The sequence below is a fragment of the Argiope bruennichi genome, chromosome 5 (genome assembly GCF_947563725.1).
Source record: "Argiope bruennichi chromosome 5, qqArgBrue1.1, whole genome shotgun sequence".
Lineage (NCBI taxonomy): Eukaryota > Metazoa > Arthropoda > Arachnida > Araneae > Araneidae > Argiope > Argiope bruennichi.
Window position 1 is genome coordinate 53421577 of NC_079155.1, and position 133587 is coordinate 53555163.

The 133587-nt window shown below is 28.7% G+C and overlaps 3 protein-coding genes across 4 annotated transcripts; 1 reads left to right on the forward strand and 2 right to left on the reverse strand.

The window, feature by feature from the left end:
• Positions 1 to 4312: 4312 nt before the first annotated feature.
• On the reverse strand, positions 4313 to 9664 carry LOC129968446 (gastrula zinc finger protein XlCGF7.1-like). The gene is made up of 2 exons (XM_056082310.1): positions 9463 to 9664; positions 4313 to 6168 (listed from the first exon to the last, which is right to left on the reverse strand). Exon 2 carries the CDS (start codon positions 5735 to 5737, stop codon positions 4847 to 4849), a length of 891 nt encoding a protein of 296 aa, XP_055938285.1. The 5' UTR covers positions 5738 to 6168; positions 9463 to 9664; the 3' UTR covers positions 4313 to 4846.
• A 482-nt stretch (positions 9665 to 10146) lies between these two features.
• Positions 10147 to 31355, forward strand: LOC129968444 (pyridine nucleotide-disulfide oxidoreductase domain-containing protein 1-like). Of its 2 annotated transcripts, none has more exons than XM_056082306.1 (13): positions 10147 to 10258; positions 13458 to 13538; positions 14299 to 14418; positions 14938 to 15009; positions 15463 to 15519; positions 18768 to 18841; positions 19148 to 19308; positions 20764 to 20846; positions 21575 to 21680; positions 22038 to 22147; positions 23087 to 23209; positions 24954 to 25091; positions 30349 to 31350. In XM_056082306.1, the coding sequence occupies exons 1-13, from the start codon at positions 10172 to 10174 to the stop codon at positions 30595 to 30597; spliced, it is 1461 nt and encodes a 486-aa protein (XP_055938281.1). In that variant the 5' UTR covers positions 10147 to 10171; the 3' UTR covers positions 30598 to 31350. The 2 variants fall into 2 exon arrangements, with proteins under 2 accessions (XP_055938281.1, XP_055938282.1); XM_056082307.1 differs by having other exon boundaries at positions 10153 to 10258; positions 20764 to 20843; positions 30349 to 31355.
• Positions 31356 to 32060: 705 nt separating this feature from the next.
• On the reverse strand, positions 32061 to 76160 carry LOC129968263 (uncharacterized). Its single transcript, XM_056082119.1, has 15 exons — positions 75990 to 76160; positions 71880 to 72242; positions 60743 to 60963; positions 56282 to 57586; positions 55329 to 55483; positions 53913 to 54091; positions 52512 to 52564; positions 52324 to 52429; positions 52106 to 52219; positions 47960 to 48085; positions 46618 to 46792; positions 40366 to 40541; positions 36661 to 36886; positions 35654 to 35730; positions 32061 to 32480 (listed from the first exon to the last, which is right to left on the reverse strand). Exons 1-15 carry the CDS (start codon positions 76158 to 76160, stop codon positions 32349 to 32351), a joined length of 3579 nt encoding a protein of 1192 aa, XP_055938094.1. The 3' UTR covers positions 32061 to 32348.
• Between the last annotated feature and the right edge of the window lie 57427 nt (positions 76161 to 133587).

Below are 133587 nucleotides of genomic sequence, written 5' to 3' on the forward strand. Positions count from 1 at the left end.
ACCATTTGTTATTTTTTTTATTAATATTTTACAGTTTCCAACAGTTCTCCGACTCTCTATATTGTTGGGATTTTCACCTACTAAACGTCGTTTGGGGCCCCATGTTGTGTGGTGATTCTTTATCCTCTAGATGCCTACTGTCATCCCTCTGAATTTGTCGGTCGTATTCGACAACACCCTGTATATATTGGTATTATGTTTGTCTATGTAACGATTATTCAAAAATGCTTTAATCTAGACGGTTGAAATTTAGAATTTGTATATCTCTATTAAGTTTTCAAAGAAATACATTCTCAGGAAATTTGTCTGTCTGTCTGTCTGATAGTGTAAGTGAACTCGATAACTACAAAAGTTAAAGAAATAGATGAATAAAATTTCGTACTGTGTTTTAGCATTTAAGGAATAAATACGTTTCTAATTTTAAATCAAATATGCCGATGGAATTACCGTTTGTCGATCTATTCATTCGATGTATATAAATCCGATAGTTAACCTACCTAAATTAAATTTGGTATATAACCTTGTTATTAAAATTGCAGTACTGTATTAAATTTTCGCTTCTATCAGTTGATAAAAAAGGCATACAATATGCATATTTGATTTTCTTCACCATACTACTACATATAAAATACCCATTGTGAGATTTTGAAAATTAAAATATGAGCACTCATGCCGTTCACGGCATGTCTAAGATCCACAATATTTATACCTCAAAAAGGAAGATACGCAAGCAGCAAGAGTGGTCTCTAAATGATTGGCCAATGGTCGCAATGCTCGGTTAAAACTCGCTCATATTTCTGCGATATCGCCATTGTGTCAGGCGATATCCGCAAGAATATATATTAGCATATAGTAGGTGCTTACATACAATAGGTGCTTGTCCACCAACATAGCATTCTTAAATTACTTAATATTCTCCACCAGAAGTTCATCATTGAAATCCAGCTACAATGCTGGCAAATAAATCCTTTTTCCTCCATTAGTCATATTTTGTTTTGTGACTTAGGCTTCAATGTTTGTACATCTAACAAATATACAATGAAATTTGAAGGAATCTCTCTGTGTATGTATATATACCGGGTGCGGCATAAATTCGTGCAAACTTCAAAAAATCACAATAAAAATAAAAAAAAAAAATGTAATGCTCCAAAAAAAAAATTGCGGTTTGCGGAAAATTGCTCAGAGAGCCTTTGGATTTCGTTATTTCCATTAAAAAATGCATTTAAAAATGACCGATAGATGGCGCTCACACGGTCATACCGAAATGGTTTATACAAATCAGGAAAACAGAGCACAGTAACATTATAGTACATTTTATTTTTTAAAGCAAAAGATGCTCAACATGACAGCCACCACAAGGTATTAAACAAGTGAGGCGCGTAACTACGCCTATTACAGCTGCTTGTAACATGTCGGCATCGATGCCACTAACGGCCAATTGAATGACATCTTTCAGTTCCCTCAAAGTGGCAGGAAAGCCACGGTAGACACGAGACTTCAGGTATCCCCACAACCAAAAGTCCGCTGGAGAAAGATCTGGCGATCGTGAGGGCCACTCATTCTTACATCCTCTGCTTATCACTCTGTTCTCAGTGAATATGTCTAGGAGGAACGTCTTAACGGAACTAGCAACGTGGGGCGGGGCACTATCCTGCATGAAGGTGACGGAAGATAACGCACGTCTTTGCTGCAAAGCAGGCATAACGTGTTCTCGCAAAAGCCTAAGATAGCGTTCTGCAGTCGGAACAGGTTCTCCAACAAGATGCAGGACAACGTTCTTCAAAAAAGAAAGGGCCTAGAATGAAGGACGCAGTGAAACCGCACCAAACAGTCACATGTGGAGAATGTAGTGGTTTGGTCGTGTACGCACGAGGGTTTGATGCTACCCAGATACGACTGTTTTGCGTATGGACGTCACCATGCAATGAAAAGTGGGCTTCATCTGTCCGCATGATGTTCAGTAACCATTGTGGGTCACGTTCCATTTGTGCGAGCACCCATGCTGCAAAGGCTTCTTTTCTAGCAATCTGCTGGCAACAACTGGTGAAATGCCTCTATCTTGTACGGATGCAGCTTCAAGATTTCGTGTAGAATGCGTCGGATTGACCTTTCCGGAATTCCTGTTATTTTACCTGCTTCACGTGCACTGGAGCTCCTCGTTGAAGTCTCGGCTGCCACATTTTTCATGACCCTTTGGACAACAGGGACGCGGTCAGCGCTGACAGATGGTCTGCCACTTCGTGGACGATCCTCTAATCATCTCGTTTCCTCAAAACGCCGAACTAAATTCAATATCCCATTTAATGAAATTGGGTTTATTTTCGTCTCAATTCCTTTCACCGTCCGTAACTGTCGCAATGCTTTTGTCGCGGATTCACCATTCTTATAGAATAGTTTCACCACTAATGCTCGATCCGGTAGCGATAGCATGCTACTGGCGTCGAATGACAGATCCATTTAAAGCCTTGTGTTTTATAGCTATACCGATTTGCATAAACAGTCTCGGTATGACGTGTGAGTGCCATCTATCGGTCATTTTTGAAATACATTTTTTAATAGAAATAACAAAATCCAAAGGCTTTCTGAACACATTCCCGTAAACCGCAATTTCTTTCGAGCATTACTTTTTTTATTATGATTTTTTGAAGTTTGCACGAATTTATGCCGCATCCGGTATATATAAAGCACAATGTGTGTGTTGGCGCTCTATAGGCAATACATAGGAATCCCTTTTTTGAATTAGAATTTTAATTATTAATTAAAAACCAACTTTCCCGCCAAAAAATCTTTTCATTTCCCCACCGCCAAATGAGTAAGGCTTTATTTTTTTTCTTCTTTCCCCCAAGCTAAAAAGTTTAGGCTTAACAAATTTTCTGTCGATTATTTCAAACGATTCTGTTTATTTTCTTAATGTTTGATGCATTTAAAATTAAACATTGTTATTGAATCGATCTTTTAGATTCATTCTGAAGTACTTTTGAATTAAAATAAAACAGAATAAAGGAAATAAAAAAAAATTTAATCTGTGTAGCGTTACCCCAACTGGCGTGGAAAATTCTAGCATTTGCGTTACCAGAATTGGCGTTGAAAATTTACGCATGCGCATTGTGTTCTGATTGTTGACAACTCTATTTTCAACGGATACGGAATTGATTTTGAAGGCTTAATATGTTTCCGACCGATTATTTCAAACGACTCTTTATTTTCTTAGAGTTTGATGCATTTGAAACTAAACATTGTTAATGAATTGAACTGTTCATGATGAATGTGAGAAAATTTTGTAGAAAACTTTTTGAGATATTACATAAACTAAGATAGATATTCTTTAGTGCCCATAAGGTTTAAACACTCAGCGACTCTGTTTTCAGTACTCATATTAAAAAATGCTTCGTTTCAGTAAAAAATTTTCATATTATTTACAATTTAACCATTTCCACTTTAATTTAAAGCTTTATTTAGAGCTAACAGAAAATTAGAGAGATACGTTAAATTAGAGATTACGTTATGGCTGAAGGCTTTTATAATATAATAAATGAATTATATGACTATCAAAATTTGAAGCTTTAAAATATTTTGTGAAGAAGCTATTAAAATAGGAGTTACATAAAATATTTAATTATTAAAATTTTAATGAGCATTAAGATTGGCGAACCGGCCGGTCGCCAAAGGCGGCTAGTATTATATAAAGCTTAATACTTTAAAAGTGTTACAGTTTAGTATTTTATTTTATCCAATGAATCCTCAATGCTAATTTTAAGTGGAACTCAAATCTTCCAATATGATTCATTAAAATAAATATTTACAATAGTTTATTCATCCCTATTTGCCAGAATTTTTTCTGTATTAAACCCAACAGGAAGGGTATCAAGTATATGGTTAATAAACTGCAGTTCAGAAGCATAATTCTTGCTTCAATGGTTATTTTAGTCATTTTGTAGAGTCGACTTACCTCCAACTCAATGACAAGAAGTGTCTCTTACAAAAGGGGTTAGGCTGTAATTGGTAAGTGATGGTTTTCAATATTCCAGTCTATGCTTCTCTCCTGCTGCTGTCGTGAAAATGAGTGTTCAGTTAACTTCCGGATGCTTAGGCAGAATAGTGTTAACTTTTGGTAGCATTAGCGAATTCCAAATATAAGTGCAGAGCTGACTTTCCTTATGAAACATCAGTAAATGCACAAGGAAATAAAAATGCACTTTCTGATTGAAAATGTATGTGATAATGAAAAAATTTATGAAGATCTTGAACAAAAATATTCAAAGCAATTTATTATCAAAAGTAAATTAATTCTTATAAAGTCATACTACATTAATTGACATTTTTTATACATACAAAAATAGTCTTCGAATATTTCTAAAATCATAAATGCTAGATTCACTAAATTCCAGTTACATGATGATTAAGAAAGAATTGTTTGAATAGCAATAATAGGTGTTCCATTATACTCTAAAACATCGAATTTTCACAGTGCTCAACTTACACAATTTATACAGAATTATTATATAATGCATTCATTAAATTACTTACGAAGCTTATCATAGAAAACCTGGAAAATTTTATATTGCTATGAAATACAGAAGGCGAGCCCTAAGAGCCTACATATGCTTCGTCATTTCAAAGAATGTCAAATGTATCTCTAAATTCACTATAAAGAAGAGTCTTTCAGTTAAGAAAAAAGCTTACATAAAAATCTTTGACAAAATAAAAATGGAAACCAAATATGACTAAAAATATATTTTCAGATTAATGTAACTACTATTACATTTTTCCACAAATAAGTGGATCATTTTTAACATCAGCCTTAAAGATAAGTACAGCCAATTTCACTTATAAATAAGAAAGCTAACTAAATTTCACTCTTTTCTATTTTCTCAGTTATATGTGTGCGAATATGTTTCTGCAAACTATATTTACGATAAAATGCTTTGCTGCACAAGTGGCACTGAAAAGATTTCTCATTTGTGTGAATACGCTCATGTTCCTTTAACTGACGTCTCATCAAAAATGATCTGCCACATAAATCACACTTGAAAGGTTTCTGATTTGTATGAGTCAGAGAATGTGTATCCAAGTAACACTTACGAGAAAATGACTTGTCACACAAATCGCAATGATAAGGCTTCTCATTCGTGTGGAGACGTTTATGACAGATAAGCTGAGATACTTGCGAAAACGCTTTATCACAAAAATTGCATGCATATGGTTTCTCACCAGTATGAGTTCGATAATGCACACTCATATTAATCTTCCGAGAAAACGATTTACCACACATATCACATTTAAAGGGTTTCTCCTTTGTGTGGGTGCGATAATGCTTAGTTAAATAAGCTTTGAGAGTATATGCCTTGTCACACAGAATGCATGAAAAAGGTCTTTCATTTTTATGAGTTCGATAATGTCCAATCAAATAAGCTTTGCTTTTAAATATCTTGTTACATACATCACATGCAAAAGCCCTTGCATTTGTATGAGTGAGATAATGTTGACGCAAATAACATGTCTGAGAAAATGACTTACCACAAGCATCGCAAGTATGGGATTTAATATTTTTGTGAATGTTATAATGTTTCGTTAAATTCTTCCTACTATGAAATGCTTTCAAGCATACATCACAAACATAAGGTTTTTCATTTGTATGGGTATTATAATGATCTTTTAAATAACTTCTCGTAATAAATGTTTTGTCACATAAATTGCAGTTGTAGCGCTTTTTCTTTAATTCAGTAGCATTACTCATGATAGAGATGGTTGAAAAAATTTTGCGAAATTATTTAAATTTACTTAAAACAGGGATAAAACAAATTTGGTACAAACCATCTGCAAAAGAGTTTTGCAAATATACTTCACTGGTAATCTTCCACTATTATTAAGAAAATTTGTCCATGCTTTAATTATTTTTTACTTTTTCACACTTCTCTTTTTTCTAAAAGCAGTACATAACAGGAGAATTAAAATTTTGCATTAAAACTTTTCCCACTTATCTCAAATATTTACTTATCAGGAATATACAAAATATCAACGGTCAGTTTGTAGGCAATATAACACAAAATTCTTATATATGAAAATACTTGCTTCAGCTTATTTTTAAATCACTAATTATAAAGTTATCTGTTTTTTAAAGAGAGCATGTTCCTTCATTTACATTGCAAGATTCAGTATCTTTGTTATCTGAAAGAAAAATTTATTTTTCAGTTATATTTCGGTAACATCTATGAACAGTATGTTTTAGAGCAAAACATCGACAATCTTCACAAATCACCAAAAAGTAATTCAATTTAAAATTTTGAAAATAATAACTAAACCAATGAGAAAGATGCAGTTTGAAAATTAAAAAAAAAAAAAAAATACATAAAGCCAGTTTAAAATAATCATACAAAATAAAATTATTTGCTATCATATGTTATAGTATACTGTTTCTTGATTATTGGTTCTACTAGTAAATAAAATGAAAAATTAAGAATCACTAAACAAATATTACATAAAATTATTAGAATAGAACCAAACTGAAAAAAAGTAAATATTTAATGATTATAAATCCATAACATCAAATGCAAGGTCACAGAATCAACATTCAACAATAAGTATGAATGAAGAAGGGCATACTTAATATAATAATAAGAAAAGGATATAAATATATAACGAGATATAAAAACAAATTAATAACTTTTAAAAAAAAAAGAAAAATTGAAGAACATAATAAAAACATATTATACTTCAATTGTCACAGGATATGCAAGTAGTAGTCAAATATTTCTGCAACGCCAATTCACTTCACTTTAGATTCAATGGTGCATATATGATAAAGTATTTTTTAAAAATAAACTCAGATTTTCTTTTGGATTTCTATGAATCGAATATAATTAGATTTACATAGTTTTTTTTTAACAGATGGATTTAGGGGGATTTAATAAAAAGATTTAGCATCAAAACAACAATAATGCCTTAATAAAAACATAAAAATTTAATTTTTTTTATTAGATAACAGATGGACCTTTCAGAACTTAGGAGTGAATTAAAGCAACAGAAATCAACCAAGTTAAAATTAAAGAATAATTACACCAAATGTAGTAGATATAGTATCATAGCCAGGAAATTAGTTGCAAAAATAATAAAAATTGTAGTAGAATAGATGTGTTATGGAAAGTTCAAGAATTTGAATTGTATTTAGAAAATAATAAAAGTAAGCAGAAGCATTGATGTTCCAGAGGAGGATATTACAATATTCAGAAAGATGTTACATGACATGGACAATTATGTTTATCATGTGTAATTATGCTTATGCACTCAAGAGAATACAATATTACTCAAACTGTCCCTATTTATTAAAAAACAAAATGTAATATTCATAAAATTAACATTAGCATCTTACAAAATAAAAATAATGAATTTTATTCAGAAAACTATTTTGAATATGACTATAAAACTATTATAAATTTTTAGCAATAACAAGGAAAATTTTTTAAGAGCATGAATAATATAGCATTAAAAATTATTTTGTGATGTTTCTTCACATAATCTTTCATTTGCATGTGTAAGGTAATATTTCTTCAAGCTACATTTATAACAAAAGGATCTTTTGTATCAACTGCAAGTGAAAGATTTGTCGAATGAACATGATAATATTTATTTAGTAGGCATTTCATAGAAAATGATTTTTCTCACATAATCACAATGAAAAAAAAAAAAAAAAACTTTTACTCTGTGAACTTTCCAATGAGAATTTATACAACACATTACATTAGAAAGTTTTCTCATTTATGTATATATAATAATGTTCCTTAAATATTTATTTGAGAACACCACATACAAACGGTTTCACATTTGTGTAAGTTTTATAATGCTTACATAAGTGACTTAAATGTAAAAGATTTACTGCAAACATTAAATTTAGAAAGCTTTTTGTCATTATATGTACAATAATGTTAATTCAAATTACTTGTCACAGAAAATGTCTCACCACACACATTGGATTGTTGATCATTTACATGTGTCTTGCAGTGTATATTTAAATTACTCTTGGAACAAAAGGTGTCATCACACACATCAAATACGTATGGTTTTTCAATTGTGTGAAAACAGTAATGTTCTTGTAAGTGATGTTTTCTAGAAAAAAATTTATTACACACATCACACGAAAAAACCCCACTTTTTTATTTGAAAGAGTAAGATAGTATTTATTCATATGACTTATTTGAAGAAATGCCCACTCGCAAACATCAAATACATTAGGCTTTTGATTTGTATGAATGTGATAATGCTGTGGTAAACTATTTTTCATAACAACAAAAAGCTTTCCGACATATGTCACACAGGAGAGGACTTATATTTGTATGAATATTATTATAATCATTTAAATAATTTTTCTAAGAATTGTGTTAACACAAACATTGTAATTATGGGACTTTCTCTCTCTTAAAAAAAAGTATTTATGATGAAGATGTTCCAAATAATTTTACAAAATGATTATTTTAATTTAGTTTTTATTGGCAGTAAAAGAAATTTAACACATTCAACTTCTACTCTTACCCTTCAGAATATTTTTCTAATGATTAAATATAATTTTTTTTTTTTTTTTATTAGTCTAATTTTTTGAGCAGTTCAAGACTCGAAGAATTTAAAATTTGTTCAAAAACAAATTCTTTCCAGAACTGCAAGATTAATTATAAATATATTAAAAATTAATACCTGCTATTTTCTAAATAGTGCTAACAACACTTCCTCATCAAATTTCAATTGTTATTGAGAAAAAATATATATAATTCTGCAAGACCTGGTAATTCTTTTAAAGAAAATGTTGATCAATTACTGAAGATAATTGATATTCAGTCTTTTAGTTAACTGAAAGAGAGAAATAAAATATCTTCTATATTTTGCAAATACTTAATACCATTTAATAGTTTTTTGCAAATATATGTTGTATTACAACAAAATTTTGAAAGAAGCTTGATAATGTACAAAAAATCTATGATAATTCAAAATGTTACAGTAAAATATTATTGTAAGTAATGAATAATTTAAAACACACAAATTCCACCATATAAGAAAGGAAAGGAGATTCAAAGAAACATTTAGAAATTATACAATAAAAAATGATATTTTTTTTTCAAAATTATTCTTAAACTATATAAACCTTTGAAAATATAATCAGCAAAAAAACCCAATAGCAGCTTTTCAGTTTCACTGAACATCTTTTTAGACAAGTACTTTAAAGTAATTGTGATTATATTAATTACTATAATATTGTATTTAATATCAGAAAGTATAACTGTTCCAACAATGAATAGATATAGTTAATGTATGAATTATAGATATAACAAATTATAGAAATATGACAAATAAAATTATGTATTGTATATTAAATGGTATTTGTACTGAGAGAATTACTGAAATATCTTTTATTATATGACTTAATAGGAGGTAATTTTTAAAGAATTTCTTTAGAAGTTAATTTTTAATACATACGGCTTTAATGCTATTGACAAGCAACCAGAAGATTCAACAAGTTGTTTTAATTTGAAATTGAACGGTGGGGTTTTGTTTGAGCGGCAGAGACTTGAGGGGAAGGGTATTTCAGAGTTTCTTGAGATGTGTGCTCATTTCATTTGCCTCATATCAAATTGTCCATCAAAAACGTTAAAGACCCAATTCTGTTGGAATTTGTAACTATCTGAAATAAAACTTTCTGCTTTCACCAGACTTTTCGAGGGATTAATAGCCACACCGCATAGTGGATATAGTGCGAGACATCCAGAATATCGAATGGCAATTTCTCCTAAATTCAACAAAATGATTTTGGCTTGTAAAAATCTGTTTTTGCACAGTTTTCTGGTAAATTATTTTATTACAAGGTGTTTTATTCTGTTTTGAAGCAACAGAATGACTATTTTCAATTTGGAAATTTGACTAGTGGACATCTGAAATCCACTATTCTTCCAAACTTCAATGCCATAGCCAATGTAAGACAGAGAAAATTTGATTTCAATTAATTTAATATGCATCAGAATAGTTTATTTCGCAGTTCCCTGATTTTATTCTTGGATGGTTCTTGATTTGATTCTGACTGGAGCCTTCCTCCCGGAGAACAGGACACCACTGTCCAACAAGCCATCGTCTTTTTGTAACTGCAATTGTGATTTGAAGTTTCTCTTTCATTGTTTGCAAACAGGAACGCATGGCTTCTAGTTTAGAGAACTCAGTTTTTGAAACTACTTTTGCTATAATAGGAGGAGGAATTGCAGGTGTTTCATGTGCAGAGCAAGTAATAAAATATTTTATAATAAAATATGAATTTTTTTAAAATATTTATTTGCTTTCAATTTTACTTACGAATTAATTGTTTTTTAAAAGTATGGTAAGCGCAATGAAAACAATTAAGGGGAACCTAACTCTTACTCTGTAAGGAATTCAGTTTTTTTTTTTTTTTTTTTATCGTTAATATGCAAATCTAGCAACGAAACTGATTCAGGGAAAAATTATATTGCTGAAACTACTTGTTTCAAGATCATTTCTGTTTCTAAAATTAAGTAAATTTGTTCCATTTTTTTCATGTTATTTGAATATTTTCCACTGATTCATAAAGGACGAAGCTGAAATGTTAATTGGTATGAATATATGTTTACTGTCTTTTGTCATTCTGGTTAGTGTTCTTAATTTATTGTGAAATATTAATGTTTATCAACACAGAGTAAGAATTATCATTTAAAAACACTCATTGCTTTGCAAATATTTTAGAATCTATGTTTGTGACAAAAGTAGCTTTTTTCTCTTGAATTGATACCATTGACAAAACTTACGAGGATATATTAGTTTTCATTGCAGCAAGTACCTGTAATTTTGTAAAGAGGGGGGGGGGGATTCTTGTTAACCCTTTAACAGTGTTTAATGTAGAAAGTTGCCCTAATTAATTTTACAAATAATGCCTAGAATGCAAAATATTGTTCTTCCTACATGCAAGTTTTAATGTTTTAGAAAGATTCAGGTGCTAAATAGTCACCAATATTAATTTTATTTTATTGAAATAATAGTTAATATTATTGAAAAAAAAAGTATTTTTTTTTTATGCGTTCATAATATAGTAACATGTTAGAACCTTGCATCTTAAAAATAGAATATTTATATTTCACCTGTCACATTCCATTATTTCTTTTTTACTTTGTCTGCAAGTCAGTGTGTATTTCTAAGCGTATTTCAGCTGACATGTATCACTCATTAGCGAGATTTTGAAGTCAGAACTTCTTCATTTTTATGCATTCTTTTTTTCCTTCTTTAATTAATTATAAAGCAGTGAAAAAAAAAAAAGCCAAAAGAAAGTAAAAAAATTATTTTGTTATTTTATTATATTTTAAATGCCTTTTAATAATATATATCTATAATTTTTTTAAATAAATGATTTAGTACTGGGAAATTGAATTTTAAAAAATCTCCTGGGTCCAATATATAGGAGAGTAATTATCACAAATTCTAATCCTTTACAGTTTTCTTAATCATGACATATACAATATAATTTAAAATAATTGTATTGAAATCTGTGCTTAAAATTAAACTTCATGCTTATGAATTAAAATAAAAACATTGACTTTGTTTTAACCCTGAATCATACAATTTAATGCTTATAGGTTATTATAATTTTATAACTAAGTAAGTGCTAGGAAATATGAATGTTGTCTAATTCTTCTATTAAGAAGCATAAAAACAGGCTGATTGTTACAAGTGGATTATGTTTTTATATTTCAATATATGCATTTCAACTAAAATAATATATAGTTGTGGAATTGAAAGAATTTTAATTTCACAAGAAATTTTATTTGCAAATTAAACTTTTTTACTGGAAAAAAAAAGAGAGAAAAAGCATTCTATTAAAATCAAACCAATCTTATATGAACTTCATTTCATCAAATTTAGTAATTATGATATTTGTAACATTGATATATTTATGTTTACTATACTATATAAATTAATCCATATCGATATAAATATCTGATGATATAAGATGAAAAAATATTGTCTTTGATGCTATTTACTTTTATTTCTTCATTAGCAATATAGACTTTATTAATATTTTTTTAAAAAAAATTAATCTATGCAATTCCTAATTGTAACTGTAACATGGATTTCAAGTTCATTTCTATAATAATAGCATTAAAAATAGTAATATAAAGGAAAACAGTCCTAGAAAATTTTTCCTTGTGTTTTACACAATGTTCTTGATCAGTATGAATAAAAATATTTCATATTATGAAAATTAGCTATCTAGTACATTTATAAATTTGGTTCTGTATTAATTTTTAAAATCATTTTTTTTTCCTTATACTGTGTTTTACCAAAGACTGAAAATAATTTCTGTGACTGATTTTTAACAAATAATAATAATAAATAAATAAATAAAGTGGTAACTTTAAAAATAAGCATTGAAAATAATTCAGGCACTTATTTAGGTTAGAATTAGAAAGAAATTATTGGTTAATATATATATATATATATATATATATATATATAACATTATTTGTTGTGAAGCATGATGCAGTTTGAAGACATTGAAGATACTTTTAATTTTGTGACGTCTTTTTATTTCATTTTGAAGAAACAAGCTTATGTACAAGCGATGAGCACACAGAAAGGAATGAGGAAAAAGCGCTTGGACATTTTATCCCTGGTCTTATATAACCTATGATTTTGATAGGGAAAATATTTCTTTACAGTGCTAATGTATTATGAGATTTCAATAGGGATTTTCTTTATACGCGTGGACAAGGTAGGGGAAACACAGGGAGATTTTAAAAAAGAAGTTGCCTGATCAACAATATTTTATCTCTTCACACGCAGTGTGGGAAAGTTAGATTTTAGCTGATTCAACAATTTAACAAAGCTTCTCTTGAATTAATTAAGTAGAGACAGTGGAATTGGATCACGAAATAAGAGAATATTTTAGAATGAAGTTACTATGGGCTAAATTAAGATAAAATCTTGAAAATTAATTAAATTGAAATTAGAATTAAAATATCATTACATATATATATATATATATATATATATATATATATATATATAAGAGATTTAAATATGGCTTTAGTGAATTTAAAATTTATATATGATAACCAGAATAGTAGCATTTTATAATTGCTAGCATAATGTAATATGCTAGGTAATATGATATGATTGTAATATGATATATATTAAATGTATAAAAGCAATGTATAGATAGATTATCTGCAACTATTATTTTTAATTATTAATAAAATTAAAGATAGTATATAGTATAGTTTAATCAGTGTAATTTTTGCATTGAAAAAGTATTAATGCCATGCAACATTATGCTATATTTTTGACTAAATGTGACATGGCTTATTGCAGCATAATTACTTCAATATATGAAAATAATTTATTTTCTTGCTAAAAGTCAGACATATCTAATATCATTTCATGCATGCTGTCTTTTTAATTCCTCTATTTTTCATTAGCTAGCTATAGAGGACCCTGAAGGAAGTGTGATTTTGATTTCAGCTTCTCCCCTGGTTAAAGTTGCAAGAAATATCAATAAAGTAAGTTTCGATTTACATTTTCTTTGTTCAATCATATAAGTAATATTTATAAAAGTAGCAGACATATGTTGACATTATTTATTCCGCAATTGTTCTAGTAGTATTCTTGAATGAATGCATTAATGAAATTCTTATTAAAGTGAACTGCATATTTCCTTATATCCTGGGTATCCTTAGTTTTTTTTCTTATGTGTAATACAACTGATGTAGCAGTTAATTTTTTTTATCTTTACTTAGCATCTGGCACATATGTTGAACATAAGAAAACCCCCCATTCACATAACAATTAGTATTACTTATTGTGCTTATTTTTCTTAATATGTGTTTTGGGTAGATTCATCATTGATGTAGAAAGAAAAGTATAGATAGACATACAGATTATCTAAAAAGAGTACAGATTTTACATTTATTGACTTAAAAATGATAGAACTTTACTGTGGATCCATAGTCAGAGATGATCTTGGATTTTTCTTAGATGTAGTCCAAAGGTAATGTATTTTTTGCGACTATGAGATACTATAAATGTTTAATTTTCTTTTAGATTTAAAAAAGTAATAATTTAAGTATGAAAGTAATAATTTAAGTAAATAATTTTTTATGAAAGTTTTAATAAGGAAAATGATAATAATTTTTTTTCCTTTCTTAAATAAGTTAAATAATTCATTATAAGATATGTTTAAAGAACCATGTGAAGTATTTTTGATTTTAGTATCAATGTTATAATTATTTTGGTTACTAAATTTTTATTTTTTTTGTCTAGATATCAGAAAGATTAGAGGAATTTGATGTAGAAGAAGAAACACATGCATATCTTGAGAAATGCCATCCAAACTGTAAAGTGATTAATTCCTCAGCAATTGAAATAAATGATGAAAGACATGTAAGACTATGTAAATATTTCTATTTTAAATATATTTCAGGATCATTAAGAATACGAATTTTGTGTTATTTAAGAGACATTTTATTTTATTGAATGCATATATATGCACTTTTTTCCAATGAAAAAAACTCCATAAATATTACAAAAACCATATCCACTATGTTAAAGGAAAAATTTCCTGATTTTTATTTTGTTTCAACAGTAATATTATAGAGCATTTTTTTATTCATTTTCCTTTAAATAATATTGCAATTACACCAGATTTTCAGTGAAAAATGTTCACTGATTTTTTTTAGGCATATAGAACAGATGTAATGATGATGAATTCCTGATTGTTTTTTAAATCCTGCTCCTTATTATGATAATTAAATCGAATTTAGTTAAGAATTATTAAGATTAATATTCAAATACTGTTTTATTTTTGATAGTTAATATGTAATAAAAAATAGTGTTTGCATGGTTAAAAATTTGTTTCAAGAACATTTATTAGATTTATACTTCCCCTCTTTTTTTCCCTAGGAAATTCATCTTTCCAATAGACAAATTGTTAGATATAAACGGCTATGTATTTGCTCTGGTGCTGTTCCAAAAGTAAGCATTTTTTTATATGTACAATGTGGAATTTTAAAATTCAATTTGCTTTATGTAATAATATTAGTTTTATGTTAAATGTAAAAAAGTTTTACTTAATTGTAGCATGAATAATTATTTCATTAATATTATTCAAATTTATCTCTATTGATGGAAATCTTTAACATAATTAATACATATTTTCAGTTTATAATTTATATCACATATTTTTTAAGAGATTTTATTAATTAAGGATAAATGAGACTTTTTTATTCTTTTTCATTCATCAAGTCATTATACTTTTTAGATATTTGTCATATAAATTTAGTAATTTCTTTTTAAAAGTGAGATGCTATTTTTATATGACTTGTTCAGAATATATATATACAATTAACTGTGAAGTTGATAAATAATACCTGTGTATATTATTTTTTTTAACATTATTTTATTTATCTATAATTTATCTTGTCTTAGGTAATTGCTAAATCTAGTCCATTTGTATTGGGGATAAGAGATACAGAAACAGTTGAGGTAATACACTTTTTTAGAATCATTTGTATGAATTAATCATACATTGTGTTGTAACTTTGGGCTGATTTTTTTAGAAACTCTGTAGCTTAATTTTTATATTAATTGTTATTAATTTCTGGAAATTTGGTAAATTATTTAAATATATGTTGGTGAATTCAATTTATCTGTTCCCTATAAACAAACTCATTTTAATGATGCTTAATTAAATAAAATGCATTCTTGCTTTAATTTATATAAAAGCATTTTTAATTGAACTCACTTTTTAGAAATACTGAAATGCTTATGACTAAACTTTCTTAGATTTGTCCTGTTTCAAAAGAATAAAACTTTTCTGCAAATTCTCTCTCTCCCTCCCCTTTGTGATCCATTCTGTTTTGTGCCCGATATTTTTTAAATAATCACAGTTTGGACTTGCTTTTCTATATCTTCTAAAATTTTAAATTAATCTTCTATCATTTTAAATATATCTGAAAATTTTATAGAAGCTCATCAGATGTTGCTTCTATAACAATTGCAACTACTTTAAATGATTGCTACTCCCAACTAACTGCTTTTATATATATATATATATATATATATATATATATATATATATATATATATATATATATATATATATATATATATATATATATATATTAACTCTCATTAGTGATGAGATCTTTTCCCACAATCTATATATCTAAATTAATTACCTAAATTACTTGTGTTTTATTCATTGTGTATATGAAAATGGAGCTTGCAATGTTCTAATGAGGATCAATCCCATAAAATCATAACACTATTAAAAACATAAATATTGGATTATCTATTTTCTAAATTTTTCAATATTGTTACTTCATATTTTATTTGTCTAGCAAGTAAACATAATCATTCTTCTTTTAGCTTTTAACAATGGTGGGGATAACACAATTAAATGTTTGATAAAACAAGAAAATAATTTAAATTTCAGAGCAGCAATGTGGTATTTTGATGTAAATTTAACATAAAGTAAATGAATAAATAAATTTAAAAAAAATTAATTAATTGCCAAATGCAGAAATAATGATTAATTATTAAATTGATATCATTAAAAAGAAAAAAAAACTGAAATGGTGCAACATTTATTTTTTGCAATAATATTTTTGTAAACTATCATATAAAAGTGTCAGAATTCACCTTAATTTTTAATTATTTGAAATTCTTCTTTTAAAAATTTCAACAAAAAAAATTACTCCGAGAGATATATTCTCGCATATAAATATGCACTCATGTCCATAAATTAAGGATAATTCGGAATGACGCGGAAATCGAACTCAAAAATACATATATCACCCTTAAAATGACTACAAACATCTTCAAAAGTCGTATGCAAATTGCAGGAAGCCACCAGATGACATCGATAGTACGTCACAATGACGAGAGTGTAAAAGAGTGATGTATAAGGAATACAGGCAAACAAGTAAAATTGTTCGCAAGCGTTTTCTAAGCCTTCAGTGCAATAACCGCATAGTTATGACACAAAGGATGCATTCTTATGATTTTTTACGTGGTAGAATTATCGGCTGTCTGAAATGTGGGCGTACCCAGCTGGAAGTATCCGAGGAACTTGGAATCGCCCAGAGTGTCATTTCCAGGCTTTGGAAACGATTCCAAGGTTGTGGTAATGTGAGTAGACGTTACAGCACAGGTCGCCCTCGAGTTGCAACGCCGAATGAGGACCGGTAGTTGAAAGTTGCTGCCAAAAGAAACAGAAGGAGCACAGCATCAGACCTGTCTCATCAGCTATCTTCAGTCACTGGTACGACAGTTTCAAGATAGACCGTGTACAGACGTTTAGGGCAGATTGGTCTATATGCTCGTAGGTCTGTAAGATGTGTTCCACTTACTGCGACTCACTGTTGCCTGCGGTTAGCCTGGAGTAGAGAGCATACATTGTGGACACCTCAACAGTGGGCTTGTGTGATGTTTTTCGACGAGTCCAGGGTTAGCTTGCAGTCTGATTCTCGCCGGACTTCATATGGAGAGCGGCAGGTACGCGTTACCACCAAGAGAACATCATTGAACGACACCATTACGGTGGTGCAGGATTGCTCGTTTGGCAAGGTTTTATTCTGGGTTCCAGAAGTGGCCTGCGTGTTCAAATTGGAACCATGACAGGCCAAATCTATCGGGACGTCATTGTGAAATAACATCGTTCCGAGCATGGAAATATATTTACCCAACATATCCTGCTCCTTCTTAAATGTTTACCAGATAGAGAAAGTAGTGTTTGTTATCTACTTAAACTACCTATAACTCTTTTCAAACTTCAAACCATGTAAAAAAAAAAAAAAAAAAAATTCTATTCCATTTATTTTGATTTTCAAACTTCTACAATGTTTCCACTACAAAAGAAGAAAAATCAGCTGCTGATAAATAATAATACATAGAGGCATCACAAACATGTACGTTTGTTTCGGGGCGTCATGGACGCAGAATTCGTGTTTATGGATGACAACCCCCGGTCCTCACCGTGCAAACATCGTAAACGAATGCCTTCGATCGGAGGATATCTCCCGTATGGACTGGCCAGCATTCACACCGGACTTGAATCCAGTAGATCATGGGTGGGACATACTTGGCCGACGAGTTGCAGCCCGTCAGCCACCTCCTACATGTCTACCGGAACTTCGGAGCGCATTGCTTGATGAGTGGTGTAATATTCTTCAATCAAGATAATTGATACTCAGCATGCCTAGGCGTTGTACGGACTGTATTGCATCGTCTGGGAGACATACTATGTATTAACCATCATACAAACCATGTAATACTGGTTTTTGTAAATAGGTTTCTTTTGGTAATTTGCTCCAGGGAGTAAAAAATCACAATTTTTATTAATGATATCACATATAGCATCTTTTTTGCTCTTTACCTTTTGTTTAATAAATAAGCTTTACAAATAAGTCACATTTGTTTTGCTTCTGACTCTTTCTTTTCCTGAACTTGCATTATCCTTAATTTATGGACATGAGTGTATATGAGGTATATATATATTCATATGCCAAATTTGGTAACTTTAGTTCAAACAGTCTGGCCTGTAGAATGCCAACACACGCATATTCATATTATTAGAATAAATAGAATTAGTTAAAACTTTTGAAATATATTGTCTCACTATGGTTAAAGTTGGGTAATCTATAATTCTTGAAAATTTTTTAAAGATTCATCATGTTTTACACTGAAACTTATTTTTAATTAAAATATTTTAATGTCTTTTATTTTTATAGGTGTTCCAGAAAAGGCTTTCAGCTGCTAAAAGAGTGTTGATTGTGGGAAATGGAGGAATTGCAATTGAATTAGTGTAATAATTATTGTAAATAATCTTATTATTTTACATAAAACCTATAAAAAGGCAATGAAAAATAATTTAAAATTTAGTGAGTGAAAATATTTTAATATTGAAGTCTTTTTTCTCTAGCCATTTGTTAGAAAAGTTGTTGATTAAAACATTATTTTTAACTTTTTAACATTTCATATATATATATATATATATATATATATATATATATATATATATATATATATATAATTTTGTTTGTATTCATTATTAAAACTATTATAAAGCTTTTTTTTTATAGAAAAAAGTTTTGACAATATTTTTTTAAAGGTATGAAATTGAAAATTGTCAGATTATATGGGCCATCAAAGATAAATCTGTGGGAGCTACTTTCTTTGATGCTGGAGCAGCGAACTTCTTTTTGCCTTGTTTAAAAGAAGGCAAGCAAGAAGGCCCTACTGTGTCCAAAAGGCTGAAGTATGAATTGGAAGGTAAAATGAAGGAAATTATTAATGAATGTGAATTTTTTATCCATGTTATGTTAAAAAGGAAACTTTGTGCAAACCGGTTTTAATATTATACATCAAACTTACTTTTGCAACCTGTCTTTGCAAGAATTTTTGGTACCTTTTTTGAAAAAAAAAAAAAAAAAAAAACTACTTATAAGGAAAAAATAAATAATTAATTAATGGCAACTAAAAATTAAATTAAATATAGTTATATAATGAATTTTAATGAAATCTATTATATTGAAGAATTTGAAAGAAGGTAATTTAGGAAATTTGCCATATTTCAATATTTGCTGTGTAGCCCCATTTTGAGACACATGTTATGATTTAAGAAACTCTATAATGAATAAAAATATTTTCATCCTCTACACACTTTCTTGGAAATATATCTATTTCATTTTGCAGTTTATGAGTAAATTTTTTTTTTTAATCTAATATTTTATAAAGTGGTTTTTTTCTGATATTCATTTGAAATTTAAAATAATTCTTGAGCAGACTAATAAACAACATGAAAATTTTAGTACTTTAAAAATAGATTTGACACATTGATATAATTATGTTTTATTCTCTCTTTTCTATCGTATCTAATTTTATAAAATGACAAAAAGTATTGTTGACGTTTTACTGTCATAAAACTCTATGCTCTAAAGATTATGAAACATATTTCTACTGCAATTATGTTATGTTACTGCTACAATTTTCAAGAATAGTTTAATGGCTATTGAAATGAAATAGCATATGTGATTAACATTATTCAATTAAAATTTAAAGCAATTATTTGTGATTTGTACTTTTTCATCCCCAAAAACTGTTACAAATTAGAATCTACTTATAAAATTATAAATTAGAATCTACTAATAAAAAAAAATCTACTAATAATTTTGTACTTCTGATTGTTAAAACCAATAGTAAATTTGACTAGGATAGTACTATTAGAATTAATATACTAATTCTCTGAAATATAATTATTGAATTCATTATATAATGGCTTACATACTTTTTTAATTTTCTTATTTCCTGTTTATTTTTTAAAACATTATACATAAACAATGAGTATATGTGATAAATGAGTATGAGTATATGTGATAAATGAGTATGAGTATATGTATATTGAAGCTTTATGATAAAAAATTTTCCTGCAACAAACATTTTCTATATTAAGATTTAAATGATATCAAATGATTTTTATAAAAAGATTTCTTTCATGTATGTGATTTGGAGTTTTGGCAATAAAGCAATATATATATATATATATATATATATCATCGGGTCAGATTCATAATACATATTGATAAATAAGTAATTCCTTTAGAATTAATCATAATTTTGATATTTTTCTCTTTTTATTTGGTTGAAAGATATATTATTATTATACTGATATATGTCTCTTCATTCTATATTTTATTAATTATGAAATTTTATTTATATCATATGTAGGTGATTCTCATCCAGAATCTGTTATGGGCAGTGCTTTAGGTCCTGACTGGTCAATGCATGTAAACCTCAAGGGAAAGATGGTGGTATCTATTTCTAATGATTTAAATGTTTTATGAAATGATAAACATTAAATCTATATAATACTAAATATAATAAAAATAATCAGTAATATAATAAAACACTTTTATTCAGATTTATTTGTTAATTTGATTTTAGATCCTGTTTAGGAATATTTTTTCTCAGACTTTATCATTTATTTTCAGATCATCATACTTAATACATATTATTTGATTTGTCAGTAATTCTTAAATACTGCTCTGTTATATAATGTTCTTCCTGACATCTTTTACGTAACATTCTTAAGTGTTTCTGCTGAATAGCAAAATCGATGTTTTTAATCTAATTTTAGTTTTACCAAGTATTTTGCTTATTATCTTAATTCATTTAAATATTAATTTTTTTGAACAAAATATTTGAAATCTGTGTTTTCTATGAAATATATAATTTTGGAAGAAGAAAATATGAAAAATAAAATAACTTGCTTGTTTATTATTGCTGAATCATTTATTATTCACACAATGGTATCATTTAAAACTTTTTAATTCTCCTTTAGCTGTTCCATATTTTTTCTCAATTATATAATAATTTTATTTCTATTCAAATTGTGATTTGCATAAAGAAAAATTACTATTTAACAGTTTATTCATTAATTGATTATATTGTTATTTTTAATTCCAAATATTAATAAAAATGCTGCTAATTATACAATTATATGAGAATGAATAATTATTATTTCTTTTGAATAATAAAGGAGAGACGTAATATTCATATTGAATATGAGTGTGAAATTAAAGCTGTGTATGAAAGAGAGGAATTTTTGAAAATAAAAAGAGAAATATCAGCTGAAAAAACTGAAGGTAAATCAAAATTGCTTTTGTATTTATATTTGATTTCATAAATGTTAATCGCTGATGCAGTTTGCAAAATTTTTTGATCCACTAAGACATTTTTTGTAACAATGAAAGATTTAGTGACATAAGAATAAATTATTTATGAATAAGAAATGAAAACTTATATTCTGTATTTAATTTGAATAAATATATGTGTATTTAATTTTTTAAATAATTTGAATTAATTTTTTAAATAAAATTTTAAATATTGAAAGAAAATTTAAGTATTTGTAATCATATTTTTTTTTGAATATTGAAGCACTATTGTGCTACTTTTTTCTGTTGTATTACAACTGATTTAGTATTTTTTATGAAATCTTTTAGATTCATGGCCAGTATTTGCAGAATTAACTAATGGCAAAATTCATGGTTGCGATTTTATTATTAGTGCTACAGGTGTTGTTCCTAACACTGGCTTGTTGCAGAAAAATAAAGTAAGCCTTTGAATGAATTAAAAATTTTAAAAATTGCTATTGTCAAATTTCACATTAAATGCTCATAATATTGTACAAAATACTTAGAATTATATGAATTATGTTTCCATGATATTGAATACATCAGTAAATCACCACATAGGAAATATCTATTAAAAAGAAATTAGTAAATATAGTTGAATTAATATTTAATATAAAGATACCCGTGTTCATTTCAGTCTGTTACTTTAACTTTGCAGTCTATCTCTCCCTCTCCAAATTCGTAAATTTAACTTTTTCATTCCAGCTCAAATACATTAAAATATTGGAATGCTTTCAAAGATAAGAAAACATCTTAACCATTTCAAAACTTATAATGATAGCCCGTGTTCTTAAGTGGTTGATATACAAAAAAGGACCCCCTTAACTGAGGCTATTAGCAAAAGTATACTCTCTGTGAGAATCTCAGAAAACTTCCCTATCCTCTCTAAATCCATCAGGGCGAGCTTCTCTAATGAATAAAGCACACATCATTGGTATTTAATCAATTACAATTAACAATAGGGCAGGAAAACCACACATCTTCTGGAGTATAGGACTTTTCAGTATTGACAAAGTTAATGATAATGGTTGCTTATCAGTTGCAACCATTTATTCTTATAGAAATGAATAAACTATTTTTGATAAAATTTATCATTTTTCATTGTTGCAATAAAAGTATTTGCTTTTTGTCAAAAACTATTTATACTGAAATTATTGTTATATTTAATGTTATTAAAGGAATATGTAATGGACATAATTTCTTGCTTTTTAATTCTTTGTATTTATTCTAATTTTTTTAATGAGAAGTATCTTAAATTAGTCATATCTTTATTAGTTGATTCATTTATTATAAACTTTTCTTATGTTTTACTAAATGAAGTTCATAGATCATTCATAAATAATATTTGTTTCAATTAGTTTGACTTTGCTACTGATGGGGGTATAAAAGTGAATGATCAGATGAAAACAAATCTGGAGCACATATTTGCTGCTGGTGATGTATGCACTGCATCATGGTCTTTATCAAAACATTGGTTTCAGGTAAAAAGATTAATAATATTTCAATATCTTTTATATATAGTTCTTTTATTAAAGTGGTATTAAAGGATAATGAAGTGTTTATTAATAAGAGTAAAATAGCTCTTTACTACTCATTAAAAATAGATATTTCTTGTTCATTATTTTTTAAATGCTAAAAGAGACTTTTTAAGGAAAATTCTATTACCTTTCTGTCACTTGTGTATTTTTATTATTTGTAATGAGCTCTAATGCAAACAGAAATAAAACAAAATAATTGCAGCTTTTCATATTTGAAAAATGATAAAAGTGTGAATAATACAATGGAGAACATCATGAATTGTTCCCCTCAGAATTAAGAAAAAAGCTCTTATGATTTACTTATATATTTTTAACAAAATCTCATGGGTATATGTACCTTTTCATTAAAATAAATATGTATGCTTTAATTTTACCTTTAAAGAAATTTTTCAAGTTTATCTTCTTTTGAAAAAGTTTTACCATATTGTTGAATTTAAAATTTAATGTTATTAGGCATTAGAAGCAAGGCATTTTTTGTAAGATTATCACTGTGCTTAAAGTTGCAATTTTTCCTAAGCAGTGCTAACAAAATTATTTGACTTTTCTCAGTTTGATATTGAATATATATTGCATTACTTAATATTTTTTAATATTTCATAATTTAATTTTTTCTATATGGGAAAGTTGATGAATTTGTTAACCTTTACATTATTGGAAAGCTTATCAACATATTTCTGTTTGTTAATATTTTAACGAATTTTTCGTTACTTTAAAAAATAAACAATGTACAATAACTTTTTAAAGTATTCCGTTTATAAATCAAAAGTACTTTTCTTTAAAAATAAGAATTTGCAGTTTCTTTTTAAATTATTGACGTAATTTTTACAGTTTAAATGATACGTTAATAATTTCTGTTTGTGAATGTGAAAAAATATAAATCTCCATAAGCCAGTTTGTCAGATTTGTGTTTTCAATTTTAAGGAACAATATTATTGAAAGTACTTGTTGGAACAATAAAATGGCCATAATCCACTTTTCTTTCAATTTTTGCATTTTTCTTCCTTTTAAAATTTTTCCAAAATTTAAAAAATATACATAAGCAGTAATAATAATAAATGGAACAGTCTAACACATTGCCAAGAGGGAGAAAATATTGCCAAACACTTAAAAAGGATCGAGCATTTTACAATCAAATCATTGTAAAGTAAATCACCAGACGCCATTGTCTATAGTTTTAATTCTGATACCTTTATCTAAGACTAGCACATTTATTTTTAAATGCTTATTACTTACACAAAAATATAATAATAGAGTTCTGTAGGTTTTGGCGCTTTTCCGTTAACTGGAAGCATTTCGTCAATATCACATATTTCATTTTGGCGACAATGCTAATAAACCAACAATAATAAATAATTCCGAAAATAAAACAGATCATTTCTCAAAAACAAAAAAACTTATTTCATCAAAATAAATAGTTTATTTCTTTTAAAATTAATTTTTTTCTTAAATTGAAGAAATATAAACTTTAGAAATAAAAAGGGCTATATTGACGATATTTAACGATTTATTGCTTGTGCCCAACTAATGGGAAAGTACTAACTTTTTTTGCGAGATTAACGAATTCGTATTTAAGACTCCTCGATTTAGCCTTTGAAAATATTCCAAAAATTCTCAGTTTATACACGGTATGGCTTATAAATTGTTTTAATATCTATTAATTTTTTAATACTTTTTTTTTAAATGCAAGATGCGACTATGGACACAAGCTAGACAAATGGGAGCATACGCTGCTAAATGTATGGCTTGTGATATGCGGGGAGAAACTGCTATTCTTGATGTGTGTTTTGACCTTTTCACTCATGTGACTAAATTTTTTGGATACAAGGTAACATTTCTGCTTTACTTTTTTGAAATTGTTTTACACCTTGATATGCATTATTATCAAACTATAGGTTCTTTAAATGAATAATTTTTCTGTTTCATGTCTTCTTATATATAATATAATATTTTTATGTTTTTGGTATTTTTTGAAATTGTTCAATTAGATTAAGATTAATGTTAATTTTTTGCTGAAAGTTTATGCCATTATTGATGGATTCTAAAATATATAATATGCAATTTAAAATGAATTTAGTATAAAATCGATTCTTAATAAAGAAAATCTATTATTTTCTGAAATTAAATATGAAAATTTAATCCTTATAGTTCACATTGACATTGAACAAAGCTTTTGCAAAATTCATTTTCAGTTTTATGCAGACATTTCACTACTGGGTACTTGTGGATATTTACGGCCCCTGGTTTACTTGACAATTTTCAGATTGCACCAAGATTGCCGAGCTTTATTATACATAATGCAACCTCTTTGCATTATTACTTATTTGCTTAAGAATAAAATCCCAGGATCCTAAATATCCATAAGTACCCATTATTGTTTTATATGCAACAAATATATTATATGCATTCTTTAGCATTTATCAAAAATTGTAACTTTTTAAAATATCAAAAACTGTGATTAACTAATATAAAACTGCCAATACTTATGTATATTGAAAATAATAAAATAATCATGAAAGCAATATTTACAAGAATATTTTTTTTGGTTGTGTGTGTTTGTAATAAAATTATTATAGAAATAATCTTGCAATTCTAAAACAATATACTTAAGTATTGGCTGTTTAATAAATTTTTCTATAAATGCACTTATATAAGGTTAAATATATTTTATTCAATTTTTTTTTTTTTTTCATTTCACAATGTTTCAACATTATGTCAAAAATAGTCAGAGTAATTTCTCATGATACATATGAAAAATAAGTCAATTAAAATAATAAGTTAAATTATTTCAGGAATTAACTTTGAATATCTTGAAATGTTTTAATGTTGAATATCTTGTTTTAATAATGATAATTCAGTTCATTAATAATTCCTCACAAATCAAACAAGTTAAGTTTACCTCTCTTCGATTTTAATATCCTTTTTTGATAAGATGCGATTTCATAATTCTAATCATACTATGAAATTTTATTGCAAATTTATGTATAAAATTTAAATAAATCATTTATAAGCTATGAAATTTTAACTACTCATAATGTGCGAAGCCCATTGCTATATTGCAAATTTGATTTAAATCTCAAATATTTATCTATTACTAGCCGTCTTTGGCGACCAGCCGGTTCGCCAGTATTACCGCTCGCTACAATTTTCAATTAAATATTTTAAGTAACTGGTCTCTTAATAGATTCTCAAACAAAACATTTTTAATCTTCAAATTTTGATAGTCATACCAAACTTATACTATTGTTTAGATCATTTTATTCAATTTACTATATATATTTTGCTAATTTGTTGTCATTTCCGGTAAAACTTCAATTTTAATTTAAAGTGGAAATGATGAAATTGCAGTTAATATAAAGATATTTTTTTAATAAAACCAAGTGTTTTATTTTATTTATCATCTTTATTGTTATTTATTTATTGTTATTATTATTGAATATGAGTATTGCAAACAGAATCGCTCGGTATATAAGTCTTATGTGAACTACAAAATATTTTCCATAATTTATGTAATATTTCAAAGAATAATTCACCAAAAATTTCTCAGATTCAGCATAAAATTCAGTTTTTAGTTTTGCTTTCAAGAGGATTGAAATGAAATCAATAATAATATTTTGTTCCGGCCTATAAATATATTTCAAAAATTATGAAGTCTAAATTTAATGCAGTAAGGTATCATATTCTGAGAAATATCCTGGACACACAAATTTTAAATAAATGAATAAATGTTTCTATTTTCCACGATCAACTAAGACTTATTTATGAAGTTTTGAATGTTAAAAATTTAGAAAAACTCAACATTTTCATAATCTTAGGCCAATTAACCTTGAGAAACCTGCGCGCTGATTGGCGTATTTTCTTTGAAACGATCGATGGAAAATCTAAAATTATCCTTTTTTATTGAATAGTGATATTCAAATTTTCATAAATCAGTCAGTTTAAGTGATTGATTTAGTTGACTGGAAATTAACTCTTTTTATTTAAAATATTAGTGTTTCAAGAACAATTTATTAATCATGATTTACACAGCAGAAGCTTTATGTAAAATCAAAAATTCTTTATTTATTAGAGCATTTATTGAATCAAATTACATAAAATATAATCATTTTCCATTTAGATCATTTTAGCAGATCTGTGTCTTACTAAAGGTTTACAAATTAGCTGTGTGGCCCTGATTTGAATGGATATCCTGTTCATATTAAACAAAACTTGCCTTAAAATAAAACTGATTTATTAGATTAATAATATAGAGAGTGTAAAAGATCATAAAATAATTTTTCTTGAATTTATTTTTTAGAAAAAATAATATTTCATATTTGTTTCACTTCCTACAGACACGTGCCGAAAATTATATTTTTGCAGATTTCATTTCCAAAAATATTTAATTTATTTTTAATTGGAGCTTTAATCAATGTGATGGCAACACTTTGAAAAAAGCTAATTTTTTCGCATGAATGCAAAACATGCTCGTGCAGCTTAAATTTTATTTTTATTTTGTACGAAAAAAATTGTTGAAAAATATAATTAAAATATTTATTTAAAAATGCATTAAAAATAGAAATTTAATTTTATTGGTATCATTTAAAAGATAAATTTTTGATCTTTAACTTTATATAAAATTATTTTTTGTGCAATAATATTTTCGGAAGTTATAGCAGAAACATGCCAAAATTTCGCTTAATTTTTAAATAAATAAAATTCTAATTAAAAATTCGAAAAAATAACCCGCAGGTGCACATTCCCGGCCTCCAAGGTATACACGTGCCAAATTTGGTAGATGTAGGTTGAATGGTCTGGCCTGTAGAGCGCCAACACACACACACACACACATTGAGCTTTATTATAAGTATAGAGAAATATTTGATGACAAATAAAATAAATAGGCTGTGCTTACTTTTATCAACAGAATTGTCTGCAATCTTAAATTATTTGAAAAATTTCTTATTTAAAACTAGAGCTTTATTTGTTTTGGATTAAATTAATGTTAAGATTTGATGTCACTCAAGGGCTACTGTAATAGTATATATTGAATTATAAATCAGGTTGTATCTTGAATAAATATTTTTGTATTCTGTTAATTTTTCTTATTTCAACAAACTTAGATATAAATTTTAAGTGTATTTTCCACTATACCCAAGTTTCTGAAATAAAGATTACATTTTTTGCTTACTCATTTTGATTTAAATGTTAAAGATACTAATTTTGTATTTTTGATAAATGCTTGACATATTGTTTTATGAAATAGTTCATCTTAGTTTAAATTAGTGCTAAATATAAAATAATTCTTATAGAAAAATTTGCAAATATAAAACAATTTTTACTGTTAGTATATAATTTTGTCACTTGATCTTAAGCTTGTTATTTTGTATGTGTTGTATCTAACTCCTCATTCAACTGATAAGATTTTAAATCCTTGTTAACCTGTCATTTTTTTAATTTAATATGCAAACAAATAATATTAAACTTTAATATTTACGTAAATATGTCCTCAAATAATAGGATTATAAATTGAAAATAGAAAGTGACTAGACTTAAACAGTGATTGTATTTCTTGTAGGAACTGAAATAACTTCCCCAAGGAATAAGTTGGCCCTAAATTTAATAGCTCAGTAATTTCAAATACATATTCTAAAGTTATTTCCACTTTTCTGTAATGATTGTTTAATGCCAATGTTAATTACCAGACCAATCAAAATGATTGGTCTGTCTCTGGTAGAATCTATGTCCATGTTGATCTCTGGTAGTTCTAATGTTAAAAATGTATTTCATGCTGTCTCTCTGCATTACAAAATAATAAAATTTTATATTATTTTTCTTTCCTAGCTGCACAAAATAATATTACAATATCTTTTAGTTCACAAAGTTGTTCATCATAAAATATATGTAGAATGAAATATTCCGTGTATATTTTTCAAATTATTTTAAATATGCTGAATATCTTTCTTTTGTGTTGATTGTTATAAGAAATTTAGTGATTTTCTCTGAAATTAAAGAGGTGTTGTCGTTTAACTGTTCCTGTCCTTTATATTGACTAATCTTCAGAATTTATTTGTATATAGTAAGGAAAGGAAGGATGGTTTGATATAATTTATCCATTTTATAAAATTTTAGATTTTTTTTTTTGTTTTTTTTGTTTATGTAAATCATACTACTTTAAAATTGAGTTTTTTTCCTTCACGAAACCCTTTTTTTTCTATGCTGCATCACATTTATGGTGCTGAAATATTTTTATTTATCTGTTATATAAAAAATCAAATTATAGAATATGCACAAAATCTAAATGCCCCAAAATGTTTTTTTAAACTTTATAATTAGAAAAGAAAAAAAAAAAAAAAAAAAAAGAAGCTAGTATAAATAAATAATGATGCAAGGAAGCCATGCCCCAAAGGCATGATTAAAAAATATTGGACGTATTATTAATTCTTTTATTTTTGAGAGGGAAAAATGTTAACAGGAGGAGTTTTGAATGCATATCACACAAAACTAGAGTGAGAATCTTTAAAAAAATGTTTGAGCCTATTCAGCTAAGCATATGTAAAACAGATATTGAATGATTACAAGTTGAATAAATAAATGAATATTTCCCACCAGCAAATGTTGATAGGTGAATTGATAATTTCCCAGTTCTCAATCGTGTTAAAATAGTGCGAAATTTTCTAGGAAATGTAGGCTTCATATCTATGCTCGAATTAATTTCAAAGATTTGTTATAAATCATAATATTCTAATCATTTTGCTGCTGGGAATGAAAAATGAGATACATATTTCTTGTAACTTTTCAGAGATATCTGTGTAGGCAAGAAAATAATGACTAAGCCCTCTCATTTTCCAAAATTTCTACATGTAAAAGAATCTAATTTCAATTAGTTTTAAAAATCTTGCAAATAAATTTGTTTGTGTAAATCTAAAATATTAAAAAAAAGAAAAAGGATGGCTATGTCCATGCAGAGATGGGGGAAAACCTTCTTACTTAAAATCAGTGAAATTATCCATTGACTGCATTATCTTGCTGTTTTAAATTATTTTACGCTGTTCTAAAAGTTCCCATAATTTGTAATATTTCTTTATTAATTTCTCTTTTTACAGGTGGTTTTACTTGGACTGTACAATGGACAAAAACTAGGTACTGACTACGAGATAATAGTACGATCTTCCGAAAGAACAGAATATGTTAAAGTGGTTATGCAAGATGGCAGGATGCAGGGAGCCGTTTTGGTTGGAGAAACTGACTTAGAAGAGACTTTTGAGAATCTTATTCATAATGCCTTAGATTTGTCCGTGTATGGTGAAGATATTTTAAACCCTGATATTGATATTGAAGATTATTTTGATTGATTATATATTTATTAAGTTTGATGGAATTCAACCAGGTTTGAGCTTATATTTTCCATTATGTATTGAATCCTTATATTAATAATTTTAATATTTGTATTTCATAAGCCTGTATAAGATATATTTTCCAAAACTTTTATGTCTTTTTTTCCTTCAATATTATCATTATAATTTATTTTCAGTCACATTTCTAATATCCTTTAGAATAGGTTAAAATTATTTCACTTTCAGCTTTTCGAATAATTTGAAACTAGTAGTAAAGTAACTCTCAACAATTCATTTTTAAATTGCTGTGGCCAACTTTAATCAGCTATGATTGGATAAGAAATTGAATATAATAGAGCATAGATATGTAAATGTTTTGAAATAATTTTTATTGCTTTCTTAAAGAGTTTACTCTCTACATTTATATAATTTTTTTTTTTTCTAATTTTCACTGCAGAATAATGTATACATAATAAGTCATTTTTCATATAGTGAGTTTTTATCCTTTCCTTTTCTTATGAACAACTAAGTATTTTTGTGAATTCCTAATATTTTCAATTCATTGGTTTTACCAGCATGTAGAAAACTCTAAAAATTAGGACTTCTAAATTCGCATTCTTGCTTGCATATGATTAAATTATTACAAATTTTGTTTCAACAATTAATCATATTTAATTGTCAAAAGTAATTTTAATTTTTTAAAAAATTGTGCAACATTTATTGAATAATTAAGGAATTTTTGTATTAAAATATATTTTACTGATTGTCAGAAATCAAATAATTGTTGTGATTCACCAATAAATTTTGTAAAGCAAAATTATTTAATTCCATCATTTTCCACAGTTAAATGTTATTGTGTAGTTATAATAAATATTCTAATTTTAGGAAATGAATTTAGATTTTATTTTATTTTCTGTCATCTTGTTTTAAAAAATTTGCAATAGTATTATAAATAATTAAAATATATATCCAATCCGGGTGCTTTATTTCCAAAAAGTTTTAATATTCCTGTTAAATGCTGTGTTAAAGGATTTTAGTGCATTTTAATATTTTATAAAAAATATTCCAGCAATTTTGTTTGAAATTGTTTTATTTTCAGATAATCAAAATAGCAGTAACAATTAATACATCGTTCACTTCAAGAAAAATTTTATCACAAATACCTCACTTCTTCTCAAGATCTTTGAAGAAATTCCATGATTACATTTTAATATCAAGAATAAGAGAATCTTTCATTGATAGAATATTGTAGATTTTTTAAAATTGTTTGATATGTATTAATAATATATACATATAAAATGATCCAGATTGTAGCAATAATGATAGTAAAAGAAAAATAGCGTGAAAAAATTTCAAAGAACTTTGAGAAGTGTGAACTTGACTAGATCTATCTATTGAGGTAAATTTGTCGATTAAAATTCCATATGCTTAGCATACACAACATAATCAGAACAAATACCTCTTTAGTTTTGAATGTGTAGTTTTTGTATTTGCAATAAAACTGCAAAATAGCTTTTATTATAAGTGATAAGAAAGATTTTTTTAAAAATACCATTAATAACAACCAAGCAATGCATTTGAAAATTTCATAGCAAATCAATTAAAAACAAGAGTTTTTTAAGCATATTACAAGTCAAATAATTACTTCAACACTATATAGTTTGAAATAATTGAAAAAAAATTCTTCATTTAGTGGATGAAGACATAAAATAAGTTCTTTTGAATCAATAAAATAAAAAACGATTTTGCTGTACATGTACATATTCATTTTAAACATAACTCTCTCGTTTGGATGAATGTGCTAAAAAAGCATCCCATAATCGAGGTTCAATTAAATCCTGGGCTCCTAGTTTAATAAATTCTTCCTTTGCTCGCACTGCTGCAATTTTCCGGAGGGCCGCCTATGAAAGAACACGTCATTATGTAATGTACTGCAATGCATTATTGATAACAGTAAGATTATTCATAAGATATCAAGGTTATTTTTCTGTGCAACATAGTAAATTTTAGGCACTATAAGCTTTTATTCCTTTAGACCAAAGTTTTCAAAATCAAATGCTACCACTAGCTAAATAAAAAATGTTCTAAATTTAAATGGGCCTGAAAAAAAAAAACGAAATTTTAATCCATTTTAAAAGTACTGTACAAAAAAAAAAAAAGATTAAAATTAACTGTACAGTTTAAGTTTTTTTCCAATTCACTTGAAAACCTCTTCTTTTGGGTGATATTTATTTTACTGTTTTTACTTTCAGAGCTGATGCAATTCTGTGTCTATTAGTCTCTGACAAGAGACTAATTTAATTTCACATCAGCATGCTTTGAAGCATGAAAATATTTTAGTGGTTTTAAACTTGGCTTTCAAATATTTGGGGAATTCAGACATCAGAGTTCCACTGAATTTTCCCTCCACATCTAAACATCATTGGATTTTGATTACTTCCATTTTTATACAGTTAGACACTGATATTATATATATGTTGAAAAATAAAGAAAACTTTCCTAAATAATTATGCATATTTAGAAATATAAATATAATTAAGAAAATAGAGATTTTTATTGGACTAGGAATATAGGAAATTTAATAGAATAAAATAAATAAAAATACATTAAAATAAATAATATATAAATATAATTATTTATAATAAGGAAAAAAAATTGTTAACTATTGTTATGATTGTGGAGAACTAAATGCTTTAGCTTTAATGCTCTTTGCTTTATATTTTAAAATTTCATCAGGAATTTAAGAGAACAGAGAGAATTAAGAGCCAAGGAAAATCTGCGACTTTTTTTAAGCAGAGGAAGTTTGACACCTCGTTTTAAACATCGTAACCTGATAGAGTTTTCGATTTGATTCAACAATATTTGTTACATTACAGCTTTTGCATTTTGTGCATAATAAATTTTGATTTTTTTTACATCATGCAATGTGTGGGAACCCATGAATACATCCAATTATATTTATAGGGAAGAGTAGTAATGTTTTTCCCCATCTTAGCTTATTTTTAACGTTAAATTTTAATTGCAATTGCACAAGATTTTTCTTTAAAAAGTTCAAACATTTTACCTCAACTTTAACTGTAACAAAAACACTTAATTTGAAAATTTGCTGAACAAATAAAAATTTCATTAAAAGGAAAAAAAAAATCATTGTTATTTCAAAATTATGTCTAAAAAATTATTTTGAAAAATTTCTTAAAATTTAAGAAAACACTTGCATGGGAGAAAAATAATGAAGAGCTATTTTTTTCTTTAATTTTAAAATAGTAGAAAAGTTATTTTTTTTCGTTTGTAATATGCTATGAAATTAATGAAGAAAAATGCTTAAATTACTTTTAATTTTTAATGAATTACAAATCAAATCAAATATTTTAATAACTCTTCCTTAGTGAGCACTTAATATCCAAGAAATATCTAGGTGGGAAATTCTTTATATCTAAGTTGAACTGTTTGCATTCTGTGTAAAACAATTTTTATTTCACACTGATTATAAGTGTATCTGCCTAGAAACGTTATAATTTTAAAATAGCATTCCGAATTTTTTTAATTCATTTATCAAGTCCATGTAGAAATTAGCAAGAACAGCTCTAAGAAATTACAACCGACTTATCTTTATAAGAACGTAATCGTCTCTTCCCTTATCATAATGTGAAATAACAGATATTTCTGAAATAGTTCTAGAATATGATATTTCTGATAAAGAAAATTCATTCAACATTTTATTTTTTCATAAATTGAGCTACGATATTTCAAATTTTCGTTGTCGCTTCTATTTATCAAATGTAGTGACAAAATACAATGTGCAGAAAATATAGTTTCAATCATAATAAATTTTTAGATAATTGACAGTTTTTTTTCTTCTTGTTATTGCTAATTGAAAATAATGTAATAAAACTGTATAAATATATGCAATGGCGGATTTAGATATTTTGCGACTTTAAACAATGCACATTATAAGGCCTCTTTTTTTTTAATTGGCCAATTTAGTTCACATTTCAATATAATTTGTAATTTAATTAACTTGTTAATGAGTTGTTATAATTCAATATTTTTTTTTACTTCCATAACATACAAGGTTTGATTTACTTATTTACTGTGACTCATGACTATTTGTGCTCTTTTATATTTAAACAAATACTTGGTATTTTTTAAAACTAATTAAGTAATGTAAGAGAGAGAAAGTTAGCGTTATTTTAATATTTTATAATTCATAGAATCTACTTTTGTCATAAACTTTTTATGGCAATTACACTAGTAACGCTTTTGCAGTTGACTTGTCTGGGCGGGGAGGGGGGGGGGGTAAGCAGTTGCCTAGTCAGAAATTTGCCATTGAGTACAGACTATAACGGTTGCCATTGAGTACAGACTATAACTATAATAACGGTTGATAAAGGCAGTAGTTTCGCCGTATTCGGTATCCCGCGTTTCTTTTCGAGGCTTAGTGAGTCCACTGGCCAATCTACTTAATAATATATAGTTTAGAAATCTAAGTAAATTTATCTTCTGTATTTCCAAGTGTCCAAAGTACAAAACTTTAGACAGATAAGAAATAATACTAAATTGTCTAATACTAAGTCGATAGATTTGAAACGAAAAATCAAACAATGTATATTTAATCAACTGGTTATCTTACTTGCGAATAATGTCGAATCGACTTTTTTTTTTAAAAAGATTTTCACGAAGTTATTTGTTTAGCTTGAATATAATAACTAATTTTCTCTGACCACAATGATAGCTGACTCATTGATAATTTCATTTTACTTCTTCAATGAGAAATACTCTCATTAGATGATTAAAAAAAACTTTTTTATTTATAGGGGTCTCACTACTTGAAATTTAAAAATCCGGAGGGTGAAAGCATATGCATATGCTCCCACCCTCATGCAATATATATCCATATGCATATTGCAGAAGGGCTCTAGAAATGGACTGAAATAATTCGAAAATTTTGTATCCTAGTAAGAAAATTTGTTTAGCTGATTTTTAATAACACAATGCAAAACTATCGATATTTAATTTTCTATACAATGAATTCTATACAATTTTTTACTTCTTTATCACTTATGTTTTTACTTACCAGACATGCAACAAGAACCGAATCGCTGTCATTACGTTCTTTCCTATCTTTACACAGCTTGACAAGTCTTTGTATCCCTGTAAAAAGATGTGAAGGCATGAGTTGTTTGTTCTTGCTAATTTATATTCATTTTATAACATTTGACTAAATGTATTAATGCGATATAAAAATGATTTTTGTATTTAAATATATTTTAAAATTTATAGACTGAGTTTCTCACATGAAAAATATATTAAAATATAACAAATTTTTGTAATTATAAATTTTATAAGCAATAAGAATCATAAATATGCAATTTTCTCATAAGAAATGTATTTAAAAATATTCTTCATGCTCGCTTATAATTAATTATTAAAGAAACGCTTGAAACGTTAATTATTATTATTGCTTGGGTTGTAAGTTAAAACTTTTCACAACTTTTGTAAGGGAGAAATAAAGGAAAAGTCGTGTTTTTTTAATGAAATTGTCTTAAATTGATTGTATCAATATTATGTGTCATTATAAGGCAGTCTGCTGTCACGTTAAAGAGTCTCTCACATTTAAGAATTTACCAACATTGTTTGCTAAAATATTTATGAAAAGTCAATGTTTGGACCTTTGAAACGAGAACGTAACGCTGTGATTTTTAATTCGATATTATTGAAAAAATATTTCTGTAAGAAACTTGTGAAATTAATTGTATATTAATTCCTAAAAAATAAGTTAGTATAAAAACTTCTTGATTCACCATTGCTTTTTAAACAATAGATTCCGCTTCCAAGTGGGGTTATGACAGGATACATGGATTCTTCTATATTAGTATATAATATCAATGATAAAATTATCTTAATTGAAGATTTCATACAAAGTTTTCAAAGAAACATTCAATAATTTTTTTTGTCTTTATTTACATGTTTTCCTGTTTATCCATACACTTGGGATCACTTTTTTAAAAAAAATATGGATGGGGATTTTTTTTTTTTCAAAAATTCTTTGGTAAGACAGGATTACCAACGTATGTATAATACCTTGCATTTCTGCAACGACATTGGATGTCTCAGGATTGCAGCAGAGTCTTGCCAAGGCGATGGCCGCCTTCTGTTGTATTCTCTCGCACGCCTCCAGCTGGGGCGCCCCATGCACCGAAGAGGGCCTCAGCTGCAAGAAGCAGAGCAGAAGCACCAGACTTCCGCCGGATGACAGGCTCTCTCGGTATTCGTCTTTCGCCGCCATGTTTGCCAACACAGTGCCCACCTGCAAAGAATACACAAGCGGGATAAAGAACTGCATGTGAAAGGAAGGAACTAGGGATCTCAATCAAGTTCTTAATTGTCATTCTGAAATTTAAATTTCACAGATAGCTTCTGTTAAAATATCTCTTCATTTCCAGTCTCATAACATCCGTATCAGATTAAGAAGATTATTATGCACTATGAAGACTAAACATTAGAGTATTAACGTTGCTTTTTAATTCCACATATGATAAAACAATAATATTTCAATGGCGAAAATTATATTTTCTTAAACTACTAATCGAAAGTGGCGCTCAGAGCATGATATAATTTTTTCACCCCCAGTCACCATCAGTGGTTATGCAAAGATAGCTGCGGGGTATGATAATATTTTTTCATCCTTTCACCATATTTTTCTTTAGAAAGTGACATATACGTATTAATGTTCGATCTCCATGCCGTTCCCTAAGGCTCTTCGCATGGGGTATCTAATCTCCTTGCACCTTCAAGGTCGCTACGTCTCGGCAACTGATAAAGATGTGAGGATGATTCGTTATCAGTGTTATTTATTAGTAGTGTACCCCGGCGTTATTCATTCTTTCTTATGCCATTGCTAATGCCCAATACATCCTATGAATTTCTATGCCATGACTGAAAAAACTTAATATATACGAGCATGGAGGAATTGTATCTTATTACCATGAGAAATAACGTCAGAAATGGAATGAAGGAAATTAATTCATTTTCACATGAAATTATATCTAATACGCTGCTTAAATTTTATTTTAGAATTTCTTGAGCATATTGTTGGAGAAAGTAGTTATATAGAAAAGGGTGTGTAAGAAGAGGTCTAGATATCCCAGTAGCCAGTTTTTGGTTTCCAACGCACAGATCCGAGGTTCGATCCCAGGGCTGGGCAAGGTCGACTCAGTCTTTCATCCCTTCAGTGGGTCGATAAACTGAGGACCAAGCATGCTTAGGAACTAAACACTGAGGATTCCGCGTTAGGCTGACCACCTAACCGGGACATATGCCTTGCATCCCAGGGCCCTCGGTCAAGAAAGCAGATATGGCTAGCGTGCCACTGAGTTTAGTTTTAGTTTTTGGGCAGTTTCAATTTGGCCGACCAACAACAACAAAAGCCGGGTTCTAGTTATGGAGACAGCTGTATCAGATAGATCGGAAGATAAAAATCTTTTTTTCGATCTAGTATGAAAAGAGTTATTCGCCTCTTTAGCTTACCAGAACACCTCCAAAGTGGCGGAACGATGGGGGTTGGGACAAAAGAGAAGAATACATATGTCCCGCATGGTGGTTGCCTTAGAAGACAGAAACGTGCATATAAATCACTTTTAAAAGCCAAATAAAATTAGAGCCGAAATTATAATGCTATACCAGAATATCATAACTTCTAGAAAGCCACCGATAGCAACTGGGACGAAAAAAAATCGTATAATGTTCCAGACAATAGGCACCCTTATTATGCCTCTGAACTACTCAGTTCATGACAAAGTAAATAAATAAAAATAATCAGCCTGTCGAAAATGCCTAATACTGGGGATAAAACACCACTGCTTTTACGCCATTTTTTAAGATCAAATATAATGATGAGGCGACACAGCGATATAATAGTCAGATGTCATAACACTTGGTGTAAGTTAACTTGATAATTACAGATGAAGCCAGCGAGAGCGGTCTCTTCAAAATTTACTAGCATGCACTCTGATACAGGATTGCGCCCTTCCTCCTCACATTAAATTTTGGACTTTGGGCAAGGCTGTGAAAGCCACAAAAGCTCACATTTTTATTTTCAGAGTCTCGCACTTGAAAGTTTTGTGCTTCATAATATAGTAAAAGAAACCGAATATGCAACTAGGATACCGTTTCATCGATCGTGTGAAGCCGAAATTTGTCGTAGAATTACAATTTTATGACAAAAATCACATATAATATTATTAAAGTTATTGTATGAACATACAGACCAAAGTATAAGCCAACAGACGATCCTCCAAGGTATTTAATTCAAAGTTTGTTGAATTCAATTCTACACTTTAAAAGCTAAAATTGAATATCATGTTCATTTATCTAAGTTTTTTCATTTTTGAGATTTCGTATTAATATACATGCGAAAATACAAAACGATAGACGATCAACTCCTGATGGATTTTATTGAAAATTTGCTACGTATCTAAATTTTAACTGCTTACATCTGTATCCCAATTTTATCTATTTGTCTATTTACTTTCTGTAGTTATCCGAGTTCATTTCCTTTCAAGAGATTTGTTCAAAATTTGATAGAAATCGACACATTTTATCTGAAGTCTATATACCAAATTTCATCCACCTAATTCAAAACATTTGGGTGTTATCGTGTTCATAAACAGGCACATATACTGAAAAAGATGTATTTTTCGAACTCAAGAAGGTTTGAAAATCTCGAGAACCAATTTTTTTGATAATTATAGTAATTTTTCTATATTTCGTGTACGAGGTAGTAAAAAGAATGCATCAGATGCACATGCAATATTGGGTTATTTAAGGTCATTCTAAAACAATACGATTAGAAATTTTTCTAAGCAGCGTCTAACTAAACATTTCCATAAAAGATCGATCAGTTGCTATTTTTCACGATAATGAAAAAAAAAAAATGGAATGAATAATTAAGAGATAATTTGCTATTATGAATATTTTAAATGAACATAATTCAGCGGAGAAATGCGAAAGAAAGAAATCTGAGAAAAGCAAGCAAGAATTCGTCAATCCTTATCTTTTTAATAAGTCTAAGAAAATAATCTCATATTTTATCTATCGATAAGTTAGAATTAGTGACTTTAATAGAAATATTTTCAGGAAAAGAAACCTTTCATCTTTTAGTAGAACGATACATTGTAACAAAATGACTGTATATACATAGAGAGAGAGAGAGTTTCCAATTTCCATTAGTTACGAATTTGGAATGAAAGCATACAGTTTTTTTTTCTATCGAGAATCCGCAATAAGTTTTTTTTCTCTTTTAATATTTATTTTGATAATTGTATCTTAAAATTTTTTCTTTGTTTCGAAACATCTGTATACCATTTCATGAGAATCATAGTAGTGAAAGTTCAAATTTTATCATCTGGAGAAAATTATGTTTTTTTCATTCTTTGTTTCTCCTCTTCATGGCCTAAATCTCATTCTAGAGGCAAGATGATGACGCTTTTTCCAATTAAGACTATTCTTACTTTTTTTTTTGCACGTGACATTTTTTGGTCTTAATTTGAAAATCAATTGTAAAACTTCGTTGTGAATTTATAAAAAAAATTGGTTTTAAAATTCTATAATATTTGGAATAACGAACTTACGAAATGATTAAAAACTGACAAGCAAGAAATTATTAATATAAAAGAAAATTCTGCTTTTCAATTTTTAATAAAAACTTGTTTCGGAAGAATGTTTGTTTTCGTTTTGTTCCCCTCCAAGTAGACATTTTGAAAAAAAATTGTAAGGACATCTTTTTACCTGATCTTTGATGAAAAGCGACGCTGCGTGTGGCTTACTCCTACAGGCTGTCACCAGAATTTCCAGTACTTGGTATTCTTTCATCTTTTTGAGAGAGGCATCGGCGAAAGACAAATTTGCCAGTGCAGCAGATGAAAGAAGGAACACTTCGCTATTTTCTGTGATAGAGGCGAGATCTGGAAGCAAAATGCATAACTGTCAACTTTTTAGTGCTAGGAATTTCTCAGAAGCACGTAAGAGGGAAAATGTATTGGGGATGGACAGTGCAAACACTTTTCTTACAAATTTTCACAAATATATTGCCAGAAATAGTTAAAAATGGGAATATTTGGATTTTGTTTTCTTGATTTTGGCACTTTTATGCATTGTTAAAAAACACTTTTAATCATTGTTAAAAAAAAAAAAAAAAACTGTGATACATTCTTTATTGGATATAAAAATATTTATATATCATTCTTTCTTCTCTTTGTTTTAATGCAAAATCCATTTCAGATAACTTATTTTTTTTTGTGTGTAAAGTTTTTGGTTTAGATATTTCACGTATTTTAACATTATTCTCGGACCGCTATATAATATATTTTGATGGTGTATCATAAAATATATCCTGGAGTAAAACATACATCATAAGCACGTTTTACATGTTAAATATGGCTTTAAAAATATTTGCATATTTTTAAGCATCATCTTCATTTGAATGAGCTGAATAGAATAACTTTTATTCGATTTGGAAAAATTGGGTTTACTTTATTTTAAAATTATTGATGCACCATACAAAAACAATAAAAGGTGGTATTAATATTTTTTAATTAGTATTCCATCTAATTATTGTCCTTCTATCAAATTCTATCTGACTGATTTTTGTTTTACAAGAAAATCGATTCATTATATATATATATATATATATATATATATATATATATATATATATATATAATAGAAAAAGTTAAGCAACAGCTAAAACGACTCGATCTTCATCTGAATCATAGTAACTTACTTTTATTGTTTACTAGTCATTTTTGGTGAGCAGCTGGTTTGCGGTGAACAATGATTGTGTTTAGTTCCAGTTAAATGTCTAATTCATAACTTGATGTTCCAAGACTCCTTGAAGCTTATTATGACTCCTTGAAGTTAAAAGTTCAGTATTTTTTAGTATCAAATTGCGGTAAAGGCAATACTATTTTAATGCTTTATAATTTTTCTATTTATTGTATATATGAAAATTCCTTATGGAATAGAGTCTCATGAGATCATAGTGCCATAAAAATTTAAGTGTGTGGGTAATCTTCTTTCATTGCGCGTTGTCTCTTGCAGTACTGTAACTTCAGTTTCTTATTCCGGATGTAAATTGCGCAGATAATAAACAAAATCCTTCTTATTCAGATTTCAACAATGGAAGTATTACGATTAGTAGAAATACTATGCGATATTAAATATTTATTGAGGGAGCGATTGTTCCATTGCAACAGTAAAAAGTATTGTTAAAAATTATTAAAAAAAACTTTTAAAAAAGTCAAAATTCATGAAAAAAATGCACAATAAATAAATTAATATAGTTGAAAAACATTTTTAAATCTTAAGATGGTGTAAAAATGATTTCTATATAACATTTTCAGAAATTATTATGGGGAAAAAACTTCAACATTTTATTTAACTTTTCTTTAGTTAAATTTTAAAAAAAAATCGCTCCAAATGCAAATTCTTATTGTTCCAAAGTTTATTTAAGCCAGATTTAATCGTTCCAGATCAAACAATCAGGTTTGTAGAGTGTCAACAGTCACACAGATAGCTGCACATTGTTTAGCTAATATACGAAGAAAGCTAAAGTGAAGAAGTACTTTTTGTACGAAGAAAAGGTAATGCTCAATAAAGAATTAAATAGCCTTAATTTCTAAATCGAAAGCAGGAACTTCCAAATTTTACTGTTCTTTTCCCAAAGTTGCTATTAAAATTCCATAAGTTAAAAGAGTTCCAAGACTAGCAATTATAAGGGATCTATTCAATACATAAATATTCCATAAGGTTAGTTTGTTGTTTTCAACTAAGCATCGCTTCAATTCAAATTTCTTTTTCTTATCATGCAGTGGCATATCATCCGTCAAACTTCGCATAAAACTCTTAGATTTCTTGGCAATTTCATTTGTATCGGATGCAGGGACCATTATAAATAATGCAACCGACAAGCAATAAAGGCCAAAGCACGACAAAAGAGGAATGCTGTCACCATCCATTAAATTAAAAGCCAATTTGTAGCAGGCCCAAAATAATCCAAACATTGTCGTCAGAACAACGTCAAAGGCACTAAAAGAAAATAACTCGTCGAAATTTTGCATGCACTTTGTTGTGCCTATGTAGACATTAAATAATTTCTTAAAATCTTCTGGTAAAGAATTATTGTGAAATTGTGCAAGCATATAATTAAAGAGAATTTGTAAACATTTACAAACTAAACTATAGAATAACGTGAAAAAGGAAATAAGTAGAGCATTTAGAGAATAAAATAGGAAATCGGTAGTTTTGCAAATTAGAATACAGTATAAAGGAGAAAATTTCATAAATTTCAGTAATTGGTTGGTTTCGATAAAATTCCTTTTAGCTTTCGAAATTGTTGTTTCATTCAAAAAAATAATTGCCTCATAAAACACAATTAGTACATCAATCAAGAAAATATAAATGATAATAGAATATCTTTTTCTTCGAACTTCTTTCTTCAAGTATGTTTTAAAAAGTTTGTTCAAATTTTCTGCTAATTCCAGCATACCTCGTTTTTTTCTGTATATTGTTTACCTGAACGAGAGCCGTTAAAATAGTCAGGGAAAAAAATGAGAATCCAATCTTTTTGGCAGGTAGAAATATGAGCCACAATGTGTCTAATAAAAGTTTCAAGCACGTGACGAAGATGATGAATGGATATTTTAGGTGGCTGAAGATTCTCAGCTTTTTATTTTCTAAAGAATTTCGATCTTTACAGGTGGAAGAATCTGAAAAGTTGACTCCACAAAATTCGAACAGAAAAAAGATTAATTTAAATTCATTTAGGATAGAATGCCTGACAATATCATGTGCTTTTCTTTCTGTAACAGCAAATTGAGCTTTAGGAATTTCAGGACACATTTGATTTGCTAATTTTTCCTGCAGGAAGAAATGGCATTTTGCAACAGGCATTTTTCACTTTTTCTTGAGATTTTGCTCTATTTTTAATTTGAAAACCATGACAATGTCATCATCAAATAGAAAATATGATTCAGATTTCCTCTTAGATTTTTATGCCTGACATATCATGTACTTTTTTTTCTGCAAAAACAAACTGAGCTTTAGAAATTTCATGATACATTTGTTTTTCACCGCCATTTTTCCTCAAATGAATAAATTACATTGCTCAGTTCTTAATTTGAAAACTATAACAATGTTATCATTAAATAGAAAATATGATTCATATTTCCTCTTAGATTTTTATGGCTACAATATCATGTACTTTTTTTTTCTGCAAAAACAAATTGAGCTTTAGGAACACATATGATTGGCTAATTTTGGCTGAAAAAATAAATGACATTTCGCTACAAGAACTTTTTCACTTTTTCTTAAGATTTTGCTTCATTTTTAATTTAAAAACTATGAAAATGTCATCATTAAATAGAAGATATGACTTAGATTTCCTCTTGGTTTAATCAGTGCATCCAAGCGAACAATTTTATTCTATTACTCTTTGCAACTGATTCGTGGTTATAATGTTATAAAGAGGTTATGTGTTTATATCGTTTTAGAAAATAATAAAACAATTAAATTGCTTATTTTTGCATATTTATCAATTATTAAACTGAATTGAAAGGAAATTTCTTCCCCCTTTTTTACATTGAAAACTTCATGAATTTTAAAACTTACTAATGAATTAATAAACTTTTAACAATCAATTCATGTATTAATGTCTTAAGTATAATAGTTCGTTTTTCGGTATAATCCGTGCATTTTTGAGTGGTAGTCATGGTAACACTGAATTCATTGACAAACTCAAAACAATTGTATGTATAATTTAGAATAAGTGTATTATATTAAAGATAAAATGTAATCGAAAATCCATACTTTCTTCTTTTATTTTATAATTAAAATCTTTTTAAATAAATTGTTCTGAATATATAAATTTTATGAATTTCATAAAAATGGAAACCTTGAAAAGTTCATTCAATATTTATTGAAGGTGAACAATGTTTCAACATGATTCATATTCAATGAATAAATAATGTCGACCCTATATTAAGAAAGTAATAATGATGTACAGTAAATTTATTTTTTAATATTATTTGGAAGTTTTTTTATTTTAGAGTCACAAATTATATTTACGTCTTTGCATGAAATAAAATCGAATTGAAATTTAGAGAATATTAAATACCATGAAAAATTATTTATACGTCTTTCAAGGAAATGATATATAAATAAAAAGACATATAATCGAAATTTTACGAAACAACTTTATTACAAATTCAATAAAAATAGTAAACAAATAAAATTAATAACTGCATTTGTAACAGCATTAATTATTGCATTTGTATATTCTTACAGTAGCTGCCGCTTACGGTGATCACTTCATTTAATGATTTTAGTAACATTAACCGATTGATAAACAATAACCAAATTGAGTAAAAATAATTTAATTTTTTATCATGGGAAAAGAAAAAAGAAAAATCACTTACTTCATGTCTATCAATAATTAATTTTAAAAATACAGATTAAAAAATTCATTCATTATTGCTTTTCTACAATTATTCCTTAACAGTTTACTTATATATTGTTTGTACATGTATTTTTTTTTTAATTGATAGAAAGTTGCTGCATATTGTATTTCAAAATATCAAGAGCTTGCCTCATTTCGGCGTTTGTTGGAGAGATTTTTTCCACACATTCGTCTCCGTCAGAATTATCAACATTTATTGCTTGGCAATGATCGCAAAAAGCTAACAATCAATTTTTAAAATTTGATAAAGAAATTTCTGTGAAATTTTCAACTGCGCAGCAGCATTGAATTGATCCTCTTAAAACTTTCATACCTGTTAAGAATTTCAATTTTGTCTCTAACACTCAAATCAATTATTTTTTTATACATTTTGATTCACTAATTCAATCGTAGGAAGCAATGGTTTATGGCTTTCAGATTCCAACCCACATTTGGCAGCATGGCTATTCTTCCAAATCAATTCATTGCGTTGATTTTGCATCATCATTGCGTTCATCATTTGCATCAATTTGCGTTCATAATCATTGCGTTGATTTGCAAGAGAATCTTAAACGATGAAAAATACGGTTAAGAGTACTGTCCCGAAGTTTAAACGATACTATATTTTACCGAATAAGTTCCAGTAAAAAGGCCTCGTAAATAAAATATGACTTCAAAATTACCTCATTCAAAATGTGCCTTGAGAATGCCGATCTCTAATCACAAATATCTCAACAATAAAAAAATATAAAAAAATCTCGAAATGCCTCTCCATTCCAAGTCGAAGCTGTGGGGCTCCTACACAATTAGTTGCTTATTTTGGTTGTATATGTACAGAGTGAAAGTATTCAGCTTTCAACTTATGGTTTTTTCCCCGTTTTTCATAATATACTGAAGGAAATAAAAGTATCCATTATTCCTGCGAAGCGATTAGGTCTAAAATTAGACACGTATCTTTCTTTCTAATGATAATACTGCATAGCAAATTTCACATTAATTTTTGGTATTTTTAAATTACTGCATTTACATGCAAACGGACAGATCGACAATTTGCATACGGATTCTGGTCAATATTTGATAGCCATTTATAAATTTGGTAATAAAATTTCATCTATTTAAAATTTGATACTTAGCTGTCAATCTAAAATTTGATTAGACAACTTAGTAAATATCGTTTATTATCGTCTTGTATATTGAAGTTATTACGTTTACGTACGTGCGAGTAGATGAATCGAAACCTATGTACAGATTTTATCCAAAACTTGATAGATGTTCACAATTCTTGTAATAAAATTACATGTCAACTTCACCTGTTTTAACTCTTTGGGTTAACGTATTATCATCCACATTAAGACATACAGACTTCCCATGACCGGCTTCGTTTACAATTTTAGGGTTAATACCACATACCATCTATCAAATTGCAATTTTGAATTATTGCATTCACAAATAGACAAGCATGACTTTTTTTTAAAAATGCAATTCAAAATCAGGGATGTATAGATTTGCTGAAATTCTAAGATAAAAGTTTTTGAAGATTTCATTACCTGCAAGCGACTTGACCAGCCTGTCGGAGTTACTGGTGACACTTTTCAGCACATACCCGCTTCCTTCGGTCCAAGGAGCTGTGATTTGCGCCACCAATCCTGCCGCTTCGCTTCTTGCACCCTCCTGGGATTCCTTGTCACAGAGAATATCGCAGACGCAGTCCACGCCACCGCTCTGGAAACAGGTGTCATCCCGTTAATGAAATGTAAAGTTTGTATATGGTATGGCAATATCTTTGCTATATTATATACATATTTGTATTTCGCTACGATCAAATAGTAACAGTTTCATCAAAAACGAACTTTGAGGAACAGTTTAGAGTTTAAAATGTTATTAAATAATCATTGAAAAATTGATAATAACGATAACACAATGATTATTTAAATGAGAGAATGAAATCTTGTGGATTTTAAAAACATAGAAAGATTGTTGTTCTCTACCAAGTAATATAGGTCATCATATAAATGTTATCTAGAACTGATTCAAGCAAGAACTAGACATAAATATGGATACCTAAATACAACTGAAAAACTTTAATTCTACAGTTACATTGTAGAAACATTGGAATGTATTCTCAAAGTAACAAATATCGATAACTTAGTGTGACTGATTTGCAGAAATCTGAAAGAGAGGAAGGAGGGGTAAAAACCCTTACTGCAAGTTTTAATTCAAAATGCAGAAGTCAAAAACTTCTATAATTACTTACAGAACAAACTTTATGGAAATAATTAATGAAATTTATTCTAAATTAATTAAAAATTTAATTTTGAATTTATAATCTCGGAATATTTTAAGTTCTTTGAATTCATTCAGTACCATATTCCTGTGATTTTATTTCAAAATGAGAATTAGTAATTTTTTTAATGTTGTTCAATAGTTATTGCACACTATGTACAAGTTGTTCAATGTGTAACACTTATTTAAATTAATTAGCTTTCTTTGGCAACCAGCTATCTCGTCAAAATTAAAAATTTTAATTAAATATTTAGTAACCATGCAATTGAATTTTCCATGCAATTATGTTACATATTATTTCAATCTTCCCCAGCTATCCAAATCCTTCATACTGAGTTAATTTACTTGATTTCATTTCCATTATATTACATCAACTATAGTTCTCAGTCTTTTTTTATTCATACTCAAAAATAATTAATTTGTAATATTAGCAAATCTACCCTCATTCCAATTTTTCGTATTTTTCCGATGAATTTATGTTATGTTCGTTTGCTAATATATGCTATTTCAAACAGAAAGAATGTAGTCACTCTAAGTCACATTGTATTAATTTTTATTGTGTATAAAGTTCCATTAACAGCAGAGAAGGAACATTTCAGAACTCACTTCTTCAAAACTTCTTATGGCAGAAGGCACGCAACTGAGAACTGTCAAAGCCCTCAAGCCACACGGATGCATCTCTCTCCATTTCGTTTCGACGCAGATGGCCAACAGGCATCTGATTGCACCCAGCTACAAGACGACGAAGGAAAAAAAAAACTAATTTTGGATACTTGGTATCGAAATGTTAGGACAACAAATCAAGAAACAAATAGGTGGCCTACTCAAAAAATACATATTCATTAAAATAGTCAGACAAAAACAAAAATTAACCAGTTAACTATTAGGACAACAAATCAAGAAACAAATAGGTGACCTACTCAAAAAATACATATTCATCAAAATAGTCAGACAAAATCAAAAATTAACCAGTTAACTATTAGGACAACAAATCAAGAAACAAATAGGTGACCTACTCAAAAAATACGCATTCATTAAAATAGTCAGACAAAAACAAAAATTAACCAGTTAACTGGAAAAAGTACATGTTGCGTTATGATGAGTTTATTTAATGACAATTATTATATTTATATAATAATTATTTATTATATTTATAATTAATTATTTATTATATTTGTATTATATATATATATATATATATATATATATATATATATATATATATATATATATATATATATATATATATATATATGTTATGGTAATTTAGATGTGCATTTTCCGAAGATGTCGAAACAGTCAACTGGTTAATAATCTAAAGAACATAGCACTTTAGAGGTAATTTTTTTCAGTATGGTAAATGTTCCCTCTAGAGGCAAGCAATTGAAGTAAAGAAGTCACTCTATTGTATTTAAAAAAATGAATGCCATTTAGTTGTCTTCCCATTAACACATGATACTGTACGATATCTTCACGACATTATTCGATATTCCGAATACCGTACAATATCTTGAACATGCAACAATATTATTGGGTAATTTGAGCTAACAGGACTTAACTGGAAAATCATTTTTCTTTTCATTTTGCCACAATGATTCTCAATAAGCAATGTTTTAGAATGCGTAGTAATAATATATCATTAAATTAAAAAAATATTGATTTCAAACCTTGAAACAGTAATATGAATTAAAAGCGACTTTTCATACTTATATGCATATATACATTGTTTTTATTTGAGGAATTATTGCTTCTGTCGAAAATAAAGCCCATATTTATAAATAATGAAATGAAAATTAATAAAAAGCTGCATCTTATTTTTAAGGAATACACAAATTGATTTTCGGAATTAATATCCTCCTTCAATCATTCAACAAACTTAGTTTTGTTGTTAAAATAAGTACATAAATCTTAATATATATAAATTACGTGTCACGTTGTTTGTCCGCGATGGACTCCTAAACTACTTAACCGATTTTAATCAAATTTGCACACCGTGTGCAGTTTGATCTAACTTAAAAGATAGGATAGCCCTTTTTTTGAATTTTTAATTAGAATTTTAATTATTAATTAAAAACTAACTTTCCCGCCAAAAAAATCTTCAAATCGCCAAATGAGTACGGCATCAATTTTTTTTCCCAACAGCCATGAGGCTAGGCTTAAGATTTTACGGCTGATTATTTGAAACGATTCTATTTATTTTCTTAATGTTTGATGCATTTAAAATTAAACATTGTTAATGAATCGATCTTTCACAGGGGTGTTTGTGGGACCCCAAAAAATCCCCTGAAACTTTTACGGACTTACTACCGGCATATTGGAGTTTCGAGAAGGGGGGGGGGAGAAATGAAAAATTACAATTATGAAATATTGAATGACCTAATTATAAAAGTTCAATGAATTACTTTTTTTGCAAAATTAATAACCATAAATTTTCAAACATATAAACTACTACATTTTATGCAAATATTTTAAATTACCTGAATTAATTCTTTAAAAAAATTATCTAATTTCTGCTGCTTTTTTTTATTTTCTGATGTTTGTGGGCTTGTCTTTCTTTTGTGGTGAACTTCATAATTGCAGGAAGATTGACTTTTATTTTCCTCATTTACAGTTGAAGAAATTTCCACGAGAACTGCACATGCAGAGGTAGAAGCAGTTTGCTTTTCTGCTAATGTAGAAGGTTTTTCAGAGACTTTTATAGGTGACGCATCTGAAATACATGTTTTTAAGTCCTCTTGATATGTTTTCCAACTTCTGTTCATATTCAGTAAGAGATCTTTGTGAATTGGATCAGTCATTGGATTTTTTGAGCCATATTTTTCACATGAGGTTTCTTTAGAAGCCATTAAATCATATTTAATAGTCTGCACTGCATCTAGGGAATCAATCTTAAGAGAGGTTCTATAGTCAGTGACAAGTGTATCCATTAAGTTGAATGCACTTTCCACTAATGGGCCATGGAAGCAGCTAAGGCAGGCTTTGACCAATTTAGCCAATGTAGGATATAATCATTTGTGAAATCATCTTTTAAATTAAAAACTTTAGACCAATATTTATCAATTGTACACTTGACTTGATTTCCACTTTCATCAGATGTGTAGAGCATTTCTTTGGTGATATCAATATCACTCTGGTATAACCTTATTTCAGCTTCTACTTTTGACTTTTCATTATCACTAAAAATATGGGACATAAAAGATGATAATTTTTCAAAAGCTAATATTGTACTGGTTTTACCTCTTAGCTCTGAATCTAATGCTGTAAAACTAATTAGATATGAATTTTTAAGGGGTAATTTCTGTTTCATATGCTGAAATTTCAAAGTGAAATTCTCTTGCGTACATAAATAAAAAAATATTTCAATAAGAGAAACGAAAAATTTACACGTGCATCAATAAATGAAACGAAAATTTTACACAGCGGAGAAAAAAAAGTTGCAAAGCGATCAATGACAAATAGCTAATACGGCGAAAAATCCCCCTTCTCTACTTATTGGCGCCACGCCAGGAGAGATAAGACCTTTGAACCCAGAGTCACGTGATCGCACATCTGGTCGCGAAGTCTCTCCTTTTTTTTTCTGCCGCGCCTACTTGCCGAAAAGAATCCAGAAGAGAATGTCCGAGAAACGGGGGAATGAGTCATAACTCGCAATAAGGAAAGAACAAAAAAGAAGTTTTTCCCCCTTTTCACGCATTATCACTGCCTTTGGAGAAAGAAAGGTAAAGTTTTCACCACACACGCTGACCTTGCGTTTTCTGATTTCAAAGCAAACAAAATCGCCCAGATCAAAATAAATAATTCATTATTATTCCTACTTCCTTTTGAACGACGATCCCCGGAATTTCCGGGTATCGAAGTTCAAAATCCCCGGAATTCCGGGGTTTCCCCGGAGCACAAACACCCCTGCTTTCAGATTCATTCTTAAGTACTTTTGAATTAAAATAAAACAGAATAAAGGAAATTAAAAATTTCTAATCTGCATAGCGTTACCCCAACTGGCGTAGAAAAAATCACGCATTTGCGTTCCGCAACTGGCGTTGAAAATTCACGCATGCGCACTGTATTATGATTGTTTACATTTCAACGGAAGCGGACTCGATTTAAATTATTTTTAGATCCGTTGCATGTTTTTGTAATTAAATTGTATTTAAGTTAGTTATATATTTTTTGTATACGCTTATAGTTTTAAGTACATCGTTTTTTAAGTAGTTTTTTTTAACCTGTTTTCAACCGATTATTTTAAACGATTCGTTTTATTTTCTTAATGTTTGATGCATTTAAAATTAAACATTGTTAATGAATCGTTCTGGTCATGATGAATCTGAGAATATTTTGTTGACAAATTCTTGAAATATTACATAAATTAGGAAAGATATTCTTTAGTGCCCATAAAGTTTAAACGCTCAGTGACTCTTTTCAGTAATCATATTACAAAAAAATACTTTGTTTCAGTAAAAAATATTATTATATTAATTGCAGATTAATCCTTTCCACTTTAATATATAGTATAAATTCTACGGGAACTAACAGAAAATTAGAGAGATACATATTATGTTGTGACTGAAGGCGTTTATAATATTATGAGTGAATTATATATCAAAATTTGAAGTTTTAAAATATTTTGATGAAGAAGTTATTAAAGTGGGAATTGCATAAAATATTTAATTATTAAAATTTTAACGAACATTAAGATGGGCGAACCGGCTGGTCGCCAAAGGCGGCTAGTATGAATATAAGTCACTCTTTTTTTACCTTTGTCATGAGCTCGCAGAAGGTAGGGTTAACCCTTCCCAGAAGAATGACAGCAAATACACTTCTTTTCAGGTTGTTGATATTTTCGGCTCTCTCTACGCAGTCGACTATCACCTGTTGAAAAAAACCCATGACTAACATATTAGCAAATGTTGTTAAAATAATACCAACATTTTCAAAATCATTACAACATAAAAGCGAATAAAATGACAGCTTACATGCAGTTGGCTCAAAAGCAGTTGTTGTACCATCACTTGTGCAACTTTTTGCAAGCATTCGAGTTCCAATTTTATTTTATTCTTCCATTCCTTCCCGTTGTCACCTCTAAAAAATAAATTTCGAATAAGACTATATTCTCTTTCCTAATATTCAATAATCAGATGTGGATCATGATAATATATATTACTTGTTGACTGCATCCAAGAGATCTGCGCATGCTTTCCTTATTCTTGCTTCGGCCTAAAATAGAAAAGAAAATGGTCATTCAACAATGTTATCTATTAGGGTGAGTATTTTTCTTTAAAAAATTTATTTTATAAAAATCAATATGGCCCAGTACGTTTTGTAATCAGCTGATTCACCTACACAAAATTTGAATTAGACTATTTAAACTGTTACGAAGTTTTATACAATTATTTTAATAATTTATTTAAAATTGCTTTCAAATTAAATGTTTTGTAAATGAGGTATTGACTTCTACTTCTTTTGACTGACAACTTTCCTACAAGTGCACAGTAAATTGAGTGTTTTATTACACAAATTTGAGTTTGTCATAATACTTTGAGATTAAATTAAAATAAACTAAAAGTATGGCAAAATACCATTCTTCAAGGAACTGAAGCGAAACGATGCTTTATTGGAAAGGCATATGATCGAAATTTAAACAACTTTGATCATCAGAAAATTATTGTTGCTATTGCAATTTATTTAAAAATCAAAATTTTGAAATTTTTAAAAATAATACAAAAATGTTACTAAAGAGTATTGAAAAAATTTTAAAATTGGAAATTTATTATATAATTGAAAAAAAAATCTTAATTTTATTTCACATTTTGTATAATAACTATATGTTTTTATTTTATACGATTTATATGTATGTAAGAAGGCATTTAATTAAATAGAATCTTTGATTAATGCCTGGTCTATTGAGTATTAAGCACAGAATTATGCATCGCGTTAAGTTCATTGAACATTCTTTCACTGGTGCTTTGACAAAGTTTGAATTTTCAATGGAGTCTCAACTCTTTTAAAAGAAACAATAACTTTTTCACGTGCATCTTCATCAGCTTCTTACTGAGTACAGATAATTTCTTTTCTGGTAATTCAACAATTATGAATTAATTTTAAAGTTAGGATTTCTGTATCATAGTTTCGAAAATTATCTCAGCTCTCAGCAAATTCGAGTCTTCTTGAAAAACCAAAATCGACATTTAACTTAAACTTTGTACCATTTAGTTCTATAAAGCACTATTTCTATGAACGTTTCTATGAAATACTTCATAGTTACAATTGTTATGACTGAATCGGGATTTTGATGAAATAAAATATTAATATTTATAAAAGAGAAACAGAGCATTATTATATATGGTTTTGAAAAGCGAACCCCTAAACTTATATCGCTTTTATGAATCTATAGAACTTAATTCGGTCCATATAAGGAGCTAGCAGTATTTATGGATTAACAAGGAACAGTTTAAATGATATTTATATAAAAGTTCTTCGTTATATTATCTTTAGTGATTAATATCCGAGAATTAAAACAAGTAATCAGAGCCTGTATTAGAAAAAAAAATGAATGCGGTTTTACCTGTGTAACTTGCTTGATGGTACTCGTCATGTTGAGTAGCTCAACAACAGATGAGCAGAACTGCGCCACTTTTAGAGACAAAGGCTCCGACGTTGGTTTTTCAGATTTCAGACATTCCATCATCTCTTCGACATGTTGCTGAATTGCAGTGCCTACTTCCCATATCTTTTCAGAAGTCTCTGAAAAAAAGTAAGTGCAGATTTTATTGAAAGAACTGTTTTTTCACAGAAGTATAAACGATTGAAGAATTCAAACAGGTTAATCAGTTTCTAGAATATTTGCAAATCAGATCTCTGACAGTTATTCTTTTACATATAATATTTTATAGCAGAAGATATTATCATGCCTCATGGGTACTGATGAAATTACTAGATTAAAGGACACAACTAGACGTGTTAGATGCTTAACGTACTGATATTATTGTTCGTAAATTCTTATGACAAGTAGTGCTTAAAAGTGGAGGAAAAAAAAAACGATGACAGACAAAATGATCAGAAAAAAGACAATAACAGCAATTTTGATCTACAATATACATATTTTTCTTATTTAATGCCTTCAAAGCGTCTATTTTTTCTATCAGATGTCTGAAAAATTCAGAATAATACTCTTTTGGAACAAAATTTGCTTAAGTACTCAGTGTCTTTAATATGATATCCTACATAATGTTAGGATGACACTCAATTTACTAGAATATTTGGAAATCAGAACTTTAAGGATTTTTTTTTTCATCTGATATTCTATGGCACAGGAATTTGTCATGGCCTTATGGGTATCGACGAATAAATTGCTAGATCGAGTTAGATGCTTGACGGACTAATATTATTGCTCGTAAATACTCTCTATTTCTGTTATATCAGTGACGGTTTAAGTTTTAGTTTAATTATCTTTTAAAATTTTATGTCAAATGATGCCTAAAGGTTAGAAAAAGATGACAGACAAAATGATAATGGGAAAAACAATGATAACAGTTTTAATCAATAACATCTTTTAAAAAATGTAGTGCTTTCAAGTATAAACAAGTATGCATTCTTTTTCTATAATTTTAATTAATCTTGCAGTTTTAAATATGAAAGAAATGTTTTGCGCAGTTTACAGTATATTGAATTTAAATAATTCTAAATTATAATTTGAATAATTTCTAGATTTTTTTTTGTGTCATATTATTACGATGGAAGTGAGAGAAACATGCTCACCATCTTTACTCCCTTAGGAACTGTATATATTACTAAGAAATTATAGTTAGTTGTCAAGCTATTTTTTTCCCATCAAACCAACTTCAGAGAGTAACTTTTCCAATAGTTATTACAATTTCTGAATTTGTAATTGAAGTTATTCAAAATGTATAAATTATGTGCTTTTGCATTTCACAATTTTGTCACAGATCTTTCAAATCGTTTAAGATTTTTTTTTTTTTACCTTGCGCATTTCCAACAGCTAATGCATTAGGAATCCAGTCTTCTTTGAGGAGTTCTTTGGCCTGCAGTGCATTTAAACACTCGCTTTCTGTTAAGAAACGAATCTGCTTCAGCCAACATGACAGCGGACCTTCCACAGATGGTCGTTTCACAGGACTGAAATAATGGGAACAGACGATTATATTAACATAATACTTTAAGGATATCAATCCTATTTTGAATGCATATTTTAGTTAAAACTATACGAAATGGTTCATATTAGTGTATCTTCTCAAACGCATTTGCGCTATTAACAAATATTTGAATCTAAATATCAATACTTTCATTCAAAAAAGAATGAAAAAAAATTTCGTTTACATTTTTTCACTGTAATTACTGTCTTAATTACTATTAATTTACTTTCGCGTCTCACCTCTTAGTGGGATAGAATCGTCGAAAAGGATCGTCTCATTATACTGAAACGAATAGTATATATTCGATATGAACAGAAAATCTGTTAGTTGTGAAAAATTCGAGACTAATAACTTGCAATTAATCTGAAATGGAATATGTTGTCTTGATTGTTGTATCTTAATCCAGCATTAAACTTTAAAAAAAATAATTAGTTGTGTCATGAAATATCCTGTAACTTCCTAACGGTTGGAGATATTAGAAATGCTTTCAAAATTTTAGTGCAATTTTTTTATCATTCAATTTTGCAATAAATCCCTAAATAACGTATAAAATTTACAATCATTTTTAAAACTATTATTTACCTCAGCAGTCTTCAAAATTACTAAAAAAATATAACACACAGTGAGAGATCTACGATAAAAATATGAACATACGTTTTTGTTACATAAGTAATAATTATTAGCAAATGCTCACAGAATTCTCATTATGATATATTATTAAACATTAAAAAGTGTGTTTTTTATATGTTTTTATGTTATGATAAAAAAAAAAAAAGCTTACGTGTATGGTGAGAACGTAACAGTTGGGTCATCAGGACTTGTTATAAATTTTGTATAAGAGCGATTTAAAGACCGATTTTCTTCTTCTTCCATTGGGCTCATAGGTTCCTTAAGAGTGGAATCTTCATTGGGGATCAAATGTTTTTCGTGGTGTTCTAAAGAGGTATTTTCTTCATCTTCCATTGGACTCATATGAAGTTGTTTCTTTTTGATACTGATGCATGGTTCGCTGTACGACCGACATTTAGCATTTGGCGATAGAATGATTGATGTAACTGATGTGAAGTATGGAATACTTTTTGCCTCTTGCTCTTTCGTTTCTTCTTCCTGGAAAGATATATCAGCTGTCGATTTTGAAGTTTTAACTACAGCTTCTTTCTGTTTCATAATCCTTCTGCTTCGTCTGTCATCAAATGAAACGTCTATATCAGAATCTGCAAAGGGAATATCTGTGTTCGAAGAACTAGGATGAAGACGATTTTCAACCTTCGAAGTTTCGATAGGTTGTTTTTCAAAACCTGGAGGGGGTTGGATTAGTGATGATGTATCAATCACAGAACTTCCTCGGTTTTTATCCAGCTGTTTGCCATTACCCCTCCCTTCTAGGAAAATACAGATTTGATTGCTGCCCTTGCTATCCGAAGATTTTTTGTTTTGAAAGCAGTTGGCTTGTCTTTGGAGACGATCTACCTTTGCCGTAACAGAATTACAGTTCTCACCAGACTGCGGGGATGGGACATTTCTTTTGATTGGACTGATAGGTATTTCGAGGCTGGGACTTACTCGTTTTTCTTCTACTACACCTGTCAACAAATCATCTGTCGGACTTCGCACAACAATTGACGTGTGCAGGGAGTTTGATTTTGTTTCAGGTGTTATATTGTCGTACGGCAAACGCCGGCGAACGGACAACTTGGCATCAAGAGGTCTGTACGGTGTACCACTTTTCCGAGGTACATCTCTGAGCACTTTTTCGGCCTGGTCCTTTGGAGTGCTGGTCTGCAGACCTCTAACAGTTAAGTCTTGAGTTGATCCCAAGACAGGGGTGGATGGAGTGTGAACGCGATCTTCTGGTTCTTTAAGCGAATGTGAGGATGAAGAATAATCTGATGTCTTTGTCAATGTCGGTGAAATGTTCAATTTGGTCTGAAGAGGCACGGCTGAAACTTCAGAATCTGGTGATTCATCTGTGTTGGAGCCTAATATATGAATTGTTTCTTCTTCACTTGCTTCAACTTTCAGATGTCGGTTTCTACCTGAATTTCTCAACCTTCTCAACCAGTTAGGAGTTCTTTTCTTTTCAGACCTAGAGAAATATAACAAATATTAATCAAAATGGTAAGAAAATTTACACCAATGTAATATTTTTTATGAATTTTAAATATATGTTTCATTAAAATAGCAATTCCATGTAATTTTTTGAAACTCGACTTTTTATTTAAAAAAAAATGTTTAAATTGCCCCCCTTTTAATGAATTTTTGAAGTTTCATATCTTTAATTTGAAAATAACTTTTTAAAATAATTTACATGCTTTTATCTGTGTTTAAAAGTTGTCATTTTCTTTTTATATTAACAGATTGAATCTTTTTTGTTTTATATCAAATTATCTCAATCTTTGTTTCGTGATTTGTCGTCTTACTCTTCAGGATAAGCTCTCATTGATAAAGAGCCATACCATTAACTTAATAATCACGGCAAAATAATACCTTGGAAAACTTTTTATTAGAGGTGTTTAGTATTATAATTTATTATAAAAAGAGGAATTTAAAAATTAATAATTACCGTTATTTGAAAGAAATTCAGTGTAAGACACACTGAATAGAAAAAAAAATTTAATAAACATATAAATTAAATAATTTATTTTCTGAATAAGTTAATTATGGCACCAATCGATATGCTTAATCTGACAGATTATAATTAAATTTCTTTTAATATTTCTGCCTAAAATTAGTTTAATAATCATTATATTAACTTAAAATTAATTTTATCACTTTTATTAATTAATACAATTTAAATTAAGGACAAGTAAATGCTATATTTTTATAACAACACACAATTTTAATTTCCAGTTGGATTTAATAATTATGAAACAGGGCAAAATGAATACTTTTTTTTATTCAAAATTGTTGTTTTCTTTCATGTACTTTATAAATTTATTTAATTTTGTAAAGTAGGCTATGGTTAACATTAGATCATACTCCATCCACTGCCTTCTTTACCTTCTTCCAAAATTTTAAGAGAGGTGTTAGTCTGGAAAACTGAAATACAAGTCGGTAATAAAAAATAGTATATTTTCTTATCTTCATGAAAAGACTCATTAAAAAGATCGATAAAACAGAAAATCTCTCTTACTTGGGAGTTGGCTTGAATATTGTCACGCAAGAATGTCATTTCAACAACAATTCGAACCCTTCGATTGACGAATTCTGACTATTTTGCAGTATCACAATATAAGAAAGTTGATTAGATGAAGAAATCGATTTTTCCACATATTTCTTGTGCTATTCTCTTCACTAATCAGATTTTATGTATTCACATGCATATTTAATAATTTTTTTCTGTGCCAAATCAATGACGATGCGTCACATAAAAGAATTTTTTTCTGTGCCAAATCAATGACGATGCGTCACATAAAAGAATTTTTTTCTATATCTCGAAAACAATTTTGAAATTTCATTATAAATGAATACATTTATAAATATATGTCTGTTAATAAACAATTTTAGAAAGTAGAAATCATTTAGGATAAATTAATTAAACACTGAACAATCACAAATCTTTAATTATGGGGTTATTCACTGCAATTAATTCTCGGCTATGATTTAAAGCAGCGGCTCTTAAACTTTCGATCGCCGCGGCCACCTTTTATGTAACAGCTTGACACAACGGACCCCCAAGATTTTTAACACCCCTCCCTGACTCCTAGCATATGGCTGAGTGATTTAAAAGTTCCTCAGTAATTCTGAGACTGCTTTTGCTACTTATACATACTTTTTAACACTTCTTTTTTTTCCTTTAAAAAAACAGTAAACATTAATTAAAATATTAAAAAATACTAATTTCAAATAATGTATTTAACTATATTAATTAAAATTTTTAATGAGAAGGATGGTTTGCATTTCTTTTACAAGTGCTGTTATATCGGGTGTAATATTTGAAACTTGCAGTCTCACTTCGAGTTCTACGCTTTCAAGACGGTTTCTGTACTTATTTTTAAGATAAGGAAGAGCTGCAAATGTTCTTTCACATAAATAAGTAGTTTGGAAAGTTATCGTATTGGAGAATCATTATCGTATTGGAGCACTATGAATTCAATTTTTAATCTTTGCACATATGTTTTTATTATTTTTTGAAAATATTGCATTAATGTAATGCTATGTAGTTGCAAGCAATAAAAAAAAAAAAAAACTGAATTAATATTCTTGATCGAAATACATGTTCTAGTAAAGTTTTTCAATTGGGGGTAGGGGAATCTAGTCGAGGATGGGACATTTTTCAATTTTTCCAAGAGATCTTTCAGAGTCTGTAAAAGAGGGAAATCTTAATATTAAATAAGAGATCGTCGCGGGCGTCTTAGAAAAGCGCTGGGGACCCAAAGGGCCCCCTCAGTTCACGGGCTATAGTTTAAGAACCGCTGATTTAAAGAAACAATTATTTAAGCTAAAATTTAAGGATCTCAATGAAATAGCACATTATACTATCTTAATGTATTAATTACATTAGGCATTTAATGTAATACACTTAGTATATGCATTAGGTATCTAAAGAACCCAAATACTGTTTTTAAAATTGTAGCAATTGGTTTTCAAAAATGTTTGTAATGAAAATGTATCTTTCTTGGCATTGTGTATATTGCATTCATTACTTTTTCAGTATTATTGAAAGTAAAATATTTCAATTCTGACTTATTTCGTATTTGAAATGATGGAATTTTGTAATTGAATCTCACTCACTTTTCGACGTGCTAGAGTTTTGAAATTTTATACACTTGTATGTTTAGGATGACAACGGCGCATTTAATATTTTCAAAACTCAATTATCAGTTAATTTATTCATATAAAAATTAAATTTTGGTTCCATACAAATGTCGCCATTTAGTAGTGAGTTTGAAAATAAAATTTCAAGATTATAATATTCATTATTATGAATTATAAATAAAAAAACTAAAACGTAGAAAATAATCAAAATATAAAATTCTATCTTTTAATAATTTAATAAAAATAGGGTTTTAAAATTTGTTTAATAAATTTCGTCATTATTTTTGAAAAGGAAATTAAATTATCAGAATTGTTGGAGATATTTTTTCAGACTTTTACTTATTTATATATTTATCATCGTGAAATTTTCTCAAATACAGTAATAAATCTTCTAATGTAGATTAATATAATATAGCTAAAAATCATACACTGTAAAATAATTTAAAAAAATCTTTCAAAATGATTACTTGAAAATTTTACATACCTTTTGTCCAGAGTTCCATTTTTACTGGGATTTGTCTTTGGAGTCTTTTTCGTGGGCAGGTCTTCGCAAGGTGGAGGTGACGGGGTGCATCGTCTGATTTTTGATTTGGGATCGCTCAAAGAAACGACCAGTTTCTCTTCTTTCCCCTCATGAATTGGTTTTGTTGTGGAAATAATGAAAGTCACGTTCGAATCATTATTTTCTTTCCACTTCTCACCAAACTATGTGGGAAAAAAGATGATATATTATCAAACTATTTTAAGATTTTAAAGAAAAAAACAAAAAATCTATTTCACACTGCAAAGAAAAATTTTTTTTATATGTTTTGTTTATAATACCGGAAAGCGATGTTAGGACAATGAACTTTACTTATCGTTCTTTCACTATTATTATATCTCGATCGACTGTTTTACGACAAGCAAATATTAATATCGTCGCAAAGTCATAAAAGGAAAAAGAAGGAGAGAAATGGTGAAGATACAAACGTCAGAAATAAGAATTCAACATAATTACAAAAAAAAAAAAGGAGATTTGAAACTCCAGTCCAAAACATCATAGCTGGTAGTATTTTCAATTTGATTCAACTACTTTACACCTTATTACTGAAATTAATTCTTTTTTTTATGTTGCATGATTATTAAGCCAAATTTTTGCGCAGTAGCTTCTCAGGGTAAAGACCCCTGAGCACCCGAGTGCAGAAGTCTGACTTCTAGCTCAAATAAAGATAGCACATACTCACTCGCTTGCACAACCCCTTTTTACAAGGGAGCTCATTCACGCACCTCATAGTGAGAATACAAGGAAGAGAATAACCATGCCCGAACCAGGACTCGAACCTGGGACGCCAAGATCACGGGGAAGACGCGCTACCCCTAGCCCAAGATGGTGGCGAAATTAGTTCTTAATTATAAGATAACGATAACGTTAAAAATATTTAATATCTGCATGATGCGAGTCATTTTATAATGAAAAAAATCAGTGAAAAGTATTGTAAAATAAACTTAAAATGCTTATAAAAATTTTAAAAAAAACTGAACGTCAAAACAACATAGGTGTTATTGAAAAACTTATTACTATTACTTTTTTAATTTTAAAATAGCATAATATGGTTTTTGAAAAATAATATATTCCGAAGTTATGAGGGGAACACATTATATATCGATCATTAAAATATCGAATTTATTTTATCACTAGATGAGTGTTAAAATAAAATCCAGTTTTGAACTTTTTTTAACCCTTATCTCAACCTAACTATTTTTTTTTTCTCTCTAAAATCTAGAGAATACAGCATTGAAATTTAGAAATCTAAGTACTTTGTTTTAACTGAAAATTGTTATACTTTAGATGAGTTTGTAAATTCTGTACATACTTATTTCTGTTTTATCTTTTGCAAACATTCTGGTGTTTAGTAAAATTTCCATGACATCCCATCAAATCATTCAGTGACTAAAATGTTTACGGTTAAGAATTATAGAATGCTAATGTTATATTTCAGTGGGGATATGAGGCAGATTTCTGCTCTATACTTTCGATGATATGCACAATATAATTATTGTGTCATTTTCTTCTAGCGAATTTCGTCTCTTTCAGAAATTCTCTAATTTCTAAACTGAAACGTTTCGCAGAAATAATCAGATTATAGTAGTTGTATGGAGAAAATTATAAATCTTAATGAAAAAAAAATATATTAATTTTTTCGTAGTAACCATTCAATACAGAAGGTAGATATCTAGTATCATATACAAGAATTTAGAATGTGAGACGCAGTTCTGAGTAGAAAACTAAGCGTTTTCTTCATCTCTGATATGGAAGCATGATTACTTTCAAAACTGATTCAAACCTCAAGTTAAGATGCAATGGAATGCAAAATTAAATTTGTGGATTCTAAAATTAAAACTATAGATATGAATAACATTTTAATAATATTTCACCTGAAGGCCTTTTCATATTTGTATAAGGATGTAGAATATATCCTTGCTCAAAACTATCCAACTATAAAAAAATCGAACTATAAAGAAATTCCTTTGGCTTTTGATGTTTGTTTGCTTTTGACGAATTTCTACGTCTAGAACTTCCTGAGTCCGAAAATCAGATTTTAAAAATTATATATGTCTATCTGTCTGTGAACACAATAATTCAAAAGCACTTTGAATGGTCTTTACGACAAATTTGTAAATTACTATAAAAGTTTAAACGAATCCATTGAGAGAAAGTCTGTTTGTCCGATTGTCTGAGAACAAGTGAATCCGATAACAACAAAAAGTAAAGACTTAGATAGATAAAATTTAGTGCACATGTTTAGGATCTAAAATGTAGAGTCGTGTCAAACTTTAGACTAAATCAAACAAAAGATTGACCGCTTGTTAATTTGTAATTTTAAGACATACAACGCGATAAATCAAAATTTTTTGATTACAATTTATATGTGATCTTGTGACTACATTTGTAATTCTATATCTCATTTTCAACTAGTAGAAAAAAAGGTGTCCAAAGTGATTATTCGATTTTTTGATGCTTGTATATTAACGTCATGCCAGCGGTTAATCACCAAAGATCGCAAGCTAGATTCAAATTAAAGATCTATATTCCATGATTATTGTTTCAAATGCCATGCTAGGGGTTCACGGCCTTACCCAAGTTCCATAATTTCATGCAAAGAAGAGGGGCATAATACTATGTTGTTGTTTGTTATGGCACTTGCCATGGGCAAGCCCACTGTTACGAAGACAGCGTTTTAAGCCGGTGGGGGAGCATCTCTTGTTTGTATAATAGCGCCAACCAGGGCCAAGAGTACGACTTTGCTACTCACGCATCACTCATTCGCTTGCACAACCCCTTTTTACAGGAGGGCACATTCACACATCTCACAGATAGAACAACAGAAGAACAACCATGCCCAAACCGGGACTCGAACCCAGGAAGCCCAGATCACGGGGAAGACACGCTACCCCTATTTCAGGACGCCGGCTCTAGAGCTTTAAAATAATAAAATAGAAAATAATAAAAAGTTATTTGGGAATTTGAAAACTATAACATTTTACTCCAAACTGATTTAAATACTTATTACAATTTATTCAACTTATAAGCAATACTATTTTATTATGTTTTTAGAAAGCGCATTAAAATATAAAAAAATTTCATAAAGGAAGTTTAAGATTAAAATACTTCAAATTCTTTTTCCTTTCCTTATTAAAGAGTATAATATGCTAGAAGGTTTCTGGAAGACCTCTTGCGGACTTAAAAATTGGAGCTAAATGAATGTCAAATTTTTTCTAGATTGTTATGAATTCTTATATAAACACTTATCAATTTTTTGATGTAAATTAAAAATTTATGCTTTATAGAATGGATAAACAAATGTTAATATATATACCTAGCTTAAGCAATAATAAAAAAATGTATATAAGAAACAGTTGAAGCTAAACAATGATAATTTAATAAAAACCTCTAAATAACAGAATAAAATAAACTGCAAAATTTCATAAAACCAACAATTATTTTAATACATTTCCTCTTTATAGCTAATCATATTAAAGACGCATAAGACCTCTTTACAGTAATTATTTATGAAACTTTAGTATAATTTCATACCTACTCCAAATATCTAATGGGAGAAAATATATTCTTGTTACATTCCAACTAAATACACAACTATTAAAGTAGATATGCGCTTCCCCAACGATAGCCCACTTTTCCGCTTCTATGATTTCATCAACAATGGACGTGGGAAACATAAAAGCCGTGACTGGCCTAACGTACAATAACGACACAAAAATCAATCATGGACAGGTGGAATATATGTGACTCATACATGAATGAGCTCTTGGCCAGTTGAACACCAATCCACTCAGGTTAATTTACAACATTGTGATTAACATGTCCAGGTTTCACGAGCGATAGAGTTAGTACAAATAAATGACTGGATTAAAAAAAATTTTTTTTTCAAACTTTTACATATAATATAAATAGCAATGCATCAAAATAAGGAAAAAGTCCCAAATTTGCTTTTAACATCGCTCAACAGATGGCAGTCATCTGGATGCATTGGGAATATATAGCTATTTTTACAATTTCGTGAAAATAGTATTAATTGTATCTTTCAAGATGGGTCTCTAACCACACCACTAAGTTTGTATGTTCGTTATCGATCTAAAAAGAAAGCTTGTACAACGCTGGATTGGACATGCAGATAACACTGATATAATCTTCATCACATGTCCACCAAGATCCCGGGATCTTACCTAAAGTGATTTCTTTTTATGGAATTACGCCAATTTCTTGTTTATAAACTCCCCGCCCCATTGCCTAAAACAGTCAATGAACTAAAAGAACGCATGAATGCCTCATTAAGCAGCATTGACCATATAACATTTCCAGATGCATTGAACGAACTGGATTACAGATTATGGGTTTGTCGTGATACGATAGATTAACATGTAGAACATTTGTAACTGAAAAAAATATGGAATGTTTTCTTTTCTTTTTATGTATCGATGATTATTTTATGTGTAGTAGTCTTAAAGCCATAAATGTTTAGTATTCGATCATTCATTTATGCAGGGGTGTTTGTGGGACCCCAAAAAATCCCCTGAAACTTTTACGGACTTACTACCGGCATTTTGGAGTTTCGAGAAGGGGGGGGGAGAAATGAAAAATTACAATTATGAAGTATTGAATGACCTAATTATAAAAGTTCAATGAATTACTTTTTTTGCAAAATTAATAACCATAAATTTTCAAACATATAAACTACTACATTTTATGCAAATATTTTAAATTACCTGAATTAATTCTTTTTAAAAAAATTATCTAATTTCTGCTGCTTTTTTTTTTTATTTTCTGATGTTTGTGGACTTGTCTTTCTTTTGTGGTGAACTTCATAATTGCAGGAAGGTTGACTTTTATTTTCCTCATTTACAGTTGAAGAAATTTCCTCGAGAACTGCACATGCAGAGGTAGAAGCAGTTTGCTTTTCTGCTAATGTAGAAGGTTTTTCAGAGACTTTTATGGGTGACTCATCTGAAATACATGTTTTTAAGTCCTCTTGATATGTTTTCCAACTTCTGTTCATATTCAGTAAGAGATCTTTGTGAATTGGATCAGTCATTGGATTTTTTGAGCCATATTTTTCACATGAGGTTTTTTTAGTAGCCATTAAATCATATTTAATAGTCTGCACTGCATCTAGGGAATCAATCTTAAGAGAGGTTCTATAGTCAGTGACAAGTGTATCCATTAAGTTGAATGCACTTTCCACTAATGGACCATGGAAGCAGCTAAGGCAGGCTTTGACCAATTTAGCCAATGTAGGATACTTATAATCATTTGTGAAATCATCTTTTAAATTAAAAACTTTAGACCAATATTTATCAATTGTACACTTGACTTGATTTCCACTTTCATCAGATGTGTAGAGCATTTCTTTGGTGATATCAATATCACTCTGGTATAACCTTATTTCAGCTTCTACTTTTGACTTTTCATTATCACTAAAAATATGGGACATAAAAGATAATTTTTCAAAAGCTAATATTGTACTGGTTTTACCTCTTAGCTCTGGATCTAATGCTGTAAAACTAATTAGATATGAATTTTTAAGGGGTAATTTCTGTTTCATGTGCTGAAATTTCAAAGTGAAATTCTCTTGCGTACATAAATAAAAAAATATTTCAATAAGCGAAATGAAAAATTTACACGTGCATCAATAAATGAAACGAAAATTTTACACAGCGGAGAAAAAAAGTTGCGAAGCGATCAATGACAAATAGCTAATACGGCGAAAAATCCCCCTTCTCTACTTATTGGCGCCACGCCAGGAGAGATAAGACCTTTGAACCCAGAGTCACGTGATCGCACATCTGGTCGAACGAAGTCTCTCCCTTTTTTTTCTGCTGCGCCTACTTGCCGAAAAGAATCCAGAAGAGAATGTCCGAGAACCGGGGGAATGAGTCATAACTCGCAATAAGGAAAGAACAAAAAAGAAGTTTTTTCCCCCTTTTCACGCATTATCACTGCCTTTGGAGAAAGAAAGGAAAAGTTTTCACCACACACACTGACCTTGCGTTTTCTGCTTTCAAAGCAAACAAAATTACCCAGATCAAAATAAATAATTCATTATTATTCCTACTTCCTTTTGAACGACGATCCCCGGAATTTCCGGGTATCGAAGTTCAAAATCCCCGGAATTCCGGGGTTTCCCCGGAGCACAAACACCCCTGTTTATGCTAATTCAGCAGCTTTGACACCTGCTCCTTTCACTTAACACATGTAACCTGCTTGCAAATGCAAGAAATCATGTTTTAGAACAACTGGCTTGCTTTAAAATTGCAATTAATAAAAAGAAAATGTGAGTGATAGAAGAGAAAACTAAATTATTAACCTCGAATGTTATTATGTCCTTTTCTGGGGATATTACATATTTATGGAATCAAAATTAAAATATATATTAGTAAAAAACAACATTTATTGATGTAATCAGGTGAAAATCGTGACGAAAATGATCACGTGAAATTCGTGACTACAGTTTAGATGTATCAATTCAGGATCATTGATACCAGTTCGATTCATTAAATATCGTCTTATATGATAAGTCTTAAAATACGTGAAACTTGCAATAAAGATTTATTGACCACAAAGGTGAGTTTTTAAATGGAGAGTAAAATAATTTTGAGAAAAAAGAAATTCAGCGACAGTTTTCGCCCTAGACTTTCTCCTAAAATCACACAAAAGTGGGCCGCAATACACAAAATCAATTGTATGCAAAACTACATGATGTTGGACATTTCGAGTTCATAGTATGGAATTGAGAATCGAATGTTCTCAGATCTATTATTTAGATTCAATTTATTTCAATTGGTATCAGTTTTTTTTCAATTGATAGAAAGAAATACAATTTTGTTCACATCACATTCATTTTATCATTTTTCTAGTGCTATTGAGTTATATTGTTTACGCATACACGTGCCGGCGTCCTGGCATAGGGGTAGCGTGTCTTCCCCGTGATCTTGGCGTCCTGGGTTCGAGTCCCGGTTTGGGCATGGGTGTTCTTCCGTTGTTCTATCTATGAGATGTGTGAATGTGCCCTCCTGTAAAAAGGGGTTGTGCAAGCGAATGTGATGCGTGAGTAGCTAAGACGTACTCTCGGCCCTAGTTGGCGCTACTAAAACAAGAGATGCTCCCTTGGCTTAAAATCTCTGACTGCGTCAGCGAGCTTGTCCATGGCAAGTGCCATTATAAACAACAACAATGCATACGCGTACAGACAAGCAGACAGACAATTTACTGTTGATAGATTTAATCCATAAATAGACAAAGATATATAATATTGGAGTGAACTCTACATATACTAAAATCAACTAACTTATTTCGTTGAGTGTCTAAGTCATCCTATTCACAAATACATACAAGGGGTGTTCAAATGAAAAGGTACGAAACGACATTGTGGGTATAAATGAAGACTTTATTCAAAGTATACGCCATAGGCCTGAACACAATGATCCCATTGATTAACAAGCCGAAAGATTCCTTGTTCCCAAAATTTCTGTGAGCGTGACGAGATCCAATCTTTCACAGCGTTCTTAACTTCACCTTCCGAGTTTCCCTTTCAGATGTTTTTTCAGGGACCAAAAACGTGAAAATCGCAGGGTGACATGTCTGGGCTGTAGGACGGATGGTCGAGCTGCTCCCACTTGAACTTGGCCAGTTCCGCGTGTGTGACCCTGGAGATGTGTGCACGTGCGTTGTCATGGAGCAGAACCACACCCTCCGTGAGTAGCCCCGGTCTTTTGTTCTTGATGAACCTGCATAGTCTTCGGAGTGTCTCACACTACACATCGGAGTTGTTGGTTCTTCTGTGCTCGAGTAATTCAACAAGTAGCCGATCTGCTACGTCAATTGGACGTCGCTATTTATAAGAGCCTCTACTCTCTTTTGCGCATGCTCCGATCTACGCCGGAAACTCTAATCGCATCTCTAGATGCCTCGCTACGGTATCCCATAGTGGCATAGGCAAATATGTTAACGCATACGTTGTTACGACGTTTCGTACCTTTTCATTTGAACACCCTTTGTAGATCAATAGGCAGTGAAATCCTTTGACGTGTTTGTCTAAAATTTGATAGAAATGTATAATTTTGATATAAAGACTGTATCCCAAATTTCACTTACTGGCGTTTTAAAGTCATAAAGGTAGATTTAATTTTTTAAAAAATGTTGCTTTCGGACACAGGGAGGTATGAAACGAAGATATAATTGAAAAGTCTAATTTTTGGTATTCACAAAAATACTTTTTCCTTCTTTAAGAAAAATTAAAATAGAAAATACTATCCATCTAATATTTTAAGATTTGTAAACATGTCTTAAAATGTCAAACTAAATCCATTCCGAATTTGATAAAAATAAACTAATAAATAATTATGTATTAGCCTGCGGTAATAGTTATTAAACTTGTTGTAGCTGTGATACGGAAGAGCAAAAAATGGTTTGCTCCTATCGCCCCCCCCCCCGACATTTGTAATTTCTCTCCCTATTCTTATTGCAATACGTTCATTCTTTGCTTTTCATCTATGACGGATGATGATGTGTAAAACAATGACTTTTTTCTCCAATCAGTCATAAATTTAACCAATGAAAATCAACAAATAACAGGTCCCCACTTAATTTGTTGGAAGTAAGATAAGTTGATGTATTGGATGGAGACTAAAAGACATGTATTTTTGCCTAGAAACTTACATAGAGACATGTATTTCTGAGATATTTCTAGTAGTTTCATTCAGTCTTATATAGTTTTAAAGACTACTTTTATTCTCTTCAGACCAAAGCTATAACAAGCAGCAACTCAAAATTATCATGGGTTAATTACAATAACAATATAAAATAATTCGTGTCTTCATTTGATGTCATGGCTTCATGTGCATCGGATGATCAAATAGGAAAAAATTTGAATGCATTTCTTTTCAACACAAAAATTTTGGAAAGAGTTGTTGTAGTGAAAATATGAAAGAATCACTTAAAATTTTCACAGGTATTAAAGCATTCTTTGGGAATGAATCAGATAGTGTTTTGGATCACCGATTTTCCAATGCAACATTAAATAATTAATAAAAATCTGGAATTGCCTGTGTAAAATAAGCCTTTGCCAAACTGCCTTTCGAAAGATATTTATTTTTAAGTAACCATAACATGCAATCAAGTAGATTAATAAAGAAATCTAACTGCCTTAAAAAGATAATTTATAATTATAATTTTTTTTCCTGAAACAGTATTTTTTACTCTAATAATTAAACAAAACAATGGGTGACTTAAAAAATTAAACTCCATAAATCATCAGTATACAAGTCTTGTATATTTTATAACGAATAAAAAAAAAAAAGAAATGTGAGCTAATGTATTTTTCTTTTAAAATTCCATCGCTACAATGTGGAAAATCATGTAAATTAATATATATCGTTTGTTATAGACTATATGTTAATAAGCGCGTTTTTTTCCCTATGACTGAGATAACGTTCTAAAGTAATAAAAAAAGTATTAAATCACGTTTTGCTTTCTTTTAACTAGGTCACTTGAACAGTATGTTGACAATAACTAAAGACATTGGAAATGGAGATATTTTGGTAATCATTTAAAATCTTTTAAAGTACATTTTATATAATATTTGAAAGGAAAAGAAACAAATAGTTTAATGTTTTAGATAAGACAGGATCTGATTTTGGTGAGAAATACCTTTAATTTGGAATGTAGTAGATAAAGAATCGCTGAGTCAGTGTTTCAAAGAGGTTCTCGAACCTCATTCGTAACACGCGAATGAACAGAAGCAGAGAAAATTACGATAGTTTAACTTTGAAAGATGTGAATAAATATTGCTTATTACATAGACATGCATAGAATAGTTTTGTTCTGACTTCATTTATACGCTGATATTGCATAAACAAAGATTGGAAGTTATTTGATTAAAAACACGTTTCTGGATAAGTTAAATAAATTTTTAAACTTTTGCTGGACTAGTAATTATCATTTGTCAAATAGTTTATGTTATTTTATACGCAATGAATGGATCAAAATCCTGGCATTATTCGTAGAATTGTTGAATTGTTAACAATCAACATCCAGTTCTGCAAATGTTTATTCTCTGTTTTTTTTTGTCCTTAATTTTTCGTTAGTCGTAATAAGTGTTTAGATTTAACTTATTTTAAGATTACAGTGTGCTTTCGTCACCAAAAATATTCGCCATCTTGACTAGTTGTAAAAATTGAAATTTCGCTTGAGAAACATCCATTTCCATTTTGTAAGATTAAAATCTCCTGTTAAAAAAGATAGAGAATTTAATGGTTTGAAAAAATAGAGAAAGGGTCTCATGGGAACTTTTCACCTCCTCCCTAATAAAGGAATTATTGTTATTTCATCACATAAAAATGGTGAATCTTGAACAGACCGTGGGCAACTCGAATCCTCAAATTTTTATATTCAGAGTATACTTTGCAGGACAATGCAACGACCGTGTGGAATACTGAAACCAAAATCTGAGGCAAAACTACAATTTTAGTGATTATACATGCAAATTTCAATTATCTAAACTGTTACATATTTAAGTTATCATATTTTTAATGCATTCAAATATAAAAAATGATCAATTTGTAAACATGTTAGGTTCAAAATTTGATACTGCTCCACACTTTTTATATTAAAACTTGTGCCAAATTTCATCTTTTCAGTTGCTTAACGTTTTGTAATTATCATGTTCACTTTCATTCGGGCAGGCAGACATATTCAGTGAATTTATTTGGTTCTATTCAAAATTTACCAATTAAGTATTAAGGCCACTTTTCAAATTTTATCTGTCAAAGCGTTCTTGAGTTATCATATACACAGACAGACAGACATATAGATTCCAAAAATATATTTTTCAGTGTTGGGAAGGTTTGAATTTTGGAGATCCGCCTAGTTCGATATCGATTTTACTTTTAAAGATTATAACATTTTCTCATTGTATAATACATATACGAGGAAATGAAAATTATATTGATCAATAATGCACTTCTATTTAATACTGCGCTGAACAAAATATTAATCAATCTATGTAATTTACTTAACATACCTGATACACTGAAAAAAGTTTATACAATTAGGGATAAAGATCTACCTGACTGTTTACATCTCCGTTTGTGTTTCGCACGAAGACATAATTGTTGTTCTTGAAACAAGCGTGCCATCCAGTATCGAGGACAGTATTCTGTCGTTTTCGCTGTCCGGATGACGGGTACTTGCTGTCCGGTGCCAGAGGAGCCATCGGACTCATGTTATGGTCTGGAGACCTCCGGCTGACATTCACAGGCGAATAGTCGACCTCCTTGTGGAGGGACCTCGCCAAAGAATCTGTGCTGCAAGCAGAGGTAAGAGTTGGATAACGACGACCCTTCTGAGTGGCAACCACCATCACGCAATTGTCCCAATCAGGGTCTTCTTCGGCTTCCCAGTAGGTGGCATTATTCAGTGGAGAACGACCCTGAAATGATAAAAAAAATATATGTATGATATAAAAACGATTTGAAACAAAATGCAATATATAAAATCATTTCTTGCTATGTGATCTAATTTATATCTGCCTACTTTAATATAATAAATAATGCAGTAAAAGTTCGGTATTGTCGAAATGTGAATGAATAAAGTCATTTTTTCTCTGAAGAGTCGAATATTATCATATGATACTATTCTCATAACGCCAATACAACGGATTCGTCAACCTACTGTTCATTACTGTACTACTGTAACGGGTTTCATTCACATAAAATATGAGCTGCACTCAGCTAATTATTTCACGCATTCGAAACTTTCCGCGATGGAAGAAAGAGGTCGAGTTTTATTTGATTGCAAGGAGTCTTATACAAGGAATTTTTTCAGCATTTTCACATTGCCACTGTACACTAAAATACGTAGATGTATACATGATTCGGTGAGAGGCAATCTTTGGAAGACCATGTCGGGGGTGCTCCATAGCGATAATTTACCAGTTCACAGGACCCTCCAAGAATCGGTAGTTGTCAAATTACATGGCGAAGCATTATCTTTCCTAGACACTTCCCAGAGCAGATTATTCCTCTGATATTATCCCATGTGATTTTTTTCTCGAGTAAAAGAAACTCGATAAAGAGACGATTCTTAAATTGCGCAGAAGTACTAGGAGCAGCGGACGACTTACTGAAGGGTGTGCATAGCAATTCATGTTCAATTCTTTTATAAATGATGATTTAAAAAAAATGGCTTTGTTACACAATTTGGTTATTATGAAGGAAACACTAAATAAACCAGTTTTGTACATTTATTCTTCCATAATAAAAGTCTATTCCGAACATTTTTGAACTTAGTACTAATTCATTTTGTTCCCCGGCTTCTTGGATGAAATCCTCAATCAAATTATCCTTATGGGGAGGGAGGCCATTTATTATTATGTACCAACCAGAATATTCTCCCTGAAAATTTCCCGCAAGTTGTTACTTCCTCTCCCCACATATTGTGAACTTTGAGAAATGTCGTGAATGATGGAAGTGCTCAAGTTTTTATTTTCATAGTTCCACACGTGAAATTTTCATTCTTTATAGTATAACAATAAGTAAATAAATAAAATAAAAAATAAGATATTCCTTTTGAACTCTTTTTTTTTTCAACCTATTAAAATCAAAATTTGACACAAAACAATGTTAGCAACAAGATCACATATAAATTAGCAACAAGATCACATTTATCTATTCTCATATTTACATGTATTCGACCAACATACTGTCAAACCCTATACGTATTTAGTTTAAAATTTGAGATAAACTTACTCTTCAAATGTTTAATCTGCAAAAAAAATTTCGTGTGTCGCTTTGAGTCTTCCAGGCGTGCGAACATACAGGTCTAGCGAAGGTAAACATTTCAATGGATTTGATACAAATTTTTTCAAAGATTACTTTTGATTCTAAAACTGCATAAAAAATTTCATTGATCTAAATCATAGCGTTTTTGTGTTTATATGTTACATAATTTGAAAATAAAAATGGAATGAAAAATAAAAATAAAATGTTAATGATGCAATTGTAATATATAATATGTTGCAAATTAGGAACCAACTCAATTATAAATATTGCAAATGGTTTCTTCAAGTATTATTAGATTAACCTTTGAACACTTTAGATATAATTTTTAGAGAGATAAATCATATTTTAAACTTCATAATTTTTCTTCAAGAATGGAAGGCCGAATAAAAAGTTTCGTTTAGTTACATCGTAGCATTAAGTACAAATGAGCATTCTATATATAAAAATGTAAGTTTATAAGTTCTTAAAATCAAATAAAAAGTAAGTCCTTAAAATCAAAAGCGCAATTTAATATTTTGCAAACTCATTATGGAATTATTCATTTTATTCCAGGGTTTTTTCTCCCCAATTTGGCATTGAGTGAAATGTTTCCAGATTATAAGAGAGAAATGAATTTCTGTCAACACCATCGAAATGCCATACTTAATGATAAAGAGGCGGATAAAACCGTTATCGAACAGCCCACCGTTTGGGTGGAATTTATAGAAGTAGCGGAGGGGGATATGGATGGAGGGAGAATTTAGGGTCACGGGCTCACAGCAAAAACACAGTTAGCATCGATTTCGATTCACATTTCCCCACGAAACGTTCTCCATTCGGCTATTCTATCAATAAAAATATGGTAAGTTGACAATTCAACAACATTTCAAACATTTAGTTTAAGTGAAGTTATTTTAAGTGCATTAAAAATTGAAGCATAAAAAATATTTTAAAAAAAAGTGAAATATCTATTAACTTTGGAATGCTTTAAGAATTGCTTAGACTAAAAACTATGGATTTGTTATTTAAATTGCTACTTAATTGTATTTTGCTACTATAATTGCTACTTTGCTATTTAATTGCCAATTTAAACAATAAGTGCAAAATTTTAATGCATATGTATATATTATGTTACATAATTAGTTTTCGAAGTGCGAGGAATCGAATTTCTAAATTTTTTTTTCATTTTTTTTTCTTTTAATTTTTTTCAAAATTTAAAGGTTTTTACTTTAGTTTTTACCATCATTGATATTTTGCTAAGTTAAAATATTTGTTGATAATCAGTTATTTGATAATTTTTAAAACAAAAAATGAATTTTGAATCTATAGTTCATAATGACATAATATATTATTGACCTCGTTATTTTAATGGTCACATTTTTATACTTTTCCACCGTTGTTTCTCAATCAAATGTATAAATTCATAAATTAAAAAAATAAATCCGAGATACTTCTATTAAATTAGAAACAAAAACTCCAAGCAATCCCTGTAAAATAAATATCTTGAAATTAACTAACTTTTTGAATCAAAGGCTTAATTGTGAAAGTCAATTCCACAAATGAGCAGCTAACCGAGCATTTCACCAGAGATCGAATAATAAAAATTACACAATAAATTTTGAAAACTTATTAAATGAATTAATTTGAAAATTTTTGAAAAAATTATTAAAATTAAAAAAGATTGCACAGAAATAAAATTGGCATAACTGAAAAGCTAATTTTTTGAATTTCAAAGTTAAGTAAAGCATTTTTTATTATTTGTTTATTTATTGCTATTATATCTTCCGAAGTGTTCCGAAGTAAAAAATGTTAAAACCTCAATAAATATTTAATCAGTTAAAATTCTAATTAAAATTTTGAACCTCTTCTTCTTAGTGGGTGTCTATCATCCATGAAGTAACTACATGCCAAATAATCTTTTCAGTGTTTTGAAAGATTTTTGCATCATACAGTTAGTAAATAGTATGCCAGCCTCAAAATATTATCACGTTAAGAAGAATAAACGGCCTATACAAACAAAAATTAAATAACAACAATTTTGAATTATTGCTTCTGTTTATATATCTAATTTTAACAACACACAAAAGCATATTTTATTCAGTTCTTTTATTTTAAAAAAGGTGATTAATTTTGTATTAAATTGAAGGCAAAACAATGAAAATAGTCGTTGCGTATTTTCGCTAAAGTATAAAACTGACACATTAAAAAAATAATAAAGTGCAAACAAGAAAAACATTAAATCAATTACAAGCATATTGTATTAACATTTTTCTGTAATAGGTACATTAAAAATTTTTAAAACAAAAATTAAATTCCTCTAGCGCTCGAGTACAAAAACGCTGGCATCGTAAATTTACCATTCCCTAGAGAGGCATTCTCTAACGGTTCCTACCAGTAAACCGAAACAAAACACTCACCGTGGAAGCCGGGGTTTTCGGTTTGGTATCCTTCGCTTTCGATCCCTTCTGTCCCATGGCGTTCCATTTGATGAAATGTGCCGCCGGCCTCTTTTTCAATACCGAAGCTGCCCAGGCAGACACATCTGCCCCGATCCCAACCGACGTTAGACATCTGCCACGCGACCCCATGATTTCGAACGCGTGCGAACATGTGTCCCCCCATTTCGATATCCCCCCGATATGAAATCGGCTGCACTCTCTCTCTCTCATCCAAAGGGCGGCTGTAAATACATAATAGGAAGAAAAGGTGGTTTCCTTAAAATTCAACGCAGATATTTCGACTAGTTGAATGTGGGAGTTGAAACGTATGGTGGGGTGATTCAGCGGGAAATTCGATGTTCTGTTCTAATTTACCACAATTTCAAAGTATAAATTTTTAAAAAATCGCTGAAAATATTGATTAGTTGAATTGAAATACATGAATATGCATAATCAATAGAATTCAAGGCCAGTAAAGATTTTTTTTTTTAAAAAATTTCCAAGTGAAATAATGCAGATGTGTATCTTCTAAGAGGAAAGTCGTTAATTTTGTGGGTATAACTAACTGTTTTTAAAAAGAGAAGAAACATCTATCAAGTAGAAACCGTGAATTAAATAATCTGGTAACAGAAATCCAAAACTCATTTGATGAGAATGAATATGCATAACAGGAAATGAAAGGTGGAATTACCGTCCAACATAAATAAACGTCATAGTGGGTATTTATTTGGCGATGTATATTTCACATCGCCAAAACAAACAGACCGAATCCAACCGAATTTTACACACTTATTATTTAATTATTAAAGGAAGAAAACAACTTTTCAAAGAGCTAAAGTTCATTAATTATTCAATTAATTAGAAATAAACTGAAATTTTTCATTATTTCCGCAGTAACTTTTGAGTAAATTCCACCAATAGAGATCATTTTTTATACCATTTTAAAATACAAAATGTTAAATAAATGTCAGTTATGTTAATTTCATTTTTCTGCAAGTTTGCTTTCAACTTGTATTAATTTTCCAAAATTTAATAAATTGTTGAATAGAATGCAGATAAATTTGAAATAAGAAATTTTATAGATACTCCAATGCTAACAAACGATAAAAATTTAAGCTTCTATAATTTTGTTTTTTGATATTTTTGTTTAATTTTTTTAAATATTTTGGCAACTTTTTTTTGTTGGTTTTAAAAGGATTTTAATGCTTATTCATGAAAAATTAAATTACAGACTATAGAATGATTTTGTGTACTGTAATATTTTTACATAAAATTTAATAAAAATTATTAAAAAGCATTTGTTTATTAATTAATTAATTATTGTTATTAATTAATAAAAATTATTTCAAAAGCATTTGTTTGCAGAGTACACTTGGGTTCATTGAAGTGCTAAAATCAAATAGATTCTTACTTTTATCCATATGAATTCCATTTTTCCATAATTAAAATTTTGCTCATAATACCGAATTATAAACAAGTTTTTAATAAACGTTTTGTCAGAAATAATTAAACTGAAGAAATGTAAATATTTCAGCCGTAAGTTTTTCAACTGGGGAAATATGAATAACAATAATCCTGAACAACACTGTATTTCAACTATTCTTAAATATGTGGACTTTTATTACTTTTCTCCCCTTTCTTCCTCACATAAAAAAATAATGGAATTGCCTGAACAATCTTATTTACAATCAGTGACAATTATATAACTTATTCATGCCGTGAATAATCGTATCACGATAATATAGCATTCTCATAGATACAAAAGTTAATAGAGACAGAAGAGAACATGAAACCGAGCAATTTTCATTTGAAAAATGAAGTTACAATTTTAAAGTTTTTAAAAACAGGTTTCAATATTCAGAATAGTAATTACAAATTGAATATATCGATTACTTTTGAATAACTTCAAACTTCTTTTTAAGAATATTAAATCGCACTCCATGTTAACAAATTAAGGTATAACAGTACATTTATATTACTATTCTATAATAGTAATATAATGCATAATATTGTAGAAAGAATATTACTTATTTTTTTTAAGTTTCATTAAAAATAGAAAGTTTCATAATATTTAAAATAGTTTCATAATATTTATATATATGTAATGATATTTTAAAATCTAATTTCAACTTAATTAATTTCCAAAGTTTTGTCTTAAATTAGCCCATATTAACTTAATTCTAAGATATTCTCTTAGTTCCTGATCCCATTCCACTTTTTATAGTTAATTAATGCAACAAAAGCTCTGTGAAAAGGCTTTAGTTAGAGGTTCCCACACTCCGAATGAAGAGATAAAATATTGTCCAGCTAAGCAATTCTTTTAAAAGATCCCTATGATTCCCTTACATGTGATTGACACGCGTTAAAAATTGCTATAAAAATTTCACAGTATATAATCACAGGGATAAAATTTCCAGGGGCTTTTCCTCATTTAGTTTTGTGCCGTTCTGTGTTGTGATCGTCGCTTCTGCTTGTTCATAATTCGTGCCTCCCAGGATGCAATAAAGCGAACTTAATAATTCAAAGTCTTCTTCTCAGTCTTCGGCCATGACTCTGCTTCAAAATTTATGCTTATATATATATATATATATATATATATATATATATATATATATATATATATATATATATATATATATATATATATATATATATATATATATATATATATATATATATATATATATATATATATATATATATATATATATATATATATATATATATACATATATATATATATAAAACTTCATAAATTGGTCACATTTTATCTCAGAAGATCAAAGCATTTCTATATTTATTTAAAAGTTGAAGGGTCGAGAATATTTAGTAGAATATGATTCCTTAGAACCAAAGCACTATCTAATTTAAACTTCATAATTTTTGAATCATATTTATAAACCAAAATAAAACAAAACTTTATTATTGACGAATTTTAAATCCTTTCGAAAGTAAAACTAAAAACTAAATTTTACAATGAATCAGAGAAATTTTACTTCAAAAATTCGTTGAGATATTATATAAATTATGAAAATTAATCTGTAGTGCAGATAAGATTTCAATGCCGAACGTCTTTATTTTCAGTTGTCATATTAAAAAAGGAAAAACAACATGCTTGGTTTCAAAAAAAAAAATATTTTTCTATTATTTACAGTTTAATCATTTTCACTCTAATTAAAAGCTTAAATTTTACCGGCGCTGACAGATAGATACAGAGTAGATACATAGTACAATGTATCTACTCTACAGCGGCGCTGACAGTAGACAGAGAGATACATAATACAATGAACAGAACGGCTTAAGGCCCACATAATAATATAAGTGAATTAATTATATGACAATCAAAATTTCAAGCTTAAAAATATTTTGATAAAAAAGCTATTAAGATCAAATTACATAAAATATTTTATTGATAAATTTAGTGAACATTAATACTGGCGAACCATCTGGCCGCCAAAGCCGACTAGTAAATTATATAAAAAAACACATTTATGTAATTAATAAAATAAAAAAAAATTATTGAATTACACAAAACTGACAGAAAAAAGCATTTTGTAACGACAAATGACAATCACTAAAGACTAAAATATATTAATAGATCACTTTATAAATAAATAATATCGTGTAAATCATATCTTGCCTTTAGGAAGCGTATTTGAGCGACAGATAAATAACATGTTAATAAAAAAAATAACACATGGATTAATGAACTCATTCTCCAAAAATGTTTCTGATTTTATATCTTGTAGCTCAACGCAAAGTTCAAATGTAAAAACATGTTTTGAATATTAAAAAACATATAAAGTCCTTAAGAGTATGAAGCTTTGACGAACTCCGTGCGAAATTTCGCATCAGATGTTATTTTTAGAGAATTACGATTATGAGAAAAAACTACTTAAATATCTTTTTGAATTATGAATGGAAAAAAAAAGCGCAATTTGATAAATGGCATATATCAACCAAATCAAATTGCTGAGCACCCAGATTCTATCTTCCGAAGATAACAACAAACCTTAAATGCCTTTAGGTTAAATATTTTCTGGAGGAATAAAAATGATAAAATTACCAAAATGTGTGTAGATTATCGAATAAACCGGAATAGGAAATAATCTGAATTCTCTCACGCGACAAATAAATGGCTAAAACTGATTATTCTTGTCCTGCTTGCAAAATGAGCTCGAGTGAATCGAAGTGGAGTTAATCGAAATAAAAGTATGCGAAGATAAATAGGTGTTTGAATTTTCTGATCGAACAGCGATAAGGGGTTAAACATAGTAAATAATATGGTAGAAATCAGAAAAATTTAGTAACAAAATATGTGATCTCTTTTATCGGACACTAATCCTTTTATTTGTAAAAATATTTATTACTAATGAATTTTATCTAGAATCAAAGTATTCAAGATTTCTTTTTTTTTTTTAAGTCAACCTGCTTAAGAATTTCGGGTTTTATATATTAAGGTTAATGAAATGGTATTTGTCAAAAAAAAAAAAAAAAGCATTTTCGAACGAATACAACTTTTTTTTTTCTAATAAAAAATGTTGCTATTTAGGCTGGTTATGCAGAATCCCCAAAATCCTTTTCCCCACAAGATGGCGCTGATTTTTACTGAGACATGTTTTATTCTTTTTGCCGAAATAACAGCACTTTTGCCAATAGTTAACTATTCCTAATTACTATTTAAATGCAACACATATGAAAAGATAGAAATATTCTTGTAATGAACGCAATATATTTCTTGTAATTGTATAATATTTAAATGAACTTTAGGAATGCAATTATTTTTTCTATTCCCTCATGCTTTTAATTTCCAACAAATATAAAATTAAAATATCGTTTATAACAAGATTTTATATTTGTTAATTTACAGTCAAAATTAAAAATGATTTGTATTTCTGAATTGTCAAATATGTTATTAGTTAAATATGTCTTAATCTTCAAAGTGCTTTTTTAGTAAGATTACTTCATTAAACTATAATTTAAATTATTAATTTTTTTACTGTATGTTTATTAATCTTATGTCATTTATTAAATCTTCTATCTATTAAATAGGAAACTTTATACTTCATTTTTATTTTAAAAATTGCAATTTTCTCATGATGAACTAATTTTTAAACAAACTTTTTTAACTGGAACTTAAGGAAAAGTTCGAATTTTTATTATGGTCCAGTCAGCTTCGAATTTAAATTACTATAATTAATTTAAAACCGTGTTTAATAGCATAATTCGAGAAAATCCTTAGAATATTTTAGAGGTATATTTACGTTGTTCGATGTAAGAAGAAAACATCAATAATTTTTCTAATATGATTATAGTTAATTGTATCAAGAAAAAATATCCTTTGAGTAATTCAAATATCAGAAACTGCACATAAAAGTTCCGCGTCAATATAAGATCTATATATACAGTGCATTTTTTAACTTTCTTGAATTATTATAATAGTTACTGAAACTTTTTAAATCAACTAACTTTCAACTATCTTCAAAACGATTTACTATTAAGTAGCGCAAATGGTAAAGAATCAATATTTTGTTATATTAATCAATCGATACATAAATTCTGAAAATATTAAAATAGGGCATTTGATCTAAAACACACGAGTCTAAATCTGTCCAAAATTATATCTAGGAGTGAATGAAAAATCACTTTTAAAACTCCATCTTTAGGAACATAAAGCTTAAAATTAAATAAAAAAGTTTGTAATAAAGACAAGTAATACTATTTAAAGGAAAAAAATACAAAAAAAAAATTAAAAGATTCTTTTGTTCTATTTCTGAATTACGCTATGAATAGGATAAGCTGCTTTGATCTGCATATTTAATAATATATATATTTTATTCACCCATTCTCCTATTTATACGTCATTCCACCATCATAATAAACAATTTTAATTATCTATTCGATTTAGATAGTAAAGAATAAATGAAAGCTACCTCGACTAAAATTGAGATTTTGTGGAACTTCCGCAGTATTTTTACAAATTGCCGTTATAGGATGTGATTTAAAGATTTTCTTATTTTTAACTTCGTAAAATTATTAAAATCTCAGTATTAAAATATCGTCAGACATAACAAAAAGCTAAGAATAAATAAATTTCTGAAACAATTATAAGTGATGCCACAAATACACAGTCCTTACACATAAAAGCAGGATAAATTTAATTTTTTAATATTAATTCAATTAAATATAGTTATTAGGACTACGGTAATAAAATTAGGATATTTAATTAAAAAAATTAAATACAGTAACGAAACATTTATATATTTTTCACTTATACTTTTACCACAATTGCGGTTAATTCGTAACTGCTGGACTAATAAAATATTTCAGTAATACAATAAAAGAATACAGAGTTTCAGTTGTACGTCGCTTACAAAAATTCACATATTTTCTGCTTAAGTCATTACTTATCCAATTTCTTAAATAGGTAAACAATACAGATTTACTAATTATTCGCAGTTGATATATAAATGAAAGGCAAATTATCAGATGCTAATTTAAGCGATGTTGAGGAACAATACGAAGAAGTCATTCCACCTTCCTTTAACGGATGCAACAATTACAAATTAAAAATTTCGAACTTATTTTGTTAGTAAAAACACTAGTGATTAAACACGCAGTGAACTGAATTCGATCAATAATACGGTCATTATTATCCTATGCAGCCCCCATTTGTGCGACTGCAGCCAAATGCACATAACAGCACTGGAAAGACTCCAAAACGTGACGGGAGAGTAGTAGCAAAGCATCAAGCCGTAGTTTGTTCGGAATGATGACATTCCGAAAAAGATCTTCAATCTCCATCATTAATAATTTTCAGAGAGTCCATCACCTTCCTTGAAAAACTCCATAAGAAGAAGAACGTTTCAATAAAGGAAATTGAAAACTACGACCTCAAACTCTCTAATAATTTCAGAAGATCCATTAATCCGCAATTAGAACTTTATCTATAGCATTAATCTGATTCGGAACAGAATTCTTCCAATTAATTATTCTATGCAAACTCCACTTTCTTTTTCCTTTTTTCATCACTTAACTAATTAGTTTAATAATGACTAAGCACATTTGAATTTTTTAAGTACACCATCTTGCTAAGTAATATTAATACCAAGCCCTTTCTTCAATCAACTGTAATTCCCGGAGATTGAGAGCCTTCAGTTCAAGTACTCCACTCAATCTCTTGCAAATCGGCAATGATGCTGAACTTAATGATCACAGACAAGAAACACCTCAAGACGAAGATAAAAGTTTTTTTTTTCAATTAAATGCTTTACTTCTAGTACATAAATGGTATAAAATACAATAATAATTAAGATATACAGCAATTAATATAATAAGTACTCAATAAAGATATAATTTTTCTTATTTTTATAATAAATGTTTAAGGTGGGATTATCAGATAAAAATTTAGACAACAGCCTAGGGAGGTTCAAAATTTCGTCATATATTTTTTGCATTTTTTAAAAAAATATAGTTAAATTAATAAACATCATGCAAGGCAAATGCCAAAGAAATAGCATTAAATAAGACTACAGAGAAGAATATGATATTAGAGCAGGAACAATAAAGGACGAGGATGAAAGAAAATCGATCTTCAAAGAATGTGATATTTTATGATGTCTTAGAAGTACTTATAGCCAATTTTTGAATGAAAATTGAAGACTTGCGACAAAATGCTCAGGAATTAACTCTTTTTTTTCTTCTTGAAGTCGAGTTAAAGATAAAATAGCATTTTTTGCTAATGTACTTAAATCACAGATTTTTATGAATTACAGTCTTGACGTCTTCTTAATAGCAGTGAGAAGGGATGGCATTATTCTTCCCTTCGTCATTATATTTTATATTAAGAAGTGCCATAAATACATTAACATTTTATCTTCATGATGGTCTTTAAGATCGGCGTTAGGGCTGCGGTGGTCTGGTGCTTAGGTCTCGACTTCGGAATCGGAGGATTACATCTTCGAGACCCGGTTCCACCGAAGAACCGTCGTGCAAGCGGGACTGGTGCACGCTAAATCCGTCGAGGCCAAACGTCCTCCCGCTGGTGTGGTGCAGAAGTTAGGAGATGGGGTGCTAGCTCAGGTGCTGTCCTTGCCATCTGTCCGGAGTTCATAATTACACTGTCCGTCCCGCAATAATCCTAGTGTTGCAGTAAAACGGGACGTTAATATAAATGAAACGAATTAAGATTGGACTTAGAGCATCTGCACTTTTTTTTTTTTTGTCTTTCCATACTTACATCACTGGAACTAGTTTTCAGTTAATGAATTAATAGAATAAAAGTATTCAATGCTTTTGATTATTATTATCTTTTTTCGAGATACTTCTCTTCGTTATTTTTTATCAATATGCTGCTTACAGAAGAAAGTGGAAAACAACTTTTCAGATTTTCTTACAATATTTTTTTAGCGTTTCTTTCTTTCGTTCGTTTTTATTACTGCCAAATGTATTTTACCGCTTACGGATTATGCCATTGTGGAGAATTAACTATATAATGAATTTTGAGCAACAGAGTATATTGTATTCTTCATTAACAGTTATAAAATGTGGACCATGAAAAATATTTAGTTACATCAGTTTTAGATTTGAAGTTTTATGAAATGCGAATAATTGATGAAAAAAAATGATATTTATTCACAAAATAGTTAAAATTATTGCAAAAATTTTCAGTTTTATTTCATTTTTCCAGCCCATTCTCTATTCTTTTTGTTAAATAAACAAACAAGGAAACAGATTTTTTTTTTAACATCAGAACGAAATATCAAATTAAATTGTTATTAAAAATACATCTGCTATGCCTTCGATTGTTATCTACCAACGGTCTGCGGATCTAGAAGAGAGTTTAATGAGCTATTGAACTGGCAGCAAATCAGGAGCAGGTGAAAGTTACGTTCAGGAATCTGGAAACTTCACTGTTGTTTTGTTTCTAAAAAAAGATTTAGTATTTTTGGCATCATAATATTCAGAAAATTCTGATATCTTTTCTCATTTTGAAAAAATTACTATATCATGTCTCATAAATGTAAATCTCGTTCAACAAAGTTTTTCTTTTTGAAAATTTGAAATGCATGCAATCAAATTATACACATGATACCTTCTTAATATTTATGTATTTATATTCAAATTTGCTTTAGTAAATAATAGAAGTACGAATAAATACTATCGCAGTTTTTTAGGTGTGTGATGGTGATTTCGAGCTAATTTACAGAGAAGATAATAATAACAATTTTTGACAAGCAATTAATAAATGGTTTTGGTTTTTCAGTGTAATATTTCTGAAATGGGAAACTTTTTAATATTATAACATTTATAGATTAGCATACTAACTATAAATTGCATGCCGCAAAAATTATAATAAACACTCTACAGGGCAGATCAGTGGGATTAGAACTACCAAATTTGGCATATAGTTACTTCTTGGGTTGCAGGTGTTCACTAAGGAAAGCGGTTTGAGATTTTCAATTATATTTACTAAATATTTCAATAAAAACTAATTTATTCAAATATTTTGAATCATACTATTGCATAAAATTAGGTTCACATTTTTTTTAAATTCTTAAACTAATCTTTTTAGTAATGCTAATTTTAATTCCGAAAAATGTAATAAATTTTTAAAAATATCTTATATTTTGCCATAACATTTTTCTTTGTTATGGTTATTAAGTGCGCACATAACACTTTTCATTGTTTTAGTAACTGAGTGCGCACATGCGCACTACGATGATATTAATTACATGTTTTGCATGAATGTTGCCATTGTCATAATTAAAGTAAATAAATACAACCGAATCATACCAAAATTATTATCATACTACGATGTTTCGATTTAGAAGATTGAGTCTGCTTTCAATTTGCCTTAATTTTTTTCCCTCTTGGGGTTTTCTCGTTTCCTGCACTGATTTATTTTACTGATTTTTGATTTATTATTACTTTTAACTATGTTAATAATTCACTTTAAAAAATTAATATCATAGGAATTTTTCTTGAATTCTTTTGAGTACTGTATATTAACGCAGTTTATCAATGTCTGGCTCTTGAGTTGTAGAACTTATAAAATCAACCGCTTTTTTATGAATTACAATCTTAACGTCTTCTTAATAGAACGGAAATATTTCAATTAAGATTTATTAAACAGGAAAATCTAATTTAAGAAATATTATCAAAATTTTCTCAAATATAAGTATTAAATTCAATTAAAAAATTATTTCCCAAAATAAAGCTCTTAAGAATTGTTAAACTAAAAAAACGATTTACGAACTTTTTTTTTTTTTTTTTTTTTTACAGTAGAAAGCAGGATAAAAAAAATTAATATCTGAGAGGAATAAAAATTTAGAAATTGTTTTTTTGAATTAAAGTACTTTAATTCAGCAATTTCTGAAGATGTTTGAATTTTTTTTAAATGTTTTCACCATAACATTCTTTTTAAGATTTAAAAAAAATATGCTAGTTTTTAACAGCTATGAACTGCGTTAATAATGCATTATTCAGTTATAACATTATTCCATTACTTTAACTACTGAAAACGAAGCAAATCTCAGTTGATCTCCATAAACGAGCATTTGACCTAAGGATTCTCCGATGCGAAGGGGAAGATTACATCGCATGATCATTTAATAAGGAAGCATTACACGTTTCCGTGAAACTCTAGTTAAAATGTTCACGCTTCGGATACTGTGGCACGCTTTTGTGGCTTGTCTGAATGTCTGTTTCACAGACTCTCAACGTGCAATTATAAAATTAAAAAAAAACATGAGCCTAATGATGATTATAATAGTGCGATATCGACTTTTGTAATTTACAGCATCGCTGTTATTTTTTTAAGGCAAGACACTGTGTAATAAAGCTGACGACTCGCTTAAGAAAAGATGACAAATATAAAATAGACGATATGAATTTTTAGGGCAATATATGATAACTCCGAGTTCAAAATATAATGTTTTTTTAATTAAATGTAATCTGGAATTATCGGTAGTAATTGGCAAAGCATTTGTTAAATTGATCAAAAGTCGAAATTTTTATATTGACTGAACTTATATTAGTAAACTTATAGTATCGAACTTTAACCGATTACAATGAATAATTTTCACACCAGAAATTCACACTATATATGCAGTATTGATTCCATCGAAAATTATATAAAAGATTAATTTGAAAGGGGAAAGAACAAAAATATATGAATTTTTTTATATTTTAAATGCATTTTTAAGTTTAAAAATATTTTTTAAAGTATTTGTCTGAAAGCACTATTCGTTTTAAAATCCTATGAATATAATTTTCGAAGGATTTCATTCCTCAGAAAGTTGAATACAGTGAATAAGTATAGCAATTTTTTTTCTAAAGTTTTTTGTTAGATGCCTTTTTCTTTATGCTATTCATTTTTGATGTTGATTTTTGTTTGAATTGTTTTATTTTGCCGTAATTCGAAACTAAATAAAGTTTTTGTATACTATTTAATAAAAACATTGCGCCCATCTGTCATTTCATTACTATTTTTGTAAATAAATAAATAAAAATGTTGGCGCATGCGCAAAGGCGTTAAAGGAAAGACAGCGCATTCTTCATTCTGAAAAGTTTTGCATTCTTACAAATAAAAGAAAATTAAATAAAAAAATATTTGCTAACTTAGAAAACGAATAAAGAATTACTGTTTTGTGAACATTAAGCAGTTAATATGGGCTTAAAAAGCTAGCTTCCGTGACATTACACAAAAATGATTATTTTTATCTATTGATTTAGCTAACTGACTTTTGAAGTGACTTTTGACGGAAACAAAGTATTAAAGCGGCATAAAAATCTTAAAATACATTTCATTTTAAAAAGGATGTCTTATTTTATACGAAAATTGAGTGCTGAAAATTATATATATATATAAAATATTTTGCAAAAATTTTGAATTATAACTTTTTGATTAAACACATTTTCATTTTTTAATATTGATCTCCGCAAGACATGAATTATCGATTTATTTATTTTACTTTTAAAAGTCTTACCCAAAATTTGTTTCTTATTTTTCAACACATTTACTGTCTTCTAGGTTGTCTCGAAAAGATTCTTTAGTGAATTCAACCAAACAAAAATAAAATCATGTTTTTCAGATAATTCAATGTATTACTTAAAAATCATCGCTTGTAAAAATATTCGTTTCGTGATTTATTAAAATAATTCCATTATCAACAAGGAAAATCAAATGCAAAATGAATAAAATTGTTCATGAAGGAAAAAATAATTTTGAGCATATGATCAGGAAAATTGCAATGCAACATCATAATATAAATAAAAGTCAAAGGTCGCTTTGGATGAATTTTTATATATTTCACATTATTTCGTTAATAGCTGAGCAGAATCCAAACTTTATAAATTTATTATTAAAAAAGGATAAAAAATATTGTCAGCTTTTCAAACAGTGAAAGTTAATTAAATATTCAGCTTTTTAATTAGAAAAAAAGGATGATTTTAAAGTTTTTCGTAATAATTTAGTTGTAAATTAATGCACAAGAAATATTTTTATATCATCTTAAAATTCAAAAAACTATTTTATCATTGATATCAGTTTCATTTCCGTGCAAATTCTCCTTCAAATATTGACAATTTTTCAAAATTTAGTAAATAATTGAATAAACGCAAACGATTTTGAATTAAAGAAATGAATAGATACTTTGTTGCTAGACAAGCAGTGGAACCGTGAGCACTGTTTCGATTTAAAAATATTTTGTATTGATTTTAGAAGGATTCTAAAATTTATTCACTAAGATTAAAAAAATTATTGATGTTAAAATCTTCTGTCATCTTTACCTGTATCTTCTTCAAAGTAGCAAATAAGTAATATAATAATTGAGAATGCTGTAGAACTTTGCGTATTTAGAAATTTGAAAGCAGCAATTTCACGATGACCAAAAAAAAAAAAAAAAAAAAAAAAACAGCAACAACAACAACAAAAAGAAAACAAATCCTTTGCTCAAATTTAATTGAAAGTAAGAAAAGTAAGTCTTTTGCGAGCAATTAAAACAGACGTTTATTCCAAAACAACTCCAAAAGGTAAATTGGAAGTTTTTAATTAATTAAATATTTTATTAATTGCCTCAAAACATTCATTAAAGATTATTTTACTCTACAGTATTTGTGAACAAAAATATGAAGTATTTATATAAAAACAATAATAAGTTAAGGAGAAAGGTAGCTAGCTACCTGCGGTTTTTAAAAATCGTCTTTCTCAACTGATATTCTCTTTTTAATTAAAACGCGTTGCATTATAAAGGGATTTTGTGTATCATAATAATTTATGCAGAAATTTTTATGTTAAGGTATTAAGCATGTAAGTATTTTATTCTCAATCAAAACCGCATATAGAAGAAAAATACTATGAAAATGAAAAACTACTACTATCTATTTTACAATCGCTTAAAGCAAGTTGATATAAATATCATGTGCTATTAAAGAATCAAAATAAATAAAATTCGGTAATCTTATTGAATCCGTTCAAATAATAAAATTAAAGAACTAGATATCTGAATCGTAAACTCCGAAATACTCGATTTTAAATATTAAAATCACTCAAATGTGGAAAAGCGTAATATCAAACGAATTGTACGAAAGTCGGTGAGCGGATAAAACAATTACGATGCCTCTCCCTCAGTTGCGTCATCACGCGCATCATCTGCAAGTCGAATGTTACGCACGAATACACAACACACCCTTGAAACCTACCTCTAATATCCAGAGGCCGTTACAACTGCAGGGGAAAAAACTGCAGTTTCGCATGCCTATAGTTTAGGTTCTCTCCTTTTTTTTATTATTATTTTTCTCTATTTTTTTCTTTCTTTCTTTCTCTTTTTTTTGGTGTTAACTCTCTCTCAATAGCAATACAAATTGAGAACGTTCTTCTCGATAAGCGACGAAATACCATCCTCCTGGGCAGATTTCGATGCAGATAAAAGTGTTTTGAAGGTTACATTCTTTTCTTTTTTTGATACAATCAAGTGTTATAAACACGCTAACGGACCGTAATCATGTCGTTGTATTGGAAATAAAATTGGGCTCAAATAATTCGTTTCAAATTCAAAATTGTTCGTGTTTGTATATTTATAGACGGAGTTCAAACTGAGACCTGAAGCCAAACAAGCATGAATGTTAAAAAAATTATTTTCACAAACCGACAAAAATGTCATTCTTTTAAGAAATTCTTTGAAGCAGATGACAATTCAGTAAAAGTTATATTTTTGGCATCTTCCATCAAATAATCACCTTCCAACTGCAGTTTATAAGTTGAAGAAAACTTATTATAACTTAAAATACTATTTTGTATCCTTTTAAATTGAGTACAAATGATTGTACATGTTATATAATTTATTGCAGCATCAGATAGATTTAGTCATCAAAAAGTATCCATTACTTTTTTTACACAGCACTACAATTTAAATTTGCTGCCATTTCTATCGAATAAACTAACGTTTTTATGCATTTTCATACATATATAACGTAAATTTCAACTAGCGGCTTTCTGACACATAATGAGCTCTGACACATACAATAAGCTAATGCACATATGCTGATTTATACTATACGATGGGCTGTATTTAGCTCCGTATTGCAGAAAGTAGAATCGGGTATTCATTTCAGATTATTCCTTTTTACTAAACGAATCCAAAATTTCATACAGATATACAATTTCGTTGTTAAGATCCCACACCAAGTTTCATTCATCTAATTTATCGTGTTTCTGGGTTTAAAACTTCACAGTAGAGACATCGATGAACAAACAATTTGCTAATGGATTTAAATCTCCTTTTGATGTATTTAACTCTTTGCGTTTTTTGAGAATTCGTGCTCACATATATACGAATAGACAGAAAGATATCTTTACTGTCGACGGATGTTTTCGATAAAATTCCACAATTTTGGTGCAAATTTATTCATTCAGTTGCATGCATTTTGAGTCATCTGCTCATAGACAGACCGATAGTTAGACATGGTTAATTCCAAAATTGCTTTTTTAAAAATCTTTTTTTTAAAGCAAGATCGTTGGAAATGTAAAGATTAATCAAATCTCGAGTTTTTGATTAATTACAATATTTTCCCTTTTCACATGCATACAAGAAATATATGTATACAAAGTGAAAACGCATAACAAACCCCATTTTTTGAAATATGTAACTAAGATTTTTAGATTATCAAATGAATCTTGTAATTGTACTATTGATATAAATCTTATATTCTAATCAATTTTATTCACCTATAATTACTCTATTTTATCGCATAATTGAGAAGGAAATAATAAAAAATAACATTACTCTAAAAAATACCTACCCACTTTCTGAAATAAAATGGCTCAACTTTGTAGAACAATTCTAAACTAATGGACTAAAAAAATAGATACTGTTGACAGAAAAAAAAAAAAAACGATCCTATGAGAACGTGCTTTCTTTCTGTTTCTCTAAACACTGTTTAATGTTCTGTTACCATAAAAATCAATTCAATTAGAAAAAAATACTCTTTTTACTGAATTTTGTGTTGAATTCTTCGAAATCTTTTACTCAAAATGAATTTGAAACAAACGAATGTGGTAATTTTATTGAAGTTACAGATCCCTTGATCAAACAATCGCGTCAACTTAAAAATAAAATACATTCGCCAAAATTAAATTTTTTTCATGGCAATTTCTTGATACATACGATAATTTTAATACATTCTAAATGACGGGCTTTTGGCGAGTGGTTAGCTAATTGGCACGACTTTGGCGTTCTTGGGAAGAAACCGCACCGGTTGTTATACCTTAATGAATGATATTAAAAAAAAAATTTTATTTATTTATCCATATACATAAACATAATAATTTTTTCTAACTTTTTTCCATTTTACGCCAGAAGTTAACTATCGAATCAGTTCTTGTGACACATGAACCTCGTATACTTAAAAATTCCCTGTGATTAAAAAGATTGGATTATAATTGGATACATACCAACTAATGGTTTTTAGACTTCGGATCTAGACAAGATGTAGACAAAGAAGGCGAGATATTTAAATTTAGCAAAATAACAAGCAAAACTATGTTAGAAATAATTCTAAAATAATATTTGAAAAAATATATACAAAAATTCTATATTTAATGAATACGACATAATCGCAAAACAGTAATTTTTTAAAGGCGGTAAATTGCCAAATATGGTAACATAACCGTATTCTTTAGTTAATATTTGGCGAGTTTTCATTTCTTTGGCACGATTTGACGAAAACTGTTCCATTTACTTTAATTTTGCCCTTTATTTCTGATACTAACAGAAGATTATAATATCTTTCGAATTTTATTCATTTTCTTTTCGTATCGTTTCTTATCGTTATGATAAAGAAATCGCGTTCAGTATAGAAAGAAACGAAGGTCGAATTTTCTAGTTCGAACTCCTTCTAAGTCACAAAAAGGCATCAAGCTACGATTTCTTAAATTAGACTGTCTCCTGTAGGTTTCCATTCATACACAGAATACGTATCTCTATAAAAAATTATTACTGAAAATTCTTGCTAAGGAAAGAGTGGTTTTAGACAATTTTTAAAAATAATACAAATATTATCAATCATAATAAAATACGAAGAAATAAAATGACCATATAATTGGAAATAAAAATGATTATTTAAAGATTTTTTAAATATACGATGCCTTTAAGAGGAGCTAAAAAGCCTAAAATAGTTTTTTCCCAAGCCGTACAGATTGTCCTACAAATTCATAAGCTAGGAGTAATTATTTTATACTTTTTAATCCGTTTAAAAATGAGGTATATTAATTTTTTTATTTCAATAATTATTCATTTCTTTATTTAAATAATTATCTTCTGCTTTTCAACCTTATGCACATGAAATTACAATAAATTTTAAACTAATTTCCCAATAGTCTAATGACTTGGAATGTCATCTGTCGATAATGTAAGGTTTTAAGAGATTGCAAAATTTTTATCGAACAGACAAGCAAACAGACAGACTAAAAATGAGTTAATATTACATTTTCAGCAAATTCTGAACTATATTTAAAATTTCAACTCTCTTGCTCGTCAGGAAATTAATTTAAAATCTGTGGTGAATCGCATATAAGCCAATTGCACATTTGCACCGAACAAACAGACCAGAAAACGATTTAATAAAAACATTCGAATAATAAAATATCTATGACTAGTAGACGCTTAATTTTTTAATTTTCTTAAAATGATTAAATATTCTGAAATCGAAACAATACATAACCAAAGTTTGTTTAAAAGAAAAAATAAAGAATACAACTTACAGTTTTTTCTGTACTGCATCAAAGGATTGGCAACATTTATTCTAACTGAATTCTTTATACCAGTTTTATGACGAAAGACAGACAAAAACGAGCTTTTTTAGATTAAAATACGTTCTCCGGTGCAATCCATTCATTGTAACAAAGGAAGAAGTTGTCGGATATCCGGTTACGCCATTCTACAATCCGTCTTTTCTACTAAAGGATGGAATAATCCTCTTTTTTTTTTCTAACCCTAGCATTTCCAGGAAAGCTACTATGTTATGTTTGCCATTAATTTCCTTTCCATGGTAATGTGCTCCACTACTTTATACACGACCGAAGCTGCATAAAATGACGCAATGGAATGGCCGGTATGGGGTCATTACTGTTTTAGTGTTTTGTTAATGTAGGACTGAAAAATAATTATTCGCATTTAGGAGAGAGATAATAAGTTCTTTTTAAACCTTTTAAGGAATTGTATTTTATTCTTCTACCTTGTTAACTCAAACCTACATTCATCGCAAGACCAAAATGGTTCATAATTTTTTAACATTATAACCTTTCCGGTATAATAGTTAAAACAGCTAATATAGCTATTCTGCGCTATAAATGGCTATCAAAAACATTTAGTATTGCTTGGATTAGTTTCAAACATTAGTAATTTCTGATATAAATTTTTTTTCAATTAAATCGAAATGCATATTCATTCTAAAATGCATTAATTTCCTTTTTAAAATATATAAAACTGAAAAACATTTTCACAATTAAAGCATTTTCAACTACAATTCTTAATGGGTTTCCCCAATGCAAAAGAAATACAGATTTAAGATCATATTGCGTGTAAATCTTTTATCCATGCGAAAGGTAGTTAATAACTATTATTTAAATTGAGGACATCATTCTAAAGTAAACTTCTAAAAATTATATATTTTTATGAATTTTTTTCGGTGGACTATTGAAACTATGATTAAGTAATGAATTGTTTTCCTCGAAAATGGAAACACTCTAACATAAGAAGCGAGAAAAAAAAATGAAGTTACAAATGTGTGTACTTTCTGTTAACAATATTTGAGCTATATAATCTTTTCATCCGTAATTAATTAAGATAATAAGAGTTTATTCCTATGATGTGAAAAACATTTAAGTAATAGGAAACATTGGCTAAAATTTATTTCCATTGCAGTTAAATGTATTCATTTTTTTTTTTTTTTTGTGAAATATAAATGTGGGTCAATTTCTCTTGAAAGTCCTTCAAGAAGGCAACCTATTTTTGTAATATGGAGTTGTCAGAATTCTATCTTTCTACGTATTCGAAAGAAGCATGATGCGAAATTTCTTCAATACCATGATTCATGGCCTTGGTTTAATATGTTAGAAGAAGTAGGATTAAACAGGAAATATCAGAAAAAGTAATAAAAGTTGATTTTAAATTCATTACTTTTCCAACCCCTTCTCTTTTCAAGTTTAGTTTATTTGATTTTAAATTAACATCCTCATACTATCTTTTATTTCAATCACCAAATTAAATATTTCAAATCAACGTTATCCAATGTTGTCATCTTTTATTCCACAAGTAACGGTAGATAAATGATGGCACAATTAAACAAGGAAAAGTTTTTCGTGCTCGTTTTAAATTACATTAACCATGGAAAAATTAAAGTTTACAGAATCTCGTTACAGATCACTGGTGATGTCGCAATTGTTTATATATATATTTTTTTGCATATGATTCTCCGTTGGAATAAACGAGCTAGGATATTCGTTATAAAAAAAGGGGAAAAAATAATATATATAAAAAAAATCGAAATTGCATTTATAAACAAGGGACATGTTTTCTAAGTAAATATTATATCTGATATGAAAAAACGTTATATAGTTATTATTAAACAGCATACAAATATTTTTTTTCATAAAAACAATTATTTTTATCAAATCAAACCAAAACAATATTGTGATACTATAAATTTCATAACCACATATCTCTTAAGATAAAGAGCCACTCACAAATGCTTATATAAAGATTTATAAAAAAAAATTACCTTCCAGAATTTATGTGAAAATAAGTTCAATTACAAGGGGATTTTCATTTCAGTTCATAGTAAGGACTTACTTAAAGAACATAATCATTTCCGAATCGTACTCGTTTTACGAAAACACTCGCTAAACACAACACAGGAATCAATGATTCAATCAATGATCAAATCAGGAATTTTTTCACAGGAATCAATGTTAAATAGGACAATGCGTTCCATTAGAAAAACACTCAAATTATTTATAATAAATGCTAGACTAAACCTCAAAGTTTAGCAAAAATTTGACATAACATTATCGTTAAATGAATTTGTAGAATATATCGCAACTGCTTCATTAAGGTGTTGCTTCTCAACATAGGATAAAATAATTTCCCATATTTTCAGCATCTTCCTGATTTCACTGACAGGTTATTTCTCTGCTCCCCAAATCTCATATACAACTTTTTGCTGTGACACAGAATGCTGCTCCATAAGCTTTTCGATAGTTCCAGCTATATTCTTCGACCGACACTTCGATGTCGTTGCTAACGGCCTCTAACCCCATATCTTAGCCAAAGACCCAATCTCGTCGAGTAAGGTTTCACGGGATTTATTTAAATCTCTCGCATTCGACAACGTTTTCTGGCCAAACTTCCTCCATGCAGAAATAAGGATTCTTTTCAAACAAACGCTTAGCACAGATAGAAGCCAATCTTGCATGTGACGTTATGATTCGTTAATTAACATCGTTCATTAAAACAGTTATTTTTTTAAAACCTGTTTTGCTCGTTATCCAATTACTAGTTATGGGCGGCGTTATAGTGTTAAGCGAGGTACGGTTGAATTTAAAGATGACATTTAAAAAAATATATTGAATGTAATTTGAAATTCTAAAAAATACAAGAAACTTTTCATTACGAATAGCCTTTTAAAATTGCATTTACTGCATAGAAACACAAAAATGGGATTAACATATGCATAATGCTTGTTAATGTTATAAAATAAAATTTTATACGAGTATGAAAAAAAATCCATATGTGTATTGAAATTTGAAAAATATATCTTTTGAGGATAATAAAAGAATCTGTATTTTTTTTTTTTAGCAAGAGGGTCCTATTCATTATATTTTACCAGTTAATTTATTATTTTTCGATTTTTTAAATGCATTCTAGAATACGTATTAAATAGTTCTATAATCGATAAAATGCTTCTTATTTAATCAGGCAACAATTGAAACAAACTGTCTTTGCATCTTTAAGTTGTTTTATAACTAAACATTTCAATTTATATTTCATTTTTGCACTTTTTCGTATTCAGTTTTTAAACGATTACAAAAGGGGAAAAAAAAGAAAAAAGGGCAGAAAGGAAATATTTTTTAACGCTTCCGTTTTTTCACTCGAAGTCTCGTTGCTTCCCTCTCAACCTGCTTCCTCTGAATCAGAAAGCAGGTGATAAGCATTCGAGTACTTAACAAAACAAATCACTTCCTCAAAATGTTCAGGGGATATTTTAATACATTTATCATAATTTTGTAATTTTTTAGATTTTTAACTTTCAGAACAATCATCTGGTAACTAAAGTAAAATCGATGTTTTTTTATTAATACCCAGAGTAAAATTAGAAATAAAACATCCTTCAAGAGTATCTCTGAAGCCGGGTGATTTTTTTCCTTTCTCATAAAGATGGTTTTGACAAAATTCAATAGCAATAACTATCCATGGAACATTTAAATGAATGAAATGTAAAATCACTGTATTAGTTGCCTTCATTTTTAAAACACAAATGAGATTTATACAATGATATTAATCTTTTTTTTTCTAAACTAGTCGCCTTTTGTGACCAGTTAGTTCGTAAGAAAATTGGGTGCGATTAATTTTAATCAAGCCTCTTATTTATAATTTAATGTTCATATTTCCCTCAATAAAATATTCTAATAATCGAAATCAAAGAATGTTACATCAAAGATTGTTATTTTTATACTTTTTCTATTTATTACATGAATTTTTTTAATAGAGTGGAATAGCAAGGCATTACAATGCCATTAAAATATTTCTGTAAATAATTTGTTTTAAATGCACGTTGTCATTTGATGTAATGTAATTTCACTTTCTGATTTCTTATATTAATTGCGTAGATAATAAGCAGGATCACTCTTCCATATCTTCCAACAGCGCAAGAAAATCACATGATTAAATGTTTGATGAAATAATGAAAATGGTTTGAACATAATTGTAATGATGAAATCTACTGTTAAAAAATATGAAAAAAAAATATTTTAAAAATTTGTCAAAATTCAGGAAAAAAATTAAAAGTGCATTTTTTATAAATTTTAGAATAGCATAAAAATTATTTTTGTACAATAATATTTTTAGAAGTTATCTCAGTGAATCTCGAATAATTAATTATATTATTAAATTTTCAAAAATTTTCATTCCCTGGAGAACGATTTTACCACCCAAATTACAACCGATACAAACTTAATAAATCTAAATAAATTAAGTCTTGTACTTTTAAACGATTGTAAATGCAGAATGACTTGTTTAGAAAGAAATATATCCTTATCATTTAAACGAGATTATTTATTTTCAAATATAGTACATTTTTTTTAAACAAAACTCAACTTTTCTGTCTCAATTTCTGTAAAGCAGCGACTTTCAAAATACTTCCAGGAACAGTAGGTTTAGTTTAAAATTTTAAAATTAACATATTGCTTTGAAATTAGAGAAGAGTTAAATTTGCAACGGACATCTTAGTTTGAACTGCTGTGACACATCTGATACAGAGCATCGTATCCAAACATCCACATCAGCAAGGAGACACAACAGGTTTAACGTGCTCTATATATCTCAACTTTAATGGAATCTAATTTCCAAACGGCATATCTCTAGTCGCGAAGAAAAGTCTCTGTCACCAGTTCCAAGCATGCCTTGAAAAAGTAGATACCGTACCTATTTTTCATCTGTTCGTGGTTCTGTATTTTGTTCATGAAAGTTTAACAAAAAAAATTATTTAAAAGTGTACTATGGATATTTAATTATTTTAAGCGGTAAAGCAACTAAGAAGTATTAAAGTCCTTTTTCGAAGTTTTTGAATAAGAAAACGAATATGTTCAAGATATAATTTTTTATTTTTAGCTATTCTAAATTGCATAACAAATTTGTCTGTACATATAAATATAAGCGAGTTAGAAAGAAAGATAAGCATTTATTAGCATATTCTTTTATTCGAATCTACAATTTGTGTCCAATCTTGATGAAATTTAGCATTCGTTGTTTTTAAGGCAAGATGAAGGTTATTATCAACTTTTTTCAAAATCCAAAAATTAATAAAAATATAAATTAATTAAAAATCAATTAATGTTTTGGTATTTTTCAGCTATATTTTCCGAAAATATCATCTCATAAAATTGATTTTAATTCTGTCATAAAACTCAAAACATCATTTTGTCAATGATGTCTAGCTTTCAGTACATTTTTCATTAAAATTGACGAAAAAATACAATCCTCCCAATTTTAATAAAATTAAATTAATACACAATAAATGATTAAATTAAGTAAAAATTTCAATCTGTGACAGTTCTTTTATTATTGTGATGAAATTCCAACTAAATTTTTCAATGTTTTAATTAAAATAACGAATTGCTTTCTATGGGCTTTCTGCTTTATAGTAATATTTTCATTCCGACTTTTATTTCGTAACGTACACGGCTTTTAGGGATGATAATTTGTAGTAGACTGATTCCACTGAATTAGAATTATTTTTCTTATCAAATAACAAGGTGAAAATTTAAAGAAATACTTTCCTCATAAATAGATACACTGTCAGGAAAAACAATATTCCGGGCGAAAAAGTTTTTATCAAATGTGACTATTTTTATATATAGATCACTTTATCAAAGAATATATTTAACTTCAGTAAAAATAAACTGAAGCTATCCATTTTGCTTTACTCTGAATTACATTTTTCCCCATGGCTTATTCCATGAGGAAAAGCTTTTAAGAAAAAAATCCAACCTCCAATCAAATATCAAAAGTTATATCAGAAATCCTTCGGAAACTCTATTCGAAATAGATGTAAATTTATCATTAAAAGGAAAGTATTCCATTAAATTTCAACATAATCCTATAATACTACAAAGAAATAAGTAGTTTGCTTTTATAAAAAAGAAAATATGCAAATGTTAAAATCATATATCATATTCTACTAAACGAGCTTTAATGCCAAAAACGGAGAGTTGATTCATTAAATCGAAAGAAAAATGAACTCTTGCAATAGTAATAACATATAAATTTCTGTAATAAATGAGTTCACGGTAAACTATACGAAGTTTTTTTCCCTACTTATAATGATTTATGAATTAAATAAAAGTAACGAAGATTCATGCCTGTAGTCTAAAGTTTCGTAACATGATTTAGATTTGATTCGTCCATTTTTATTATTATTTTTTTTTGTATATGAAATATATAGACAGTATTTTAATCTTCAAAAAATTGAAACGCAGGTTTTTAATGAATCCCCAAGTTTCAAACCTTTCCGAGTTAAAAACAACAACAACAACAACCTACTTTTGGCCACCATGTCTGGTTGCCTGTCTGTGAATAAGATTACTCATAACCGCTTCGAGCAAGACGGATGAAATTTGGTTTATGGTCTTCTGACCAAATTACCGATTTCTATCATATTTTTAACGAAATCATTCACAGGAAATCTGTCTGTCTATATTTTCGAGTATATAGGAATTCTATAACTTCATAACCTGAAGATATGACTAAAATTTGGTAAACGATTTAATGTACCAAAATGTGGATTCTTATCAAATTTTGAATCAAATCTGTCAAAGGGTTGACTGTCTAATTGTTGTATTTTCGCACGCCACGTGAATGCATGCCAAACTCATAAACTCAACGGCTTAAATTAATAAAATTCTGAATGTAATTTTGTGACTATATTGCAGTTTTATGTCAATCTGGTTTCAATCGAACGGAAAAAAGATGCTCAAAATATATATTCATATGATAGATTCAGTAAAAATACTAATTCACTCCAGATTCATTTGCTATTGTTCTCTAATGCCATGCAAAGTATTCGCGGCCTTACCCAAGATCCACAGATATTTTTCAGAATGGAGGGGGATTGGAATTAATGTGAGAAAATTCAGATTGACCATTCCAGCTGATTTTTATTTTTTTCTTATATATTAGCGATAAAGAACACAAAAAAATTGTATTTAATATCGTTTCAATGTACGTAAAATCCCAGCAGCTTAAATAAAGTAAAGAATTGTTGTATGATTTAATTTAAACATTTTTTTTAAATTAGTAAAATTGAAGTAAGAAATTGTTTGTGAATCAAATAGGTATGTTAATTATTATCTATTATGTTAAAAATTATCTACAATAAGTAATTATGTTAATTTATATTATCTACTATGTTACTTTTACCAAAATAGTTTCGCAAAATTTCCAACGTTTCTTTTTTAATGTTTAAATAGAGACAAAATGTTACAGAACATTAACAAAGCGGTTACTCATACAGATTAGAACGGTTCAAGTGATTTTTCACAATACGTTAATAGGTGGGTTTTTTTTTTTTTTTTTTTTGGTCAAATCAGTAAATTTTTGTCATTTCATATCGTAAATCTGACACAGACATATTCCAGAATTACTGAGAGATAAAAAATTGAAATTCTGATTAATTCTTAACAAATTTTAACAAAAAGTTAAAATTTTGAAAACCGTTTCTTAATGAGCGTCTATTATCTAAGGAGTAATTATGTAACATAGGAGTAACCATGTAGTCATTCTAAGTCCAAAAATGTGTTCTGCAGAGCATTTTGAAAAAAAATTTTCATCATAATATTTTCATCTTATATTATGCATTATATACCAGCTTATAAATATTATCATTTTGAGATACGGGATGTTGAGCTGTTGAAAATTACTAGAAAAATTTGTTGTTTAGATCCATCATACATACATTTTTGATGCAATTGCATTATTTGTCTGGAAATGGTATTGCAGGGGAAAAAGCTAAGTTAAATAGTTTCTTTCATTCTTTCTTTCTTACTTTTCCTTTTCTTTCCTGCACCCCTCCCCCCCTTTTTTTTTCAAAATTCAGACGAATTTTTGAAAAGTGTAAAATATCCAATAATATTGTTATGATATTGCCTGATAATAAAAATACCGAAAAACACATTGCGATATCGGACAATAGCTAATAATGGTAGGAATAAACAATAATAAATTTTAAGATTCTTATGAATTCATTCATAAGTCACGAATTATTCCAAACTAGCCGCCTTTGGCGACCAGCCGGTTCGCCAATCTTAATGTTCGTTTAAATTTTAATAATTAAATAGGTTGAACCGGAGTTTAACCCCCTTCTTCGCCAAGTTGCGATAACGTTCCAAAGCTGGCAATCTTTATTATGCACTATAATTAACATCTGCTCCTTTGCTTTTGAACATTTCTCAAGGTCGTTGTTGGCGATTTTTAAAAACTGCTCCAAGCAGGAGGTTAAACTCCGGTCGTACCATTAAATATTTTACGCAATTCCAACTTTAATAGATTCTTCGGCAAAATATTTTAAAACTTCAAATTTCGATAGTCATATAATTCACTCATAATATTATAAGGGCTTCAGTCATAACGTGATATGTATCTCTCTAATTTTCTGTTACCCCTTGTAGAAATTATGCTTTAAATTAAAGTGTAAATGATTAATCTGCAATTAATATAATAATATTTTTTACTGAAAAAAAGCATTTTTTTAAAACTATGATTACTGATAATAGAATCACTGAGCGTTTACACTTTATGGGCACTAAAGAATATCTTTCTTAATTTATGTAATATCTCAAGAATTTGTCAACAAAAATTTCTCAGATTCATCATGAACAGATCGATTCATTAACAATGTTTAATTTTAAATGCATCAAACACTAAAAAAATAAAATGAATCGTTTAAAATAATCGGTCGAAAACAGGTTTAAAAAAAATACTTAAAAAACGATGTACTTAAAACTATAAGCATATACAAAAAAATATATAACTAACTTAAATACAATTTAATTACAAAAGCATACAACTAACCTAAAAATAATTTAAATCATTGCAAACAGGTTAAAAAAAACTACTTAAAAAACGATGTACTTAAAACTATAAGCATATACAAAAAATATATAACTAACAAAAATACAATTTACTTAAAAAAGCATGCAACTAACCTAAAAATAATTTAAATCATCCTTTGGTTGCCATGTCAACAGTCAGAAAACAATGCGCATGCGTGAATTTTCTTCGCCAGTTACGTTAACGCAAGTGCGTGAATTTTTCTACGCCAGTTGGGGTAACGCTATGCAGATTATACATTTTTAATTTCCTTTATTCTGTGTTATTTTAATTCAAAAGTACTTCAGAATGAATGTGAAACATGGATTAATTAACAATGTTTAATTTTAAATGCATAAAACATTAAGAAAATAAACAGAATCGTTTGAAATAATCCGCCGCAAAAATGTTAACCCTAGCCTCAATTCTGTTGGGAGAAAAAAATAACTGAAAGTTGGCGGTGGGGAAAATGGAAGATTTTTTTGGCGGAAAAGTTGGCGGTGGGGAAAATGGAAGATTTTTTTGGCGGGAAAGTTAGTTTTTAACTAATAATTAAAATTTCAAAAAAAGGGACCCCAGGTGCACATTCCCGACCTCTAAGGTATACATGTACCAAATTTGATAGCTGTATGTCAAATGACCTGACCTGTAGAGCGCCAACACACACACACACACACACACACATTGAGCTTTATTATAAGTATAGATATTGAGCAAAGCTTTTCATTATTTTTATTTCAAAGCAAAAAAGTAAGCAAATAAAAGAACAAAAAAAAAATATTAAGTAAATAAACAAAAGAGCAAAAAAGTAAATAAATAAAAAAAATTTTTTGTTAGACATCTTAAAAAGAAAATGCTTTCTAACTAGCAAATGAAAGATGATCAAACAAAACCTCCGTTACATCGCAATCGAGAAGAATCTACAAGTCATTCCAACATAAAAAAGCCAACACGTTAACCAATCGTAAACACAATTGCCACATTGTATTCTTCCGGCGCATTTAATCTTGAATGTAAAAAGTAAAAAAAGTATTCTCGGAAGACCAGGTGACAAGCACACGCCTTCTGCAAGTTCACTTTCTATTTACAAAAAGGTTGTAAGAGTTGCGTCGCAGAGTAAGAATGATGTTGCCCCCACCCCTCTCTCATTCTTACCTCATCGCACTCATCCGCTCCGCTGAACGGAAGAGATCTTCGAATATAAAAAAGTGGTAGGGTGTTTCTATTGAAATTACCGGAATGCGGGCACTTGGAGGGGAAGGACGATTCTTGTGGTTGTGTGTATTGAGAATTTTATGCGAATGAGCAAGGTATGAGTAAAAAAAAGAGATGGTGAAGAAGTTAAATTGTGAATTATTTATGTTTAGTCATAGCGTACGGGACACTGATGTAATCTTACCTAGTTCAAAGAAGAAATAAAAAAAAAAAATCTATTATTCCCTACTAGCAGCTCACACCAGTCATTTTACAAAGAAACTTCGACATAAAGTGCAAGATTTTTTTCACCTAAATTGCAGCCTTCACCTTGTGGTTTTCGTGTTTAATCATACAATAAAAACTATATATTCAAGATGATTCAGAAAATAAAATTTTTCGAGTAACTACTTTTTATTTTTGTTTTTAAGAATTAAGAAGCTATAACTAGGACTTCGAGGAGGGAGACATGCTTCTTCCAGTGAAATTACTTAATTGAATAAACATTTGTGCAGTGCTGCCATTTTATCAGCTAAAGGGATTTTTAAATATCAAAAGTAAATAGAAATCATACTCATCCAAGAGCTTCATTATCTGTTAATATTTAATATTCATTAGTTTTTTTCCTATCTTTAATCAAGAATATGTATTTGGTGAGCTATTTTTGAACCAGATGCAATAATGGGGCTTTTACGCACGCTCCATTAATAAATCAGACTTATTAATCTTTTTTTGTCAAAGAAAGATGTATTATTAGTCTTAATTCGGCTGTAACTCATTCAAAAATGCCTTCTCACTTCGAAGCCTCATAAATATACGCTAACAAATAAATTTATTGCGAAATTCACCTCTCATTCTGTTCAACCATTGTATGAGTCTAATGATATTAATTCCCCATTTCAAGACAGCGTGTGATCTATTTTGGAAAGGATCACTTATTCTTAAAATCCTTGGTTAAGAAACAAGAAAAACACTTCAGACAACAGCTCCATCCAAATCACATCTATCTCGGATTTAATGTGCACATATGAGAAATCTCATCAGTTTTATCTGATCTGAACCAGAACTCTCCTGTGCAAAAGCCGAAATTTTACCACCAGATCATCTTGGCTTTGCGTTTGATTAAAGAGAGGTAGTACGGGAGATTATTTATTAATACTGGAAGAGCTGCTGATATTTGTGAAAAAATAGTATCATATGGAAAGAAATACCTGACTTTTTTCTTTCAGAGATAACATCTACTGTTTTTCTTTTGTGTTTTTACTCAAGCATACAATATTAAGCCTTAGAATCTAACACCGTAGAAGTTTACAATTCCTATTCTGACTTCAGCTACCAAACCTGGTATATATCTTTGGAAATAAAAATGTGCAACTCGGAGAAATTAAAAAAAAATTAAATCCAAAGAATTAAAATTTTGATTAATTTAATTAATTTTTATTAAAATTTAATTAATTTGATCAAAATGTAATTAATTAAAATTAAAAAGCAAAATTTTGGTGTTTTCCGCAATAATTTTCGAAAATATTATAACACAAAAATAAATTTTACATCATTTCAAAATTTAAAAAAATTTTTTTTACTGATACCTACCAATTTAATAGTCAAGCAAATTTTTTCTGAATTTTTTGTTATTTTTAAAAAATATTTTCCTTTAATTTTCAAAATAAATTACATTGTTGCTCTGAAATTCACACCGGTTTCATTATTTCATCAAATATTTAATCGCGCGATTTTCTTCCATTGTTGAAAGCCAAAAAAGAAGGGTTCAGTTTAATATCTATATACTTTATAAAAAAGTGGTTACAATATCATGAAATTTACAAAATAAATCAATTGGATGTTTAGTTTTCAATAGGAGTGTGATGTTATATGTTCCGTACATTAGAATTCATGTAAATAATAGATAAAACTTAAAATAACATGGTGTTAATGTGACAATTCGGCGAAATCATGGGCACAAAGTTATGTTCAAACAATCTATATGAAATTATATCTAACCAGTATTAACGTAGAACTAGTGGATTGCCTAAGGCGACTAGCTTTTAATAAAATAAAGCTTCTCAGGAGAATTTCGAAGGAAATACATGTAAAAAATAACTTTTAATTTATAAATTCAATAGTTGAATTCTTATTTTTGATCCAGTCATCTGTTAAATCAAATCACTTACCTGGAAAATGTTATTTTTTTATTTATTGTTGATGGGAAGAATGCCACTATTGTGTATAGAAAGGTTGTTAATTTTTTTTAAGTTTAATCAAAATAACTAATAATTTTGAAGAAATTAATGCAGTTGAAAATTTCATTGAAAATTGCAATTGTTTTTTCATTAAGAATATTATTTGAATCTTTAAAATTGCTTTTGTAGCTTTTTTATTTTATGGATATAAATCTCAAACAGTTCTTTTTCTTTTGGCATTTCATTGCTAATCCACGATTTATAAATATGCTTGACTTTTGAGGGGGGGAGTAAGTAAATATGTCTGATTATTACCATAAAATTTTTAGTGAGTTTAATTTTCCAAAAACATTATAATTAATTGCTTTCTTGTAATCAGAATAAATCTTCTAAAAGTAAATATTTTAAAGAAACTATAATGTTTTGAAAGTCATTCTGTCTCAGAAGAAAAAAAAATGTTCATATGTATTTTGAAGAAAAATTTAATTGGAGCAATTCGTGATTACAGTTTTTTTTTCCTTAAAAAATAATAATTACAACAGTTTTGTTTAAACATCATAATGTAAACAGAGCATCAATCATTGATTTGTTCATGCAATAGATTCCCCGAAATCCAGACACGCGATTTTAAACACCTCCTAAAGTACTTTAGGAGATGTTTAAATCCACAGTAGCAAACGACTTTTTTATTATTATTTTTGATGATTTTTTTCTTATGTCAGATATTTACCTAATTCCTCGTAGATCATTTTGGAGAAATATTTTAAACAAAACTGGCATTAAGTAGAACCTCCCACCTCCACCACCACGCAAGTATCATTTTTTTAATTTTTTTTTTATTATTATCAGAACAGCAGTTTTAAACCATTTCAAGGATTTTGATTTAATGCAATTCTACAGTGGAGTATCTTCATTTCAAGATCCTTAAGTATATTTGAAATTTTCTAAAAAATATAGAGAGATTTATTTTATAAATATATTTAATGTTATTATGATAGTTAAATTAATTTGTTAATAACTAAAATCTCTCATTCTTTATTCGCAAGAATAATTTATACAAAATATAAATGGTTAAACGAGGATTTTATTTTATTTCTTATAGGTTTTTATTTGACGATTTGTTTCTTATTTGTAAAGATGGAATTCCATTTACTTTTGCCATATTAGAGTTCTGAAACTTTGTACAATTATGCATTTATTTCTGGGTGACAATACAAAATTTTTATATTTTCTTAATTTATTATCAATTGTTCGATTAACATTTAATTTCGTATCAGAGGTTTCATCCAGTAGCATGAAAGAAAGCAAAGCTTATGCAATTTTTAATAATATTTAAAATAATAAATTATGATGTATATTAAAGACTAAGAAGCAAAACAAGGATAATCAAACACATAATTATTAAATACTTTTAAAAAATTAATTTGATTTCTTTCATGTTCAAACTAATTCAAACAAAACTAGAAACTTACTTAAAACTTACTTTAGGATTGTGATTACAATGTCAAGGATTTTATAAAATTTTTGTTAAAGCTACTATGCCCTTTCGTTAAAGAAACAATGCCTCTAAAATTCAAAGCATTACAATTTATTTTTAACTTTTATGTTATTCCATTGTTAATATTTTTTTATTTATAAATTCATATTAAGTAATTTTACAATGCTTCTCTCTTTTTATTTGTGAATGCCATTCATTTTTATTAATAAAATACTACAACCTGTTGCTGTTTTAAAAGTAAGAGCATAAGTTTAAATTTGAAAAAAATAATTAATCCTAAAAAAATATATTTAAAAAACTTAAGTGCTGAAAAATGAAGGTGAAAAAAGGAAAAGGATTATACACGGATGATTGCGTCACAATTTTCAAAATAAATAAATAAAACAACGGGCAGCTTTCAGTTGTTCTAGTTGTCAGTTGGCATTCTTTTCTTATGAACAAGTTTAAATTTCATGTATTCCAGACTTACTTTCTGAATATTTAAAAAAACACTAATATTTTTATACATTCGTTTAATAATGCGTTGAATTTTCAAATAAATTTAAAATATGAAGATTTCGGAGCATGTAAGAAAATTTTATGTTGATGAATTACTGCAAATTCGACAAAACAACTTATAAAGAAGTATTCGTCTAAATAAAATAAGAAATAATTTTCGTAATATTTAAATTTTGTGTATAATTTTTTTTATTTTTAAGTGTATGTACTTATTTTGTGCAGATTACATGATTTTATGCTTCTTGAAATTAAATGAGATAATATAAAATTTATTTTAAATTTATCTTCGGAAGTCTAAGACATATTTTCTCTAATATTTTTTTCAAACATACAATGCAACTCACGATTAATATTAATAAAGTAATAAAGTTTGTAGCAAGAGGTAAAAAAAATAGGAATACGAGAAGATTTTGATATAAAAAAAAGATGTTTTATTGGCATTTATAAAAGCAGTCATTTATAAAACATCGATCTATTATGCATTTCAGTTTTCCAGCTTTGCCATTCGAGGTATAAAACCGAATAATTAGGAATAAACTCTATTCTCTAAAAAATGTTTAATGATAATTTTTTACTATCTAAAATTTATTATACAAAATTTGATAGATATAACTTCTGAAATTCTGAGTTATTTGATGGTTATTCAAATATAAGCTATGTTTGAGATTTCAACACAAACGGTCTAGAATTTAATCGAATGTTCCATTCAGTTTTCCTAAATATTTATTTTCCCTCTATCTCTCTTTAAGAGCGTACTCAAATTTACAAAGCAATGAAAAATTTGTATCAAAATGATTACTTGAACTGGAGAGAACTGTTTGAGTGTAAAACAGCAGAAAACAATAAAACATTTTAAAGAAATATTTATATTTTTTGTATTCATCCTTGATTAAACACAATAATTTGCTTTCTTTCCGCTAATCCAAAACGATACCAGCCAATTTATAGAAGCATTGAACAGTTTTCCAAAACATCGCGCTAGAAATCGCTAATTTACTGCAGTACACTTCAAAGCATTTTGTGTAAGAAACAGAAGTTCAAATAAAAAGAATCAACTTAACAAAAATTGCAAAGTTTAAGAAAAATAAGAAATACAAATTGTTATCATAAATTCCATAACTGTTAAGCATAAAGTTAATTCAAAAAAAAATCTTAAAAGATTGCATCAATATGAATAAGAAAACAATAGATACGTACAAAAATATAATATGAGTGAAATTTGCTCTAAAAGAAAACAGTATTTATTATTCGTTATTTTAACAACCATCATATAGAAATAAGAAAAAACAATGGCATATAAAATGAAAAAACATTGCATGATGTAGACCTAAACGATTAAAAAGATCTAAGTGTACAAATTAAATATTGAGAATAATAATAATAATATAATTCAATATTCATTTTCGTTTAATAACTTGCGATGTACCAAAATATTCAAAATTAAAATTCCCATTATCCACAGCGCGGCATGTTGTGCATTTAATTTCGGAATATTATTAACAGAGCTGGACATAAATTTACAGTTTTGATTATATGGCCAGATACCAAAGTTCATTTAACTAGGTTGTTGAATTTTTCAATTATATTTTCGAATAAAACACAGAATCACTATAAACATTGAATTATTTGACAGATTTGGATATAACATTTGATAAAAGTATGGTGGTAAAGCTATGATAGAAGCCTGAGTGCATTTTCGTTATATTTTTAAAAAATCATTTTCACATAAATATAGCCAGAGAGACTTCCAGCTGAGAGAATAATTCCGAAATTTTGTACAAATCAACAGTTTAAGTGTAAAGATAGCATACAAAATTTCGTATGTTTTCAAATAAAAGGTTTCATACATTATATGACGAAACACAGATATCAAATTTTATATATCATACGACAAAATTCGTAAAATAGTCTTTATCGGTCTCAAGCAAGTAAAAGACGTAGAGATTCATCAAACGTCGAAGTCAAATTTTTTAATAATTATTTTTTTATAGATTTGGTATACGAGACACTAAAAAGAAGAAAAAAAATTATAACAGAAAAACTGAATCTTTTTGGCTAAGGTCAAAGTGAACTATACTTTGTTATAAGGTTCAGAAATATGTCATTTTAGAGATATTCTCGTAATAAATGAAGGGTAGTGTGGGTTATTAGAAAAGTGTAATATAGAATTTTCATTAAAAAAAAATCAATAAAATTCATTTAAAAAACATTCTAAAAACCTCGAATCAAAAAGTCGAAAATTAAGGTAAGGCAAAATAAAAATTTCTAACGCCAGCAACTTTTTAAAAAGGCGAAATGATTTAATATGGCGACCCTGGTGGCTATTGCTTGAAAAGAATGTATCCGTGCCAGAAGGATACGAAGTGAATCATAAATTTTCCGAAATCAGTCAGTTGCATAAAAAAATTATAGCTCTGATAATGCGTTATTAAATTCGTCACGTTATTCCTCAATCTAACTGTTCTCTTTATAGAGATGTATCATGTTATTCAAAACAGGATCTGTTAAAAAACGAACAAAAAAAAGCTTTTGCTGAATTCTGAGTATTTTAGACAGATCGAGTTAAAGGCTGTTTGGTGTTTTCTGAGTTATGTGATATCAACAGGTTTTTGAAATGTTCGTGCAAAATTTTATTACTTTTTCCTATGGAAAATTGTTTATATGAAGGCGAGGCAAACATCAGTGAGTATGATTACATAATTTTTTAAATATATATATATATATATATATATATATATATATATATATATATACTTTTAACTATTAAAAAAATCTTATATATCACAAACAAGATAATTTTTAAAAAATGACTGATAGGGTTTGCTCATAGATAAATGCGTGTTTAAAAGTCATAAATTAATAATTGCATTCGAAAATATCGGACTTTTTCGCGAGACTTTCTTATATCTTTCTTTATAAATTTCTCGCTTGTACAATGCAGTAGACTTATATAAAGATAAATGCTAATTTAGATGAACTTAAGTAAATATTAGTCCAAATAACCAAGATGAATCTATTTAGCTCTATCGGTGGTGTAGGCCCTGCTGTTGACATCTTACAGAATATCTTCAAAAAGTATTTATCTTTATTACTTGATTTGTTATTTATTTACTTATTTTTAGTGAAGCAAGTTTTATATAATCTTCAAAATTCTAAATAGCATCTTTTTTTATTTTTTTACTAATGAGCATTTTGCTGATGCAACGCCGCTGATTACGTACCTTATCTCCATCAGTCTTACTAAATACTAAGCAATAATTTATATGAGAAGTTAACAAGGAAGGTAAAGTGTATATGAATCTATGCAAGAGTGTTTATACAAGAAAATAATGAAATTAAAATGGGATTTACGTATTGAATTATAATTATATCGAAGTCGAACCAAAAATAAATATCTACAATGGTATCGGTTCTGGAGACATTACAATCATATGACAAACATAATTGGACAATTTATTCTCAACCGGTCATTCACGATCATTGCATGCCACGCCAATGGACCAGCGATCCATTAGACCTGAGAGCGTTCTAACCAACTGTATAACTAAATAAAAAGAAACTATATCACCAAAGAGGGTAATATTAATCAAATTTTTTTAATAAGTTCATCGCAGAGAAGAAATTATAAAGCTTTCTCTTTTTCAGAATATCATTGTTTACGCCATCCCAACTGCTTTGAAATCCTTTCCTTAAAGGCATGCTACCGAAACAGAAATATAAAAAGTAATCGAACTTCTCAGCTATTGGTATTTGCACCTCCCCTGATATGAGGCATTGCAGCAATATTCTTTTATTCTGTTTTTACAAAATTAGATTACACGCAGAACTTCTTATGTAAACTTTTCATAAATTTTTCCCTCTAAATCGAGCATTTTAACTTTAATATCTTACTCAAGTTTTATTTTTACATTCTCGGTTAGTTCAAGATTTTAATAAATTACATCAGCAAAATCGCCGGTATTGTCGAGCTGTGAAATATTTTTCCCGAGTCAAAATTCAAGAACAAATGTGTGAATTATTTAGGTTTATCGATCAGATTAGTACCTCAATGAGAAGTTAGATTCTGGATTATTGAATTACAGAAAACCCACTGCATAATTTTCATCCGTATTGAAATGACAATGTTCGGTTCTCTTTCCAGATTTTCATAGCGTCTGGAGGACGTTTGAATTTGATTTTTCACGTACATCAAGTAAGCACACAGTGAGAGCTTTTATGAAATCAAGATTGGATCAACAACTCTTCCGTCTTAATAACTGAGACTAGCTACCAGACAGGATTAATAAATAGTCAAGGTAAGTAATTGGCTAAGGCTCTCACAAATTTAGGGAAATTAGCTGTCGAGATTTTTTTTATATTTTAAAACGTATTTAATTTTGTAATAACATTCAATTAAAAAAAAACGTGCGATCAAATTTATTTAAATTAAAATCAAGTAAGTTTAAATTAACATCAGAACAATATTTTAGTAATATTCTTAATTAATTATCATTAGCAACTTTGATATTATGTTTCCCTTTAATTCTAAAAAAAAAAAAATGTGGCGCTTTAAAAAATGCCTATTCTAATTATTAAATATTATTAAAATTGTGTAATAAAAAGTTTCGCTATTATCTTTTGCCGCATTGTTTAAAATTACTTTTAAATTTCATCTGTGCATTTTTTTATAAATGTTATATTGAAACTAACTTTTTTTTAAAAGCGATTTAAAAGTGGGCAGTTTGATATTTCAATATATTAAAATTTTCTTTATAAAATTATTTATATAAAAATTAAATCCGGTCCCACTAGTCACCAAGTCTAAAAATTATAACTCTTACAAAGTATTCATGAATGTATGTAGTTACTAAAATTCAGGATATATCCTCGGCCGGGAATTTTACTAAATAGCTTTACTAAATATTATTAACTTTTTAATGTTCAAATATCATTATGAATTAGATATTTCTTTATTACTTGAATAAGGCGAGCCATCTTACGGTATCTCTCTTATTAATAATTATCGCACCTTGGTGCGCTTCGTACAATTCATGTTGTACACTATGAGACCAAAAATCTTTAATATCTTTCCCTCATCTTGCAATAATTTTCACAATTTTGTCTATTTATTTGCTTTTTAAGTGACATATTTGTATTGTAAAAAGACTTATAGGACACTCTGTATATTTAGCATCTTTAATAGCATAATAATGGAAAGATGTTATGAACACGAAATATGTAGTATTTATTTTGCATTTTTAAACCCAATTATGATGGATGTAAGGGACAAAAATTATTTATTATTCAGACACTTCAATATTGATTGCCTTGTTTGACTTAATGCACTTTTATAATAGTCAACATTCTTATAAATTAAACCAGTTCGTTTTACTATTATTATTCAAAATAAATTTACAGGCAATGATCAATCAATTCATTTTAAAACAATTATACGCAGAATAAGAGACATGAAAAATCAAGTATTATCGGAAATTTTGTGCAGCTATTCAAAATGAATAAATGTATTCCTTTCAGATATTACAGTTTAGCCATAAATTACTTTTCAAACTGTATGAATATTACTTTTACTGATTTTTCTTTTTGTTTCCCTTCTTTAATGACCAGCTTATTCGCCACAATTAGCAAGAATTCAATATAGATTCTGATGAATTTTTATTGATATAAAATATAGTTTATAGCTCTGGCAGTTTTCATTAAAGTAATTCAGAGATCCATTAAGCTTATTACTTATACATAAAATATAGCAACATCATTTTTTTCATGTAATTCGTATAATAGATTCATAAATTAAATTAAAGGGGTACATTTTATGTATGTTATCTGAGTATTAATCTCATTAACAATCAGAATTCTAAGTTTACTTAAATTAGAATAATGCGAATGAAAAATTTTGTAAATTAATGCTTTCAACCACACGATTCTTAAAAAATTAAATAATTGTTGTTTACAAACGTTGCCAAAAGTTGTATAATTGAAGTAAACCTAAAATTTATTTCGCAAACGATTTTTTTTAACAATTAACTGTTTTACGGAATTTCTTTTTCTTAATAAAATCTCGTATGTACAGTTTGACATTTATTATTCTATTGATAAAATATTTTTAAACTTAAACTGTAATATACATTTAAGCCCTTTTATTGCAGGAACCTTCACTCTTGTACCATCCATTTATATAGATACCGAGAGAGTCGTATGAAAATCTAATTGATCGCTTCTTCTAACATTTAATTGCGTGTTGTCTTATGCACGCAGTGTGATAAATTCACTTTCTTATCAATGGTGGATTAAAGCATTTTGTGGCCCTAAAGAATGTGTATTAAAAAACCTCTTTTTATAAAGTTTATTAGTTTCACATTTCAACATATTTTTAACTTAATCATCAGGTTAATGATTTATTTTAGGTTATTTCTTTATTTTAGAGACTTTGTCAAGATGAATGCATAATTATTTATTTATTTGTTTATTCATTCTGACTCGTGATTGCGCAACATTAACTTTGTATACAAGATTATTTACTCTCGCTGGGTTTTTGCAAATACTATTTAAGGCAGAGTGTTCAAAATAGAACAAATACGAACTTGGATGATTATATTTGACGAAGTGTTTATATAATTCTATAATTAATAGAATTTGCATTTTTTACAAATTTATTTCTTTGATAACTAAGCCTAACAACATATTTTACTCCAGCTAACCAGCAGCCTTCTTAAAAGCCCACCGACCCTGAATGTTAAAGAAATATTGGCAACTGGAAATCATTTGCTTAGTCATAAATCCATTAATGTTTCTAATACTTCAAATAAAATCAGCTGCTTTTTCCAACACTGAATTGTCGCATCTTATATTATATTAGCATATCCATGAGCATGCTAATAGTATTAAAATTCATTTATTAACATCCAAAGATAGCTAGTATAATAATTTCAGATACCGAAAACATTTTCTGATGATACACTTAATATCTAGAGTAAGATGTGCGCTTACAGATCTTGCAAACAAATGAAACAATGATATAATACTCACTGCAACAATGCAAATACAATACAATAAGAAAAAGAAAAAAAAAACGGAATCTTCATTCTTTAGTTTTTAACAATGGAAGAAACACCCGCGATTAAGTATTTGTAAATATAATGAAAGTGATTTGAATTTCATAGCAACAACGAAAAGCATTAACAATTATTATGGATAAAAATACATATATTTTTTTTTCAAAATAGAGGAAACAATGTCCAACTGAATTGGTATTAATAGAAAAAAATTACTTTTTGAATTTTTTAATGGTGTAAAAGATATTTTTGTTATGATATTTTGAAAAATAGCATGAATATTTAACGAATATTAACACGAATATTTAATTTTAAAGTGATTATAATCCTGATCAAAATTCCCCCCGATGTGCACATTCTCACACTCCAAAGTATATTTGTGCTAAATTTAGTAGCTTTAATTGCAACGGTCTACTCTGCAAACCATTAACAGGCACATATTCCAATGATGTAGAGTTTTCTTTGGAAGTTCTTAGGCTCAACGGCCTTTCATCTTCCGCTCGACTGAAATGATGCATGAGTGACAAACAATATATGTTGAGCTATATGAGCAATATGGGTTATTATATATTTATAAATTAAAGGCAAAATTTTAAAAAAATCAGAGAATAATAGCCTAATTGGGCAATTTAAATTTTATGAGAGGTGATAATTAATTAGTCTAGATAATTGCATTGGCCATTAGCGAGTTTTAATCATGCTGACGAGGTGCAGAGTGGATCAGGATTTTAGGTCAAGCACATATTCGCTATTATTATAAGTAAAGAACATTTTTTATATTTATTGCAAAAGATTTTAACATAACAAAAACATTAAAAATATTGCTTTTAAGCAAAATTGAATCCTTAATTTTGTTGATACAGATTCAGGGTAATAAAATTTCTTTGTTAAAAATTTATACTATCAAGCTTTAAAAAGTATAAAGATTATATTAAATAAAAATAAGAATATTATCATTTTTTTTCAAATAAACATACATTTTCCATCAGTATATTGCAGTTAGTGTTCCATTTTAAATGTTTTATTAATATTGGGTTCTGCCAATTTTTTAGTTATACACATATGTATCAGAATTGAAACGGATTCATAAAATTTTGAAATACGAAAACTCAAGCAGCTTATCCTTCTTATTATTACATTTTTTTTCTTACGAGCTAAAATACATACTTTTAAAAGTTTTTTTTTCTAATTCATTTGTTATTAATTAATGTCCGTCCGCCAATAAAGTGAATTCTGAATTACTTACATGTCTGGTCACTTTTTCATAAGTCCCATGTGAAAACAATAATTCCAAATCCGAATGAACCGAAAAACAATTCCTACGAGATTCGCTTCTGGAACACTACGAACGAATGAACAGTCAGGCGTGGATTGCAATCACATCCATTCATTCCATAAACATATGATAATCTTCACCAGAGGGCGCGCCAAGTTAGATTCGAAATTTTTCACGCATCTTTAAATTCTTTCTCATTCGCAGAGAGAGAAACGCTGCGACATGTCGGATGTTGAGGTAACATTAGTCGGATTAAAGTGATGAAGGATAGCGTCTTGTGTGGCTAATGATTCCAAACAAAGTGTATGTTTAATCGCCAGATTTTTGCTAATTTTGTACTTTCGGTGGGAATGGATAGAGATTTATTGTAATAAATGAATTAAATTTTTCGATTCTCATGTAAAGATTAATGATTCTGTTTACGAAGAAAGTAAATGGGTATTTTGCAGTTGCAGATATTTTTGAAATGATATTTTTTCTTGACTATATACAAGCAAATTTCTTTGGAAATTGTTTGGATAAAAGGTCATTCAATCATTTTTCTTGATCTCTTTATTTAATGTAATTTAATTTCAAATTTTCTTTTTTATTGTTTCCTCCAGCAGATTTAAATAAAAATGTCGGCTTGTTTATCAGTTTTTGTTATTGTAAACTGTTATGCCTTTTCCCCCCTTGTTTAAAGAGAATGAACAATGACATTTGTAAATGACCTTTTATTTACTCTACAGCAAAATGTTACTTTTTTTACCCACATGAACTAAATGTATTTACTTAATAAAGTCAGCTGCATAACCTTAAGTAATATAACATTGTTATACATAAATAATTAATAAATAAATTCAGTACATAATCAGCAACACATAAATAAATTAAGTAATATGCTTTAGCTATACATACGTAAAAAAAGGCCGAGATAAAAAGAAGGAAAAAAAAAAAAACAGCTGTGAAGAAACCGAGTTAGTCTACCAATTTTAATTCATTGAAGATGTTTAACTATTATTAATAAAAATTACTTAAAATTGTGAATATTTTTTGTTATTTGTAAGCTTAAGCAAAATGACGATTAAATGCATAAGCAAAAAAAGAAATCTCCATGATCTATCTTAAGAATATCTTTTATTACAATTAAATAAATCCATACAATTACAACTCTAAGTGATTATCATGTAATATAATTTAGAAAATTATATCTGCATAAAATGATAATTGCAGTTAAATGGATTAAATTTATGGAAATAAAAATATGCTACAAATGTGCATGTTAAGAATTGAATATAGATTCTGATGGATTTTTATTTTTTAATGGATATAAAAATATAGTTTCATTATAATATAGTTTTCATTAAAGTAATTCTGAGATCCATTAAGCTTATTACTTATACATAAAATATAGCGTTACTAATTTATAACAAATAAAAATGAATTCCCTTTTGAAAAGTCGTCAAGTTAATTAATATGACATCGCAGTCATATACAAAGCTTAACTATGCACGATATTTAACAACACATTATTTTATATTACGCTATGACAACATCATTTTTTTCCATGTAATTCATATAATAGACTCATAAATTAAATTAAAGGGGTACATTTTATGTATGTTACCTGAGTATTAATCTCATTAACAATCAGAATTCTAAGTTTACTTAAATACGAATAACGCGAATGAAAAATTTTGTACATTAATGCTTTTTATTACATGATTCTTAAAAGATTAAATAAATGTTGTTTACTAACGTTGCCAAGCATAAAAAAGTTGTTTAATTGAAGCAAAACATCAAAATTATTTCGCAAGCGATTTTTTTTAACAATTAATTGTTTTACGGAATTTCTTTTTCTTTCTCTATCGAGTGCTTAGTCTTATCTTAGTGCAATCAATGAAATATTAGCCTCAACTGGTCTATTAATGTAAATGAAAAGTACATAATATTTATATTTGATTTAGAATTTTTTTTTAGAATTTGATTTAGATTTATAAAATTTTTGCAGAGTTTACCAGTGATTGAAAGTACTATAATTATACAATGGAACAATTTCTGATTAATTTACTGTTATGTATATATAGAATATGGGTAAGGAATAAATGTTTTTATTTTATAATATCTATTTCGTTTAAAGATAAAGTATTCGAGTTATTATAAAGAAATGAAAATGTGGAGCAGAAGCAATGAACATACTATATATGTTATTGATTTTTTATGAATAATAATAAAAAAAATTCCGTCGTCGAAAAATCGAGCATTTTAAAAAACAAAACATCCACGTTATCTTTTGTCATCAGAATTATTAATTGGACAAACTGAATTCGAAGAAGAATTTAATTTATTATAAATATAAAATGCTCTACATTTTCTGAAACTTATAGTGATGTCTTACTTAATCATGCTTGCATCTTTTCATGTGAAACCTCTAGAAATGAATTATATTTTATGTATAGAATAAATGAATTATATTTATTAGAATCTATTTCTATCTTATTTCTGGAATTATATTTTATGTACATATTTTCATGTACTAATATATACATATTATTTTTTCATTAATATTTTAAACACATATCATTATTTTGTATTTGTATCATGCATTTTAATGTCAAGATATGATAATATAATTCCAGAAAATATTTCAAATTAAAACCACTTATATTTTTTCATAGAATTTAAATTGCATGGAATTTAGTCTCTATTTAATGAATTTTATTACTTAAAATACTCTAACTAATTATTTGTATAATGCAATAAGTGCTTATTTAACTATAATTAAATTTGCCTCTATATTATCTTCGCATATAAGAATAATAAATAAGAAGAATTAAAATTAAAACTATTTATTCGTTCTTACAGTAATCTTTAAATATTTTTGCAATTAATTCTATAAAGCAATTTATATTAAATACACGAACAAATTTTTAAATAAAGGATATTGCGCATGATATATATTATTTCATGTATTGTGCTCGATTGAATAATTTTGAGCAATGCATAATAATTTTATGGCTCGTGAAAAATCATTTATCATTTAAATAAAGAATCTTTTATTCTGCCTTGAAAAAAATTATGAACCATCTAAAATCGGTCTTAACAATAAGTGATTTGAACTTTTTAGCTTTATTAAAATAAAAGAAAGATGTACTTAAAAAAGAAAGGAATTTTGTTTGCAATATTTTACCACAAATTCAAGAAACTTTTTTTGGATCGGAAATCATATCCGAGTGTTAACGACTGTTCTGTTTTGTAAAAAAGAAAGAAAAAATTTCCAAATATGTAGGAGATATCATTTGCTCGTTTTTATCTCGCATCTAGTATTTTGCTAGGAGAGCAACGAACCTCCAACATTATTTCCGGCAGAGATAGACCGCAAATGTAAACATTTTCTCTTTCCTAAGCAGGTGCTATAACTTCCGTAAATCAATAGCCAAGAAAAAACATGTACATTCATGCGGTGAAAAAATAATGAATAACGTCGAAATTATTCGTTAATTAGTTTTTGAAATTCTAAAAACATTTCCAGTACGAATTTCAATAATATTAATTTACATACATTCATTAAGAATCGGTACAAACGAAATGTTCTTATTCATTTATAATCCCAATGCTTGAACTTTTATTTTTCACATACAGAAATGCATTTACCAATCATATAAACATTCATAAATAATGGAAAAAAATGGAAAAAATTTCAAGCGTATAATATTAATTGTAAGTAAAATTTTGTTAGTATACCATTCTATATTGATTCTTTGTATATATTTCAGTGTTGCTAATTTAAAGAAAAAAAAAGAATTTTTGATTCAAGAAACATTTTTAGAACTCTTCAAGTATTTTTTCGGAACTAATTTCAAATATTTTTGTTTTTCTTTCATAGTTTATTTATTTATTAATACTGCAATTTAGATAATATTGTTTAATTTTTGAATTTTTTCATGCACCAGTTCGTAAAAGATAAAAAAAAAAGAATCAAGACCTTTGAAATGCATTTTTATATTAGATGATATACAAGAAAAATATTCACCAAATGCTTATATTGTATTAAATGTTTATTGCCTGCATTTGAAACTGCAAAGTATCACAGATTAAAGAAAAGAAATATATAAACTATTCCATATATATTACCAGCAAAATGGGGCAAACTCAATGGGCAAATTACAGCTTAAATTGAGAGAAGAAAATGAAATCATGAAACATTTGGATATTCTATAAATGAAACCGGGTAAATTATTCATACCATGTACAGGCATAAATTGAACAATGATTGAAATAGAATAAAATCTTTTGCTGAAAGGCTGTTATAAAATTATTTGTGTAAAATGCACTGTAATTAATATAAATATTAATTAAGCTTTAAATGCTTAATTTGTTTATAATTAATTACATTTATCTTCTCTTAATTATTTTGATTGCAATTCAATAACTCAGATGAAGCAATATTACATCATCTAACTATTGCGTGATAAACCCATCCTGTTAGAATCGTTACCAAAATGTTTGGTTGGAAAATGAAGCAGATTTAGTATCGTTTGATTATTTTTCTCAAAATTTAGCACCAAAATTAGAGCATAAATACGATGGAATTTTCTGATAATATACTAATCAGTGCAACGTTACAGGTTTCAGTGCAGAAAATTTGAAATTCTTTAATTCTCTTCCTTAATAATAATAATAATTAAAAAAAACAATATCCAGTCGTGTATAAAAATCAGCATTAAATGCTTTTGATAAGTTTAATGATTTAAGTTAAAAGAAGCGAAGGAGAAAAGTTGTCCAAATTTTTTTTTCTCTGCTTCATTGGACGAGTGTCATCAATGAAAAATGAGGTTTGAAATGGCGTTTGGTTCTCATGCAATGCGAGTTAATGGAATTAAAAATCTTCCCTTTTCTCTGTTAGAAATAGGTCAATTTATCGTTTTTTAATTGCCTTTTTCAACAAAAAATTCTTTATTTTATTTTTATTTATTTATTTCGATTCGCCCTTTACTTTTACGAAAATCTATACAAAAAATACCTTTTGGGGATTTTCTTTATATATCTTGCTTAACTAGAAATTTGCTATAGTAATTATTTTTTAGGTAGTATTTACTTTAAATTTATAACTTTTATCTTTTGTAAGGCAAAATATACAAGAAAATATATAATAATCGACAAAATATTCGCTCTCAAAATATTTGATTAATCTTTGAGTTTTATGCCTAAGTCCATTGAAATCATTCTTAAAATTATGTAACTATGAATTAGTCTTGGAACTATTCAAAAATATAACAAACTAGATGGTTGATATTTAATATCTGGTCATTTTAATAAAATTCTAAATTTCTGCCAATTTATGAAAAAAATTCTTTTGAAAATCTCCCCTCTAATCCTTTTATGTGCTTGGGTACATCAAAATTCAAAAAAGCAGTTAGCTTATTGATGAAATTATGCATATATTTTTATTTTTAGAATTATATATATTATATAAAAGTAATCTAATTAAACTTTTATATAAAAAATTATATAAAAGTTTGAACACAGATGTGTCCACCATCTGACTATCTGTTAGTTTGTCTAATTATGTGCATATATATATATATGAGATAACTGAAAATTCCAACAAGCTAGATGATTGCAATATAAAATATCTTATTTTCATTAAAGTTGGGAATTTGTGTCTCATTTTCGACGGTTTGAATGTCCATTTGCTTTTATATCCATGTATACGTGAACACATAAAAGCACAATAAACAAAATTGATGACATTTGATATATGCTCATAAAACCAAAAGTGTAGATATATTTTTTTATCACTTTTGATTCAATCGGTCAAAGAAAAGAGAATCCAAAATGGTTATTCGTTTATTATTATTGTCATACCTCGAAATTATACGCAAAACGCATTTTGTGTAAGAGTACGAAAAAGCTCAAAGACAAGAATTCAAGTTGGTTCAATCATATGAAATGGCAGTGACATCTAGGAAATGTTGTTTCTTACCTTTAAAGATATAAGGCAGTTCAAACTTTGCCATTTATTTCTTTTTCTTCTTTAATAATAAATGCAGGGGGTTGTTGACACACTACAGACTACGTCTAATTGGATTTGGAGTTTTGATTAAGCGCAAATCAAAATAGGAATCAATGAATGATTTTTTAGGAAATTTTAATTAATACAAGAGGTGTTCAAATGAAAAGGTACGAAACGACACTGTGGGTATAAATGAAGACTTTATTCAAATTATACACCATATACCTGAGCACAACGATCCCATTAATTAACGAGCCGAAAGATTCCTTGTTCCCAGAATTCCTGTGGCTGTGACGAGACTCAATCCTTTACGGCGTCCTTGAGTTCACCGTCCGAGTTGAAGCGCTTCCCTTTCAGATGTTTTTTCAGGGGACCAAACACATGAAAATTGCAAGGCGACATGTCCGGGCTGTAGGGCGGATGGTCGAGCTGCTCCCACTTGAACTTGGCCAGTTCCGCGTTGTGACCCTGGAAATGTGATGACGCGCGTTATCATGGAGCAGAACCACGCCTTCCATGAATAGCCCCTGTCTTTTGTTGTTGATGGACCTGCGTAGTCTTCGGAGTGTCTCGCTGTACACATCGGAGTTATTGGTTTTTCTGTGCTCTACCAATTCAACAAGTAGCGGACCTTGGATGTCAAAAAAGACTGTGAGCAACACCTTGCCTGCTGATACCACGGCTTTGGACGTTTTAGGGGGAGGCGACGACGTATGCTTCCACTGCATGCTGTCCCGCTTTGTCTCTGGCTCGTAGTGATGGCACCAGCTCTCATCACTTGTGACGATCCGCTTCAGGAAAGCGGAGTCTTCATGATGCCGAAACAGATGTTGAAGTACTAGCCCCATACGCAGTTTTTTGTGCTGGTCGGTTAGCAGCTTCGGAATCAACTACGCGCACACCTTCCAATAACGCAACCTGTCGTGAACAATTGTCCACACTGTTCCAACGCTGACATCCATCTTCACTGCCAACATTCGCAATGTGACACGCCGATCACTTCTCACTAGGTCGTCCACCTTGTAGATGAGATCGAACGTGATGATTTTGTTTACCTGGCCTGGTCTCGGATCATCAACAAAACGGCCTGCACGAAAACGAGCACTCCATTTTCTCACTGACTTGTCTGACACACAGTCCTCCCTATTTACGGCGACCATCCGGCGATGAATAGCGGCCGGTGTAACACCTTCCGCTGTCAGAAAACGCCGCGCTGCTCCTCACTCGTCGAATTTTGCAATGTGAACGTCATCCTGCCTTCACACGCATCCCTAGATGTCTCGCTATCTTCTCCCATACCGGTATATATGTTAACGGTTACATTGTTACGACGTTTCGTACCTTTCATTTGAACACCTTTTGTAATAATTAAGTGAGGTTTCATACATTTTATTTTCGTTACCTTCCGAAAATTATTGCATGAAATTATTTTTCAATTCTTCATGAATTGCATGAAATTATTTCTTCAATGTTACCATTGTAACATTGAAGAAATTAAAACAAGTTAATTATTCTGTAATTTCTTTCCCTAAACATTGATAATTTTTTTACACATACTTTTCATTGTTGAAATGATATTCAAACTTTTTATTGCTTACTCAAATATTTAATAGCCTAATTTTCTTTCGATATTGAAAGCTAACGAAGAAAAATACTGTTTATTATCTACTAAGTTCACATTTAGAATAAGAAAGTGAAGTTACTGAGCCGTGAAAGATGATTGCAATTGTAGAAGATAGACTATCCTGACGATTACATTTTTAATAATATTACGATATTATCGATTAAGAAAGTTAATGTACTCAATAAAAAAACCAGACGTAAAGCTATTAAAATAACACGGCTTTAATACCTATCAAATGTGACTTTTAAAAATATTTTTTGTGAGGATCAAGAGCATCAAATTATATATAAAAGATTTAATTTAAATTAAACTTATTCAATTTCCTAGTTAAGAAGCTGTTCACCAAAGAAGGGCATTATACATTAAAACTATTTTTTAAAAATTGAAAAATCGTGTCGAATTTTTTTTTCTTTTTTCATTTTTACGAAATGATTTGAACTTTAAACTAGTACGTCTTGGATACATCAGATTTAAGCCTATAAATTAATGTCTTCTTTTTTTACGCTAATCTGCTCTTGTATCGCGCTGTGAGCGAACGTGCCTTGTCCGCCCCTCGTGCAAAAAATCATGCCTCTCAGGATGAAAATAAAACGAAGATAAAAAAAATTCAAAGTCTCTTTTCTGTCTTCGGCCACGACTATGCTTCAAAAATATTATGTTTATATATATATACAGTACTGTGCGAATTAATTGGGACAAACACAAAATTTTTCACAAATGTTGTTTAATGAGTATAGGTTAACTTGAATGCACGGTATAGCAATATAATACAAAATACGTCCTCCTCTAGCTTGAATGTGATCCTGTACACGGTTTGGCATGGATTCCACTAAATTAGAACATAAAGTTTTGATATCGTTATCACGAAACCAAACTTTTATAACATTCTCAATCATTGTTTTCTTTGTTAAGCAGTTCATTTTATTCATACATCTCTTTACAATACTCCACAAATTTTCGATGGGATTTACATGAAGAGAATTACCAGGTCAATCCAAAAGCGTTATTTTCTGTTTTTGAAAAAAAAAACGTCGTTGTATTAGAAGTATGGCAGGGAGGAAGATCTTGTTGAAAGATACCAACACCACCAGAGAAAGTTTGAATCATAGGCACGATTTTACTTTCTATTATAGAAATGTATTGTATAGAGTTCGTCATCCCTTCAACTGGTATTAAACTGCTAGGTCCTCCAGAAGTAAAATAACCCCAAAACATCTATTTCTGAGGGCGATTAACTATTTGAATAAGATGTTGTTCCCTGATGAGTTCTCCACCACTTCGCCTGACAAATCTTGGTAGACACTCTTGCACAAGAAAATGCGTTTTGTCGCTGAATACAACCTTCTTCCAATATTGTGCAGTCCAGGATTGATATTTCTTGGTCCAATCCAAACGTTTTTTTTTCCTTCATTGCAGGTGTTAATAACTGTCTTTTGATTGGTTTTTTTGCAAATCTCCCAGCTTCAAGTCTTTATCGAACTGTCGATGAATCCACGCTCACTCCAGTAGTTAATAATTCTCTCCGAGGATCTCTACTTGTTTTGTAAGGATGCATTGTACTATTTCTTTCAAGAAATTTGCCTGTTCGAAGTATGGTCTTTCATTTGCGTCCACATTTTCTCTTTCGTTTCGGAGACACTGTCACAAAATTCTTTTGTTGTTTAATAATCCTAGAAACACTGGATTTTCCAACTCCAACTGCTGCAGAAATATCCCTCACAGTCATAGAAGTATGCTGACTATGGTTAACAATTCTAGTCCTTTTCCTGTGAGTGATATCCATTTTTTAAATACACGTCAGAAGGAGACAATTCACACAAGCGACCACTTCTTATAGCAATTGAAGGGAAGATTTTTTGACATGTCATGTTCACGTGGTCAAACCGATTTAGAATAGTTAAGGGCAGTCACGCGTTATAAAAAAATACAGTTGAAACCGGTTTGAAGTAGAAAATCCCCGAGAAAGGAGCAATTTTCTTAAAAAATAAGTTTGTCCCAATTAATTCGCACAGTACTGTATTTCTTTTTTAATTGTATTCTGAACAGTGTAAGAGTATTCGCAGCAGGAAATTGATGGCGAGATAAAGATTAATTTTCCATCGGTTCTAAATCATCAATTGTTCATTTTTCCGTCTTTTATCCACAGGAACATGAAGAAACCACATTATTGATTACATCATAATAATTTGTCAAAGCTATTAGCTAGGGATAATTCTTCTATGTATTTCAAACAAATTTTTCTAGAGCAAACTAGAATTGGGTTCTTATTACATTTTTTATCATGAAACAAAGAGCCCATGAAAGTTATGGAATTTGATTTTGGCTTAAGATATGTCCACAATCCGAAATTATTTGGACCGTCCACAAAAACTATCATGTAACTTCTAAAACAGACATAATCATAGATTGACTACTCCCAATCGCCCGAAGACACACGGAAAAACTTGAATGACCGGACCGCCACAACAGCATCACTGGTGAGAACTCGGTTGAGTCCTAAGGGCATCACCGGCCACGGTACAACCCTTTCCTAAGGAAGTATGTCCTGTCATCGATGGGAGAAGCCAGACCCCCAGCTTTTCGTATACCCACAGGGGTGGTAAAAACCAATCACCATGCCGGAAGCTTCTCATCCTCAGTTACGAGGTGCCCCTCCCCCCGTGGGACTCTGAAACCGACATAAGTTTAAAAAAATAAAGGATATGTTAAATTATGATTTTTTAAAAATACTTTTCAAGTTACGTGCTAAGGGATAATTTTTAAAATATGCAATTTCTTTGCTTGCACATACTTTACAAAAGTTCTATTAAATCGTCCAAATTCTTATACACAGTATTTGAAACATTTATTGAATACTAGCCGCCTTTGGCAACCAGCCGGTTCGCCAATCTTAATGTTCGTTTAAATTTTAATAATGAAATATTTTACACAATTCCTACTTTAATAGATTCTTCATCAAAATATTTTAAAACTTCAAATTTTGATAGTCATATAATTCATTCATAATATTATAAAGGCCTTCAGTCATAACGTAATATGTATCTCTAATTTTCTGTTAGCTCTCGTAGAATTCATGCTTTAAATTAAAGTGGAAAGAATTAATCTGCAATTAATATAATAATATTTTTTACTGAAACAAAGCATTTTTTTAATAATATGATTATTGATAACAGAATCACTGAGCGTTTAAACTATATGGGCACTAAAGAATATCTTTCTTAATTTATGTAATATCTCAAGAATTTGTCAACAAAATTTTCTCAGATTCATCATGAACAGATCGATTCATTAACAATGTTTAATTTTAAATGCATCAAACACTAAGAAAATAAAATGAATCGTTTAAAATAATCGGTCGAAAACAGGTTTAAAAAAACTACTTAAAAAACGATGTACTTAAAACTATAAGCATATACAAAAAATATATAACTAACATAAATACAATTTACTTACAAAAACATGCAACTAACCTAAAAATAATTTTAATCAAGAATCATCCGTTGATAATATTGTCAATAATCAGAACACAATGCGCATGCTTGAATTTTCAACGCCAGTTACCGTAACGCAAATGCCTGAATTTTTCTACCCCAGTTGGGGTAACGCTATGCAGATTAGAAATTTTTAATTTCCTTTATTCTGTGTTATTTTAATTCAAAAGTACTTCAGAATAAATCTGAAAGATCGATTAATTAACAAGGTTTAATTTTAAATGCATAAAACATTAAGAAAATAAACAGAATCGTTTGAAATAATCGGCCGAAAAATGTTAACCCTAGCCTCATTACTGTTGGGGAAAAAAACGGAAGCCTTACTCATTTGGTGTTGGGAAAAATGAAAAGATTTTTTGGCGGGAAAGTTAGTTTTTAATTAATAATTAAAATTCTAATTAAAAATTCAAAAAAAGGGACCCCAGGTGCACATTCCCGACCTCTAAGGTATACATGTACCAAATTTGGTAGCTGTAGGTCAAATGGTCTTTTCTGTAGAGCACCAACACACACACACACACATTGAACTTTATATATAAGTATAGATTTCTGCATTTACAATTATTGTTATCTTCTTGAATATCATTGATCGCATTTAAAAAATAATCTTCATATTTATATGATTAAAAAATGTTGGAGGAAAATACGGAGCGAAAGTTTATTTTTAGAGAACCAAACGAACAGCTAAAATCAATTGACTGTGCTTAAGTTAAGTGCCTGGATTGAAAAGTCGATTTTTGATCAAGATATTGAATATTTCCTTTATTCAATTTTCTTAATCTAAGAGCAATTTTCTTTCTAAAACCATTTGAATTGCACGTGTGCGTTAAATCTTTAGGAAATTTTGTTGATTTTAAAATTTTTATAATTTACTTCTTAATGCTATTTATATCTTTAAACATCCTTTATAATATTTTAAGTTTTGTCACGATTTTCCTACTAAAAATTCCCCATAAATTAAAATCCAATACATATTTTTAGTTCAAATTTGGCACAATAATTTCTCAATATGTTATATAGTTTCCGAGTTACAGAATAAGCAAACAATCCGTTTAAAAAGATTTTACAGTTATTTAAATGCTTTTTAGGGTGAAAAAAAAATGAAAATTTCGACTTATTTATCAATTGAATGCCAGTATTTAAATGCCGTTTTATTTCTTAGTTCTAAAACAATGTAAATATTTCTTGCTATATTTTCATCAAATTATTTAATAAACCTCTAAACTAGATGGGTTTTTTTTTCTTTATACCCTTTTAGACAATATTAATAATAATTTCCAATTTTTAAAACACTTCTGGATTTAACTGATATACTTTTGTTCCATAGTTGTTTTCCCCCATCTACTTTGTTAAAAAAAACTTCAAAATATATCTTATAAATTCATCTGGAAAAAGTATAACGTTTCAAAAAATTATAATCTATATGTATAATGAATTATACATATAGATTCGCTACGAACATAGTCATACTCCTTGAGTACTTAACTGGAGAATTTTTTTTAATACGATTAATTAATTTAAACAGTTTAAAAAGTTCCTAAATACAAGATATATTAGACAAAGCAATGCAATCAGGAAACACCTTATATTTTACGGATACCCTGTTTAGAACTGCATAAACTACATTTTATATTATGTGTTTAGTTTGTCAAACAAGACTGTTGCAATTAGGTGTATAACGTGAGCCTAATTGTACCGAAATAGAATTATGTATTTAGAAAAACGTGACTCAAGATTTTTTTTCATTAAGTGTTCTGAAAACAGCTGTGAGTAATTAGGAGTTACTTTCATATCGTAAACTGAATTTGATCTTAGGAATGCTCTTTTAAATATTCAGCTGTTCGCCGGAAACATGGTAGATAATTTTCCTTATAATCATTGTACCAGTATTTATTATTCCAGTAGCGGCTATTAAAATATTTGGGCCACGGTGAAAATGAAATCTTCATGCTGTCTGTGCAGCAGAATGGCTGCCAAGCAAATGTTTAGATAAAAGTGAAGTCAATATATTAAGAAATTGTAGTAATAATGAGAACAGTTGAATTAGCTAAAAGTAATACTATATAAATAGGAAGTAAAATGGCGATTGCTATGTTTTTGAAACTATGCTAGTCAAATTTATTTAGTTAATATTTAAACCAAAAATATAGATTTAGTGTTTTTTTTAAAGTATTAAAGAAGATTTGAATCTATAGTCTAAAACACCGCAATATGATAATGTTTTAAGGTTGATTCCTCTTTTCTTTATATTATTATAGATAACACGAAGAATACAGCTCTCATGTATGAAAGCCGAATTTGAGGATTCGAGGAGTTCACGACTTTGCCAAAGAACCACAATTTTATACGGGAATACATTTTTTATTTGAGAGTATGCAAGGAAGTTTCGGCAGAGACAACTTCCACTGATTTTGTATAGGATTTAGTTATTAGATTATTTATAGAAACATGGTGGTTTGATTTTTTTTCTCTCTAAATTGCTACAGGCTTTGGTCAAATACGAGTATTCAAATGGTGTTGTTTATTATGGCATTTGCCACGGACAAGCCCGCTGTTACGAAGGCAGCGATTTAAGCCGTAGGGAGAGCGTCTCTTGTTTTTATAGTAGGGCCAAGAGTACGACTTAGCTACTCACGCATCACATATTCGCTTGCACAATCCCTTTTTACAGAAGGGCATATTCACACATCTCATAGACAGAACAACCATGCCCAAACCAGAACTCGAACCCGGGACACCTAGATCACGGGGATGACGCGAAACCCCTATGCCAGGACGCCGGCCTCAAATGCTGTTCAAGGCCTATATATTAATTCTATTGTCAACATTCCCTATTTTCAACTGATATAAGGCTTGCAGCAATGAATAAAACATAAGAAAATATAACTTTTTGTTGATATCCGAAATAGCATATTAAGTTTAAAGCATGTTAAAATTTAATTTAAAAGAAAAACCAAAACATTGCCAATTACATTATGTTAATAACTTTATCAACATGCCTTGTTATCTTTTATAATATTTTTGTTGTCACCATTTATTTAATTCAATTAATAATAATTGCTACAATACTAAAGTATTGTTCTAGCAATACTGAAAGATCTCAAACGCACGCTGATTCAACAAAACTACAGCGGATGCTCGAAACGTCTGGATATTATTGCGACATTCCTTTCCTCTAGTTGAATACTCGGGGCACATGTTTTGTTTATTAGAGACGCTTGTCCAAAATTGGTTTGGGAGACAAGGAGGTTTTATAAGAACTCACAAAGGATGTCCGATCATACATTAGCTTGATACATCAACGTAACACAGTCCGCTTTTTTATATCAACTTTTTAAGAACACGCCTGCCATTATGGTTTTTTGAGCGGGGGTAGATATTTTTTTTTTATCAGTAAAAGTAATACTCACCCTATTAAGACAAGATTTACCATACCTCCATGATGCTGTTCGATATTCTGAATGCCGGACAATAACATCGTAACCATACTATTGAACATTTTGTTCTAACAGGGTAGGCTTTTCAACATTCTCAAGTACCTGAGTTGAAGTAATCTTAAAATAAGAGAATTAATGAATAAGATCTATTCTTTGATTTTTGATTTAACATATCAATTTTACGTTAAAACATATTGTTTATTAAAACTGGAGTTAAACGAAAGCTTAAAGCATTAAAGATATAATAGCTAAGGCACACTTTTTTAATGTATTTGGCAGCACATTTTTTCAACAAAAAAGTTTTGGCTTCGTCAGTTAAATGTTGTAATCATGCAGTCTATGCTATCTGTTATTGATGTTTTAAAACTGTCGTTTCTTAAATTTATCATATTTATCATTCATGTTCTAAAGCTTCCTTGCATCATTGCCTTTCTATTTTACAATCTAACATTTATAAATCAATTAATTTATATAGCTTTTTTCAAGCGAAAATATATATATAACATTTTTGTGTAAATTATTGAAAATTATAAATAAAAAAATTCATGACTATTGAATTGGCATCACATTTTGTATACGATTAGATAATCTAAATTGTAAATACATTCATAACAATAAACGTTTTTGACGTTTTTTGCGAATATTTTACTAAACATTATTTTCATAAACCAATAAAAGATTAAAAATTTTGAGAAGGGGGAAGGAAAAGATTGAAAATACAGAAGTTTCTCATGATTTTACTGATTTTTATTTATAACGATATTTAATGGCATAGGGATTTAAAGCCAGTCGTAGTGGCCTTTTCAAAACATTCTTGCATACTCTCGAATAAAGGTGTTATCCCAAAAAACACCTTGCATAGCATTGGCGTACAATAGTGACGAAATATTAACCTTTGGCGTGAATTTAACACTTTTACTGAATCTATCAATTCATCCTTGCCGAGTTATCTGCCGATTAATCCCTGGCATGCGTTAGTAATATCTAAAAATTGAATTTGTATTTTAGACACGTTTTTCTCAACTGAATTCAAACAAAAATTGAACACAAAAATGCACTTGTACTCACAAAATGCCATATCATATTTGATATATTTAAGTAACTGGTTTTTGAATTATCGCGTCTTTATGTTTCTAAAAGTACAAACCAACAGTTAGATTTGGCTCAAAATTTGACAGATGTCTACATTATGGATGTTAAATCAGTGTACCTAATTTCATATATCTAACTCTCTTCATTTTGTAATTATCGGGCTAACAACCGGATTTCTTCCGAACGCATTTTATTCAAAATTTGATAGAAATCTGCAAATATGGGTGCAAAGACCGTATACCAAATTTCAGTCTCCTAGCTCAAAGCGTTTTTGAGATATCTTTGTTACAGACAAACGTATATTTTTTTCAAAAAATGTGTTTTTCGAGATCAGGGAGGTCTGAAACGTAAAAATTCACTGAAATCTCTCGAGTTTGAATTTTTTGACGATTACTATACTTTATAAGAAAGTAAAAACATTTTTTTTTCCATTTTCAAATTGATATAACTCAGTAAAAGAGTATAAATTGCCTGTTTTATAATAGTTTTTTTTTCTTGTATACGCTGTCATGCTATATGAAAATTGCAATATACTTGATAAAAAAAATCGTTTGCAACGCTCTGCATGCCAAACCACGTTAGAGCAACCAAATCCAGCATGTAATTAATTCTAGGGTTGTAAGTGCCCCCCTAGAAAAATATTTTTTTTATATTTTAATCAGATCTTTCATTAAAAATTAATCAAGATTTTAATGTGTTCCCTCGTTAAACTCGCACCACATTATTGTAAGAAACCATTTTTAAACATCACTTTAAAATTCAAAAAACGCACTTTTAAGTGATACCGATTTTATTTTCTAGTATTTTCCCCCCTTTGTACTCTTAATGAGTTAGAAAAATATTTCCAGTTATATTTTGCCGTATTTTTCTTTGTTTTAATTACTGGATTTATAACCACGTGGGTTGTTACGACATTAAATAGTTTCTTGGTAACAACGATTCAATTTTGAAGGGGAAAAAATGACAAATATATCAAGTCTAAAACATTTTCATTGAGCAATATTCCGGAATAAATTTTAGAATCTCTATTTAATTTTTTCGTCAAAACTGTCTATTTTTTAAATATATAATTCTACTTTGAATATGAAACTAAAAAAAATAATAATAATGGAAGATATTGAATCTTCTTGATAATTCATCAACAAAGCACTAGAAATCATTGATTTCAAAGTTTTAAAAGCTTAATTACTTTGAATATCCTGATGCATTTCGGGATTAATATAACATTCGCTTACTTTTAAAGGAATTTTTAAATATAGTAAACGTTTGAGCTCTTTTTCGTTTGTTGTTTATAAAATATTTTTCTTGAGAAATGTTGCATTTCTTTGTTTTAATAACATGTGAATTAAATACAATGTGACTTTATTGAAGCATAATACATTTTAAAATATTATACAGAATCTTATCTTTAACATTATCCTTATATTGAACAATTATAAGATATTTCAGAATAAAAAAATATTCAGTACATAAATAAACAAATAAATAATGTATAATAAACTTTCAGAACAGGTAAAGACGGTTTCAAGGATCAGTTTTTTCTAAAGCTTTTATGTGAAACAAAATCTAAAATCCAGGTAGGATTCGAACCTTGTGCTTATAATATAGCTGATACTATAATAATCGTCACCTTCTTCTCTCTTCGGTTTTAACAATTATAAAACCGGATCATTTGTACTGCTGTTGCTAACTGTTGGTCATTCAAGGTCATGTTCCATTCCTTTGTACTCGTTCAGCTCAGAACTAGATTCTTATCTCCCCCTCCCCCTTACGAATTTTCGGTCCCTATTGCAAGTGGGATAGGAGATATGCAAATGCACAATTTTTAAACATCTCTCTTAATCTTTTTCGGAATGCTATGAAAGATAATTATTTATACA

Coding starts and splice junctions, on each gene's coding strand:
- LOC129968446 (XM_056082310.1), bottom strand. CDS start 5,737: ATGAGTAATGCTACTGAATTAAAGAAAAAGCGCTACAACTGCAATTTA.
- LOC129968263 (XM_056082119.1), bottom strand. CDS start 76,160: ATGGGGTCGCGTGGCAGATGTCTAACGTCGGTTGGGATCGGGGCAGAT. Junction 52,430..52,511: donor CTCTTGGATGCAGTCAACAA/GTAATATATATT, acceptor TTTATTTTTTAG/AGGTGACAACGGGAAGGAAT. Junction 48,086..52,105: donor TCTGCGAGCTCATGACAAAG/GTAAAAAAAGAG, acceptor GTCGTCTTGTAG/CTGGGTGCAATCAGATGCCT.
- LOC129968444 (XM_056082306.1), top strand. CDS start 10,172: ATGGCTTCTAGTTTAGAGAACTCAGTTTTTGAAACTACTTTTGCTATA. Junction 15,520..18,767: donor GAGATACAGAAACAGTTGAG/GTAATACACTTT, acceptor TTATTTTTATAG/GTGTTCCAGAAAAGGCTTTC. Junction 18,842..19,147: donor GGAATTGCAATTGAATTAGT/GTAATAATTATT, acceptor ATTTTTTTAAAG/GTATGAAATTGAAAATTGTC.